This window comes from Loxodonta africana, chromosome 1, assembly GCF_030014295.1.
Source record: "Loxodonta africana isolate mLoxAfr1 chromosome 1, mLoxAfr1.hap2, whole genome shotgun sequence".
NCBI lineage: Eukaryota > Metazoa > Chordata > Mammalia > Proboscidea > Elephantidae > Loxodonta > Loxodonta africana.
Window position 1 is genome coordinate 205,567,702 of NC_087342.1, and position 144,179 is coordinate 205,711,880.

Sequence of the window (144,179 nt, forward strand, 5' to 3'; positions counted from 1 at the left end):
GGCAGTAAACTATCAATTTGGACACAAAGCAATCTAGTACTATTGGAGAGCATCTACCTCATCAATGGATAACTTGATTGGAGGTGTTCTGAAGTAGCAAAGTCAGCAGGGCTCAGCCCATCTCCATGATGATGGAGGTTCTATTGGTCACAGGCACCACTGCGATTTTATATAAAAATAACTTCTGGCTGCCCAGACATCTGGCAAGGATCTGATTGCCACCTCTTGGGATTCAGGAAGTCATAGCTGTTAACTCACAGCTGAATATGGCTGGAGTAGGGGTGGGCCTTGAAACCTGGCCTTAAGCCCATCCTCCCACTGGAATGAGTCAGGTTCTGGGTCAAGCAAGGCTCAACTGAACTCCAGACGCAATGCCTTATACCCAACTGACCCTGTGAGGGCAGAAGCTCTGCCTATCTACTATTCAAAGATGTCCCAAATCATGGGTGCAGCAAACCCCCAGGCATTCCAAGATTGGCAATGCTTAGGAGTCCAGGCATAAATGAAAAGAGCTAGCATTTATTGAGCACCTTACTCTGTGTTCTACAGAGTTCCAAATTCTACCTGGATTATCTCATAGCCACTAGGATAAGTGGTTAATGTGAGGGCAGTCCTGCAGGGCAGGGAGTAGTTACGGGATGCCAGAAGAGTAAGACAGGGTCTCTGTCCTAGGAGGACCCCAGGCTCTAGGCAGAGGACTAGACCAAGAATTCAGAAACTGAGACCAATACAATGGCTGAGTTATGTGAACTGGTGCCTTCAAAGAAGGGTTAGCAGTCTGTAGGTTACCTCAACCCAGGAACCATATTAATGGAGTCAAGGCAAAAGGGGTATTGAAGGAGGAAATAGGGGAACTTGGAAAATGATACAGAAGGCCAGAGAACAAGGTTTGGTTTCCAGCTTCCAGGTCAGTCTTAGAGACAGAGTGGCTCAAAACCTACCAGCTACTGAGCACCTGCTAGGTTGGGAAGAGGGCTCAGACTGCTTAAGGGTTTCTTGACTTGGCCCACAGAAAGACCAGGAAAGAGATGGGATGGGTGGACAGGTTATGAAAGGCAACACGTCAAAGGCTGCCATTTTGTTGTTGTTAGATGCTATTCAGTTGATTCTGACTCATAACAACCCTATGTACAACAGAATGAAACGTTACCCGGTTCTTTGCCATCCTCATAATTGTTGAGCCCATTGTTGCAGCCCATTGTTGAGCCTGTTGTTGCAGCCACTGTGTCAATCCATCTCATTGAGAATCTTCCTCTTTTTTGCTAACTCTCTACTTTACCAAGCATGATGTCCTTCTCCAGGGACTGGTCCCTCCCGATAACATGTCCAAAGTACGTGAGACCAAGTCTCTCCATCCTCTCTTCTAAGCAGCATTCAGGCTGTACTTCTTCTAAGACAGGTTTGTTCATTTTTCTGGCAGTCCATGGTGTAGTCAACATTCTTCGCCAACACCATAATTCAAATACATCAATCCTTCTTAGGTCTTCCTTATTCATTGTCCACTGGAAAAGAAATGCTGGTTCCTATGGAAGACTAAGGTACTTTTGAGGAAAAAATTAATAGGATTACCTCAAGCTTTTGGAGGGAACGTACTTTCACTTTTACCAATTAATACTACTCTCCCTCCCCCACTCCAAGTAGCTATCCCTCCCTTTCCCATTCTAGACAGAAAACCTGACAGCATCACAAATCTCCCAGACTCTGTGGTTAGTGGGAAAGGAAGTGAATTACTCCTGGGTAATTTATGAAATGAAGCTGAATGTTCAGACTACCTCAGGCTGGCCAGCCATTTAACAGCTTAAGAGAGTGAAATTACACCGCGAGTAGATGACAGAGCTTCTTCGGGGGGCCCTTCTCACTGTCCACTGCTCCAGGAGTTTATCAGGCAACATAGTGTGGCCAGAGAAGGGGCACTGTAGCCAAAACAGTGTGGGCTTTGGATTCTAATTCTAGCTCTGCCAGCTCCTTATTTATGAGGTTTGAGGCAAAAGATCTGCTCTCTCTCAGCCTGGACGCTCACATTTCTAAAACGAGGGGGTTGTGTTTTATGATATTGAGGAATGTTAGGATTGGATAAGACGATGAGAAATTCTGCTCCACCCCTATACTCCGAGACACACCAAGAGACCAGAGAGTCTTGTGAGATGCCTTTCTCTCCCTTGTTTCTCGCCTCCTACTGTTTCTACGCCTACATCTCTCTAGAATCCGTCCCTTCCTCTTTCTCCCAGTTGCCCCTCCCAATGCCAGGCTCTCGTGCTTTCTCACCTCAATAGACTAGTTTCCGGAGTCCAGTTTTACCCTCCAGTTATCTGTTTGCCCCATCCATCCCCACCCTACCCTCCTATCATTAGGTAGTGAGATTCTAGAGAGAAAGAACTACGTCTTTTCCTCATCATCATCAGTGTCAAGCACAGTAATACAAAGTATGCTCCCCCAAAATGTTTGAGGGATGAATGACTAGATAGGGGAATAAATTAATCCAACAGTATGTATGCAACCATAGTGTACGAATGTATGCTATTACTATTCTTCAGTTCAGTAAACACGAGTGTTTACTGTGAGCCTGGCACTGTGCTAAGTATTGAGGATATAAAGATGAGTTAGATACGGTCCCTGACTTTCATATTACCACCTAGTGAGCAAGGCAGACACATAGCAAACCATTATAGCACAATGTATACTATCGTATATGCAATAGTGAGCTAGGTCTTTCTTTCATGAGAAACTCCTCTATATTCTTTGACATTTTGATTAGCATTTGTCAATTGCTGTCTCTATGTATGCCAGGCATGCGACAGGGTGCTCCCTAAGTATGTCATTTAATCCTCCCAATCATCTGCGATGTAAGTATTACTGTCACCTTTTAAATGTGAAAAAGTTCCAAGTAACTCACTTGAGATTCTACAGCTGGGATGGAGCGGAGCTGAGACTCAAGTCCAAGTCTTTCCACTCCAAGTTCAATGATCTTTCTTCTCTATCGTGATACCTGTAACAAAGATATCTAGATTGAAGCCTTGCTTTTCCTAAAAGAAATACTTACGGAGCCAAGAATTCTGCAGACATATTAGATTTTGTAATAGGGACCTCCTATGTACAAATGCTGGGATAAGGAAGCAGAGTGGAGGGCAGAGAAGTTTATCATTAGGCAGAAAAAAAAAAAAAAAGATAGTGCACTATCCTGTAATCATAGGAGGTATTTCCCTCAGAAAAAATTTATACCTAGGCAATTCATTTAGGGTGTCTCATCCATAATTTAAAAATTAGGAAAAGAATGCAGTATTAGACATTTTTATAAATAATTAAATTTTCCACATTTGCTGGCAAGGAATCCTAAGAGAGGCAACTGTCAGTTAAAATTGAAATGTACCCTCAACCGTCCTGTGGCCCATCCAGCCTACTTAAACCTAGTAAGGAAGAGAAAGATAGACTCTGAACAAATTCCTTCCCATTTTCGTTATAGTCAATCACTTGCTATCTCTGGAATGGGCACGCATGTTCAAGGACACGCTGCCCATCTGTATCACCTGTGATGTCAAGTTGAATGGGCAAAATGTCAGCCCGTGTAATGTGCAAGGAGACAAGCGGCCTGGGTGAATAACTTCTAATCACCATGGGGTGTAAGAGGAAAGTCTATCTAGCATGGAACCTTAAGCTGCATTCCAGCCCCATGACATGGCATCTGGTTATGCAACTGGGCCAACATTTGTGCTCCAGTTGTTTCTTCTATTAACTACAGGGTTTTGCAAGTCTTGAACTTCCACCCGCCCAGAGCAGGTTGCTGAAGCTTCCCTGGCTTGGTTAGTGTGGAGCTCATTGCATCGTCATGCGCTGTCTGGTTTAGACTTGATTCAAGCATTACATAATCCAGGGGAAAAATGAAGAGCTCTGCATGCTGACCTCCATATAATTTCAATTTTTCTGTTGTTAGTGCTTTGCCTGCTAGGGAATTCCAGAAAGTGTTGCTTAATGATTATGTAGTAGGTGATGGCAAAGACATGAAGAGGGTAGCAGTCAGTCATAAGGGAAGACTCGGGGAAAGACTCCCGGTAGCTAGCAACTGACTAGATGCATTTGCTTTGTACTGACATTAGAATCTCATTTGGATATAACCTTGAAGGTCACTGAGTCCAGTTGCTCATTCAAAACAGCATCATTGGAATACGGTCTTTCAGGCTCAGGCAGATGTCTACCTCATGGGACATGGATATATCACCAAAACTGAAATCCTGCTCCCTGCCTTTCTTACCCATTGACTTTATTTCTCATAACCCTATTAGGAGCTAATATTTATTGAGTGCCTACTATGTGCCAGGCACTGTGCTAGTTCTTTAAATGCATTATCTCGAATAGCCTTCACAGCAAGCCTGCAACCTTGGCACTTCTATTTGCATTTTTCAGATAGGAACAGATTCCAGTCTTGTGGAGCCAGGATTTAAACACTCATATGCAGGTTTGGAAGAACCTTGGTGGCACAACAGTTAGCACTCAGCTGCTAACTGAAAGGTTGGCTGTTCGAAACCACCCAGCGGCACTGCTGGAGAAAGACCTGGCGGTCTGCTTCCATAACGATTACAACCAAGAAAACCCTACGGGGCCATTTTACTCTGCCACTTGGGGTTGCTATGAGTTGAAAATAGACTTGATGGCAGACAACACCACCAGCAACATGCAGGCTTGGAGGACCACAAAACTCGTGCTCTTTTGACTCAGTCCATGCTGTCTCCCAGGGCACTCCAGTGTGCAACTTTCACTTTGAATTCTTTGAATTGTGTCCCCAGGCCTTGTGCAGTTCAAGGGTTCCACCCGCTTCTCTCTGGAGTGACTGATGAAATCTATTTCATAATAATACTAGTAATAATAACAATAATGGGTTTAAAAGTGATCTGTATATATGTTATTTTAGTCTCACAAAGTCTTTTAAAATGGATAGAATAGGTAGTGTTACCTTCAGTTTACAGATAAGAAACCAAGATTCGGATAAGGAACTTAAATTCCCTACATCGCAGATAGTAAAGTGAGAAATCCAAAATTCAAAGCCAGGTATTCTAATGCCAAGCTAATGGTTCTCCGAGTTAGGTACCTGGACCTGAAGCATCAGCAGCATCTTGGAATTTGTTTGAAAGGCACATGGACCTACTGAATCAGACTCTGAAAATGGGTCCAGCAATCTGTGTTTGAACAGGCCCTCCAGGTGATTGCTATGCACGCTCAATTTTGAAAGCTACTGGGCCAGGTCAATGCTTCTTCCATTGCCCAGTATAGTGTCCACTCCACTACCCCTCTCTCTGATCCTCTATAACGGATAAAAAGATAAAATGACCTAACAGAATCTTTTGTACCTGAAGTGAATTTTCCTCAATAATTTCTTAAGGTTATGTTTGGGATTCTTGGTGTCGTAAACAACTGGTCTCAGTCCCACCTATTAGAGGAAGGCCAGTCAAGCCTGCCATTGTTCGTTAGTCCATTTTTCCTCAATAAGTTCAAGGGTGACAATCCTACAAAATGCAGGTTGCTTTTTTTTTTTTCTTTTACTTTCAAAGAATTTTATCTTATCTGTGTGGTATTGCAGGTGGCCCTGGTGGCGTAGTGGTTAAGTGCTACAGCTGCTAACCAAGAGGTCGGCAGTTCAAATCCACCAGGTGCTCCTTGGAAACTCTATGGCGCAGCTACGAGTCAGAATCGACTCTGCGGCAGTGGGTGTTGGTTTTGGGTGTGCAGTATTGCATTTGTGAAATACAGCACCATCATGATCATAAATGGCTCTTGGGGGATTTTTGGTTTTGGTAGGACTTTGCCTATGATCAGAAATGCCAGTCATGCAGTGGTTAAGGTCAGCGGTTCGAATCCACCAGGTGCTCCTTGGAAACCTTATGGAGCAGTTCTACTCTGTCCTGTAGGATCTCTATGAGATGGAATCGACTTGACGGCACTGGGTTTGGTTTTTATTTTGGTTTTGCCTATGATCATTAAATAAAATATTTTTCCAATGGGTTGTTTATTACAAAATTGGCAATATTCATCTAAATATTAGATCTCAGACAGGCATTTAACTAGAACCAATGAAGACTATGGGCTCAACGAAGAAAAGTGGTTGGGGAAATTGACCATTTGGGAAGAAAGCTGGCTGGACAGTACCAACAACTCTGATCAAGCAAATGACCATCAAGGTCAGTTGAAATAACACATACCATAAAATGGGGTTTGAGGCAAAAGAGCTGCTCTCTGAGCCGCAATGCTCACATCTCTAAAATGAGGGGAGTTGTGTTTTACCATACTGAAGAATGTTAGGATCAGATAAGATGATGAGAAAATGTGATCTTTCCCCCCATCCTCCCAGACACAGCAAGAAACCAGGGAGTCAGGTAAGATACCTCTCGATCCCTTGTCTCTCACCTCCTACTATTTCCCAGCAGCACTTGCTCAAAATAAACTTAGGTTGGGGAGAAAGCATTGCATAGAGCGTAAGTGCATGGCCTTTGAAATCAAGCAACCTGGGTCAAACCAGAGCTCTCCACTTAATACCTATAGGACTTAGGGCAAGTCATCTTCACCTTCACTTAATGCATATGAAAAATGGCGATCATAATCAAACCCAACTCAAAAAGTTGTCCTGAGAATTAAACGAGTTCATATATGAAAAGCACTTAAAACACAATGACTAACACACAGTAAGAACTCAAAACCAATTATCAATCCTTTTTGTATATTATGTGACTGATACATGCCAGGCACATCATGGAACAGATGCCAGAGATGAAACAAAGAATACCATATAAATGTTGCCTTCAGATCCTTCAAGTCTGACTCTATCACTCTATTCTGGAAAACTCTGTTTTTGATGTGGTGTGTTTTTCATGTACACTTGGAACATATGCAGAATTCAACATATGACCTGACATGGTTGGGCTGGCCACCAGTAGAACTTCTTTTGTAACTACGATATTTCAACAAATTTAAGATACTATCAATGCAAGAGGTGCCATTTTAGGGACCATTAAAAAAGAAAAAAACAAACACTGCTGTTCATAATTGTAAGATGCCATTGGTTGTGAAATACTCTAATTTCAATTTGAAAGGTGAAAAAAAAAATCTGTTTTAGAATTAATGCAATATGGTATTTTCATCTCTCTGTCACTGTCTAGAACTCACAAAGGAACATTCTGCCTGAACCGTGTGTATATACGTGTTAAAGGGATGGAAGAGGAAGTGGCTCAAGAAGGACATTTCACAATAGTCCGGAACTGGCTTTGAGGGAAACTTACTAGGCCAAAAAATAAGTGAAATATCAGTGAGGGATATCCTGCACTAAAGGAGCAGTAAACTTCTGGAGTTGCCATCAAAATGACTGTATCCAGGTGAGTTAAACATATATTTATTTGATCCCTATTATTTGCCACTCACTACTAGGTGTGGCAGAAGTACAGCCAGGATGCTCCTTAGAAGTGGGGATGGTGAGACTTCATGTCACATACGTTGGATATGCTACCAGGACCAGTCCCTGGAGAAGACACCATGCTTGGTAAAGTGGAGGGTCAGCAAAAAAGAGGAAGACCTTCAATGAGATGGATTGACACAGTGGTTGCAACAAGCATAACAAAGATCACGAGGATGGTGTAGGACCAGGCAGTGTTTTGATCTGTTGTACACAGGGTCACTATGAGTTGGAAGTGACTTGATGGCACCTAACAACAACAACATTAGGTGTGGAAGGAGCCCTGGTGACATAGTGATTAAGTGCTCGGCTACTAACCAAAAGGTCAGTGGTTCAAGTTCACCAGCTGCTCTTCAGGAGAAAGATGTGGCAGCCTGCTTTTGTAAAGATTACAGCCCTTGAAACCCTATGGGGCAGTTCTACTTTGTCCTATAGGATCACTAGGAGTTGGAATCAACTCAATGGCAATGGGTTTGGTTTGCATTAGGTGTAGAGCTACTGGCAAAATAGCATCTGTTCTCTCTAGGGGTTCACAAACTAGAAGGAAAGGTATCAAGTAGATAAACAAAATGCAAATTTTTTTTTTAATACTGGAATATGCACAAAGTCTAGAAATAGTATAGGGAAAATGATTTATTCTAGAGAGGGAGGTGTGGAAAGTGTATGTGGAAGAAGGCTTCTTAAGAAGGCAATGCCTATACAAGGTGTCTTAGTTACCCAGTGCTGTTATAACAGAAATACTGCAAGTAGGTGGCTTTAACAAATAGAAATGTATTTTCTCACAATTTAGGAGGCTAGAAGTCCAAATTCAGGGTGCCAGTTCTAGGCGAAGCTTTTCTCTGTTGGCTCTAGAGGAAGGTCCTAGTCTCTTTGAGCTTCTACTCCTGAGCAATATTCATTTGGCGTGGCATTTCTCCTCCAACATCTCTGCTGGCCCGTTTGCTTATTTTAATCTCTTTTATACCTCAGAAGAGATTGACTCAAGATATACCCTACACTAATCCTGCCTCAATAACATAATAAAGAAAACACATTCCCAAATGGGATTATAACCACAGGCATAGTGGTTAGGATTTACAACACATATTTGGGGGAACACAATTCAATCTATAACACAAGGTTTTGAAAGATAACTAAGACCAAGTAATTGGTAAGAGCAACCGTACACAAGAAAGCCTGGGTGTTATTTATGTCTGTTCCAAGTAACTTCCTTCTTTGGTATAGCTGTATATGGTATGCTCTACCCCAGCTTGTCATTTCAGCTACCTCTGGTCTCACGGAAGCTCAAGAGGGAGCGTGGGAAAGACAGGAACAAAAATCCTCCTGCCCAGCCAGTGAATTTGCAAGCTTATCTGAAGTGTCTCAGTATTATTACATCCACACACACAAGAAAAACAAAAAACACAGCACAAACTTGGCACTTTTTTTTTTAATGGAGTTGACAAACTTGCCTTTTTCTGAAAGCTGTATTAGGACTATGTCTTAGGAGAAAGTTGAGATATCTTAGTTCTTTCTAATTCTCTGTATTGGGCTTTGTGAGAGAAATGAGGGGGTGGGGAAGACACTGTGATAAAGGATAAAGAAACCAAATGTGTCATGAAATTGACAGACAATCCAAATGTACCGGGGAGATGGAGAAGCGTTTGTGATTTTCCTCAAGGTGAAGTTTTGCTGTTTATTCAGGGACGGTCAATGTTAGCTAATAGATTGTGTACCAAGTTGGTTGGTGTTTTTCCCTGGGCATTCATCCAACTCCGTCTCCTTTTGTGACCCTCTCACAGTCAACACTGAGTGCAATAAAGCTTTTATTATTCAGAGAGTACTATGGCCAGCCTTGACACTTCAGAGTTAGCAATTAATTTCTTTGACCCTATCAGCTTGTCCCTGGTGAAATAGGGCCCTGTCTCACACAACAGAGCCCTGGAGGCACGCTGGTTAAGAGCTTGGCTGCTACCCAAAGGGCCATCAGTTCAAATCCAGCAGCCACTCCTTGGAAACCCTATGGGACAGTCCTACTCTGTCTCATAGGAGGGTTGCTATGAGTCGGAATCGACTTGACGGCAATAGGTTTGGTTTTCTCACACAGCAGGAACGGCTTGAATCACAAATTTAGTGCAGCCTCTTCCTTGTTTCGTTTTACAGTCATCATTCATCAAATTGCTTTCTTCCTACATCTGGTACCTACTATACACCCACATTTACACTCTGATCAATACACCAGATAATACCAATTGGATCATAATTCCATATCCAGGGTAACCATATACCAGATGATTTATCTTTGGACTTGTTTGAATTTCAGAAAGAAAGAATGTGTGGATAATACCAGTTCCCTCTCAGATAAAATCCTGGATCAGTTGCACAATTCCCTGGACATGGATTATGGTTAGGTAGAGAGACAGGAACGTAGGATTATGGTTCCAATCAAGAAGACCTCACCCCAGATAAATGTCTTTGCATGGTGATTAGCACAGTGTCTGTTATTTAAAACCATCAAAAGGCTAGTTTCCCTTGTGTAGGGCTGTCTCAAAGGCATCCCTCCAACTCTGAGATGACAGGTACTCGAGGAAGGACCCAAAGCTACGAAAGAAGAGAAACAGGGAAGAGGAAGTTGTTTATTTTGGGTTTATCAGAACCTGTGTTAATATTATGAGAGGAAAGCCAAGCCTGAACCTCTTTCTTATTATTGAACAAACTAAGAGAGCCTGCAGAATCTCATTTTTTAGTAGACTTTAGTTGGAAACCCTGGTGGCATAGTGGTTAAGAGCTACGGCTGCTAACCAAAAGATCGGCAGTTTGAATCCACCAGGTGCTACTTGGAAGCCCTATGGGGCAGTTCTACTCTGTCCTATAGGGTCGCTATGAGTCAGAATTGACTAGACAACAATGGGTTTTTTGGGGTGGGCAAAGAAGTCACTGGGTGGTATAAACCGTTAAGCACTTGACTACTAACTGAAAGCTTGGTGGTTCAAACCCACCCAGAGGTGCCTTGGACAAAAGGCCTGGCAATCTGCTTTGAAAAGGTCACAGTCTTGCAAACTTTATGGGGTGCAGTTCTCCTCTGCATGTACAGGGCAGCCATGAGTCGGGATCGACTCAACCACAACTGGTTTGGTTTTGTTTGGTTTGGGTAGGCAAAAGAATGTAGCCCATGCTATGTATCAATGGAATTTAATGTTTAAGTACGACATGAAGAATTTTTAATTTGTACGTCATTTACGTACTCTCATAAAGGAAAAAGAATTTTCTTTTCATCAAGAGTTTTTCTTAAGCCATTTCCCAACTCTCTCTTCCTCCTGTGTCTGTTATAAGGTCATGTTATTTCAAAATTAAGATCACTGGGGAAATAATGGGAGATGAGACAAATAGGGGGGTGGATGGATTTTGATTTGTTTATGATACAAGGTAACTCATCTCTGTCTCATCCATCTTTCCTCCTGGGCCTACGGAAGAGGCGGTCAAAGTGATGGTGGTGGAAGAACTATTACAAAGGAAGGAGCCAAACAGGAACATTTTTTTGACCCCTCTCCCCTTGCATCCCTACTTAGGCTCCATGACATGCTTATCACTTTCCACCAGGTTTCTAAATAAAGGCTTCTATGGTTCTCAGAGGGGGCAGTGGGTAGTTCAGTGGTGGAATTCTTCCCTTCTATGTGGAAGACCGGGGTTTAATTCCTGGTCAGTGCCCCTCATATACAACCACCACTCATCTGTCAGTGGAGGCTTGCGTGTTGCTATGATGCTGAACAGGTATCAGTGGAGCTTCAGAGTAAGACAGACTAGGAAGAAAGCCCTGGTGATCTAAGTCCAAAAAGTGGCCAGTGAAAACCCTATGGATCCCAATGGTCTGATCCACAAGCAATCATGAAGACAGCACAGGCCCGGGCAGTATTTCATTCCACTGTGCATGCGGTCTCCATGAGTCAGGGGCTAACGATTACAATATGGCCCTGCAAGCTGTAGGAATTGCTCCTCCTTTCAGACCTAGCCAAACATTGTTCAGCAAATTGTGAGAACATCCTCATGGTGTGGAGTTTTGAGAGAAAATATCTTTCTGGTTTTTGTTTGTTTTTAGAAAATGTAGGTATAAGAGTAAGAAATAATTCATACATTTCAGCCTTCATGAACAGACGTTATTTATTAAAATATCAATATCTTAATATGAATCACTGAACATATAACAAATTGTATTTATATGTTTCAGTTATAGGCCTTCTTTTTTAAGTCAAAAAGTACTCCAAATAATTGTGTGTTTTTCAAAATCACTTAAATATAAAATCATTACATTTTAAAGACTAGAAGAAACTTGGATATCACTTAACAAGTCTATTTGTTTACTATAACAAAAGTTAAACTCAGAGCACTTAAATGCCTCATTCAAAAACAACAAACCAGATAGTGGTTGAGCCGGGAACAGGAACATATCGAAGAATCTTCCTACCAGGCCGTGATACAACTGGTTCTAGCCTTCGCATCTATTATACTAAGTCATAGGAATCTTACAATATATTTGGAATAATAGAGGCTAAGAATCTTATCAAACATAAATACAATTTCCCAACATTTTTGCTTATGCTTTAAAGTGGCAGGATCCCAACTAACAATTATTTCTTCATATTGTACTTTTGTCGCTGTCTAGTCTACCCGATTACTAACTCTGGTGTTACCATTTATTATCTAAACAAGTGCCTGAGTTTGACTCATGACAATGTCTCTTTCCTGGATTTGTTTTCATGCTCCCTCCGGCCATCCCTCAGTTACCACATCTGTTAATGCAGTTTCTTGGCTAGCCAAAAGAAGCCAGGGCACCAAGGCTTCTTTCCTGTCCAAGTAGAGGCAAAAGTTTCTGTAAATTCTTTTTGATAGTACTGATTCAATTATTCACCCACTTACTCACTTAAGAATTATTGCTTAGGCACATTTCACATCCCAGGCACTGTACTGAGTGCTAGGGAGAATCTGAGCTGAAGGAGACATTGTTCTTAGGCTTATTGAGCCCATTGCTGGTGAGGGTGAGATGTGTAGCCATGCACTGTGTATACAGGGTGGAGGGACCTGATGCACAGATAGACAAGCAAGGTGTTTTGGGAGCAGAGAAAAGGGGCCATCTCTGGGGAACATAAGGCAAAAAAAAAAAAAAAAAGCCTTGTCCAATTATACAAAAATCCAAGAACTCAAGACCTTTACATGTAAAAAAAACAAACAAACAAACATTGTCTTCGAGTTGATTCCAACTCACAGTGACCCTATAAGATAGAGTAGAACTTCCCCATGGTGTTTCCAAGTCTGTAATCTTTACGGAAGCAGACTGCAGAGCAGCTGAGGTTTGGTTAGCAGCTGCTCTGCAGTACAGCATTTAACCAGTGTACCACCAGGGCTCTTAGGGGCTAGAATTCTTCCAAGAACAATCTCATTCACCTATGGTAGGGAAGACATCGTCCAGCTCAGAACCAGCTTCTTGGCACTCTTATCATGAGAATGTCAACAGCCATTGCCAGATCACCAAATGGAACAGAGATGGGGGACTCAGATCTTCAGGTCTCTCCTGGAGTGGGGATGTTGTTGTTGTTAGTTGTGATCGAGTCAGCTTCAACTCATGGCAACCTTATGTATAACAGAGCAAAATGCCACCCAGTCCTGTTCCATCTTCATGATCTTTGATATGTTTGAGCTCATTGTTGCGGCTATTGTGTCAATCCATTTCATCAAGGGCTTCCCTCATTTTCACTAACCCTCTTCTTTACCAGGCATGATGTCTTTTTCTAGGGATTGGCCTAGAAAGTAAGCAAGTGGGCATAGAAGGTCAGAGTTGGAGAAACTGGGCCAAAAAGAATCTACTCCAAGATTATCACAGCCATCTGTAAGCCACAAGAGAAACAGTCCCACTAGACAGCTCTGGACACACATTCTCAGCTGTACCAGCAGGCAGATCAGCCCGGGTTAACTCTGGGGGGAGATTTAATCAGTCACAGGTACATTTTACTGTAGTCACAGGGTTAAATTGTCACTTTACACAGTTGAGGTTGAGGCACAGCAACTAGCACTTTCTCTGTTACTGGAGCTGAGGCAGCACCTAAGCAAGCCAATGTTCCTCCCCGTCCATGTATGTCCTCGGAAGATGGCTGAATCGCTGTATTGCCTAAATCTCGGACCTCTCAAGACATCATTGGGTGCCTCTTAGGGCTGGGACAAGGGTGAGGCAAGCTAGGCTTCTACAAAAACAACAAAAACAAACCAGTTGTAGTCGAGTCAATTCCAACTTTTCACAACTCATGGCGACCCCATGTGTATCAGAGTAGAACTGTGCTCCACAGGGTTTTCAAGGCTGTGAACTTTCAGAAACAGATTGCCAGGCCTTTCTTTCAAGGTACCTCTGGGTGGATTCAAACAACTAACCTTTCATTTAGTAGTTGAGTGCTTTCTCATTTGCATGACCCAGGGACTCTGCACAAGGCTCCTAGGGTACGGAACATAAGGCGATGTTCACTCCTACCTGGTGACTTTGCACTGGCATGTCCCCTAGAGTGAGTGCTCAATCTTTCCCCAAGAATGACTTTGGAGTTATAGGAGGATAAGGCTTCAAGGATTCTATGGCAGGTAGATTGTTGTTAGATGATTTTAAGTCAATTTTCGACTCACAGTGACCTCCTGTGACAGAATAGAGCTACTCCATAGGGTTTCCTAGACTGTAATCTTTACGGGAGCTGTTCACCACGTCTTTCTCCTGCAGAGTCACTGGGTGGGTTCAAACTGCTGACTTGTCAGTTAGCAGCCAAGCACTTAGCTGTTGCACCATAAAAGAGAAGTATGAGACAGTTAATGGCCTCATCAATTCCCTGAAGACCGATGATGAAAAACTCCTGCTGACAGAGCCTCAAATACAATAGCACTCCAATTGCCCAGTCTTAAATTAAAAATAGGGCTTTCTGATTTGCTTTTTTAAAGGAAAGCCTTGATTATCCTCAATTTGCTTTTTTCCACATGCCCCCTTCACATTTCCCCAATTGTAAATGCATTTCACACCCCCTTCTCCCCCCATTCATTGAAAACAAAGACTCCAAATACATGTTCTTGAGAAAAAATTTTTTACATAGGATATTTTTCTAATTCTGTTGTGGCTTAAGCCTTGTCTATAACACTCTAGTCCTGCTAGGGAGTGCCAACTCTCATGTTTAAACACTCTTGGAGGATTAGTGCATATCCATTCCAATGCCCTCTGGCTTGCTTTCCTGAATGAGGCTTAAATTGGCAATCGTTTTTATAAACAGAACAATAACCACAAAACATTCGACAAATTAAATATTGGCATAACAAGCACATAATCCAGAGCGAAAGCACATGCATTCTTATTTTGATAATACTTCTAATTTTTTTATTATCCAATTTGTTTGGTTACGTTATCTTCCCTTTTTAAAAAATAAGGCTAGTATTATCCTAACCTTGTATCCATGCTTTCTTTTTCTGGAAATCATTTCATTTCCTGGTTATCACACACACAAAACTCTTCTTTCTCTTTGGGGGAGAGAAGGGAAATAAGGAAAAAAATGTTTACAAGGCAGGAAAAATACATTTTATTTATATAGCGCCAGGAGAATTAAGATTTTCCTCGAAGGAAAAGAGCTAAGAGTGTTTTATTTCTGAGAGTCACAAATTTTTCGATGCGAGATCAATGTTGTTGTTGCTGTTAGGTGCCGGTGGAGTTGATTCGACTCATAGCCACCCCACAAAACATTCAGGAATTGAAAAGTGCCTCAGATAAAGCACACTCTGTCATTAACACCTGAGCAGGATTCCTGAGCTGAGCCGCCTCTTTGGGCTAAGCTTCTGGGCAGAGGTTATTTTGCCCGTGGGTTTGTATGCAGTCCAGCCGACTCAGAGATGAAGTAAAAGTCTCGAGCAACACAGAAATATGGGTCTTTCCCTTGTGATTCATCACCTCCAAGAATCTGGCAAACTGTCACTGAGAATCTGACCATAAATTACTTCACTACCATCAATTTTAATTTAAAACCAATTTAAAGGCCATTGAAGTCTGGATGTAAAGGGAGAACGCCTAGCTCATTTGTTACTTACGATTAGCTCCAAGACAATTTATATACCTAATAGCAAAGAGACAGAAGGGATGATAAAATATTACAGTTTACCCAACTCTAAGAGAAATTCTCTGTTTACAGGGATTTTTAGATTTCTGAGACAGTTACATCTAATTCTATATAATTTGTTAAGTAATAACATACATCAATATCTATGGAAGAGACTTGGAACATTTACCTCAAACAAGAAATAATATAAACAGCCACCATTTACGATATCATATCTCAATGAATCCTCACACACACAAAATCCTCACAAAAATTTTGTGGCATAGATCAATGTTTTAATTCCATTTTACAGATGAGAAAACTGAGACTCACTTGTGTTCAGATGAGCTTGAGGGCTTATTGCTTGTTAGTAGCAGAGCTGGGATTTCAACCAGGGGATATTCTGAACCCAAGTCCACACTCCTCCTAATATACTAGGCTGTTTAATCCAGAAAATGACTGAGTTTACTATGACCATTATACTCAACGGTAATAAATAAAAATAAGAATCTGTATAGCAGGTGAAATAACGCAGACAACTTATTCCTGTGTGATGGGAAGAGTAACCTCTTAGACACATTTACCCATTTAGAACATGACTTATGTGAAGCATGTCAATGCTACAGCAACTGTGTAAGATTCATGTTCAGCTGGAGAGAAAGTTGATATGTGAACAAACCTAGCTGTGCTGGAGGTCTGCCTTTCCAGTTCCACTCTGCAATCTTCCCACCTACTCTGAGTGCTGGGAGGCTGGCCTGTGTGAGCTACATCAAATGGGCCTTCTTCACCCTCTGGCCTGGGATTTGGTTCAGCCATAGAAGGCTCCAGTAGGAAAGAGTGGGTAGGAGGAGAGTGTGTCTGGAATGTGTATTTCTCCTCCTCGTTGGCCTGAGGGTTGACAGTGACTATGTCCCTCCTCAAAAGGCTACAGTTCATTTTCTTCAGCTTCAGTTCTCTCTCTTAACCTCCCTCAATCTCTCCCTTTCCTTTCTCCCCTCCTCCTCCCTCCTTCCTCACTCCAGTAACCCCCATCTCTCCTCATACCTTCTGCCTTAAGGGTGGTTCCTTAGCTTGAGTTTCCCTAAAAGACGAACCTGAGACACATGTGGTTTATGCAAGAACTTATCTCAAGGAACAGGAGTGGGGGCAGGGAGAGTGAAACAGAGAAGGACGTTAAAAGCCAAAATAAGAATAGTTTCTGAATTAGCCAATTTTTTATGGTCAACTGGCACTTAATCCCTCAGAATCTCCCAAGGCATCTCATGAAATACATCTCAGATCTGCTGAAGAAAAAATGGGGGAGTGAGCCTTAGTGAGTTCCCGTGTCCCATTCTTCAAAGGCAGTGCACTGGCATTCACCACCCACATTTCCAGGATGTATGTGCATGAATCCCAAGCAGGGTCCGGTAGGAAGCCCTGGCATAGCACCAGAGGAGCCTCAGGGCAGGACTTGAGAGCTACCATGGAGAAGGCCATGGGCAGATGCTGTCGGGGTGCATCTGCTAGAAGCCAGCTGAAGTCCCAGTGGTCTCCAAGGCAATGGAGGAAGGGAAGGGCACAAAGAGTTAGGAAGATGGCACTCTGCCATTGTTAACTCTGGGTGCTTAAGAACTGTTTGCTGTTTCCCTTTACCTTGCCACATCCTTGTAGACAGTTTCATTTTTAAACTCTCCTCAATTACCCCGTTTGATGAGCAATTCTGTTATAGCCCTGCCTGCTTCATTACTATTCTGTGTCCTTTCACCCCCTCCTTCAGAGACTCTCCTTCCTTCACTGTTCTCTCTCCCCAGACAATGAGCCAAACGGTTTTTTGCCTTCCTTCAAGGTCCCACAGAGGCCTGCAAAGACCCATGCTGGGTCTTTCATTTTCTCTCAACTTATCAAAGCTTCTCTGTCCTGCACTTACCCTTGCAGGTCATAGCCTTTAACTGTTGAGATTGGTGATTTGATTGACTGTCTCTGCCAGTGCTTTAATTAGTGAACATGATGCCCAGCAACAGAACAATTTGTCCAGTTAAACGCTCCCGTCTGCTTAAGGAAGCAATTTAAACCGGTTGCCATTGAGTTGATTCTGACTCACGGTGACCCCGTGTGTAAGAGTAGAACTATGCTCCACAGGGCTTTCAAATGGCTGTTTTTTGGAAGTAGATTGCTAAGACTTTCTTCAGAGGCACCTCTGGGTGGATATGATTATTTTTTTAAATTTATTCCTCTTTTTCTTTTCTCTATTAAACTCTCTCCAATCAGGCTTTCCCCCATTACCGCACCAATTATGGATTAAATTGTGTCCCCTACCCACCCCCACGGAAAAAAAAATATATATATATTGGAGTCCTAACCTATACCTGTGAACGTAATCTTGTTTGGAAATAGATTTTCTTTGTGATGTTAATTAGATCATACCAGAGAGGATTCTAAATCTAATCACTTCTGAGTTATAAAAATTAGCAGATTAGACACAGAGATACTCACACACGGGAGAAGACGGTTGCCTAATAGCTCTGGCTAGGACCTCCAGCACAATGTTGAATAAGAGTGGTGATAAAGGGCATCCTTGTCTGGTTCCCGTTCTCAAGGTGAATGCTTTCAATCTCTCTCAGTTTAGGATGATGTTGGCTGTTGGGTTTGTATAGACGCCCTTTATAATGTTTAGGAATTTTCCTTCTATTCCTATTATTCTGAGAGTTTTTATCATGAATGGGTGTTGGACTTTGTCAAATGCCTTCCTGCATCAAATGATATGATCATATGGTTCTTGTCTTTTGTTTTATTTATGTGATGGATTACATTGATTGTTTTTCTAATGTTGAACCATCCCTGCATATCTGGTAAGAATCCCACTTGGTCGTGGTGAATTATTTTTTTGATATGTTGTTGAATTCTGTTGGCTAGAATTTTGTTGAGGATTTTTGTATCTAAGTTCATGAGGGATATCGGTGTAAAATTTTCTTTGTTGTGGAGTCTTTACCTGGTTTTGGTAGCAGGGTTATGCTGGGTTCATAGAATGAGTTTGGGAGCATTCCATCCTTTTCTATGCTCTGAAATACCTTTAGTAGTAGTGGTGTTTGGCAGTGGTGTAGTGGTGTTAACTCTTCTCTGAAAGTTTGGTAGAATCTCCAGTGAAGCCAACAGGGCCAGGGCATTTTTTTTGTTGGGAGTTTTTAAATTACCTTTTCAATCCTTTCTTTTGTTATGGATTCATTTAGTTGTTCTACCTCTGTTTGTGTTAGTTTAGGTAGGTAGTGTGTTTCTAGAAATTTGTCCATTTTCTCTAGGTTTTCAAATTTGTTAGAGTACAATTTTTCATAGTATTATCTTATGATTCTTTTAATTTCAGTTGGGTCTGTTCTGATTTCAACCATCTCATTTGTTATTCAGGTTATTTGCTTCATCTCCTGTTTTTCTTCTGTCATTCTGGCCAATGGTTCATCGGTTTTGTTAATCTTTTCAAAGAACAAGCTTTGGGTCTGTTAACTCTTTCAATTTTTCTTCTGCTCTCCATTTCATTCTGCTCTAATTTTTATTATTTGCTTTCTTTCTGGTGCCTTAGGGTTTCTTTTATTGCTCTCTATTTGTTCAAGTTGTAGGGGTAATTCTTTGATTTTGGCCCTTTCTTCTTTTTGGATGTGTACAATTTATTGCTATAAATTGACCTATGAGCACTGTTTTAGCTGTGTCCCAAAGGTTCTGATAGGAAGTGTTTTCATTCCCATTGATTCTATGAATTTCTTTATTCTGTCCTTAATTTCTTCTATAATCCAATAGTTTTTGAGCAAAGTGTTGTTCAGTTTCCATGTGTTTGATTTCTTTTCTGTTTTTTCTGTTATTGACTTCTAGTTTTATGGCTTTATGATCAGAGAAGACGCTTTGTAATATTTCAGTCCCGGTACACTTGCTTTTGTGTGTTGTTGACAGTTTTTTTTTTTCCCCTTTAATTTTTGTGCTGAGGAGTTTTTCTTTGTAAATTGTGTGTTCCTCTTTTTCATTGTTGTTAATTTTTTTTTTTTTTTTTGCTGAGTCTTCTTCCTGTATTTTATTTTGATGCGTAGGATTGTTAGTCTCCTTTGTGGTTACCTTATTATTTACTCCTATTTTTCTGCATTTAAACCTAACTTTCATCTCCCTACACCACCTTGATTTCCTCTCCATATGAAAGATCTATGACTACTTTATTTAGCCCCTCTTTATTGATTTAATGTTGTCTTCTTTTATATAATCACATCTCTGTTTCCCTGTTTGAGCATTTTTTTATCTTGATTTATTTTCGTGATTTCCCTATCTGGGTTGATATCTGGTTGCTCTGTCCTGTGTTCTAGTGTTGGGTTGATATCTGATATCATTGATTTTCCAACTAAAGAATTCCCTTTAGTATTTCTTGTAGTTTTGTTTGAATTTGGCAAATTCCTTAAACTTCTATTTATCTGGAAATGTCCTAATTTTGCCTTCATATCTGAGAGACAGTTTTGCTGGATATGATTCTTGGCTGGCAATTTTTTTCCTTCAATGCTTTATATAAGCCATCCCATTGCCTTCTTGCCTGCATAGTTTCTGCCAAGTAGTCCGAATTTATTCTTATTGACTCCCCTTTGTAGGTGACTTTTTTTTTTTTTTTTTAATCCCTGGCTGCTCTTAAAATTTTCTCTTTATCTTCAGTTTTGGCAAGTTTGATTGTAGTATGTCTTGGGATCTACCTTGTATGGGGTTCAATGAGCATCTTGGATAGATATGTTCTCATCTTTCATGACATCAGGGTAGTTTTCTGCCAACAAATCTTCAACAATTCTCTCTGTATTTTGTTTTCCCTTTCTGTTCTGGTACTCCAGTCACTCATAGGTTATTTTTCTTGACATGGTCCCATGTGATTCTTAGGGTTTCTTCGTTTTTAAAATTCTTTTATCTGATTTTTCTTCAAACATATTGTTCCCAAGTGTTTTATGTTCAGTCTCACTAATTCTGACTTCCAAGTCCTCAATTCTGGTCCACTGACTTTCTATTGAGTTGTCTAATTCTAAAATTTTATTGTTAATCTTCTGAATTTCTGATTGCTGTCTCTCTATGGATTCTTGTAGTCTATTAAATTATTCATTCTTGAATAACCTTCTTAATTTCCTTGGCTGCTTTATCTGTGTGCTCCTTGGCTTTTTCTGTATTTTGCCTGATCTCCTTCCTGATGTCTTGAAGAGTTCTGTATGTTAATCTTTTGTATTCTACATCTGGTAATTCCAGGAATACATCTTCATCCAGAAGATTCCTTGATTCTTTGTTTTGGGAGTTTGTTGAAGTGATCATGGTCTCCTTCTTTATGTGATTTGATATCGACTGTTGTCTCTGAACCATCTATATGTTATTGTATTACTTTATTTTATGTTTGCTCACTGTGTCCCAGGATTTTGCTTTGTTTCATTTTGATAAACAGAATAGGTTACTAGAGTGAGCTAACTTGATTATCGGAGCCTTTAAAGCACTTATGTCATATCACCAGATGGCTAGAGCTATTACCAGGTATATGATTCTAGGAGTCCATTCACTATTCTTGTATAAACTCAACTGAGGCGTCCAGGTAGTGTGTCACCCAGTGTGTGGTGCAGGCTCTTATCTACTATCTTAGAGGAGCAGTGGTGATTGATGTATGCATAGGTTTCTGGTTCCAGTAGGGGGTCACACTCTGAGGAAGGCAGGGGGCTGACAATCTTCCCTCGAGTGTCTGTGAGGAAGACACATCCCTGTTCTGTAAACTGGTGTGTGGGCTCTGCAGCCATACCATAGGCATCCAATGTTTTTAACTGTAAGGACTGGGAGACTCCACTTATCCTTGGACCACTGTTGTGGATGACTAGGTGGCATGGGTGGAGCCACCAGTCCTCAGGCCCTGCTGTGGATAGGTGAGGACCCTGTTTAATAGGCAAAGCAGTATCAAACATCAAAAAACCTCCTCTCCACAGCACAGCTGAAACAGTTACAGTCAGACCTCATACACATTCAGTCTTGCAATATAACAGCCATATCCTGTTGTAATGTGGCCACCTGAGTCCATGCAGGGGTGAAAGACATTCAAAGTCTGTGAACCACTTGCACCTGGACAGGAACTGATTCTGCTCTAAATTTCCAGATTAGAGGATCCAGTAGATTATTTTCCCCCCATTTGTTAATTTGTTCCCTCTCCAACATTGGGGGAATGGCTCAGGATGTGCAGCAGAACCTATCTCAGGCCCAGGGAAATCAACTGTCACCAAAGCCAGCTGGGGAAGGGGGAGGAGTGATCAGATAGATGGGAGAGAGTTCTTTCAAATGGAGGAGCTATTAGATCCATGTGGTAAATTAGACAAAATCACTTACCTTGTGCTGAGAGCACTGTTTTACCTCAGATTCTGGAGGTGTGCATAGATTTTGTGTGGCTGCTTGGCCCCACCATGGTTGCACCACGGGATCAGGGCGGTGCCACATCACTTGCCTTCTTTCACTGAAGCAGATGCATCTCAAACACTACTGCCAGCCCCACTGTGGTCGCACCTGGAGATTGGCACTGAGGCGCTCCTGTCAAGTGAGGTCTGGCAACTCCTTGCTGCTTCTGCATCATCCCTCCCTCCCCCGTCACTCAGTCCAATTTCTTAATTTTGCCTTTAGTATTCAGGGTTCCTAGCTTGACATAAGTATAATTGACTCACTTGTTTTTTCATGTCTTTTTTGTAAGAGGGACCACTGGAAGTGTCTGACTACTCCTCCATCTTAGCCCCACCTCGTGTCATTGATTTCTTGACTGCTGCTTTCATGGGTGTTGATTGTGGATCTAAGTAAAATGAAATCCTTGACAACTTCAATCTTTTCTTCATTTATCATACTGTTGCTTATTGGTTCAGTTGTGAGGATTTTTGTTTTCTTTATATTGAGGTATAATCCATACTGAAGGCTGTGGTCTTTGATCTTCATCAGTCAGTGTTTCAAATCCTTTTCACTTTCAGCAATCTAAGTTGTGTCATCTGCATAATGAAGGTTGTTGATGAGTCTTCCTCCAATCCTGATGTCCCATTCTTGTTCATATAGTCCAGCTTCTTGAATTATTTGCTAAGCATACAGATTGAGAAGGTATGGTGAAAGGCTGCAACCCCGACACACACCTTTCCTGACTTTAAACCACACAGTATCCCCTTGTTCAGCTCGAATGACTGCCTCTTGATCTATGTACAGGTTCCTCATGAGCACAATTAAGTGTTTTGGAATTCCCATTCTTTGCAATGTTATCCATAATTTATTATGATCCACATAGTTGAATGCCTTTGCATAGTCAATAAAACCCCTCCCTTCCTGCCCGCCCAAACCCTCCATGGCCACCTTGAAACACGGATAGCAACAATCTCAGGAGTATGGGAAGGCAAATTCACAGAGCTCCCAACCAGAGACAGATAACCCAGACCAGAAAAACATGTTTTCCTACCCCTCACTCTTTTGCCCTATACACCACCTTTCCCTCTTCTTGTCAGCCCTTGCTGCACCACTGTCCCTAGAGCACCACTGGAGATGAAGCCTGATACTGCACTGGGCCCATACTGCCTATCTCCTCCCACCATTTGACCAGCTGCTGAAAAAATGCATACCACTCGCCATCTGACACCCATGCATATCTGGTGAAGGGCTGTGAATGTTTCCAAGCTGCTGAACCAAAACCAGGAGGCAGACACTGCCTGCCCAGTCCACCATCAGCCACACCTCCAAACTAGTGTATAGTGAAGCAGTCTCACCTTGCCAGCTGCTGGCCTGCTCATCTGGACAAGATGGTAAGAGTTATTGTGCCCACAGATGAGGAAGCAACAAAGCACACCTGATCCACCTGCCTTGGCAGAAAAAAATGTAAAAAAACAAACAAACATACAATCAATAAATAAAGAAAATAATAACTGAATGTCTTGGAGACAACAGACAATATCAACATATAAAAAGCAGGACAAGATAGCTCCAGCAGTGGCCAAAATAAAGCATCAGATAATCTTCCGGTAGAAGAAAAGACATTGGAACTACCTGATATGGAATTCAGAAGTCTAATATTCAGGGCTCTCCAGGAGATTAGGAAAGAGATCGGGAAAACACAGATAAAACTAAGGAAAAACAGACAAAATAAGGGAAAACATAGACAAAAACAATGAAAACATAGCCAAAATCAAGGAAAACACAAAGCAATAGAAAAGTTTAGGAAAATAACACAAGAACAAAATGCCAAAATAAACGGACAATTAGAAATCATAAAAAAATAGGAAGTAGAAATCTAAAAGAGAAATAAAATTTCAGAAATGGACAGCTCAATAAAAGGTTTTAGGAGCAAGGTTTTAGCATTGTTCTTTGAAACAATGGAAGACAGAGTCAGCAAAATTGGAGACAAATCCATCGGCTCCACTTTGAGGAAAAATCAGGGAAAAGAATAAAGAAAACCTAAGAATCATGTGAGACACAATCAAGGGCAAAAATTTGCACATGATCAGAGTTCCAGAATAGGGGGAGAAAATGGAACACGTAGAGAAGATTCCCTAATATCTGGAAAGAGGAAAAGCTGACCATCCAAGAAGCTCAATGAACCCCGTATAGGGTAGACCCCAAAAGAAAGTCACCCAGACATATTCACACTTGACAAAACCAAAGACAAAGAAAGAATCCTGAGAGCAGCTCAAGAAAAAAGAAGAGTCACTTACAAAGGGGAAACAATAAGACTAAACTTTGATTACTTGGCAGAAACTATGCAGGCAAGAAGGCAGTGGGATGACATATATAAGACTTCGGAAGAAAAAATACCAACCAATGATAATATGTCCTGCAAAACTCTCTCTCAAATATAGTGGTGAAATTAGGGCATTTCTAGATAAATAGAAATTAAAGAAATTTGTAAAAACCAAACCAAGCTTACAAGAAATACCCAAGGGAGTCCTTCGGTTAGAAAACTAACATCAGACAACAATCTTAGTCTAGGACACAGGACAGCATCAGGGAGATATCAATCTAGGTAAAGAACTCAGTAATAAAACAAAGCTAAAAGATTTAAAACAGGGAATCAGAGACATCAATCTGTAAATGACAACATCAAAACCAAAAAAACAGAAGGGGGACTAAATGGTGTATGTAAAGAACTTTCTTGTGGAAGAGAAATTGTGATGATATCAAGTAATAAAAGACCGGTTTAAACTTAGGAAGAAAAGTCTAAGTTTCAAAGTAACCTCAAAGATAGTTAACATACCTACACATTAATGTAAAAAAAGAAGAAAAACATAAAGACTCAGTAAACACAAAATCTATAATAACATAAGGAATTCCACAAATGAAATGAGCTCAGCACGGGAAAGTAAGCAGAACCAAGAAAACATCAGCACACCCCAAAAAGCACAACAATATGACAGTGAAAAAACTCAAACATATTGATAATCACACTGAATGTAAATGGCTTAAATGCACCCATAAAGAGAGAGTGACAGAATGGATTAAAAAAAAAAAAAAAAAAGACCCATAAATATGCTGTCTACAAGAGACACACCTTAGAAACAAAGACATAAATTTATTAAAAATCAAAGGATGGAAAAAAAATATATCAAGCAAACAGCAACGAAAGGTGAGCAGGAGTGGCAATACTAATCTCAGATAAAATAGACTTTAAGGTAAAACCCACATTAAAAGACAAGCAAAGACATTATATAATGATTAAAGGGACAATCCACCAAGAAGAGATAACCCTAATAAACACCTATGCACTCAACGACAGGGCTCCAAAATACATGAAACAAGCTCTAACAGCACTGAAAAGAGAAATAGACAGTTCCAAAATCACAGTAGAAGACTTCAACACACCACTCTTGGTAAAAAACGGAACATCTTGAAAGAAACTCAGCATAGATACAGAAGATCTGAAGGCCACGATCAACCAACTTGATCTCATAGAACACTCTACCCAACAGCAGAAAAGCATACATTCTTTTCCAACACACATGAAACATTCCCCAAAATACACCACATTTTAGGCCACAAAGCAAGCCTCAATAAAATTCAAAATATAGAAATAATACAGAGCACCTTCTCTGATCACACCACCATAAAACTAGAAATCAATAGCAGGACGAGCAAGGAAAAAAAAAAAAATGAAAAACGTGGGAACGGTATAACACCTTGCTTTAAAACACTGGGTAATAGAAGAAATCAAAAAGGGTATCAAAAAATTTCTATAATCAAGTGAGAAGGAAAACACATCACACCAAAACCTTTGGGACACAGCAAAGGCAGTGCTCAGAGGTCAATTTATAACAATAAATATACACATTAAAAAAAAAAAGGACCAAAATAAAATCACTAGCCCTACAACTCAAACTAATAGAGAACAGCAAAAGAAGCCCAAAGTTACCAGAAGAAAGGAAATAATAAAGATTAGAGCAGAAATAAATGAAAAAGAGAACAGAAAAAACAATAGAATGAATCAGCAAGACCAGAAGTAGGTTCTTTGAAAAGATCGACAAAATCAACAAACCACTGACCAAACTGACAAAAAAAAAAACAGGAGAGGAAGTGAATAACCCAAATAAGAAAACAGATAGGTGGCATTACAACAGACCTGACTAAAATAAAAAGGATCATAACAGAATACTATGACAAATTGTACTCCAACAAATTTGAAAACCTAGAGAAAATGGACAAATTTGTAGAAACACACAACCTACCTAAACTAACACAAACTGAGGTAGATAATTTGAATAGACCCATAACAAAAGAACAGATTGAAAAGGTAATTAAAAAAAAAAAAGCTTCCAACAAAAAAAAGCTCTGGCCTAGATGGGTTCACTGGAGAATTCTATGAAACAGTCGGAGAAGTGTTCACACTTGTACTACTCAAACTATTTTAGAGCATAGAAAAGGAAGGAATACTCCCTAATTCATTTTATGAAGCCAACATAACTCTGATATCAAAGCCAGACAAAGACACCACAAAAATGAAAATTACAGACCAATATTTCTCACGAATATAAACCCAAAACACCAAACCTGTTGCCATTGAGTCGATTCTGACTCATAGCAATCCTATAAGACAGAATAGAACTACCTCATAGGGTTTCTAAGGAGTGGCTGGTGGATTTGAACTGCCAACATTTTGGTTAGCAGCCAAGCTCTCAACAACTGCACCAGCAGGGCTGCCTCATGAATATAGATGCAAAAATTCTCAAAAAAATTCTAGCCAGTAGAATTCTGCATCATGTCAGTAATAATAATAGTAATACACCACGACCAAGTGGGATTCATACCAGGTATGCAAGGATGATACAACATTAGAAAATCAATATAATCCACCACATAAATGATACAAGAATGACAAGACTCCATCTCACATGCTTTGGACATATTATCAGGAGGGATCAGTTCCTAGGGAGGGAAATCATGCTTGGTAAAGTAGAGGGTCAGTGGAAAAGAGGAAGACACTCAACGAGATGGCTTGACACAGTGGCAGCAACAGTGGGCTCAGGCATTGACGACAATTGTGAGGATGGTGCAGGATCAGTCAGTCAGTGTTTCATTCTGTTGTACAGAGCGTTAATATGAGTTGGAACGAATTTGACAGCACTTAACAAAAACAACATAGATCAGGAAAAATTTCTTGGCTACAACATATCCATCAAGGGTCTCATCTCTAAAATCTATAAGATACTTCGACATCTCAGCAATAAAAAGACAAATGACCCAATTAAAAAATGGGCCAAGGATATGAACAGACACTTCACCAAAGAAGACATTCAGGCTGCTAACAGACACAAGAGGAAATTCTCTTGATCATTAGCCATTGTTGTTGTTGTTAACCATTAGAGAAACAAAAATCAAAACTACAATGAGATGCCATCTCAACCCAACATTACTGGCACTAATAAAAAAAAAAAAACAAAGTAGTAAATGTTGCAGAGGTTGCGGGGAGATTGGAACTCTTATGCATTGCTGGTGGGAATGTAAAATGGTCCAACCACTATTTAAAACAATAGGCACTTCCTTAAAAAGCTAGAAATAGAAATACCATACCCAAAACCAAACCAAACCCACTGCTGGTCAAGTCGATTCCAACTCATAGTGACCCTACAGGACGGAGTAGAATTGCCCCAGCAATCCCACTCCTAGGAATATATCCCAGAGAAATAAGAGTTGTGTTAGGAATAAAAATACGCACACCCATGTTCACTGCAGCGTTACTCACAACAGCAAAAAGATGGAAACAACTTAATTGCCCATCAACAGATGGATGGATAAACAAATGATGGTAACCAAACCAAAACCAAACCGAGTGCTGTAGAGTCGATTCCAACTCATAGTGACCCTATAGGATAGAGTAGAACTGACCCATAGAGTTTCCAAGGAGTGCCTGGTGGATTTGAACTGCCAACCCTTTGGTTAGCAGCTGTAGCACTTAACCACTACACCACCAGGGTTTCCACAAATGATGGTACGTACACAAAATGGAATACTACACAAGATAAAGAACAATGACAAATCTGCGAAACATCTCACAACATGGATGAATCTGGAGGGCATTATGCTGAATGAAAGAAATAATTCAATCACAAAATGACAAATACTGTATGAGACCACTATCATAAAAACTCATGAAAAGGTTTTCATACAGAAAGAAATAATCTTTGATGGTTATAGGGAGGGAAGGGGAGGCAAGGGAAGGGGAAATCACTAACTAGGTAGTATATAAGTGTTAACGTTGGTGAAGGGAAAGACGGTACACAATATAGGGAAAATCAGCACAACTTGACCAAGGCAAAGTCATAGAAGCTTCATAAACACATCCAAACACCTTGAGGGACCAAGTTTATGGGACTGAGGGCTGGGAACCATAGTCTCATGGGACATCTAGGTCAACTGGCATAATATAGTTCTCAAAGAAAATATTCTACACCTACTTTGGTGAGTAGTGTTTGGGGTCTTAAAAGCTTACGAGTGGCCATCTAAAATACAGCTATTGGTTCCACCTGGTCCGGAGCAAAGGCGAATAAAGAAAACCAAAGACACAAGGAAACTATTGGACTAATAGACCACAAGTACCACTGTCTCCACCAGCCTGAGACCAGAAGAACTACATGGCGCCTGGCTACCAACACCTACCACCCTGACAGGGAGAAAAATGTAGAACGGAATTCAAATTCCCCCCAGAAAGGCCAGGCTTGCTGGTCTGAGAGAGACTGGAGAACCCCGGAAGCTGTGGCCCCTGGGATACTCTTTTAACTCAGAGCTAAAATTGCTCCTGAAGTTCACCCTTCAGCCAAAGATTAGACAAGTGTATAAAGTAAACAATAACACACATGAGGAATGTGATTCTTAGTTCAATTAAGCATGTAAGACCAAATGGGCAACCTGCCCAAAAGCAATGATGAGGAGGCAGGGAGGGACAGGAAAACTGGACAAATAAAAACAGGGAATCCGGGTAGAGAAGAGGAGAGTGTTAACACATCACGGAGACTACAACCAATGTCGCAGAACGATTTGTGTATAAATTGTTGAATGAGAAACTAATTTGCTCTGTAAACCTTCACCTAAAGTGCACACACACACACACACACACACACACACACACACACATGAGCAAATGGAAACAAACCAAAAAGAAAGAAAGAAAAAAACTCGGCTACCTACTTCTGAAGAATCAGCCAGTGAAAACCCTACGGAGCACAGCTCTACTCTGAAACACATGGGGTCGCCACGAGTCAGAGTTGACAAAAGCTCTTGTTCTTATGGTTAGTTTCTAAAAGATTGTTCCCAAATCTATTTATTTCCAAGTAAAGAGTATGTAATTATTGTCAACTGCATTGCACAGGACCTTTTTCAATTCGTTGTGTAATTGCCTTTGGTTCTTCAGCATTCTTTTCACTATTTTAAGATTCACCCTGCAGTGTTTTTTGCTTCACCCCCCTCCCGCCCCTTCCAATTTGTTATATTATCTCACATTTTGGTTTCTTAGTAATCTTAAAACTCTTCTTACCTACTGCTCTGTCATGGATTGAATTATGCACCCCCTCTCCCCGCCATATGTATCAATTTGGCTAGGCCATAATTCCCAGTAATGTGTGATTTTCCTATATGTTGTAAATCCTGCCTCTATGATGTTAATGAGGGTGGATGGGCGCCAGTTGTGTTAGTGAGGAGGCAGGACTCAATCTAGGAGATCGGATTGTGTTTTGAGGCAATCTCTTGAGATATAAAAGAGAAAAGCCGAGTAGAGAGACCAGGGGACCTCATTTCACCAAGAAAGCAGTGCCAGGGGCAGAGTGCGTCTTTGGACCTGGGGTTCCTGCACAGAGAAGCTCCTAGTCCGGGGAAAGATTGATGAGAAGGCCAACAGACAGAAAAAGCCTTCCCCTGGAGGTGACACCTCGAATTTGGATTTTTAGCCTACTTTACTGTGAAGAAATAAATTTCTCTTGGTTAAAACCATCCACTTGTGGTATTTCTGTTATAGCAGCCCTAGATGACCAAGACATGCTCTATCACTTATCAGAGTTGATTGGGTTAATATTGCCTACAGTGCCTCAAAATAGGCACACAGAGGAATGGCAGGAAACTAAGGCACAATGGCAGAGGCTCCATGACCTCTTCACTTTCACCATCTGTTGTTGTCACACAGTTTTGAAAGTGGAGGTGCTTCTGTATTTTCTGCTTCTATGTGATTATTATGGATTCAGTTATGTTCCCCCTCTCTCCACCAAAAATATGTGTTGAATTCCTGGCCCTTGTACCTTGGGTATGTTCCTATTTGGAAACAGGGTTTCTTTAGTCATGTTAAAGATGCCATACAAACATAGGCTGGATCCTAAACCTAAGCACTTCTGAGTTATAAAAAAGACTAGAATAGACACAGAGATATACCAGGGAAGAGGAAGATAGAAGATGGAGACAGGATTGCTGGCAGCTACTAGAAGCTGAAACAGACAAGGAAAGACCTCCCCCTAGAGCCACTTGCCAAATTTGGGCCTACAGTCATTCAGTTGTACGGGTGTTAAAGCAGCACTAGGTAACAAAGACAGTGATCTTGTGGTCTATGGTTTTATTTTCCTCTAATACTGTTGCAGCCCCTTTGCCTGGGATGGTGGCTGTTGAGGAGCCTGAACACTGCAGGTGAAGGGCAAGTGTTAGCTCCTGCCTCCAGTATTGCTCCTCACTCTGGCCCCAGGGGTTACGTTAAAGCCAGCCAAGGCCCTGAGACCACTCTGCTAACCCCTCACCCCAGCCCCTACCCTAGGTGATTCCCCATACTAGATAATCCCAAAGAAATACAGCTCTGTGCTCCCAATCATTCACAGGTATTTTGTGGAAGATTAACAGTCTGTCCATGCTAATTTTGCAAAAAAGAATTCTGCAGCTCAGAGAGTTTAAACAATGTGCCTTCATCAAATTGTAAGTTAATCGCAAAGAGGGAACCAAAACTCAGGTTTTTGACTTCCCTGGCCATTTTCCCGTAAGCTATTATGACTCTTTATTTATTTCATAATGTTACCAAGGGCAGGGCCTGTTTATCTTCAAATAAACTGGGACAAATAAAACCTATCAAAAAATATGGTTTTCTGAAGAACAGAAACCAGTTGTTGTCGAGTCAATTCCAACTCATGGTGACTCCATGTGTGTCAGACTGGCTCTGCTCCATAGGGTTTTTAAGGCTGTGATCTTTCAGAAGCAAATAGCCAGGACCTTCTTCTGAAGCATCTCTGGGTGGGTTTGAACTGCCAACCTTTTGGTTAGCAGCTGAGTGCTTTACCATTTGTGCCACCCACAGATTCCTTTCTGAAGGCTCCAAGTCCTAAATCTGTTGTAAATGTTGATGTAAGTTGTAACCTGATCTTTGTTTTTGTCATAATTCTTTCAGCATTTCCCTGTAGTAGCTCCCCTCTACTCCCCTCACCTCCATCACCCCACCATAACTCAAAATCCTCACATTCAAAACAAGGAGCCTGAGCTTAGCTCTCTGTGGTGCAGCACCTAGAACTACCATTTATTCTTAGGACTAAAACTCAAGCTTTTCATAGTTTCAACCTTTCTGAAATTAGGTTGCATTGGAATTGATTTGTCCCTTTAATGTAGCCTGCTTCCCTCCATCGCCCCCCGCAACAACAACAACAAAAAAGCTGCCTTTAAATTCACAGTGCTTTGTAAACTGTGGCATCTTAAATTTTTTTAAGTATGATTATCTCTGGTGCATCCATACTGCAAATAGGGCTGAAATTCCTGACATGACAAATTTATAAGTTTTCTGGTATTACCAGATTACATTGAGAACAGTTCTCATAATTTAACGGTTATGGATTGAATTGTGTCCCCTTGAAATGTGTGTCAACCTGGCTAGGATTGTGTGGTTGTCTATCATTTTGTGATCTGATGTGATTATCCCATGTGTTGTAAATCCTAACCTCTATGATATTAATGGAAAACCCTGGTGGCGCAGTGGTTGAGAGCTGCTATGCCTGCTAACCAAAAGGTTGGTAGTTTGAATCCACCAGGCTCTCCTTGGAAACTCTATGGGGCAGTTCTACTCTGTCCAATAGGGTCACTATGAGTCAGAATCCACTGGACGGTAACGGGTTTTTTAATGATGTTAATGAGGCAGGATTAGACGCAGTTATATTATTGTGGCAGGACTCAATCTACCACGCAAGAAGAGTCAGGAGTGTGTGTCATGTCCTTTCAACCCAGGGTCCCTGCTCTGAGAATCTGCTAGACCAGGGGAAATATGATGACAAGGACCTTCCCACAGAGCCGACGGAAAGAGAAAACTTTCCCTTAGAAGTGGCACCCTGAATTTGGACTTGTAGCCTCCTAAACTGTGATAGGATAAATTTCTGTTTGTTAAAGCCATCCACTTGTGGTATTTCTCTTATAGCAGCACCAGATAACTAAGACACTAACTAATATATTTTACGAAGGACTATAGACTTTTCTCCGATGATCAAAGCTTCCTGTCAGGACTGGCTGAAAATTGAACCTATCTCTCTTACTTTTTCTCTCCTTTTTCTGGTTCTCATGCAGACATCTCACATTTCACATAATTATGCATAAATACTACTCGCTACTCAGCCATGTGGCCTATCTGAGCGTCTTCAGAAGTCAGAAGGTGTGCACCTCCCTCCACTGAGTCCGTAGTCGATGCTTTCTGGAGATTGGCAGCTGTTTGGGGGAACAGGAAAAGTTAAGGAGTTTCCCTATAATTTGTACCCCTGAGTAAACCATTGAATTCTTTTGGAAAGCCCCTCTCAAGAGAAGTATTTTAGCCTCTAAACAAAGGATTTTGCGTCTGCAGTTGTACGGAACCTTGACATTTCAGAAAAGAAAGGGGAAAAAAAAAACTCCATGACCCAAGAAAAACAATGGTGAGAAAAGAAGTAAACCAAGTCTAGTGTAAACAGAAGCAGAAAAACATGTTTTATTACAGAAATAAGATTTTTTTAAGGGCAAGCAGGGGTTAGGGTTAAACATAAAAAAGGGAGATGTCTTTAAAAAGGAAAATACTTGGCAAGGTCTCCTAGGCCAACCTACATTAGCCAACAATTTATTTTGGGTCCTTTAAAGTTGTCGGTTTGACTCAAGAGCGTCCCCCCCCCCATCAATATGTCTAAAAATTATCAAATAGTAGTGCACATTCATTTTGTATCAAAATATTATCAGTGTTTATTCCTGCTATTGTCAGGCCTACATATGGTCTCCATGGAACGAGGCATTTGCAGCTAGGCTATTATATTTTTTCAGCTGCAAGCAATGGAGAACCTAAATAGAGTGGCTAGAACAAACACGAATTTATTTATTCTCACATAGCAGGAAGTTTCTGGGTGTTGCTGGGGTTGATTCAGTTACCCAACAATGGCAGGGCCGATATCTCTGTGATTCTCTAGACTTGGCATTTCCCTCATCATTATAAGATGGCTGCTGAAGCTCCAACTATCAAGTCTGCATCCAAAAAAGGAAGATTTATGTCCTCGTTAACAATGGAAGCAAAGTTTCCCCAAAATCCCCAACAGATTTTTCCTTACATCTCATTAGAATGGTGTCACTTGGCCACCCCTAGGTGGAAGGCAGAGTAGAGGCAGTCAAGGGAGAAGGGGGTTAGAAATGGGTCATGTTGTTGTTGTTGTTAGGTGCCAGCAGGTCAGTTCCTACTCATAGGGACCCTATGTACAACAGAAAAAAACACTGCCCGGTCCTGTGGGATCCTCACAATCATTGTTATGCTTGAGCCCATTGTTGCAGCCACTGTGTCAATCAATTTCACGGAGAATCTTTCTCTTTTTCCTGACCCTCTACTTTACCAAGCATGATGTCTTCCAGGGACTGTTCCCTCCTGATGGCATGTCCAAAGTATACGAGGCATAGTCTCACCTTCTCTGCTTCTAAGGAGCATTCTGGTTGTACTTCTTCCAAGACAGATTTGTTCGTTCTTTTGGCAGTACATGGTATATTCAATATTCTTTGCCAACACCATAATTTAAAGTCATCAGTTTTTCTTCTGTCTTCCTTATTCATTGTCCAGCTTTCACATGAATGTGGGGCGACTGAAAACACCATGGTTTGGGTCAGGCACACTTTAGTCTTCAAGGTGACATCTTTACTTTTCAACACTTTAAAGAGGTCTTTTGCAGCAGATTTGCTTAATGCAATGCATCTTTTCTTGACTGCTGCTTCCATGAGCACTGATTGTGGATCTAAGTAAAATGAAATCCTTGACAACTTCAATCGTTTCTCCATTTATCATGATGTTGCTTATTGGTCCAGTTGTGAGAGTTTCTGTTTTCTTTATGTTGAGGTGTAATCCATACCAAAGGCTGTGGTCTTTGATCTTAATTGGTAAGTACTTCAAGTCCTCTTCACTTTCAGCAAGCAAAGCTGTGTCATCTGCGTAATGCAGGTTGTTAACGAGTCTTCCCCAATCCTGATGCCCTGTTCTTCTTCATATAGTCCAGCTGCTTGGATTATTTGCTCTGTATACAGATTGTATAGGTATGGTGAAAGCATACAACCCTGATGCACACCTTTCCTGACTTTAAACCACACAGTATCCCTTTGTTCTGTTCGAACGACTGCCTCTTGATCACCAGATCATCAGAAATGGTTGATGGACAAGACAATTCACCATGTGTGCCAGAGCTTTTGTCTGGATATTTTTGATATGTGGTAATATGTAAACAAGCCCAAGAAAAAATAGATTTGATGGTTTTGATTCACCTGGCTTCAAAACACCAAATGTCACCTTTCTATTGTATTTACTCAAGACAAGGTCATATAAAATCTTAAAAGTAGCTGTGGTTGATAGAATAGTAATATATAATTCCTACTTATGTCCCCATCTCTACCCCAGGAACCTTTGATCTTGAGATGGAAAACAGGAAAGGTTATCCTCATTTTCCAAGTGGGCCTTGTGTAATTACAAATTTCCTTACAAGAGGGAAGCAGAAGCGTCAGAGTCAGAGATGGAGATGTGATGATGGAAGCAGAGGACAGTGAGATAGAAAGAGATTCGAAGATGCTACTTTGCTGGCCTCAAAATGGAAGAAAGGACCATAAGCCAAAGAATGCTGGTGGCCTCTAGAAGCTGGAAAAGGCAAGGAAATGGACTCTCCCCTGAAGCTTTCAGGGGAAACACAGCCCTGCCAACACCTTGATTTTAGGACTTCTGACCTACAGAGCCCTATGGTAATAAATTTGGGTTGTTTTCAGCCACTCAGTTTCTGGACATTTGTTACAGCAGCAGTAGGAAAGTAATACAGTGGCCCAAGATGGATGAAAATGGAACCCTTAAACTGGTCTTGGAAAATGGAAGTTACAGTCTTATGGCTGTGAGCCTCATGTACTACATATCTATCACCTGGGTGCATGCTAAATAATAATAATTAGTGTTAACATTCATGGAGTATACCATGTGCCTGAAAAAAACGCAAAGTGCATGTAGTCATTTTTAATGTAACCTTTACAACAATTCTATGAGGTACATACTAATAGTATCTTCCATTTTTGTCAACGAGCAGGACTGGAATGCCAGGGGACTGGGGCATGAACTAGAGAGTAGAGCGTGGACAGCAACAGCATGCATGGTCTGTAGTGTGGGCACCAGTTATCAGTTGTTGTCAAGTCAATTTCAACTCATGGTGACTACACTCCATAAGGTTTTCACGGTTGTCAACTTTCAGGAGAATAGCACCCAGGCTTTCTTCCAAAGGCACCTCCGGGTGGACTTGAACCACCAACCTTTCAGTTACTAGCCCAGAACTTAACCATTAGTGCCACCCAAAGACTCCAGTGTGGGCACAGGCTGGCAGATTATTGGTGAGGGCATCTGTGGGCAGTGCACCCAGACTCTCCAAGATCCATGGAAGTAGTTAACTGCTACATCAATGGCCTAGGAATCCAAGAGACCATGTGCTCTTTTCGTGAACACTGAGAACTTGACCAAGGGCCAGAATTTTCACCCAACCACTTAGTGGAATGTCAAACTGTGTGGAGATCCCTTTGTTTTTGTCCTGTACTCCTAGAGTACCACCCAGGCTGGAATTAACAGAAGAAATACATGTCTGTTAAAGGTAATCTAAGTAACTACTCATAATTTTTGAGGAAAATGCTGCTGCCATTACAAGATAAATGTATTCTAGTCTCCTAAAATTGATGTTTGAATTCTGATGGGGAAAATAAAGAATACAGCCCTCGTGAAAGAAAGATACAAATGAGTTTCAGTCAACACGGCACTGTGCAAACCAAGGGCTACCTATACTAAATTCTCAAAGGAGCCAAAGGAAAGTCACTCAGAAGATTACCTTGCAAGGATTCAGGTTTTAAAAATATATTAGATGCTACTGCCTTGCATACTAGATCTATTAAGGTAACTTTCAGCGCTGTTGTTATTACATGTCTTCTAGTTGATTCTGACTCCCAGCGACCCCATGTGACAGAGTAGAACTGCCCCATAAGGTTTTCTTGGCAGTAATCTTTAGGGAAACAGATCACCAAGTCTTTCTCCCACAAAGACACTGAGTGGGTTCAAACTGTCAACCTTCCATTTAGCAGCGGAGTGCTTAACTATTGTAGTATAGTGTAAATTCTAAAAAGATGCATAATAAAGAAAAAAACAATGCTTTAAAACTTTATGCTATTTATAAAGAAAGCTTCAAAAGCTTCAACTTATTATCAGCTTATTTGACATTTGGTGAAAAAGATTTCAAAACATAAGGGAAAATATAAATTTTACAAAAATGTAAATAGTTGATGCAATTGTACATAACGTAGTTTAAGAATATCAGCAACAGGGTTGAATGGTAGTTGCTTTGTTATGTATGGTTACCACAATAAAAACTACAAAAAAAAAAAAAAGGCTACCAACAACTTAAAGTTATCACATGTGTGAACACTAGCATCAAGGTCAGGGCATGTGAACCAGGCAGCTTTTTTTTTTTTAATGATTTTTGTTGTGCTTTAAGTGAAAGTTTACAAATCAAGTCTTTCTCTCACATATAAACTTATGCACACCTTACTACATACTCCCATTTACTCTCCCCCTAATGAGTCAGCCCGCTCCCTCCTTCCAGTCTCTCCTTTCATGACCATTTTGCCAGTTTCTAACCCTCTCTACCCTCCCATCTCCCCGCCAGACAGGAGATGCCAACAAAGTCTCAAGTGTCCACCTGATACAAGTAGCTCACTCTTCATCAGCATCTCTCTCCAACCCATGGTCCAGTACAATCCATGTCTGATGAATTGTCTTCGGGAATGGTTCCTGTCCTGGGCCAACAGAAGGTTTGGGGACCATGACCACTGGGATTCCTCTAGTCTCAGTCAGACCATTAATTCTGATCTTTTTATGAGAATTTCGGGTCTGCATCCCACTGTTCTCCTGCTCCGTTAGGGATTCTCTGTTGTGCTCCCTGTCAGGGCAGTCATCGGTTGTGGCCGGGCACCATTTAGTTCTCCTGGTCTCAAGATGATGTAAGTCTCTGGCTCACATGGCCCCTTCTGTCTCCTGGGCTCATAATTATCTTGTGACCTTGGTGTTCTTCATCCTCCTTTGATCCAGGTGGGTTGAGACTCATTGATGCATCTTAGATGGCCTCTTGTTAGCATTTAAGACCCCAGACGCCACACTTCAAAGTGGGATGCAGAATGTTTTCTTAACAGAATTTATTTTGCCAATTGACTTAGATGTCCCCTGAAGCCATAGTCCCCAAACCCCCACCCTTGCTCCGCTGACCTTTGAAGCATTCAGTTTATTCAGGAAACGTCTTTGCTTTTGGTCCAGTCCAGCTGAGCTGACCTTGCCTGTATTGAGTGTTGTCCTTCCCTTCACCTAAAGTACTTCTTATCTACTATCTAATCGGTAAATAACCCTCTCCCACCCTCCCTCCCTCCCCCCTCTCGTAACCACAAAAGAATGTGTTCTTCTCAGTTTAAACTATATCTCAAGATCTTATAATAGTGGTCTTATATAAAATTTGTCCTTTTGCATCTGACTAATTTCACTCAGCATAATGCCTTCCAGGTTCCTCCATGTTATGAAATGTTTCACAGATTCATCACTGTTCTTTATCGATGCGTAGTATTCCGTTGTGTGAATATACCATAATTTATTTATAACCAGGAAGTTTTGATCTTACCAGAATGAACATGATCTCAAAGGGACATGTTAAGCTCATCCTTTAGCCTGCCTCAGTGTGTTTTGCTTTTTCTTAATGGTTGAACAACATGCTAAACATAACTAATGTCACTGAATTGTACACGTGAAGAATGTTGAAATGGTAAACCGTTTGTTACATATATGTGTGTGTGTGTATTTTATATATACAGATATGGAAACCCTGGTGGTGCAGTGGTTAAGCGCTACAGCTGCTAACCAAAAGGTGGGCAGTTTCAATCCACCAGGAGCTCCTTGGAAACTCTACGGGGCAGTTCTACTTTGTCCTCTGGGGTTGCTAGGAGTCGGAATCGACAGGGTTTTATATATAGATATACATATAGCACAATTTTTTTTTTAAAGGGAAAAAGACAAACCAAACAAAACATTTCCTCTCAAGACCTTCCCATTTTCTGTTTTTTAACTGAATTTAGAACAGCCCAAAATTATGCCAATGAGCCTACTTAAAAAGAGGCCCTAAAATAACCGCTGCTGTGTCAGGAGAAGGGAAGGACTCTAATCTCATCAAGCTGATCCTGACTGGGGGAAAAATGTGTGTCTCATTCTTAGGGAACAAAAGAGGAAGTATATCCAAGGAAATTACAGCATGATATATTAAGATTCAAAAAATAAATCAGGCGAGGCGTCACGAAGGCTGTTTCCATGACTTCGGGAGGACTGAGATCTTCATACTTCAGACTGTTTTACATCATCACCCTTTGTCCTAAGGATGACAGTCCTTACCATTGCTTCCTGTGTTCATAAGGGCGACCAAAGGGAGTGATGCATAACCGGCTGCCTCATCCACGCTTCCTCCCGTGCCCGTGTCCTGTTCAGACTCTGACCATGGCTTCCAGGACCTGCTGCTATTTCTGAGGGTGCCTCAGGCCTGGACAATGGGCAGATTAGAATTAAACAGCAATTTTCCATTTGACAGGCTTCTTTGTCATTTCCAATTTTTAACACTTTCATCGTGTGGCTTTTAATTGTGCTGGTATGCACTTGAAGGATCTCTCCTGGCCATTTTTCGAATATTTCAGTGGTAACCATTTTTAAAATTCAGAGCAAGAATTTTAGGCACACATTTGAAAGGATTAACAAACTCTAAACAAAACTAAACGAGCCAGAAATGATCACTATGCAACCACCCACACTGTATAACAAGGTCTCTGTGTGTCTATTAAAACATTCTGCCTCAGTCAGCCCTCCATATAGTCACTATTCCTGAGGAAAACTGTATTGTATTGCCCTGATTGTATCCTTCTATAGAATCACAGAAGTCCCCGGGTGGGGCAAACTGTTAATTCACTCAGCTGCTAACTGAAAGGTTGGGTTCAGATCTACCCAGAGGTACCTCAGAATAAAGACTTGGCAATCTGTTTCTGAAAAATCAGCCACTGAAAATCCTATGGAGCACAGTTCTACTTTGACGCACATGGATCCACTGAGGGGAACTGGTTAATACAGTAAAACGTGCAAAAGCCAGAACGTGTGCAAGGCGGAACCTGTCAGAGAAGGAAAACTCAAATATTTTTCACTAAAAGGAGAGATAGAAAAGTGGTAAGACTACACCCTTTTGAAGGCAGAAAACTTGCAAGACCCAGAAAAACAAAGCGGTCCGTTTGAGTTTCAGCTCCGGTTTCATTGTGTGCATGAATATAAATACATATACATATATATAATATATATGTGTACGTATATATATGTGTACATATATATATAAACCAAAAAGCAAACCCACCACCACTGAGTCGATTCTGACTTGTAACGCCCCCATAGGACAGAGTAGAGCTGCTTCATAGGGTTTTCAAGGAGTGGCTGGTGGATTCGAACTGCCAATCTTTTGGTTAGCAGCTGTAGCTCACCATAGCTGTCAACCACTGTGCCACCAGGGCTCCAATATATGTATTGGTAGTGCAAATGGTTAAGCACTTGACTATTAGCTGAAAGATTGGCAGGTCAAACCCACCCAGAGGTGCCGCAGAAGACAGACCTGTTGATCTGCCTCCAAGGGATCACACAGCCTTGAAAATCCTATGGAGCAGTTTTACTCTGTACATCTGGGGTTGCCATGAGTCAGAACCAACTGGATGGCAAATAACTAACAACAATCAGGAAGACAGAAGAATTGATGCCTTTGAATTATGGTGTTGGAGAAGAGTATTGAACACACTATGGACTGCTAGAAGAACAAATAAACCTGTCTTGGAAGAAGCACAGCCAGAATGCTACTTAGAAGCGAGGATAGAGAGACTTCATCTCACATACTTTGGACATGTTATCAGGAGGGATCAGTCCCTGGAGAAGGACATGATGCCTGGTAAAGTAGAGGGTCAGCAAAAAAGAGGTAGACCCTCAACGAGACAGATTGACACAGTGGCTGCAACAGTGGGCTCAGACATAACAATGATCATGAGAATGGTGCAGGACTGGGCGGTGTTTCATTCTGTTGTACACAGGGTCGCTATGAGTTGGAACAGACTCGATGGCACCTAACAAGGACATCAGCAGAGAGCCAGGCCAGGCTGCGAGGCCTGGATCCAGTTTCTAGGGCTGGAATATGAAAGCCCAACATAGACTCTGGTACTGAAATAAGTCTGGGTTGCCTATGCAGCTGCCAGATGCAGAATTTGGGAACTGGAACCAAAAGAAACCAAGCCATCAAAACTAGGATATCAGATAAGGGCTCATCTAAGGAAGAAGCAGGAGGCCAGTTATTCAATGGTGGAAGGAAGCCGAGAACAGAACAGCCAAGGTGACATGCTGAACCTCACCTCCTGGTTGGTCTTGGCTCCTGCAAGCACAGCTGGGCCCACTTCTACCATTCCTGGCCCAGTACAGGTAGCCTAGCCGTAGACCAGGAAAGGAAAAAACGTCAGGTCAAGTCTACTTGGAAACATAAAAACTCCCGATATCACTCACACAACCAACATGGACAGGACTGAAGTGTCCAACAGTGGCATTTAAATTTCCTGTAAGCTTGGCATCAGTCTTTCCTCTTTCAAATCGGGGGAAAATAATTTTTGAACTCAAGAAATCTGAATGCTAATTTGTTTTAATAGGAAAAAATAATAACCAGAATCTCATCAAAATCATAGCTTAAATAGTATGCAGTTATCATAACTTATGTGTTCAAGGAATATTTAATATCATATGGAAATGATCACAATATAAGGGTATGACAAAAAGTGAAGGAGCCCTGATGGCGCCGTGGTTAAGAGCTCGCCTGCTAACCAAATAGTCGGTCGTTTGAATCCACCAGTTGCTCTGCAGGAGAAAGATGTGGCAATTTGATTACATAAAGTTTATAGCTTTAGAAACTCATGGGAGAATTCTACCGTGTCCTACAGAAGCGCTATGAGTCGGAATCGCCTCGATGGCACACAACAACAACATGATAAAAAGCACGCTAACCTACCACAAAGTGCTCCTGATGTGCTGAGGGAAATTATATTTATGTTCAATAAAGAAACTATACTGAAAAATATAACCTTGTTTTATATAATAAATTAATTATCCATGCAATATTGATGGTACTGTTATACTGTAAACTGTTGCCTTTGAGTCGATTCCAACTCATAGTGACCCTATGGAATAGAGCAGAACTGCCCCACATGGTTTCCAAGGAATGCCTAGTGGATTTGAACTGCCAGCCTTTTGGTTAGCAGCTGTAGCTGTTAACCAGGGTTTCTGGTGGCGTAGGGTTAAGTGCTACAGCTGCTAACCAAGAGGTCAACAGTTCCAATCCACCAGGCGCTCCTTGGAAACCATATGGGGCAGCTGTATTCTGTCCTATAGGGTCACTATGAGTTGGAATCTACTTGAAGGCAATAGGTTTGGTTTTTGGGGGGTTCGGTTATACTGTAAGGATAGTTGGAATTTATGAAACGTAAAAATATAGTTTCATAAAATTCATTTTTAAAGAGCCTGTCATCTGGAGTGTTTAAAAAACTTAAAAATAATTTAATCATGATAATTTTAATCTTTTTTTTTAGTCTTTTAGCAACATGGTACTGATATAGACAAAAGTAGTTTAATGTATTTTTAAGTTTTTATCTGATCTAACTATCTGTTGAAGGAAATGAAAAAGCCTCTTTGAGCATAGTTTATTTGTTTAGATCTGTTTTGAATGGTAAAGATTTTCTGTTAGTGTAGCTGAGAACCAACCAATTTTATTATTATTATTATAGTTTCCAACCAAATTTTTGAAACTATAAAGCAAAGGTAGGGAACTGCCACACTATTGTTTTATTTTCCTGATACCCTATGCAAGTGCCTTATGCATGAAATTAAATTGCTTGGACTACAGGCATTAAAAAGCCACTCAGCAGTCCTCAAGCATTTGGTGGTTGACGGCACAAGGGCACTCTTCATGATAAAGAAATAGTTTTGATTTTCCTCAAGTCTTATGGAGGTGATGGGAGTGACGTGGTGTTAAGGGAAGAGTAGACTTCTGTTAAAATGCCCACATGGGCTGGTTGATCCCCTTTCACACGTTGTTCCAAAAAGACAGGGCCAGAGATATTAGGGCCCTGAGGAACAAGAACAGGTTGACAGGTGAGAGGGGTGGGGCCAAAAAAAAAAAAAAAGCAAACCCACTGTCATCAAGTCTTGTAAAAACCCTGTAGGGCAGAGTAGAACTGCCCCATGGGGTTTCCAAGGCTATAAACTTAACAGAAGCAGACTGCCACATCTCTCTCCCATAGAATGGCTGGTTCCTTTGAACTGCCAACCTTTCAGTTAGCAGCCAAGCACTTTAACCACTGTACCATCAGGGCTCCTTGGGGTGGAGGCAGGACACAGCTAATTCACAGGAACCTCTGGGAGTCCAGGCAAAGACGTGTGTTAGCAGGTGCCAAGACCCCAAGGAGGAAGAAGGGAGGAGGAACTGGGTAAGTTGTAGGGTAAGGAAACTGGAGCATAGGGTACTTGGGGAGCCCTGGTATGCCCTCATATTTTCTTTCCAGACTTTGATGAGGAAGTGTTAGGTCTTATTTTCTCTCTTCTTCTATATTCTTTCCTCTGCCTCTTTTCTTATATTCTCAACAACTAATTCAGGACTCCCATAGGGCAGCTGGAGCCTGGGCTCCTGGGTATCAGCCACATGCTCAAGGTAGAGAGGGGTAAGTTGAGAAGATGTTGGGGAGTGTGTAGATGTTTGAGGGCAAGGTAAGAGGTGCGAGGACGCCTGCCAGTCACTCTGTCAGCACTATTCCCCACTGTTCTGGAAAAACTCTCATCAGAGCTCAGATTTGCCCCACCGAGAAGAGATAAAGCTTGTACCTGAGGCCCTAGTCAGGAATATCTGCCCCTAATTTAGTCAACGTTATGCTTTCTCTTCTCCAGGATCCCCACATTTACTTCCTTCACTCTCATTATTTGTCTCCAAGATGTTCAGAATGGTGTCACTCAATTACTAGGATAGTTTCAAATACATTTATTCATTTATGGTTCATACTTCCAACTCCCCTCACTATTCACACTCATTTTCAAAAAGGATTGAGGCCTATAAATTGATGTTCTATATCAATTGAAATAGAAAATGAAAAACTATGTGGAGAAAGGGGAAGCAATTACACCAGCTGATACAATTACCATAATAGAGACAGTCACAAAGAAATTGATTGAAGAAGTTAAAACTAGTAAATTGTATTTTCAATATCTACTAATATCTCAGAGACAAGTTATTCAATAAAACTATTTAATGTCAATTTGTATATGATTAAAAACTGTGTCTTGTATATATGAAGAAAAGTAATGTAAGAGATTAGTAAATTTATTAAGATCGATCTCAGGGTAAAAGGCTCTAGATATCAATAGCTGTACAAAGGCTAAAAAATATGACTTTGAAATCATACAGGACTCCTGGGTTCTACTTCGTTACACAATGTCACATAAGCTCTTCATGCTTCATTTTATTCATATCTACATTTTTGGAAGTTTATTGTGAAAAGTAGGGATCTGTGAGAGTTAGACCAATTAAGAAGACTGAGGAAGCAGAATCCCCACAAGTCCACCTTCGCTTCTGACAACTTCAAGTTCGGGGCATTTCCAAAACCACCCTCAGTTTCTATAGTTCTCTAGAAAGACTCAGAGAACTGACTGAAAGCTGTTAAATTCACAGTTACAGCTTATTACAGGGAAAGAATATAGATTAAGTTCAGCCAAAGGAAGGCATGCATAGAACAGAGTACAGAAAAGTACCAAAAGCCAAGCTTCCATTGCCAACATTGGAAGCTCAGCTGAGTCTCAGTGTTCAGAGTTTTTGTTGGGGTGCCATTATGTAGGCATGATCAATTGATTGATCATGTGGTTGATCTCAGCCTCCACATCAACTGATATTATATGACCCAAAGCTTCTACCCTAAATCACATTGTTATTGACTGGCTAGCCCAAAGCCTCCAGGCAAACAGAGATTAGCTCCCAGAAGACAAGGGCAAAGGCCAGACCTCTTTGTGGACAAGGTTAAACTCTTTATTGACCAGTTGCCTATGAGTGGATTTCAACTCATGACAACCTCATGTGTGTCAGAGTAGAACTGTGCTCCATTGGGTTTTTTCAGAAGTCAATCATAAGGCCTTTTTTTCCAAGGTGCCTCTGGGGTGAACTCAAACCTCCGACCATTCAGTTAGCAATTGAGCACATTTGCACCACCCAGGGATGCCCAGTTTCTTTACTACACAATATCTAATGACCCTACATGAACCGGCACATAGAAAGCACTCAATAAATAGTATATATTAATTGATCACCTATAATAAGCAAGACACTATCCTTAACGCAGTTTATGTTGTGTTGGTGCAAATAGCCAATAAGCAAGCAGGGAAAGGGAAAGAAAGGAAGAAGAGAAGGTGAAAATATGGAAAAAGGAAGGGAGGGAGCAAAGGAATAAAGGAAGGAAGGGAAGAGAGATTCAGAGAGTTGATATTTTCTATGGACAAATAAAAAGTTAGGTTTTTAAGGTAGTAGGCGTTTTGGGGCAAGGGTAACCACCTTAGCTAAGCAGTAAGGGAAGGCCTCTGAGGAAAAAGGATTTGCTGAGTTTTAAATGATGAGAAAGGAAGCCAGAATCCATCAAATTCTTGGGAAGGATGATTCCAACCAGAGAGAATGGCAGATAGAAAAGGCCATGAGACCAAAACAAACAGTATTTTACTGAGACAAAGACAACACCAATGCATAACAGACAGAAGTGTGTAATAAGTGATAGGAGAGGGGTATAAGATTAGGTCCAAGGTGTTGGTGGGGCCAGCTCAAGTCAGCTCTTGAGGGCCCTGATTGAGTTTACTTTCTATTCTAATTGCAATGGGAAATAGTGAGAGGGTTTTAAGCAGGGGAGTGATCTGAGCAAAAATGTATTTTTTTAAATCATTTTGTCTGAAGTGGGAAGAATGGAGGGGAGTGTCCATGGGTGGAGGTACCTGCAGAGAAGCAGGTTGACCAGTTAGTAAGCTGCTGGAGCAGTTCAAGTGAGAGATAATGGAGTCTTGGTTGGCTGTGTAGCCGAGGTGGTGAGATATGGTTGGATTGATGATACATTTGAGGTGGAGTTGATAGGACTGCCCAAAGGATTGGATGTAAGGGAAAGAAAGAGATCAAGGATGAGTCCAAGTGTCAGGTCTGAGCAACAGGGTGAATGATAGTGCTATTTGCTGAGACAGAAAAGACTTGGGGAGGAATGGTTTGAAATCGATGGTGTTAAGATTGTCAGACATCCAAGTGGAGATCCCAAGTAGACAGTTGGACATACAAGTCTGGAGATCAAGACCATACTTGGTAGGTAACTCTTGCATAAAGTGTAATGTAAACTTGTCTTATACAAATTGTCCCATTTGGTCTTACTGGACAGAAAACAAGTTTAACCCTGATAATAGGGAATAATCACTGTTTTTCATGCAATTCGATTTTATTGAAAACTTTTATTTCAATGACTCTTAAACAACCTTTATTGACACATAAGAGCTGGCTCAACAAAAACCGTAATTTTCTGTGATATTTTAGATAGAACATGATAGAAGCAAGTGATGATTCAGTTACAGTATCAAAACATGGTTTCTATGTCAACAAAATTCTTAAAGAATGCAGCTATTGATTCTAGATAAAATACTGCTTCACTGGTTCTTATCTTGTAAAGGGTGTGGTTAAGATCCTTTCTTCTGGAAGAAAAAAAGGGTGGGAGGTGCCTACAGACTTGTACTTTTCTTGATGCCCCTAAATGAGAGCTGGTACCAATTACGATCGATTGATTTGGGTTGAATTCCTCTGTTCTGCTCTGTTAGTGTCCTATGGCTAACCCATTCCCAAGGTCTCAAAACTGTGATATTAGGTGATAAATCCAACTGCTATGCTACATCCCAAAACTCCCAGTTGAAGTGAGCAGTGAGTATGGTAGTGACTAGAGTTTACCTGCATCTACTCTAACATCCAGTTAGACCTATCTCGAGAAAGCAAGCATTTGTTGAGTGCCAATTATAGTGATACTTCTTCTTTAAATGTCTGTTCTATGCCATGCTTAGACATTATCTCATTTTAATCTTCATAATGAATTTGCAAGGTTATTATTTTAGAGATAAAACTGAGGCTCAAAGAGATTTTTAGTTGCCCAGAGGTAGAAGATGGATTTACATAGTTGGAACTTGAGCTAAAAGTAATTCTCTTCCTACTTTATTATTTTGTGCCAATCAGTAAGATAAACATCATGGAGAATTAAGAATGATAATAGCTGAAGATTTAGGGGTGAGGTGTCACAATGACGGCAAACTACTTTCACATGATTCTGCTAACATACGTACACACATACCAACCAACCAGTTGCCATGGAGTCAACTCCAACTCATGGTGATCCCATGTGTGTCAGAGTAGAAAGAACTATGCTCCATAGGGTTTTCAATGGCTGAATTTTCAGAATAGAGCATCAGACCTTTCTTCTGAGGTGCCTCTGGGTGGATCCAAACCTCCAACCTTTTAGTTAGCAGCCAAGCATATTAACTGTCTACACCACCCAGGTACTCCATATACACATAGATAAATAAACCCAGTGCCGTCGATAAATAGTAAAGGCAAATATGACAAAATGCTAAGCAACTGTCAAACCTAGTTGGTGGATATGATCTTTCACTGTATTAGTCTTCCAGAATTTTTGTACATTTTAACAGTTTCATAATGACTGTGGGGGGCTGGGGGGAGATACAGAATACATGATCCTTGCCAACAGGGAGCTTCTAGTCTATTTAAAAAACAAGCAAACAAACCCATTGCTGTCAAGTCGATTCTGACTCATAGTGACCCTATATGACAGAGTAGAACTGCCCCATAGGGTTTCCCAGGAGCACCTGGTGGATTCGAACTGCCAGCCTTTTGGTTAGCAGCCATAGCTCTTAACCACTATGCCACCTCAGGGTTTTTCTATTAGGAGAGATAAAATTAACAGACATGAAATCCATGCAAGACAACTTGAGTGTGTGAACAGGGGAGGGGTTATTGAGCTGTGTGTTCTCTATATCTTTTATTCTATCCTTTTCCAGATCTTTCAAGTACCAGTGATACTTTCTATATAAACTCTTGTCAGGCGAGGGCAGATCAGCCTAAAACAAAAAAAAATTCATTAAAATTGTAACTGGATTTCTTAAATGCAGAGTAGAAATTATAATCTGAAAGCCAAAGGACTTTTTATTTGTAAGAACCTGCCTTTGTTGAGTAACATAAATGGGTTTCATGGAATTCTAAGAGTCGGGCTTTTATTATCAAGAATCAAGCCTTGGTGAACAGAGCACTAACTTCTGCAGATCAGTGAAGAATACCCATTGATATATGAATCTCCCTACCCAAAAAGGAAATGAGGACGTGACCAGTGAGCAAGAACAGGAGATTCAGATAATAAGACAATTCAAAAGTTGGTGGCAAAGTCTGTTCACAACTGCAGTCAAATCTTGGGTGGAGCATGATCAAGACACTCATCTGTTCTAGGGACTCCTAATAGGACTCTCTGAGGCAGAGTCGAAGAGGGTAGCTGGTTTCATAGAAACGGCTTTATTTTGAATGCCATTGGAGCAACATGGCTTTGGATCATGGATTAGCAAAGACTGAGGGGAGCAACTTGGCAGATAGTCCTTAGAGTAGCCTCACAAAGCCCTGCATACCACAGAATGATGAGGATAAGCACCTGAGAGTTCGAACTCACAAGAGGCAAGCGGAGGGGATGAAAGAGTTGGGGGACCCCAAAAGTTCTGGGAGGAGAGCAGGAGGATGCAGAGGTGTGGACTTCACAGTGGATCAGAGCCATGGCAGGGACCAGTAGGTGCCAGCTCACCATGCTCAAAGACCAGGCAGGATAGGCTATGTCTCGTGGGCATCAGCCCCAGTGCCCCAAAGACTGGAGCATGACAACACAGTGGCCACCAAAGGCAGAGGGTGGCATGAGAACCAGACACTGCAGATTACTCCTAAGCCTCCTGAGTGATGAAGTCACCACTCCTGGGAAGGAGGAAGGGAGAATGCTGAGTTTGACTGATTACTTATTTTGTTGTTGCTAGTTGCGTCAAGTTAACTCTGACTCATGGTGACCCTATGTGTGTTAGAGTAAAACTGCTCCATAGAGTTTTCAAGGCTGTGACCTTTCAGAGGCAAACTGCCAGGCCTGTCTTTTTAGGTACCTCTGGGTGGATTCAAATCCCCAACTTTTCAGCTCGTAGTGGAGCACTTAACTGTTTGCATGACCCAGGGACTTGAAACTTGAGGTAATGAGTTACCTTCAAATGAAAAAATTTAAGAGCTGCAGCCCTACAGGTAAAAATGAATCTCAGGAGCCAAGCTCAGTTCACTTATAGAAAAATAAACAATGTTACAATTCTCTACTTTTGATTTGTGACTATAAGTTTTGAACTCGAAATATGTGCTAAATTATGATGCACCAATGAAAAATTCCATACCATTTCAAAGTTGAAGGAGATGAGTCAGGACAGAAACAGGAAAGCGGTGTTGGGGAGGAGGTGAAATGAGTTGGGCCTGAAAGGCAGACTGGGCCTAATCAGAGTGGGGAGAGGGTGGGACACTGGGACAGAGGCATTGCATGAGCCGCAGAAGCAAAAACTCTACTGAGTGATGCGGAAATCCGGGGCGATGAAGTGCAGCTGTGAAATGTGAAACTACACGCCAGGAATTCTAAGACTGGAGGAGAAAATTTACTGAGTTTGCCTTTCCTGTCCTGCCTGTTTCCCTTAGAGTCTGCTCCCAAAGTCCCTGATGGGAGGGCGGTGGCCACAAGCCCCAAGCCCACCTACCTTCCAATGGCACCTTCTGGTGAATGGATCAAGGGTACACACACTGGGCCCCAAACAGGTAATCTGTGGTCCTTTCCTGAGAATTTGGATTTGGAACACAGGGATGCTAGTTCACTGATTATCAAAGTTTAATGTGGGTGAGAATTCCTAAGCACCATGACCACATGTATGTAAGCAGTTTTGTAACCAAGCTGTTGTTAGGTACCATTTGAATCAATTTTCGACTTGTAGCAACCCCATGTGACAGAGTAGAACTGTCACATGGGGGTTTCCTAGGCTATAATCTTTACGGAAGCAGACTGCCAGTCTATTACATTATTGACAAGAGCGAAGATAAGCAAAGACTAGGCACTCAGCACACTGAATCAGCTTCTCTGCAGTGGGCAGTGGCCCCAATGTCTGCGGAATGTCCACAACTCACCAATTAACTGTTATTTTGTCAACTCGAGTTCGTGCCTTGTGCTTGTAGGTTTTGGTTCCTTTAGCAATGGGTCATGGGGCTGCTAGAGAATGTTTTGTTTTATTTGAATTTATCATGTTAAATGACTTCTAGGTTTCACAACTACCTTTTGGAGAGAGAAGGGTGTTTACTGCGATGCATTTTTATAGTGCTTGCTATGCCATGAGGCACATAACTGAGTTCAGGAATTTGCCCATCATTACCCAGTTGAACACCATGACAAAAATGTCGGAAAAACAGTTTTGCTTCAAGGCACCTACCTCTTCCCTCAAGCATATTCAATTCCCCTTCCGTACACGTTAATGGGGGCAATGGTGGGTCATGAAAGGTAGAATTCTCACCTTCCATGCCGGGACCCAGGTTCAATTCCTGGCCAATGAGCCTTATACGCAGTCACCACCCATACTCCTCAGGTGGAGGCTTGTGTGTTGCTAAGATGCTGAAGAGGTTCCAATCAAGCTTTCAGACTAAGACAAGCAAGGAAGAAAGGCCTGGCAATCTACTTCTGAAAATCAGCCAATGAAAACCCTATGGATCATAAATGGCCTGATCCGCAATTGATCATGGAGATGGCACAGGACCGGGCAGTATTTCGTTCCATTGTTGGGGGCCTACTCAATGGCAGCTAACAACACACAATTAGACTCAGTCTTACGGTAATTCCTTCTCTGGCCACCGGAACTTCTTTTCCTCTTATGATTTCCCGCACCTGCCTCCTCAGAGGCTTCTACATGCCTGAGCAGAGAGAAGATCCAGGTTCACAGGATTTGCATAAATTACGTGATGCGGGGTTCTCCAGGAAAGCTGGTGACTGATCAAAGAGTCTCAGTGGTACTTAGAATGATTTTAGTCTCTCTTGCATGTTGCCCTTTTGGTTATTTTCTGTCGGCTGAAACCACATCCCCCGCTAAAGAAGACTCTTCCTTTGGTCTTCTTCTTATTTACTGTGTGGTCAAAATGTTGGGCCAAAGCTTTTTTTTTTTTTTTTTTAATTCGACTTTCCTTTTTGAGACTGACATTACTGAATACAATGTACAGGATGAGTCATAGCCATTCATGACCATTAACTGTATATGGTTACACCAAGCACTATAGAGTATTACTAATTATGCTATACATGCATGGCTTTTGATCTTCAGGATATGTTATAAAGAACTCAGTCACCTTCCTTACCAAGTAATCACTTCAACATGCCTGGTCCCGTTTTTTTTTTTTTTTTTTTTTTTGCAACTGAGGAAATCAGAGGAAGTTAGCCTAAGTGACTTACCTTCGGTCACAAAGAGGCATCATATGTCACGGAAAAAAATTTGCTCTTTTATGATGACTAGATAAAAGTACAAATCATTTCAAACTAGAAACAATTTAATAGTGCTAAATAAGTATAATTTTTGAGTCACTAAAACAGCATTTCCTGAATGCTCTGGGAGTTTCCTGAAAGCCTTCCATTCAAGTACAAATGAGGTCCAACCCAATTAAGCCTTTGAGAAGACATGAAGTTACTAGAAGCCTCCGTGGCGCCTGGAATACTCTCCTTTCTTCAGTGATGTATTGATGAACGTGAGGCAAAAAGTAGGCAGTCAGCAGAGAGCATTCCATAAAACACAGGGTCAGAGAGAGGGGAGATGAGTTAATGACCAAGACAATAAAATTTGCTTTTCTCTCCCAAATAAGACCTATGCCTTCTAATGCTGAGTCTTCCAGCTGTGGAATGAAAATGCCTGTAGAAAATTGGAGGAGGGCTGTGGAGGTAGCACAGAGATTTGGGAGTCTGCAGGGAATTTCAAGTTCCTGTTTGAAGATTGTATTTTGAACATACCTGCCCCCTTGGGCTTAGTCACTGAAGTGCCCGTGCATGGTGGGCTTCCTCTGTGGGAATTTCTCTTTGTGCTGTTGAGAATGGTGTATGTGAAATCTCAAAAGTCAAAGCAAAGGGCAGTGACTAACTTGGAATTCCTTGAAGAGAAAATGGGGAAATTTTGCAAAGATTCCACCAGGGGCTGAAAATAATGAGTCTTAAAATTTTGGGAACTAAGCACATAAAGCACACAAACAGGGCAAATGGGAAAATTCGTTCCTCCAAGAGTTCTGGTGGTAGCAGTACCAAGTCTTCTCAAAGTCTGCCTCATCGATAAGTCCCCACTGACTGGACATAGAAAACACGGCAAATGCACACAGAAATAGTCCATCAATGCATCCAGCAAAGTGCATTTCAGATAATATCTTTCAACCAAAATAAGATAAAAATACATATACGATTGGATATATATACAGACATCTATATACTGGGCATATACCATAAACCAAACCCATTGCTGTCGAGTCGATTCTGACTTAAGGAGACCCTATAGGACAGAGTAGAACTGCCCCATCGGGTTTCCAAGGAGCAACTGGTGGATTCGAACTACTGGCCTTTTGGTTAGCAGTTGAGTTCTTAACCACTATGCCACCAGGGCTCCCCTATATACCATAGATATCCACATAAACCAACCAAAATCCAAACCAGTTGCCGTCCAGTTGATTCCAACTCATGGCGACACCACGTGTTACATAGTAGAACTGCTCCACGGGGTTTTCTTGGCTGTAGTCTTTATGAAAGCAGATGGCCAGGCCTTTCTTCTTTGGTGCCACTAGGTGGGTTGGAGTTGACAGCTTTTAGGTTAGTAGATGAGCATAAACCATTTGTGCCACTTAGGGACCAAGGTATTCATATAAAATACAATAAAAAGAAGATAGAATTAAGAACCAGAACACTTGGATTATGAACAATCTCTCTCCTTCTAGAAATTCTCTGAACTTCTGTTTCCTATTTGTAAAATGGAATAACAATGCTTTTCTTACACAGGCTGTTATGAAGCTTGCATGAGAGAATAAATGTGAAATCATTTTGTAAGTTGTAAAAAATGATTCAAATGTAACTTATTATTATGTCCATTATTATAAGTAAACTCACTATAATGGAAAAGACCATCTATTTTCCCTGAGGCTGTAGTCATACCAATGAAACAAATGCAAACCAAAACCAAGTCTGGAGTCAAAATGGAAGGGAGTGTGGGTGAGGGGCTCAGCGATAAGGTGCCTCATTATTTTATTTTCTTTGCTGGACAACTTAGAGTAAGGCAAGAGTCATAGCTGATTGTCCACTTTCCCTCAGCTTATTCTACCAGAGAGTTCTATTTCTATGTAAAGATACAGTCTTGGATAAGTGAATTGATTTAAGAGTGTGGGCGTGAGAACTGAACTACCTGGGTTCAGGTTCTGGCTCTGCCACTTACTGGTTGGTTGTGTGACCTTTTGAAAACCGCTTGATCTTTTTGTATCTCATTTTTCCCACGTGTGAAATTGAGATGATAACTTTACCTACATAGCAAATGCTCAATACATGTTACTGAACCATAGCTTGAATGGCTTTGATCAGCTAGAAGAATAGCAGTGAATACGACATTTTTCCTTCTTTTTATTTCTTAAACAAGTCAATTTCCCCCCAGTGCAGCAAAGCCGCTTGTGTATACAGCGCCCTGGTACACGTTAAGGAAAGGTGCCCGTTCCTCAAGATATGTTGGTGGAAAAAAAATGTCTTTAATGCTCAAACATACCAACAATTGTAATGATGGTGCAGAACCAGGCGATATTTCATTCTGTTATACCTAACCTCACCATGAGTTGGAACCGACTTGCTGGCAACTAACAACGATAACAACGAAACTGGTATCCCTTAGAACTGAGCAGTGGACAAGCTGTTCAACCGCAAATGGCAATCCTGCCTCTGAAACTCAGTCTCTTTTAGGAAGGGAAAAAATTTAGGTTAGAACTTTTGTTTTTAAACAAAAAACCAAACCAAACCTGTTGCTGTCCAGTCAATTCCAACTCATGGCAACCCCATAGGTTACAGAATAGAACTGCTCCATAGGGTTTTTTTTGGCTGTAATCCTTACAGAAGCAGATCCCCAGGCTTTTCTTTCATGGCACCAACCTTTTGGTTAGTAACCGAGTGCAAACTGATTGCACCACCCAGGGACCTAGAACTTCTCTTAACCCCCTGCTAGTTTTAAATAATTTTGTGATTTTTGTCTTTCAGGTCTTTAGTATGCTTACAAGTTAGAAAACTCATTCCAGCTCTAGGACCCTCTATCAGACCAAGGAGAGACAATGGACCAAGAGCAATGTAATCTCAGGGGCCAAGGAGATGACAGAGCACCTCAAGCACACAGCTGATGAGGCTTGCATTTTCTGACCAGGTTACACTTCTCCCATGACCTAACTGCATATCAGAGTCCAAAAGCGGTAAGACCACAGAATTAGTATGCCCTGTGCCCTTTCTAAGGAGCCCTGGTCGCTCAGTGGTTAAGTGTTTGGTTGCTAATCAAAAGGTCCAGTGGTTTGAATCTACCAGTAACTCCTTGGAAACCCTGTGGGGCAGTTCTACTCCATCCCATAGGGTCGTTATGAGTTGGAATCAACTCAATGGTAATGTTTTTTTGGTTTTGATGTCCATCCTAAGGAGCCCTGCTGGCGCCGTGGTTAAGCACTCGGCTGCTGACCAAATGGTCGGTGGTTCAAACCCAGCAGCACCTCTGTGGGAGAAAGATGTGGCAGTCTGCTTTTGTAGATATTTACAGCCTTGGAAACCCTATGGGGCAGTTCTACTTTGTCCTATAGGGTTGCTATGAGTCAAAATTGACTCAACAGTTTATAGGTTTGGGTGCCTTTCCTTGTAGTCCAGAGAAGACAAACAGCACTTTGAGTTGGAGCAACAGTGCCTTTGCTCACCTCTCACCCTCACCAGCTACCGCAAAGAAATTAATAATTTTTTATATCCCTGAAAATGTGAGGTCTGAAGGGAGAAAAAGCAGTGAGAGTAACCAACCAGTTGCTGTTAAGACAATTCTGACTCCTGGCAACCCCATGTATGTAAGAGTAAAACTGTGTTCCACAGGGTTTTCAAGTGCTGATTTTTCAGCAGTAGATCATCGGGCCTTTCTCCTAAGGTGCCTCCAGGTGGACTTGAACTTCTAGCCCTTAGGTGACCAGCCAAGCTCCTTAACCTTTTGCGTTTGCCCTAACTACCCAGGGACTCCAGTGAGAGTAAAGTCCTTCCTGATGGGAATTAGGAGCAGTAAGGGCAGAGCCCACACAGCTGACCTTGCAACTTAACCACTTATTGCCCTCTGGGCCCTACAGAGGCCCAAGCTACCACCTAGTCTCCTGCCTCACTCCATCAAGGCTCTCCTAACCCTCTCTGGCTTCTTGCCATTTCTCCTGCCCTTTCTGGTTTATCCTGGCCCTTACTTCTCAGGTGCCTTTTCCCTTCACCATTGTAAAGGAGCTATTTTTTCCTCTCACAAATCACTGAACTGCGATAGAACTGCTTGGCCTTTCACCCTTGAGCTACAGGGTGACTCCTTGGTTAGCTCCATCTTCTACGTTGGCGTATGGCTTAGCAGACTAGGGCTTACAGAGAGCCTCAGCAAGAAAAGGAACAAAGATGTTCCCTTCTCACAGAGCCTGTAATGTGAACCTTCTTCTCAGAACAAAGAGATAAGAGGGATGTGGTTTTTACTTACTGGCCTTAAGCCACACAGAACGTTAATTTTTCAGATGCTGGAAAAAAAAAAAATTGGAAGCCTCAAAGAGACAGAATATTTTACAAGAAATTTTATAAGAAGGATCTCTCAACATGTCTCAAAACCCAGAGACAAGGAAACTAAACCTGAGTCTCAGGACTGCCAGGAATTTCCTGAGATGCATCAAAGCAAGCTATAAACATAAATCACCCAGGAAGACTGACTGTATGGAGGAAGATAGTACCTTAGACAGGCAGGGTGCTTTGTTTGCTTTACATAGGACTTGCATTTTATAGTCTTTTTTGATCTACATAATTCTGTGAGCCAGTCAGGCCATATATTACTATAATTCCTACTTCACAGATGACAAAATGAATGGGTAGGGAGGCAAAGTGACATCTGAAATCACCCAGCTAGTATGTGGAAAAATAGGATAGAGTTTGCTCTCTTGGGAGTCCCTGGAAGGTGTAAACAGTTAACATGCTTGCTGCTAACTGAGAAGTTGGAGGTTCAAGTACACCCAGAGGCACCTTGGAATAAAGTCCTGGTGATCTACCTCTGAAAGATCACAGCCATTGGAAACCTCATGGAGCAGAGTTCTGCTCTGACTCACCTGGGGTCACCAAGAGTCAGAGTTGATTCAACTGATTTGTTTGCTCTCTTGACTTTTAATCCTGGGCTCCTTATCTTAAAGAACTAGATTTGAGTGTGGTGGTGAACACAGAGAAGAAGAGAGTTCTATCAACAGCTCTGCCTGAGGAGCTGCTCCAGCCATTGATTTGGGATCTCAAACACCTATTAGACCCCTTCTGTTTGCACAGACACATCAGCCCTAGACCCCCACAGTGAGGTTCCTGACTGTTCTCCCACAGAACTACTCCCAAGGGCTGCGGTTTTGCCTAGAAGTCTCATCTTCAGTCTGTCTTCCAGTTTATTGCATTTATGACCACTGCTGATACAAAGCTTTCTGGGAGCTCAAAACATGACCTATTGCCATTCCTTCAGATGGTCGCTGTCTTAGTTATCTAGTGCTGCTATAACAGAAATACCACAAGGGGATGGCTTTAACAAAGAGAAATTTATTCTTTCAGAGTCTTAGAGGCCAGAAGTCTGAATTCAGAGTGCCAGCTCCAGGGAAAGTCTTTCTCTCTCTGTGGGCTCTGGGGGAAGGTCCTTTTCATCAATCTTCCCCTGGTCTAGGAGTTTCTCAACGCAGGGACTCCAGGCCCAAAGGACTTACTATTCTCCTGGCTCTTGTTTCTTGGTGATATGAGGTCCCCACGTCTCTCTGCGGGCTTCTCTCTTTTATATCTCAAAAGAGATTCGTTTAAAATACAACCTAATCTTGTAGATTGAGTCCTGCCTCATTAACATAATTGTCACTAATCCACTTCATTAACATCATAGAGGTAGGATTTATAACATATAGGAAGATCGCATCAAATGACAAAATGGTAGACAATCTCACGACACTGAGAATCATGGACTAGCTAAGTTGACACATTTTGGGGGGACACAACTCAATCCATAACAGTCACCATCGTACACTGAGTGTATGATTTTTGCCAGACCCTGTGCTCAATCTCCAGGACACAACACTTAACAAGGGGCTAAGTAGGAAGAGGAGTCCCTGGGTGGCGCAAATGGTTAACAAGCTCGTTTGCTAACTGAAAGGTTGAAGGTTCTAGTCCACCCAGAGGCTCCTTGGAAGAAAGGCCTAGCAATCTACTTCTGAAAAATCAGCCATGAAAACCTTACGGACCACAGTTCTACTCTGACACACATGGGGTCGTCAGGAGTCAGAATCAGCTCAATGGTAACTGGTTTTAAGTGGAGAGATGGAAACAAGTAAGTACAGAATTGTGTACAGAGAATAGCGAATGGGGTGGGTGGGCGTCTGAGCCAAAACACGTTATCAATTTCTTAAGCAGGGAGTAGGAAGAGTGTGGTTTTATGCTCAGGGTGGCTGACATCTCCAAGTTCCTGAAGGTTGTCTCAGAGTGAGAGGCAGAGGCCTTTCACAGAGGGACGGCATTGTACTGACAGGAAGGAAGCAGGTGCTGGAGTCTGATGTATTTGTGCTCAAGCTTGAGCTCTGCAATGTGCCCACTGTGGGGCTAAAACCTCTCTCTTTACCTATGCTTTCTGATATGTAAAATGGGCTTAGTAGTATCTATAGCTGTGAGTATTAACTAAATGGGCCGTATTGAATGAAGGGGCTTAGAATGGTGGTTAAGCCCACAGATGGTTTGGGTTCCAATCCTGACACCACCTCTGACTCTGGACCTTGGACAAGTTAATTTGCTTGAGCCTTACGTGTCCCACCTGTAAAAAGATTTTAATAGTGCCCACCTGTTATGAATTGAATCGTATCCCCAATATATGCGTTGAAATCCTAACCCCTGTACCTGTTTTAATATGGCAAGATGAGAATGTGGAAATATGTAGGTATAATATATACATGCCTTTGTGCACATACGTAGGGATAAATCAGTAAAAACATAAATTTGCATTTATTTTAGAGGACAAGGACAGAACTGGTTCATGAGCGTAAGTTGCCGAGGAACTAGTAATCCTGTGCCTATCTCTTTTACCATTGATGGTAAAAAACCATTATCCATTGACCTCCTTGAAAATGAGTCCAGCACATATATTCCACATGAACAAAGAGCCAAGCATTTGTTTCCAGGAGGACCAAGCATGTGTGTGTACGCGTGTAAAAGTTTATTGTATATTGTCATGGAGTTGATAAGAAATTACGTCTGCGTTCATGCTGACTAGGCTCCACTGAAAGCTAGTTTACTGTTTCAATTATGTAATCCCGTTTCACCACCATTTTCTGCTATGAAATTCTATAAGGAGCTGCTTAACCTGTACACGCTGAATGGAATTCTCTAGATAAGTATTTGCCTATAGAGTCACTGCCCAGAGCCAAAAACTCCTATGTGGGAATCGTAATGTTTGCTTTCCTTTGAGACAAAAAGGCAAAAACATCTTCTAGAGACCAGGGAACCTTCCTAACATAATGCATTTGAATTCAAATTTGACTTTACCTGAATAGTCTAAACTTGATGGAAACTCATACAATTTGAGAATTTTATTTTCCCGCAGACTGCATAATATTAGAATAACTCTTTTATTTTCTGGCATTAGGAAGGCAATAGGAAAAGTTCAAGAAGACTGAAAATAGTGAAATGTTAACTTGCTTTTTTAAATAAAGGATTATAGAACTAAGTTCTATAGTGATGTTATATTTATCCTTGGCATATTTCCTAAACCTATTATTAAGCATGTGGTTTGGGAGCATATAAAAAGAATACATTTATTCCTAGGGGCCAATATGTGTTTTCAGAAATATAAAATTCCAAAATAAAGTAATAGCCTTCTTGATGTTGCTCAGGACAATTGTCTTTTATGCAGGAGATATAGTCACAAAGATATTTCATTATTCAAACCCACCAGGGATTCCCAGGGGGTGTCTTAGCTGTCCTTATTGAAGCAGTCCTCTCAGCTACATCTAGCTTCCACAATTTCCCTCCGCCTCTGCCTGGCTCTGGCTCCCTGTGGTGATTTCTACTTTCAAGACCTCCAGTACCCTGTATAATATTGATTATGTTTTGAAACTACTACATCAATGGGTTTTTCATTCCCCTTCCCCATATATCATATTTCCCAACAGCCGTTCTACTATTATAAACCAAGGGAAAAGGAAGAGCACAAGAAAGACTTCAGAAAGGCATGGTCTATGTTTTATGGGAAAGATCCATAAGACAGAAAGAGGAAGTAGAATGCCTGCCCATTCAGTCTTGGCGGATGACGGGAAAGAGAAGAGAAGCAGAAAGAGGGCGGAAGGTTCAGACTCATTTGCTTTCACTTTAATGACAGAAATATCCATATATTATGGGAAAGGCTGAGACCATTCTGGGCCTAGTGACAGGTCTCAGGGAGCTGGCAATCCTAGAGTCTAGAAGCCCTGCACACAGCCATGTCCGCGTGAACAGGAGCCAGAGCACAGCACTGGTGGAGAGCAGTAGCTGAATAGATGCATCTGAGGCTGCACTCCAAGCTTCCCGTGGCCTACACACAGCATGCGATGTAACTAGAAGTTTCCATGTGCCATGTTGAGAGGCACAGAAGTCTGTGGTGAAGATGAAGACCTCGTGTATGCCTGAGTCCACAGCCTCCTATGGCAGGTACCAGCATGATGGTCAAATGACCAGATAGAACACTATGTGACCATCAGGTCTTTTCTGTCCTCCACCACAAGTCACATGAGCCCCACCTCCCTTACATCAAGTTACCACCTTGAAAAGATGAAGTGGGAGAAGGATGAAATTAAAAATGACTTAGCAGTTATCCTAAATCAACTATTTAAACCAGAAGAGATAGTGATGGCCTAAACTTCCAGGTTTAAAGTTACCTTTCTCTTGTGTTAAAGGATAAGTTTTTAAAGGATATAATTGTACTCTCATGTGCCAAAAATTTTACTATTTCATTAATTTTTGAGAGAGCCTGTAAGATGTTGCAAACAGTTCAAAGGAGGATTCAAAACACACACATATACAGACCATCAGGAAGGCAGAAATGAATTTTTAAAAATTGGTCAATATCCACAGGGCAATAATTAACTGCATCTTTACCAGAGACAATTTGCATTTATGGCCAAGAATCATTTGTATTATAATCAATATTCTACAACTTGTTGTTAGTTACCATGGAGTCAGATCTTACTTATGGTGACCAAAATGTTGCCCAGTCCTATGCCATCTTCATAATCATTAGTAAGTCTGAATTCATCGTTGTGGCTCATTGAGGGTTTCTGTCATTTTTGTTGGCCCTCTACTTTACCAGACTTCTAGCAATTGGTCCTTCCTGACGACGTGTCCAAAGTGAGTCAAAGCCTCACCAACCTTGCTTCTAAAAAACATTGCAGTTGTTTTTCTTCTAAGATGGCTTTGTTTGTTCTTTTGGCAGTCCATAGTGTATTCAAAGAATTATATAATTTACAGATTGTAAATTAGCTCAAAGTCAATAAAAGGCAAAGATAACCCAAAAAGGTATACTAGATAGGACTGGAATCTTTTCTGCCCATTTTAAAGTCTTTGACAATTTTTCCTGATACTTGCTATCAATCAATAGGGTGGGGACTTTCACAGAAGCTCAATTCTGTTATAGAAAATGAATTTATAATTTCTTTCTGTATTTTAGAAGTAATATGTACATTTTACAACTCTCTATGATGTCATCTTCCTGGGCCACTACTACCATCAATCTCTTACATTTATCTTTATCATTGCTCATCAATGTACTGGTGAACTGAAGGTCATGCACTGAGCCAGGGTTTCAGAACCTGAAGTATTAGTGGGCAGAGGCCCTCAAGAAGTATTAGTGGGCAGAGGCCCTCAAGAAGTATTAGTGGGCAGAGGCCCTCGAATCCAGGGCTGCCAGGGTCTAGTCTCCGATGAAATGAGAATACTTCTCCTTACCCTGAGCCCCAACCCCATCTGAGGGGATCCAAATCCGTGTTCCTTAGCCTACAGCATCTTAGAGAGCTGCCTTTTCTATTTTACTTGGAGCTTCTCTTTCTAAGACTAGGACTTGATATCTTGAGGATCACTTCAAAAGGCTATCTAACAAGAAATGATGCTTAGATCCATGCTTTCTTTCTCTGACAATCTTGAAAGCCTCCTGTTTGTGATGCTATTTCATTCATTCATCTATCTATCCACTCAGCCTTCCAATCATTCATACCAGGACAGACTCTAGGTTAGGCTTATCACAAATTAGCAGAAGCTTCCTATTTTCCTATAATCCTACCAATGGATGCTTTTCCAGGGAGTTCTATCTCCTGATCCAGGGAAGTAGCATGTCTTGGGGAAGTAGCAGGGTCAAAGAAATCCTAATTTATTAGCTCTTTCTCTCCATGCAAATTATTTTCATCTGTGAAATATGGGGAACGTTAATTTCCACTACCTCATAAGATTGTCATAACAATGATGGATGCACTTAACAAATAATGATCAATCATTGGTTGTAAATTCCTTTGGCCCACTATGGCCACCATGTGACTAGGTCTCAGGTTCAAGTCAATTGCTTGTAACACATACTCTCTCCTTCTCGCTTACATTCCTATTGTATTTCCACATCAGCCATTCATGCAAAGTTTATATTTCAGTTCTTTCTGATTGGTTTACTTGCATAGTATCATTCTCTAATTTAGTATACCTAATATTATAAGGTCATAATCTTATTTACCTATTTATAGCCTCATTAGCTTAAGTTCTTTGGGCTATAACTATCTCATTTTTCTCCTCTTTCACTGTACACTCATCATGAATGGTTTCATCTATTCCTTAGTTTTTATCACTTTCTTCCTCAACTCTAGATTGCCTACTGGACTTTCACAGATTGTGATTTATAACTGGGATTATTATATGTTAACCCAAACACATTAATGTCCCTCAGAATCTGCTCATCATACTCTAAGCACCATCTTTGGGACCCATACAACATCCCAACTTCCCAGGTTGTCCATAGCCTGGCCCCTCTCCAGCTTTCCATTGCTTCACAAACATTGTTCTTTATCAAGTCAGGAGATACAATGCCCTTCAGAAGTTCCAAGTTAGAGTATCGGGATTAAAAAGAGACAGATATTTAATTCATATATGGAATAATATTCTTAACTTTTTTTTCCAAGAGTTGTATTAGCCTATTCCAGGAAATGGTGAACTTTCTTTTACTGTGACAATTCAAGCCAAGACTAAAAGACGATCCTATTGAATGGAAGTAGTACAACAGAATGCTCCTTAGAAGCAAGGAGGGTGAGACTGCCCCTCACATACTTTGGACATGCTATCAGGAGGGATCAGTCCCTAGAGAAGGACATCAGGCTTGGTAAAGTAGGGAGTCAGCAAAAAAGAGCAAGACCCTGAAGGAGATGGACTGACACAGTGACTGCAACGATGGGCTCAAGCATAACAATGATTGTGAGAATGGCTCAGGACCAGGCAGTGTTTTGTTCTGTTGTACACAGGGTCACTATGAGTTGGAACCGACTCGACCTCGACCGCACCTAACAAAAACAAATTGAATGGAGGATGACAAATGAAATGACCTCTAATCATCTGTGTTTCCAGTTACAGATGGGGGCAATGAAGAACCAGCTCCAACCAGAGAAAGGAGGTCAACTTCTACAGCTGCCTTCTTCTTCCTCTCAATCCAGGGACCCTAGGGGTCAAGGGTCGGATTGTTGTTGTTTATTGCCACTGAATTGGCTCCAGAATCATGGCGACACCATGCACAATGAAGCAAAACGCTGCCTGGTCCTGCAGTATCCCCGTGATCAGCTGAGGACTGAACCGTTGTGATCCACAGGGTTTTCACTGGCTGATTTTCAGGCCTTTCTTCTTTGTTCATCCGAACATGATTTAAATTCATATCTGTTATTATTAAACAAATATTTATCCAGTGCCTGCAAATGAGAAGTGTCTAGTGAAAACTAAAGAAGTGACGGTTTGTAAAGGACAAAGCACATAACAGCAGATAAATAATGAATGTTGTTATTGTTAGCTACAGTGGAGTTGGCCCCCTCATGGAGAGCTTATGCACAACAGAACAAAATGCTACTCCTCCCCATGATTGGTTGGAGATCAGACCATTGTGATCCATAGGGTTTTCACTGGTTGATTTTCAGAAGAAGATCGCCAGGCCTTTGTTTCTAATATATCTTAGTCTGGACGCTCTGCTAAAACCTGTTCAGCATCCATAACAATATTCAAGCCTTACTGACAGCTAGGTGGTGGCTGTACATGAGGTACACTGGCCAGGAATGGAACCTGGGTCTCCCATATGGAAGGCAAGAATTCTACCACTGAACCAACGACGCCTCAATAAATAATGAATAGGACTTCCCTTTGGCCACCAGTGCCAGGTTATTTTCACTTACATTACTTTGGAAAAATCCTGCTATTTAATTTGAGGATTAGCAAAATCCCTGTCTCTGTTCTGCTCCTTTAAATTAAAATTAAAAGCTCCTCTGATCTTTAATGTATAATTTTTACAGCCTAATAAGTATCTGAACACCACTCAAGGGTTATGTATTCTGTATCTGCTCTGGATGGCCCCTCCTTTGGCAGTGAGCAGGTGTCTGTGTGTGTTCTTCCACACCTTCTAGATATAATATTACTTCCCTGAGGACAAGGATTAGCTTCGGATTTCCTTTAATTCTAGCACAGAGCCAAATATGCTAAAAGCTTATAAAGTTGTTCATAAAAATGACAAAGAAGGGACTTTCCTTCATGCAATAGTTGTCATTTTTCAGTCTTATCCTAGTTAGAGATGAAGAACAAAGTGTTCAATTAGTTCTCATTCCATTTTGTACTGAAGAAAAAAGAACATACGTAAAGACATTAATGTTTGACTAGTCGTATGTGAAGAACTCTTATCTGTAAAGGAAGATGACAATGTTCATGATGAATTCACTGAGGAAATGCATTTGATAAAGAAGATTGCCATCTTTTGTTTCAAATCATGTAAAAGGATTGGGTGACATGCCTAACCATAGTGTGTCAACAAAGGGGGTATTTTACAGATTCTCAGTTATGATATATATATATACTTCTATATATTTAATAATCTGTTATTGTGTTTTAGGTGAAAGTTTACACAGCAAATTAGCTTCCCCTTTAACAATTTTTATACTAATTGTTCCATGCCATTGGTTACAATGTGTGAGCATTCTCATCATTTCCATTCTTTTTCTTCTGTTTTCATTGATCTAGATTCCCTTCCCCTCCTTGCCTTCTCATCTTTGCTTTTGAGTAAATGTTGACCGTTTGCCTCAGATGTGGTATTAGTGATTGGGACTACTTCCCAGCAGGCTGTAATAATTGATTTTTTAAAAAAAGATGTTCAATTTTATGATTAATTTATTGTACGATCTCTAGCATCCCCAATGATTTCTTCATGTACAGCGCAGCTATGCCCACCGTTTTGCCTGCTACCTTCAAGAATATTACAAAGGTCGATGATACAACATGGCAAGAGACACCAACTCTGGGTCATCAGCTTCAAAGGAAGGAAACCTGGGCCATCAGTAGCGCCATCCAGATGGTGATATCGAAGTACCACTGCAGAGGAGGCTGCAACATATATGGTGTCTTAGTCATCCAGTGCTGCCATAACAGACATACCGCAAGTGGATGACTTTAACAAAGAGAAATTTATTTTCTTATGGTAAAGTAGGCTAAAAGTCCAAATTCAGGGTGTCAGCACCAGGGGAAGACTTCTCTCTCTGTGGGCTCTGGAGGAACGTCCTTGCTCTCAATCTTCCCATGGTTGAGGAGCTTCTCAGGCACAGGGACCTCGGGTCCAAAGGATGCGCTCTGCTCCTGGTGCTGCTTTCTTGGTGGCATGTAAGTCCCCAGCTCTCTGCTTGCTTCCCTCTACTTTTATCTCTTGAGAGAGAAAAGCTGGTGCAGGCCACACCCCAGGGAAACTCCCTTTACCTTAGCTCAGGTAAGGGTGGTGTTATAATCCCACCCTAATCCTCTCAACATAAAATTACAATCACAAAATGGAGGACAACCACACAATACTGGGAATCATGGCCTAACCAAGTTGACACATATTTTGGGGGGGACACAATTCAATCCATGACACATGGTGAGCAAGCAGGTCAGAGTTCCAAAATGCTGGGGATCCTGACATCACAGAAGGTCATCTCCAAAGGCAAAGTTATGAGACAATAGTTGTTGCCACTTTTGGTTTCTCTGCTGGCTTAACCACAGGCCCTTATATGAAACCATGAAAATGAAAGAACTTTTCTTGTGTCTCTCTTTGTGTCCTTTCCTTCCATTTCAGTATCCCCCAACCAGTACCAGCTACAGAATTTGTGGGGCCCAGGGCAAAATGAAAATGGGAGGTCCCTTCTTCCAAAATTATTAAGAATTTCAAGACAGTGACAGCAGAGCTCAAACAAAGCATAAGGCTCTTCTAAATTCAGGGCCCTGTGTAACTAACTACATTGGTTGCTCACTCATGAAGCTGGCCCAGCTCCCAACTCCTCACCAAGGGCTCAGGGGCCTCACACTGCCTAAGCTTGAATAGGAAACCTCACCCTGGCTGCTCCTGGGGGGGCTGCCTTACCCACAGTGCCCCACACAGTTCTCTTAGGTCCCCTCCTCCAGGATCCTGCTAGTCACCCCCACTCAGCTGAGCATGGGTGTCAAGGTGCTGGTGGCTAACAGTAGAATAATGAATGAGTAGAGGGAGTTTGTGTTTTGACCCAATGAAGTGTCTCGGGTGGAAGGATTTTAGGGCCCATGACAAGCTCCTGGAGGAAGGAATTTAGGCCTTTTCAATCACACTACCAATCTCTTGTTTATTCCCATCCATGGTTTGGCCCTCAGTTGAGGAATTTTTATTCATACATTCTTTTAACATTTATTGAGCACATACTATCCGCCAGGCATTGTGCTAGGTTCTGGTAATGCAAGGGTGACTGAGGTTTGCTCCCAGCCTTTGAAGAGCTCCCATCTACTACAGTTAGTGGAACACAAAGAGGATAATTATACACAGTGGTGCTGTCAGTGGGAGATATGAAGTAGTTGAGTGACATTGCAAAAAAAAGTGTGAGTGGTCAGAGAGACTGGATCATGCAGTGTTTTGTTTTGCTTTTAATCATTTTAGTAGGCAAACGCAGAGCAGTTACCATACAGATTATGTGCAGAAACACACCTTATTTTATTACTAAAACTGACCCAATTCTCTGTAAATTTTATACTTTGCTTGAAGTAGAGACCTTGTTCTACACCATTCAGTGTACTCAGTCCAGGCCCAATTCACATATTTTATCCCAGTCATTGTCCAGTCCGAGCATAGTCCCAAAAAGGTAAATATCTGGTTGTTTAGGGGTTCTCTCTGCTAAAATAACACCTATATTAAGCCAATAATAGAAACTGATTAGTTTATTTATTGTAAAAAAAAAAACAAAAAACCCTCGCCGTCAAGTTGATTCCAACTCATAGTGACCCTATAGGACAGAGCAGAACTGCCCTATAGTGTTTCCAAGGCTGTAATCTTTGTGGAAGCAGACTGTCACATCTCTTTCCTGCAGGGCTGCTGGTGGGTTTGAACCACTGACCTTTTGGTTAGCAGCCAAGTGCTAAACAACTTTGCCACAAGTCAAAAATGTTCAAGAGAAGGAAAATCCTTTGCAGGCTTTACACCCCAGCTTATCGTCAAAATAAATGAAAATCTCATTGCTATCGAGTTGAACTCTGACTCATAGTGAACTTAGGGTCTCCAAGGAGCCGCTGGTGGATTTGAACTGCTAATCTCTTGGTTAGCATCCGTACCTCAGCTGTAGCTCCTAACCACTGCACCACCAGGGCTCCCATCATCAGAATAAGCAAACAAACAAACCCGTTGCCATCAAGGGGATTTTTGACTCATAGTGATCCTGTAGGACAGCGTAAACTGACCCACAGGGTTCCCAAAGAGCGGCTGATGGATTCCAACTGTTGAACTTTTGGTTAGCAGCCTGAGCTCTTAGGTTTACAGAATAACTTGTGGTCATGCAGGATTCCATACTACATTTTCTTGAAGAAGAATTCAGGTAATTACTGATTGACCTTAAAACACAGCTTCTAGTCTGACCTTTGGAATTGCTGTTGTCAAACCGACTGCACATAGATAGTTCTTGAAGATAGCACAATGCCCAGGGCGAACATTTTTTACTAATAAACTACTGTTTAAGGAGCACAGGTGGCACAACAGTTAGCTTTCAATTGGTGATTTGAACCCACCCAGTGGCTTCGTGGGAGAAATACCTATCGATCTGCTCCCATACCAAAAAAAAAAAAAAAAAAACTCATTGCAGTCCAGTGGATTCTAACTCATAGTGACCCTATAGGACAGAATACAACTGCCCCATAGAGTTTCCAAGGAACTGCTGGTGGATTCAAACTGCCATCCTTTTGGTCAGCAGCAGTAGCACTTAACCACTACACCACCAGGGTTTCTGAAAATCCTATGGAGCAGTTCTGCTCTGTCACAGGGGGTCACTGTGAGTGGAAATTAACCCCACAGCAACGGATACTTCTGTGGTTGAATAGCTCTGGTGGTGCTGTGGTTAAGTGCTTGACTGCTAACCCAAGGGTCAGTGGTTTGAACTCACCAGAAAGATGTAGCAGTCTTCTTCCATAAAGATTACAGCCTTGGAAACCCTATGGGGCAGTTCTGCTCTGTTCTGTAGGGTTGCTGTGAGTTGGAATTGACTTCTGCCCTTGCTATAGATTGAATTGTGATTCTCCCAACCCCCAACACCTGTGAATGTGAGCTTGATTGGCTATAAGGTCTTTGAAGATATTACCAGTTACATTAACATGGGGTCAAACTAGAGTATGGTGTTCTTATAAAAGATGAGGCAGAGGCAAGATGGGCATGTGACATCAGAAGCAGACTTGGAGTTATGCCACAGCTGCAAGCCAAGGACCATGAGCTGACCAGAAACTGGGAGAGGGAACAAAACAATCTTCCCCTAGAGCTTTCAGAGAAAGCATGGCCCAGCTGACAAGTTGATTTGGACTTCCAGCCTCTAGAACTGCAAGACAATAAATCGCTCTTCTTATAATCTACCCAATTTGTGCTATTTTGTTACAGCAGCACGAAGAAACTAATACATCCCCCAATGGAAGCACCCTATTTTGCTTTGCTTTCACTTACTTTTTTTAAAGTGCTTATTTCCCAATACGCATGACCATAATCGTATACATATTTTACTACACAGAAATCCACTCCACATGACTGGATTTCAACACGCAGCCTTCTGAGTCCTCCTCTGCTTTAAATGCACAGAAGAATATTAGAGCTGAAGGAAGGCGCATTGTCAGCCCATGTATAATTTACAGCCTAATGCTTTACTACAAAGTTAGTGTTTCTCTTTTCAGGTTCCCAAGCAACAAGCCACCTACTTCCTCAGGGTTTTTTTCCAGGAACTAGATCTTGCAGGCCTGTTGACGGGTGATAGTTGCCTCCTCCTGACCCCTCCCCTGACACACACACACACACACACACACACACACACATACACACAGTGCTGTACTTCCTGGGGGAATTCAGACCCAGTCTGAACTAGTTACAGGTGTCTGGCAGTTTCTCCACAGCCCTCGGCCTGAGAGGATGTGGGGCTGCTACTAGCAACCAGAAGTCAGAATGGAAGACAGAGGGGGCCTCACAAACTGCCCCAGAAGGTGCTCAAATGGTTTCTCACATGAAATATAATATAGCACTGTTTTATTTGAGTCTTGGTCCCGGAGCAAAGGACAGTAGGCTTTATTGCATTTCATTGGCCATCTCTCGGGGTCCTAAACCTCATGTTCAGCAAACCACTGCTAAGGAGTGGGCCAGGTGGATTCTCATGGCAGAACCTGTCCAAAGGCAGTGCCTGTGCTGGGCTTCTTCCCAGAACTGGACGTGTTTGTGCTCTCTGCTGCGACAGACATGTGCACGTTGTGGAAACTGCTGCAGGCTCTGCCTCACAAATGCCCTTCCTGTTTGTTTACCCTTCCATGGAGCATCGTCTGTATAGCCCCAAAGCTACCTGCCTCCTCTTGTTAATCACCATCTTCACTAATCGCTTCTTTTAAGTTGTACATGATATTCCAAAGTTGGATTTGCGTGGGCTCTTTCTTGCTGAATGTTACAAATCATTTACCTTGGTAGAAGTCACAATCTAAATAAAGATTAAGTACTGGATATGGGCCTTCCTTCCTTTGCTACATTAAATTTTAGCATACCTAAGAACCATTGGTTAGCCCCAATAAGCTTAAACAGGGTGGAGAAGCTGTAAAGAACTATGTGGAAAATGGACGCCAGACAGGCTCCACAAATCAGCATTCACAGGGGTGAATTCACACTTGCCAGAATCTGGCTCTTAGTCTCGTAGGTGTAGAATTGATCTTGATAGTTTGCCAGGGTTGACTTGACTTGAGATGCTGACTTCCTCAGACAAATCCCACATGATGGTGATACATAAAACTAGAAGGCCAATTTGGAATTTTACATTCATGGTGGCTTGAGTAGCTCATTGTCTCCTTTTAGACAAGTTACATCACAATGAAATTGTTTGATGAGCATGGTGTGACAACAAGGGTAATCAAGGCACAATGGCATTGTGCCTCGCCAGACAGACAATACACAGTCACTTACGGAGTGTTCTTTTCTTAGACACATGCTTTTGTGAGTCTCCTTTTTCTCTGTGTCTGAGGCTGATTAGTTCCCTTTCTTTTTTCTTTAGCTATGTTACTATCTTTCACTAAGTTTACCAGTAGTCATTCCATAGTGTTACTCTCTATGGCTGTGCCCTGGTCTGGTGTGCTGACTTCTTAGTTTAACTCATAGAGTATAGTCTTATTTCAAGTTGTTAGGGGTCACTTCCTCAAGTGCCAACTCCATTGTGAAAAGATGTGAAGATATTTGATGAAAACGTGAAGACTATGTGCTTCTTTGAGAGCTAGTAGCTCATGGAGGAGGGCAGTGCTCTAGAATAGGATAGAAAAGGTGTTACCAAGATGATTATGTATTTGTGGGCTTTTTTTTTTTTTCTTAAGGAATATTTGGCTATAGGATCACCAAGGTGTGACAGCTGAAGAAGGAAGAAGGAAGGGAAAAAAGATACAAATCCATGCTTGTAGTCCAGAGGTGTGGCAACCACATCACAGTTCTTATTTGACTGCTTCTGACTCGGTTCAACCTCATGCTGAGCACCTAGCACATTCAAAGTACAGAGTTTGGCTCTACAAGGTTTTCAGGGAAAATGAGGGCAACACGTTACAAATGAACTTGGCTCTTTTTGCCTTGCCAGTACGTGAATTTTCCTTCACTGGCCTGGAATATCTATCTAGAGCTGAGGACGGGCATGAGGGCAGGAAGCGGCTGGGAATTAGGGAGACTGTGCGATATGGAATTCAAAGAGGAAGAAATTGATAATCACCTTCTGGCATTCCATAATAGGACTTTGCAGCATAACATTAGTCTTACCTTGAGACTAATGTAAAGGTATTACCCATACCTGTACCCGTTGCTGTTGAGTCTATTTTGACTCATAGAGACCCTATAGGACAGAGTAGAACTGCTCCATAGGGTTTCTAAGGAGTGGCTGGTGGATTTGAACTGCTGATCTTTGGGTTAACAGCCAAGCTCTTAACCACTACACCAAATACCTTGCCTCCCATCTTTATCAGGACCCTGGGTAGCACAAATGGTTTGGACTCAGCTGCTAACCAAAAGGTTGATGGTTCGAACAGCACCACAGAAGAAAGGCCCAATGATCTGCTTCTGAAAAGATTACAGCTAAGAAAACCTAATGGCAATCAATTCTACTCTGTAACATATGGGTTCACCGTGAGTCAGCATTGACTGGGTGGCAATGGGTATGGCTTTATCTTTCCTTTTATCTTCTCAATGAGCCTACCTGATCAATTAGATCACTGAGTTGTACATAAGGTACTTCAAGAGCAGGAAGTGGGTAAGAGGAGACCAGGGTGTATGTGTGTGTGTGGAGTACAGGGGATAGGGAAATAAGAATGGTTTCTTTCAGACCCAGGAAAGTAGAAAAGAGAAGAAAAGAAGGAAAGTGAATGGGGAAGGCAAGATGGTGAGATGAGTGTCCCCTTTGCCCCCTCCTGGCTTTTGGCCTAGAGTGGGAATACATGTATTAGACAAACTGAGGAAATCACTGGGGGAGGGACTGCCCAACATGCCCATTTGGACCTTAGGGAGAAGATTACAAACAGAAGGGCCCACATCAACATGCTGTCTAGGTACTTGAGTGGACACGGACAGAGGAACAGTCTAACTGGCAGTCTGGACCCTCCCTTGGTTCTCTTCTCCCCATAAGATGCTGAGTTGAAAGCCAGAGGACTTTGCTCAGGGTCTACTGGGACAAAGCAAGGTGGCCCCACAGCAGAGGCTTCAGTGGATAGTGAGACCTAGGAGCTGGAGAGAAAACATAGCAGACCCAGGAGTATACAGATGATTACAGTTGGACAGAAATAGTGAGCAGAAAACAAACGGCAAATTCTTTTGAACAGTGGTGATGTCAGAAGATTAAACCATGCGTTCACCATGAGTTCGCCGGCTGCAGAGTTCGGTCCTGAGGGCCATTAGAGTATTCAGTGACAGGGACAAGGGGCACCCCACTGGAGATGCACAGATGCCCACCAGTGTAGCTCATGAACTCTCTTGAGGCCAGGGGCCTGTCCATCTCCCACCAATATATCAGGGAACCAGTAAGCCACACTCCTCCCTAGACCTACATCCAGATACCATCTGAGGTTGAGACACAGCGGAGAGACCAGGATAACTGAGAGAATGAGCAACTTTGTCCAATAGTGACCTCACACAGCCTAAGGGGTTATTAAATTACTGGGACTCTAAGCCAGATTGGACATTTTAAACTTTAAACCAAATTCTTCTACTTAGCTTTTTCCCCACAGATGGGTGGGGACTTAGGAAGAGGGCCAACACAAAATAAAGATAAAATAAAGAAATTCCCTTTTCTCTGTACATCTGAATTGAATTATGTGGCTTAGCTACACACAAAAATTTTCTTAAAAAAAAAAGTCATTCTCTTAATGGTGGTCATAACTTAGTGCAGAAAATAGATTTTTCATGATTAGTAATGACAAGGCAGTTTATGATGAGTGCTCTGAGTGTTAGTTACATTGATTTGCTTTGCCCAGAGGGCAGCAGTGAGCTTTGGCAACGCTGTTCGCAGAAATGCTGGGTTCCTGCTATTTTCCCTCCAGCTCCCTTGGACATTGGACTGGTGCTCGGGACAGTGGGTGCAACTTGTCTGAATGTCTTTGGAAGGGTGCTGCAGCACATTCAGATGTCATTCCCATCATTTTCAAAGCTGACTTCAAAAGATTGATCTGTGAGTTAAACAAGGGCCAGAGCCCTGCCTTTTACCACCTTCCTTCTCACCCACCTCAAAATCGCATCCTGATTCCAAGGCTCCTGGCCTTCTGGGGTGTCTCATATAAGAGCCCCCCTTGATAGTGGTTATTATTGCTTCCCTTTTGATCTACTCATTATTTTAATTGCCCAGCAATTCCTCATGTTGGTGATTTTTGGTCTAGAGATTTAAAACATGCTGATTATTCTCCATTATTTACTGCCCCCCACCAACTCCCATCCATTTACTGCCTTCTCTGCCCTATTCTTTGCCTCCAGAAGCTGACTTTTGGGAAATGCTAGATGGCTGTCTTGCCAAATGGCATTCAGTTGGAAGGTACGAGTAGGAGAAACAAAGGTGGGAGAAGAGAGAGGTCCAAGTGTTTCTTCCGCCTCCCTCTCTGCTTTCATGTACAGTCTCTGACATTTGCTGATTTTCTCCTTTGACTACGGCCTCTCCTGGGGGCAGTCCTCACCACCCCCACCTCAGAATGGGTTTAATAACATTACCACAACCCCTTGCTCCTTCGAGCCTATGAATGGTGATGGGTTCTGGCTTTTGCCAGCCTCCTGTGCCTGAACATCTCCTACTGTCTCCGTTAAACCTGCTCATACTCCTCCAATTTCATCATAAACATTCTTCCTTCAGAAAGATTAGTCCAAAGGACTAACAGACCACAACTGCCACAGTCTCCACCAGACAGAGTCTAGCACAAATAGAAGGTACCCAGCTACCACCATGGACTGCTCTGACAGGGATCGCAATAGAGGGTTCCTGACAGGGCTGGAGAAAAATGTAGAACAAAATTCTAACTGACAAAAAAAGACCAAACTTACTGGCCTGACAGAGACTAGAGAAACCCTAACAGTATGGTACCAGACACCTCTTTAGCTCAGCAAAGAAGTCAATCCTAAGGCTCACTGTTCAGCCGAAGATTAGAAAGACCCATAAAACAAAACAAGAATAAAGGGGCACACCAGCCCAGGGGCAAGGACTAGAAGGCAGGAGGGGACGGGAAAGCTGGTAAGAGGGAACCCAAGGTTGAAAAGAGAGAATGTTGACATGTTGTGGGGTTCGTGGGGTTGTCAACCAAGGTCACAAAACAATATGCATACTAATTGTTTAGTGAGAAGCTAGTTTGTTCTGTAAACCTTCAACTAAAGTATAATTAAAAAAAAAAATTCTTCCTTCAGTCATCTCAGTTGGATTTTTCTTCCTGATGGAAACTTCCTTCCCAATACTCAACGTAATCTGCAAATAGCTATTTGCAAAGCTTCCTTCAAGCCTTGAGTTTTTCAGAGTTTAGCCCACAGACCACCTGCATTCAGAATTTTCACAGGTGCTTGCGAAAAATGCAAATTCCCGAGGCCCGCCCCAGCACCTTCTGAATCAGGTTGTCTGTAAGAGAATGGTGGTGATCTGGGGATCTTCATTTTAACATGCTCTTGAGCACATCCATAGGTCCACTGAAGCCAAAGTTCTTTTAACTGAGGCCCCCTTCAGCTGTGAGTTGACTAGTCCCTGAGAACGTATGTGTTCACGGACACGTCAATATTCTTCCAGAACCCTCAGGTAAAGCCCCTCTTTATTCTTTAAGGATGAATCAAAGATTAATTACATGTGTTTCAAGTGATTTAAACTTCTAAGAGAAAAAGGTATCTATAAATAAGGCATTTCTGAGCCAAACCCACTAAATGTTTGGAGGTTTGCCTAACATGAATCCCTGTCTACATTCTCAGGAACACCCAAAGTGTGTATATCAAAGGGGAGCCGAAATGTTCAGTCCGGTTTGCTCAGGTTTGAAATAGTCTCTGTTACAAAACTACTGTATTCATTCTGTACTCACTGTTTGGCATCCTGAGATAGTTCAGAATTAGAGGAAACAGAGCAGCTTAGTAACTACCTGGTTCAATTTATGAATTTTACCAACAGGAACATGAGCTAAGGGGACTTGCCCAGTCTCACACCCAGTTAGTTTGTTGAATGTATTTATTGATTTTTTTCTGGCTCCAAAAAGGATTTCAGGTGGTTCCTGCAGCTAGGATGTGACTGAGTTGACACTCTGGGTCAGGTCTTCCCACTGTGATACTTAGTTGGTCACATGAGATTGAAATATCACCTTTTTTTGAAGCCTGTATTTGTTTCCTAATCCTCGTAACATGTTACCACAAACTTAGTGGCTTTAAAGAACAATCATTTATTATCTCACAGTTTCTGTAGGTCAGAAGTCCAGGCACAACAGAGCTGGGCCCTCTACTCAGGGTCTTGCAAAGCTGAAGGGAAGGTGTGGGCTGGGATCTGCTCCTTTCTGGAGCTTAGGGTCCTCTTTCCAGCTCACATGGTTGATGGCAGAATTCAGTTCCTTAGGGCTGTAGGACTGAGGGCCTGCTCTCTTGCTGCTTGTCTGTACGGGCCACTCTCAGCTAACACAGGTAGCCTGCAGTTCCTTGCCATGTGGTCCCCTCCATAAAAATCAAGAACTCAAACCCGTTGCTGTCGAGTCAATTCCAACTTATAGCGACCCTATAGGACAGAGTAGAACTGCCGCATAGCGTTTCCAAGGAGTGCCTGGTGGATTCAAACTGCTGACCTTTTGGTTAGTAACCATAGCTTTCAACCACTAGGCCACCAGGGCTTCTGGTCCCCTTCATAGGGCCCTCCATAAGCCCCTTCATGCTTTGAATTTCTCTGACATCTGTCTCTGGCTTCTAGACAAAGATTTAAACAGCTCCTGGTCAGACCTACCTGGATAAATCTCTCTTTTAATGAACTCAAAGTCAACTGATGAGTAACCTCATCACGAGAGTGCTCTCTGGTTTGCAGGTTCTGCCCACAACCACAGGGAGGGAATTATACAAGGGTTATACACCAGAGGCAGGAATCTTGGGGCCAGCTTAAAACTCTGCTGATCACAAGGCCTTAAAGCATCATATTAGTAACAAATACTTATTGAGTGCCAAGATGTCCCTGGGTGGCAGAAGCAGTTAAATGCTTGGATACTAGCTGAAAGATTGATGGTTCAAATCCACCCAGAGGTGCCTCAAAAGAAAGGCCCGAGATCTACTTCTGAAAAATCAACCAGTGAAAACCCTGTGGATCATAGTTCTACTCTTACACACATGGGGTCTCTAGGAGTCGGAACTGGCTGGACAGCAACTGGCTTCATTTGGTTTTATTGATTCTAAACATTGGTCTAAGCCCTACACATGTATTAACCCATATGATGCTTATAGCAGCTCTAGGAAGTAGGTACTATTATCATCCTCCTCATTTTACAGACAAGTAACTTGAGGTACAGAGAAGCTAAGGAACTTGCCAAGGACACTCTGCTACTATGTGGCAGAATCCAGATGGAGAGCTCAGGTCGTTGTCTCTAAAGCCCATATGCTTAACCTCCTCGCTATCTTGCCGTGGTTTCAGCAGAACCAACTTGTAGTTTCTAATTTTCCTTTAACTGAGGCTTCTGTATAACACCTTTCTTTGACCAATGAGACCTCCACATCTCATCATTTAGATCAAGATTTCTCAACTTTGGCACTATTGACATTTTGGATCAGATTTAAGTCTTTGTTATGGGGCCTGTCCTGGGCACTGTAGGATGTTGCAGCATTCCTGTCCCCTAGCCACTCAATGCAGTAACTCACCCAGTTGTGACAACCAAAAATGTCTCCAGACATTACCAGATGTTCCCTGGGGGGCAAAATTGCCCCAGGTTAAGAAACACTCCTTCATTGGAAGGAATAAGGAACACACACTTACCACTTGCTTGGCAGGGAGAAGAGAAGCGCGGGGAGGCCTACGATCTGGTAGTTGAGACAGCTGCCTTCTAAATCTTGCTTTTCCAGAAACAAGAAAAGACAGGGTTGGGTTAGTAATAGCCTCATTATTTTTTCATCCTATTCTTTTTCTAGTCGGATTGAAGAAGTTAAATGTCTGAGGAGAGCAGATTGTGATAAAAGCCTCTCTCTTTACCACGGATTTGGGCTGCTCCAGTCTGTACTGTATTTCCCTATTTTTAGTGAAATTTAAAATTTAGTTAAACTCCTGAATGACCTCTGGGGAAGAAAATTAGTTTTGTCGAAGGCTGCACCTCAAACTTTATACAGCTACAAATCAGAGTACAAAGGTGACTTCACCCTGGAAAATTCTCTTTTGGAACTAGGTCATTTATGAACTGAAAACTAAATCGATGTACTTTCACCCTTAGCCTGAACATTCTGTTCTTTAAATGGCCTTCAGAACCAGCACTGTCTTTGTTCTGTGGTTATTTCCTTCCAAACTGTGTAAAGGACAATTCCTTTTACAGAGTCAGCAAATAGCAATGTGTCCAAGATCTGCTATCTCACCAGCACTTCAGGAAAGTGAATCACAAGATCCAGTCTCTCCATTCTCAAGCTGGGTCACTGCTGTGAGAAACGGGTTTTATAGTTGAGGTGGGAAATTGTAAGCAAAAGTTTTCAATCTTGTAGCTCTTCTACTCAAAAACAGATCAGGTTTCAAAAGTTTGTTCATAAATGCTTTTGATTATAAGTAAAAAGAGACCAAAAGTGACTAATTATTGTGTTGCTCCCTGACGTTTTTCTACCAAATAGGACTGTGGGTGATTTTTTCATGCTTTAGAATTCAGTATCCTGAATTCTCTTCTTAGAAATGTTGCGTCAGGCATCTTTTTTTCTAGAATAAAACAGCTTCAGCTAAAATTAAAATCTATTGAGAAAAACCTTGGACTCTGATTTTTCCAAGGTTATATGAAACGTCTTAGCAACTACATTTTGATGTTATGTAAATTACAACAGGTGTTGAACCTGTGGAAGCACTAATCACTTTTGCCATGCTTAACCTTGGAGTTATTATCCCTAGACTCTAAACTGCTCCTAAATTAATGTTAGGCTACTGTGTGTCTGGCATCCACGCCTTGGCTGGGTGGCCTGTTGGATCCTGTTTTATTTCTGCCATCACAGCCCAATACAAAGCCTGACACTGGTCCTTCCAGTACTTTCCGCTACGTGGCTGCCAAGGTCAAAGGCTACTTTCAAAGTCTCCAAGACAGGAATCATGGGAACCTTCTAATCTTGGGAAAATCCCTGCTGAATTGAATATGACATCTCAAAAGTTATTATGAGGGGAGGCTGACCTGGCCTCTCCTCTTCTCAAAACCCCAGTTCTCAGAGAGCATTATATGAGCTCCATGAACCTTCTGCTGAGCCTCTCATTTCCCACCTCAGGCAGGAAGCAGCCTGGCCAGAGTCTGCATGGTCATCATGTTATCCTGATATCTCTGGAGGCCCCCTCTGGGGGTGGCTGTGATATCCTCCACTTCTGACTTCACTTGCTACATCTTAGTGGGGGAAATGGCACGGATTATAGGCAAGGACTGAGAGTACCATCGGCCTTGGCGTTTGCCCTGCCCGCCCTGCTCTCTGTATTTTGGATTATTGGGGAGTGCATGAATATTATCCATTAGTACTTTTCACATGCTGCATGATTTACTCTTTGTCCTTTACAGTAGTTCCCACTGTCCAACAATTCGTCCAATTTGCCCTTCAATGTTTGCCATTTTCTCACCATTTTTAATTTATTATATGTACTTATAGGCTTGTCACAATGACACACTTCTTCTAAGATAATGATCCAAAAACATCTATGCAACCAAACCTCACCCTAAAAAAGGAGGGGTTGGCAAATACTAACTACACAACAACAGATACCATCTTCCGATACAGTCCCATTTAAGCTTCTCCTGTTTGGATAGCTTCATTCTACATGAGCCTATACATTATTCAATAGAGAGAATTTCTGTGGTGTTAATTTGGAAGCAGTTGCACCTATAATTCTGTGTTTAGGTTCCCCTCCTCTCTGAGAAGATAGAGTGGTATAAGGGAAAGAGGGATGGACTAAGAATCAGGGTACTTGGCTATTTCATTGCTCATTTGCTCTCTGAATGAGGTCTCTGGGCTTTAATTTCCTTACCTTTGAAAAGAGAGGGTAGATTAGGTTATTTGAATTTTGTATGGCACTACTTAAATTCTAAAAAATGCTATGCAAGGCCATGCATTCCTGTTCATTCAAAACACTCTTGTGTGCATCATACAGTGCTAGGTGTGTCGGGTAATACAAAGGTGAATTGGAAAGATGTCACCTTTTGAGAGTTAATAGTCTAGTAGAATAAGTGCATAAGTAACAATAAACAATGTGTAAAATGATAAGCACCCTCAGAAAGGTATGAGGCATTGGTAGTTCAGTGGTAGAACTCTCATCTCTCATGAGGGAGACTGGGCTTGATTCCCGGCCAACGCACCTCATTTGCAGCCACCGCCTATCCATAAGTGGTGGCTTACGTGTTGGTATGATTCTGAACAGGTTTTAACAGAACTTCTAGACTAAGACAGACTGGGAAGAAAAGCCTGATGATCTACTTCAAAAAACCAGCCAATGAAAACCCAGTAGATTACAACAGTTTGATCCTATTGTACATGCAGTCACTATGAGTTGAGGTCAACTCAACAGCAGCTAACAACAACAACACTTAAACTTTTTAGCCCATTTTTCAAGAGCCAGTTAGGATGCTACCAATCAGTCAGATCACTTGTGTAAATGAGATTACAGGGAGGGCAGAGAGTGACTTAATTCATTCTGTTTGTTTGAATAACAGTTGTTATGATTATAAAAGTTATAAAATGAAAAATGGGTCAGAGACTTGAACAGGCACTTATTATTGTTAGGTGCCATCAAGTCATTTCTGAATCATAGTGACCCTATGTGTAACAGAACAAAATGTTGCTTGGTCCTGTGCCATCCTCACAATGTAAGTATGTTTGAGCCCATTGTTGCTACTGTGTCAATCCATCTTTTTTGGGGTCTTCTTCTTTTTCACTGACCCTCTACTTTACCAAAGGAGCCCTGGAGGAGCAGTGGCTAAAGCATTTGGCTGTTAACCAAAAGGTCATCAGCTGGAACCAGCCACAGCCATGAGAGAAAGATGTGGCAGTCTGCTTTTGTAAAGATTACAGATGTGGAAACCCTATGAGGGAGTTCTACTCTGTCCTATAGAGTCTCTATAAGTCATAATCAATCCAATGGAAACGGATTACACTTCACCAAGCATGATGCCCTTCTCCAGGAATTGATGAATCCTGATAACATGTCCAAAGTAAACGAGAGTAACTCTTGCCATCCTCAATTCTAGGGAGCATTCTGAGGAATAGGCACTTACAAAGCGCCAATCAGCATGTGAAAATAGTCTTAAACTCATTAGTCAATAAAGAAATGCAATGAACCATAATCAGATATTAGTACCAAAAAACAAACAAAAAAATCAAACACATTGCTGTTAAGTCGATTCCAACTCATAGCAATCTTATAGGACAAATTAGAATAGAAGCAGATGGATTAGTTAGGAGGCATTACAATGTTTTGGGGGAGAGCTGATAGTACCCTGGGCTAGAGGTTAGCAATGGAGGTAGTAAGAAGTGGTCAGATGTGGGATATACTTTGAAGGCTAGAAATGATAGAGGTCTGTACAGATGTAAGGGAAATTGAGGATTCAAGGATAGCTCTTAAATTTTTGGCTTGAGCAACTGAGTATTGGTGGCATTTACTGAGACAGAAATTGGTGAAGAGGACTGGCTTTAGGGGAAAGATGAGGAGTTCAGTTTTGAACATGTTAAGTTTGAGATGCCTAGTAGATAACCAAAAACGAAATGAAACCTGTTGCTGTCGAGTCGATTACAACTCATAGCAACCCTACAGGGCAGAGTAGAACTGCCTCATAGGGTTTCCAAGAAACAAGTGGTAGATTCAAACTGCTGACCTTTTAGCAGCTGAGCTCTTAACCACTGCACCACCAAGGATATTAATGCACACCCACCCAAATGATAATGATAATGCCAAGTAGTGGTTAAAATGTGGAACAGCGGGAACTCTCATAAGCTGCGTAAATTCATAGAGCCATTTTGGAAAACTCTTCAGCATCACTATTAAAGCAGCTGAACATACACAGGACCCAGAAATTCCACTTCTAGATTCAAACCCAATAGAAATGTGTACACTTGTGAACCAAAAGACATAGACAAGAATGGTCATAGCAGCCTTATTCATAACAGCCTCAAAAACCCAGATATTCATCAACAGTAAAACTGATACATAAATTTTAGTAGATTCATACAATGTACATAATTTCACCACTTAGGGATACTGTGGGGTAAATAATTTGGTCTTTGCCCTTGGTTCCTGAGAGATAACCTCTAAGTCTTGGATTTTCCCCAATGATTGAAGTGTCTTTGAGGATTTCAGACCACACCTAAGGGTTTGTGACTCATATTGGGTGAGGGCTGACTAGGCTAGAAAGACCCATCACGTGATATCAGCCCATCTTCAGGAAAGGTGTGCCTGAAGACTGAATTCAATCAACATGCCTATGTAATGAGGTCCCAGTAAAGGCTCTGAACATGGAAGCTCTATAGGTTTCCTAGCTGGTGATAGATATTGAGGTATGTGGAAGGGTACAGGACACGGAAGCTCTGTGTTTGGAATCCTCCCAACCTCCCCCCATGTATCTCTTCATTTGAATCCTTTTTGCTATAACAAAACTGTAATCATGAGTATAGTGCTTTCTTGAGTTCTGTGATTCATTCTAGAGAGTTATCGAATCCGAAAGAGTAGTGATAGCCAACACATCAGAAGTAAGATGGGGTTGGAGGCCCCCCAGTTTATAGCTGGTATCCTGAGGGCTTAGAAGGAACCCTTGAATTTGTAAACAGTGGGTCAGAACTGAGGGTGTCATGGGTAACCAAAGCTTGTGACTGATGTCTGAAGTCTTGGGCAGACTTGGCATCTGGAGGACTGTGCCCTTTGACTTGTGAGATCTGACCTCGCTCCAGGTAGTTAGGGTCAGAGGAAGAAGTATTGCATGGGTAGTTGAGTTGGAAATGAATTGAACTGAATAGGCTGCATTGATAATAGAGTATAATAGATTGTATAGATTTGATTGATCTTTACATTTGATGTCAGAAAAGTGGGATTTCACTTCCAAGCAGATATGCTATAAATAATATGATATTTCTTTATAGTCCTTTTTGTATGTATTTAATATTAAAGATACACACTTTGCATCTTTTTAAAAATATGCAATAACAAGCATTTTCCATAAGGTAAAAAAAAAACTGTAAACATTTTAATAGTTCACCTTTTTCTTGTTATTATAATTATAGTTTGCAATCACTGTGTCCCAAGCACTGTGTTAAGTACTTTATATTCTTTACAAGTTATCTTTATATGTTTTAATCCCTTAGTCCATGCTCCAGCCCAAGCTACTGCATCACGTCACCACCTACGGCTGAAGTCCATGGTCGTGATCATTTGTTTCTGGCCCCCAGCTATGCAGCTTCAGGCTCACTAGCCCTCTCAGCATTCTTTATTAAGGCTCAGTCCTTGAACACCATGAACAAGCTGTCAACAACCAGGGCAACCACTTCAGGCCCACTTACCTAGGCCACTCCATTTACCAGGGCAACGCTAAGACTTGGGACATAGTGGACAAGGTTCCATGCTTTCTACTAGTCCTACTGTTCTCCAGTTTCTCTAGTCCTCTCTGGAAGTTTCTACCAGATTACCTCACACCTAACTCCACAATTCTGCCTAAAAAATATGACCAGGGTCAGGGGAATAAAAACTCTGACTATTTACCTCCACAACCCTTCTTTTCCCTTCTCTTTTCCATATTCCTCCATGTAGAAAGGAGCCAACTTACCATTTCCTCTTTTTGGCTGGAACTCCTCTTCCCTACGACAGTACAATCTTATGATCTCACTACGATAGGTCAAAATAGCATCTTTTCTACATTCTAGGGGAACTCTATGATCTGAGTTCTCCGGCTCAGCCCTTGATATAGTACTAGCAACTTGAAAACGCCCCAAACAAAGATACATTGCTTTACTACCTTAGTTATGTTGTTGTTGTTAGGTGCTGTCAAGTCAGTTCTGTCTGATAGTGACCCTATGTACAATAGAATGAAATACTACTTGGTTCTCTGCCATGCCCACAATCATTACTAGGCTTGAACTCATTGTTGCAGCCACTGTGTCAATCTGTCTCATTAAGGGTCTTCCTCTTTTTCACTGACCCTCTACTATACCAAGCATGATGTTTAAGTACCAAATTCTCCAGGGACTGATCCCTCCTGACAACATGTCCAAAGTATGTAAGACGTAGTCTCACCATTCTTGCTTCCAAGGAGCATTCTGGTTGTGCTTCTTCCAAGACAAATTTGTTTGTTCTTTTAGTAGTCCACAGTATATTCAATATTCTTCACCAACACCACAATTCAAAGGTGTCAGTTCTTCTGTCTTCCTTATTCATTGTCCAGCTTTCACATGCATATGATGCAATTGAAACTACCATGGCTTAGGTCAGGCACACCTTAGTCTTCAAGGTGACATCTTTGCTTTTCAACACTTTTAAGAGGTCTTTTGCAGCAGATTTGCCCAATGCAATGCATCTTTTGATTTCTTGACAGCTGCTTCCCTGGGTGTTGATTGTGGATCCAAGTAAAATGAAATCCTTGATAACTTCAATCTTTTCTCCATTGATCGTGATGTTGCTTATTGGTCCAGTTGTGAGGATTTTTGTTTTCTTTTTTGTTGAGGTGCAATCCATAGTGAAGGCTGTGGTCTTTGATCTTCATCGGTATGTGCTTCAAGTCCTCTTCACTTTCAGCAAGCAAGGTTGTGTCATCTGCATAACGCAGGTTGTTAATAGCCTTCCACCAATCCTGATGTCTCATTCTCTTTCCTATAGTCCAGCTTCTTGGATCATGTGCTCAGCATACAGATTGAATAGGTATGGTGAAAGGATACAACCCTGACACTCACCTTTCCTGACTTTAAACCATGCAGTATCCTTTTATTCTGTCTGAACGACTGCCTCTTGATCTATGTACAGGTTCCTCATGAGCACAATTAAGTGTTTCAGAATTCCTATTCTTTGCAATGTTATCCATAATTTGTTATGATCCACACAGCTGAATGCCTTTGCATAGTCAATAAAACATAGGTAAACATTTTTCTGGTATTCCGCTTTCAGCCAGATCCAACTGACATCAGCGATGATATCCCTGGTTCCACATCCTCTTCAGAATCTGGCCTGAATTTCTGGCAGTTCTCTCTGGATATGCTGCTGTAGTCGCTTTTGGATGATCTTCAGCAAAATTTTACTTGTGTGTGATATTAATGATATTGTTCAGTAATTTCCGCATCCGGTTGGGTCACCTTTCTTGGGAATAGGCATAAATATGGATCTCTTCTAGTCGGTTGGCCAGGTAGCTGTCTTCTAAATTTCTTGGCATAGACAAGTGAACACTTCCAGCACTGCATCCATTTGTTGAAACATCTCAGCTGATATTCCGTCGATTCCCGGAACCTTGTTTTTCACCAATGGCTTCATTGCAGCTTAGACTTCTTCCTTCAGTACCATCAGTTCCTGATCATATGCTACCTCTTGAAATGGTTGAACACTGACCAATTCATTTTGGCATAGTGACTCTGTGTATTCCTTCCATCTTTCCCCATAGAAACCTTCGCTGTTGCAGCTCGAGGCTTGAATTTTTTCTTCAGTTCTTTCAGTTTGAGAAATGATAAGCGTGTTCTTCCCTTTTGGTTTTCTATCTCCAGCTTATTATCTAGTGCTGCTATAACAGAAATACCACAAGTGGGTGGCTTTAACAAGGAGAAATTTATTCTCTCACAGTTCAGGAGTACAAATTCAGAGTGTCAGTTCCAGGAGAAGGGTTCCTCTCTCTGTCAGCTCTGGGGAAAGTTTTCATCATGAATCTTCCCCTGGTCTAGGAGCTTCTCAGTACAGGAACCCTGGGTCCAAATTACGCACTCCCCTCCTGGTGCTTCATTCTTGGTTGTAGGAAGTCCTTCTCCTCTCTGCTCACTTTTCTCTTTTGTATCTCAAAAGAGATTGATTTAAGACACACCCTATCTTGTAGATTGAGTCCTGCATCATTAATCTACCTGCCTCTAATCTTGCCTCATTAACATCATAGAGGTTAGGATTTGCAACACATAGGATAATCACATCAGATCACAATATGGTGGACAACCACACAATACTGGGAATCATGGCCTAGCCAAGTTGACACATATTTGGGGGTGGGGGGGACACAATTCGATCCATACCACTACCCAAAAATTTATAACCTTGTTTCACAATTACTATTTTGAGTGGAACTCTATGAGAGTGCCTGTTTCACGTCTGTCTTGACATTTGTTTATGTATTAGATTTTTCTTAATCACACATTACAGGCAAAAGAACAAACAAGAAATTAAAGACTCTTCAGTTATTTTAATTTACATTTTTTAACTTCTAACATTGACTTTTTGCATTTGTTAACAATTTACTCTTTATTAATACCATCCACTTGTGGTATTTCTGTTACAGCAGCACTAGATGACTAAGACAATGGTTAAGATAAAACAACAAACAGAAAATATCAAATGTTGATAAGGATGTGGGGAAATTGGAACCCTTACTCATTGCTGGTAGGAATGAAAAATGGTACAGCTGTTGTGGAAAACAGTGTGGCAGTTCTTCAAAAAGCTAAAAATAGAACTACCATATAACCCAAGAATTCCGCTCCTAGGCATGTACCCAAAAGACTTGAAAACAGAGACTTAAACAGAGATTTGTACACCAGTGTTCATTGCAGTGCTGTTCACAATTGCCAAAAGGTGGAAATATCCTAAATTCTCACCAACAGATGAATGGATAAACAAAATGTGACACAAATATACAACGGAATACCACTCAGCCAGTAAGAAAAATGGAGTCTTGATACATGCTAAAATATGGATGAAGCTTGAAGACATCACGCTGAGTGAAATAAATCAACCACAAAAGGACAAATATTGTATAACCTCACTTACATAAAAAAACAAGGACAAGCAAATGTATAGAGACTGGCTTATTAGTGGTTACCACGGGCAGGAGGAATGGGGAAACAGGGGTTATTGCTTAAGGATTACTGAGTTTTCATTTACCGTGATGGAAAACTTGCACTGATTAAGGGATCTCATGAAAATTAAAAACTTTTGTTCATTGAAAGACTTTAGCATATAAATGAATGTAAAAAAGAAAACCTATTGCTGTTGAGTTGATTCCAACTCTTAGCAACCCTATAGGACAGAGTAGAACTGCCCCATAGGTTTCCAAGGAGCAGCTGGTGGATTCCAACTGCTGACCTTTTGGTTAGCAGCCAGGCTCTTAATCATGGTGCCACCAGGTCTCCTAAGTGAATATAATTGCCAATTAATGTCATTGCTGTAAATAAGTTGTAAATCTGTATAAAGTTGAATTCGCAAAAGTTGTGTGATAGATATATTTATAACAACCACACACACACAAAAAAAGAGTAGCTGCTGAGGCTGCTTATATACAACCAAGCGCCTCATGGAATTCGGTTCTGTGGTTTGGTGGATTAGGGTAACGGTTTCACTGGACATTCAAATTAATTGGCCTAATATCATGTTTACTGTTTATGTTCTACCCTCCTAATTCACTGTGTAGTGCCTAGGGTCTTAAAAGCTTGCAAACAGCCATTCAAATTACAGCAATTTTTCTCTACTCACCTGGAACAAGAGAGAAAGAAGTCAGGAATAGGAGGAGGATATGGAATATGTGGCTAATTGCCTCCATAAACAACTGTCTCCTTTGCCACGAGACCAGAAGAACTAGATGGTGTCCAGCTACCTCTACTGAAGGTTTTGATCAAAGATTCTGTCAAATAATCCTGATCACAAGGGAGAATATATAGAATAGAATTTCAAATTGTCATGGAATCTAGCTTTTCTGAAACCATGGGTACTGAAAGAACCCCTGAAACTACTGCCCTGAGCTAATCTTTAAACTTTAAACCAAAAAATCTCCCCTGAAGTCTTCATAAAACCAAACAATAGTATAACTTAACTAGTAAAGACTGTCTGCCTTGAGCATTGTCTCCTTTACCATCTATCTACATGGGATTGAATTGACAAGAGCAACCCAAAAGATTAGATAGGAAACTTAAGGGACAGTGACTTTTTGTTAATGGGGGAGGAACAGCTCAGAAAAGGAGGACGAGAATGGTTGTACAACTCGAAGAATGTAATCAATGTGACAGAATTGTACATGTCCAAAAAAAAAAAGCAACCCATTGCCGTTGAGTCGATTCTGACTCATAACGACCCTATAGGACAGAGTAGAACTGCCCCATAGAGTTTCCAAGGAGCACCTGGTGGATTCGAACTGCCGGCCTTTTGGTTAGCAGCTATAGCACTTAACCACTACACCACCAGGGTTTCCACTGTACATGTAGAAACTGTTAAATTGATGTATGTTTTGTTGTATATATTCTCAACAATAATAATAAAAATAAAACAAATTATTAAAAAAAAAAAGAAAACCTTATGAATCACAGTGGTACAATCCTGTTGTACATAGGGTGGCCATGAGTTGGGGGCAGACTCAATGGCAGCTAAGAAGAACAACACAAAGCTTTTACTTAAGTTAAAGATATGTTTACGTTTATGTTTTAAATAAGATAAACTTCTAAACTGAAAACAGGTTTTTATTTGACTGTGTGTCAAATATTTTATACACATTTTCATTTACTCTAGCCCACAATGTTTAAACACGGGCATCATTATCTTCCCTGTAGAGACAGCACAGCTAAAAAAAAAAAAAAAAGATTAGAGAGGTCAAATAACTTGCCAACAGTAATACAGATAGTGAACTGTGGAAGGGGGCTCTAACCCAGGTGTCACTAGTTATAAACACCACACTACTTGCTATGGCAAAGGCCACATCTAAAAAGGCAGCTCATGAGCAGGAAAACAGTGGGATGCAGACCTCAAATTCTTGTAAAAAGACTGGACTTAATGGTGTGACTGAGACTAGAGGCACCCCGGGGGTCACGGTCCCCGGACCCTCTGTTAGTCCAAGACTGGAACCATTCCCGAAGTCTTCAGACAGGGATTGGACTGGACTATAAGATAGAAAATGATACTGGTGAGGAGTGAGCTTTTTGGTTCAAGTTGACATATGAGACTATGTGGGCAGCTTCTGTTTGGAGGCAAGATGAGAAGGCAGAGGGGGGACAGGAGCTGGTGGAATGGACATGTGGAATACAGGGTGGAAAGGAGGAGTGTGCTGTCTCCTTAGGGGGAGAGCAGCTAGGTGTATACAGCAAGGTGGGTATAAGTTTTTATATAAGAGACTGACTTGATTTGTAGCTTTCACTTAAAGTGCAATAAGTAAATAAATAAAAAGTCAGCTTGTGGCTGCTCATGTTTAATCCAAACTGATTTCTCCAGGTTTCCGTTTTGGTTTCCAAAGCCACAAAGCCACTCAGCATGATTTAAACTGATGCAGAGGCAGCTACTGTGCTACATTTCTTGGAAAGATGGTAATGTTTTTCTCCTCTTTTGGTCCCCAGGCCACTCTCAAACCACTTTATTAAAAAAACAAAACAAAACATTGCTGTCAGGTCAATTCCGACTCATAATGACCCTGTAGGACACAGCAACACCAAAAAATGTCTGGAACCATTGTCCCCCCCTTTAGCCATATTATTGCACAAAAGAATACTCTCCAATAGAACTTTCTGTGATGATGAAAACGCTCTGCATCTGCATTGCCCAATGGTCACATGTGGCTACTGAGCACATGAAACGTGGCTAGTGTGACTGATGAACTGAATTTGAAACTTAATTTAGTTTAAATTTACATAACCACGTGTGGCCAGTGGCTACCATTATTGGGCAGAGCAGGTCTATAGAGTCATACCTCGCAATTAAGTACCAAAGACTTTCAAAACCCCAAACTTTAAATAAAAAATCTTCCCCCAGATAAATCTATTGTGGATAGAGTGAATTTTAGCATCTGTTTCACTTTGCCTGAATGAAATTATTAGTCATGTCTACAAGTAAAGTGCTGGTAGAACGTCAACGAACACTTCCTCATGGGCTGTTGAAGCTCAGCTATTTCTAAGCAAGAAAATGCAGAGATTTCATGCCACACAAGTATGACTCTTGCTAGAATGGCTCACAGTGGGTTACTCCATCGGGAAGGGCAACATTGTCTGCAATTGTTGAACCTTAACTTTAACTTGCCCAGGTTTTTCACCTCTCCCTACCCAAATCTCCCTGGGATCCTTAATAAAAACTGTCACCAGGACTAAGCTGAAGGCTTGGAGACTCCTATTTCACCTTGAATATTCAACAGTGGTTTCAAGCTTACAAGAAAACAAAAGTAGGCAAAAACCAAACCAAACCAAAACAAAACAGCGAAGTAACAAGCAAATAAAGTTAGCAGAAAAATACAGATTTTGGGATTGGACTGGTTATTAATAAAGTCTTCTAATTCATGGTAGGTAAGGGTTGGTATTACTTCAGGGCTAATTTAGTCCTTTGTCCCTCCTTGCCCTGCCTCTGGCCATTCCATCCAGGGAATGTTGCCATCAAGTCAATTCCAACTCCTGGCGACCCCACATTTGCAGAGTAGAGCTGCTTCATAAGATTTTCAAGACTGTGACCTTTCAGAAGCAGATCACCAGGTCTGTCTTCCAAGATTCCTCTGGGTAGGTTGAAACCCTGAATCTATTGCTTAGTAGCCGAGTGCTTAACTACTTGTGCCACCCAGGAACTCCATTTTTAATTGTGTATTGCCACACTGTCTGCTTTGCTGCTGCCCAGAGCCTCTTAGGTTCTGGTCCCTGCAGGTGGAAAGCACTTTTCTCTCTGGTTCCCAGAGAGTCCATCTTTGGCTTTAAACGGTAGTGCACAGTTCTTACAAGGCCTTACTTCACTCTTTTCAAAGGTTTCCCACCATTCGGGGTCTCTAAAATTTTACCATCATCCCTCTCTCATCATGCCTGGCTTTATACCAGTGGTTTACCTGAAGCGTACTTAACAGCTCATTGTGAAAACATTGTTCTACTTCTCCCATGTTTGGAATTAGTAGCTGCTGAACAAATATTTTGTGAATGACTCATAACCCGGGAACATTTAAGTTACAGAATGAATGATCAAGCCCCTCCCAAAAAGGGAATTGATGTTACCACTACCCACTTCACAGTAGTGTCACAAATACCTACATACTTTGAACATCTGTAACAGGGATAAAATTTTTGTGACATTAATCCAGTATCTTTTTTTTTTAGTTGCCATTGAGTCAGTTCCTACTCATGGCGACTCCATGTGTGCAGAGAACTGCTCTATAGGGTTTTCAATGTGGTGACCTTTTAGAAGCAAATCACCAGGTCTGTCTTCGGAGGCACCCGTGGATGGGTTTCAACAGCCACCCCTTCAGCTAGTAGTCTAGCGCTTAACCATTTCCACCACCAAGGAACTCCATAAGTCAGTATTTTTTGTCCCTGGTAATTCCTTTTCCCTAACTACCCTGTAGGTTACTATTCATTGGGCCAATGTACATGATTCTGAAAGCATGACAACCATTGTTGTACTTTGTTTAAATATGGATCCTAAAAGATTATTGTTGTTGTTAACTACCATTGAGTCGGCTCCCGACTCATGGCAACTTCATGAACAATTAAACAAAATGCTGCCTGGTCCTACACCATTCCCAGATTGGTTGCAGATCGAAGCATTGTGATCGATGGGTATTTTAATGGCTGATTTTCACAAGTAGATGGCCAGGCCTTTCTTACTAGTTCATCTTAGTCTGGAAGCTCCATTGAGGTCTCTTCAGCATCATAACAACATACAAGCTTCCACTAACAGATGCGTGACGGCTGTGCATGAGCTGCACTGGCCTGGAATCGAATCTGGGTTTCCTATATGGACAGTTAGAACCCTACCACTGAACCATCAATGACCCCCTAAAAGATTATGGTTAGACAAAAGACTGGAAATAAACATTTCTGTTTTGCAAAAGCCAAGCTTTGCTGAGAGAAAAGTTTCAAAACAAATGTGTGCGGTCTGATGAGCTAGATATTGGAGGACCAGGCAGGCGGTAGAACACAGAGATGGCAGTTCCTTGTCTGTAGAAGGGACTACTTTACCACAGACTCCTCTACAGCCTTTCTAAGCTGCAGGAAGGAGCTGAAAGAGAGGGAGGGAGGACTGGGGCCAGATCTCAGAGCAGTAGTCAGAAAAAATGTGGGGGAATCTTCAAACACTGGATGCGCATCACACAGTATAGTCAGGAAAACAGCTAGCTTCCCACAGATTTCCAGCAACCTTGAGCTGAGTGAATGATCCTGGGGCAGCCCTCCATGGTCACACACACTGTAGCACAGTACTGAGATGGCAGGAAGGAGTAAGGGTGCGGGGAGGAAGAAGGGAGGCTCCAGGTGCCAAGAGGCCCATCTGACTGGCTGAGGCCTGGGGTTGGGGTGCAGAGTCCACAGACACATGGAGTCTGTGAGCAGGCCCTGGGCTGCAGGTGCCACCAGCACAATATCCAAGGGCACATGCAACAATCACCCCTCTGTGGATGGCAGAGCCCAGTTGCCAGGCTCTCAGTAGAAGCAGGGAGTCTGCAGAGGGCAGTGTGGGGCCCAAAGACCCTCCCCCTCCACCCAGCACACACTTATCCTCTAGTCCAGGACAAGAGAAGAGGGAGGGGGAACTCTTAAGAGGAGAAAACCAAACCAAACCTGTCGCTGGCAATTCTAACTCCTAGCAACCCTATAGGACAGAGTAGAACTGCCCCATAGGGTTTCCAAGTCTGTAATCCTTGCGGAAGCTGACCACCACATCTCTCTCCAACAGAGCAGCTGGTGGGTTCGAACCCTGACCTCTTGGTTAGCAGCCAAGTGCTTAACCACTACGCCGCCAAGCCTCCTTGTTAGAAAAGAAACTGCCCTGAAAGTGGGTTTGAACTTTGAATTGATGGGATACTTACCCAAAGAACCTTCCTAGCTTGGAGAGAATAAAAATTGACAAGAAAACAGCTCCCACACTGCCATCAGTGGGAACAGGGGCTCCAGACAAGATGAAATCAGTGAAGGAAAATAAGGGAAGATATATTTCTTTATTTATGCACATCTAATTCATAGTATGTGAATTTCGACCTCACTTCAAATATGTAAGATATTTTTCCATGAAGGTTAAGAGGGGAAAAAAAAAAAGCTTCACATTCCCCAAATTAGAAGCAATGATTACCAGACTGCATTTTAAATCTAGAAAACTCCCTCATTCAATATACGCTGGGTTCCTACTAGGTGTCAGGCAGTGGGCAAGCTCTGTTTAAGGCCAGGTTAAAACTGTAATGTTCACTTAGAACACTGAGAGTAAACTAACCTCAGTGCTAGTTCAAAAGATACTGTCTGCATTAGTTATGATGTTCAAAAACAGATGTTCTCAGTCTGCTTCTGATAAGACCCCAGGCCAGCTTATGCATATGCCTATTAGTTGCAATTTAATATTTACAGTTAGCTCCTCCACCCCCAACTCTTTCTCAAAACCTATTCATGGATGTCTAACGTAGCACTTTAGTCCTCAATGTTAAGCAGTATCTCCATATATGACATTATAGTGGCATAGTGTTTAAGTGCTATGGCTGCTAACCAAAAGGTCAGCAGTTCAAATTCACCAGGCGCTCCTTGGAAACTCTATGGGGCTGTTCTACTCTGTCTTTTAGGGTTGTTATTAGTTGGAATCAACTTGACAGCAACAGGTTTGGTTTGGTTTTATTCCTAAAATCATGATATATTGCCATGAATGATAACTTAGATTTATTATATAAGTTATAGTTTATACTGTGAGTCATGCTATTTCCTCTAGTCTGAATAGTTGATAGGGCATTGTTATGGATTGAATTGTGTCTCCAAAAATATATATTGAATTCCTGGCCTTCATACCTGTGGATGTGATCCTATTTGGAAATAGTGTTTTTCTTTTTGTTATGTTAATAAGGTCATATTAGTGTACAGTGGATCCTAAACTAATCACACCTGAGTTATAAAAAGACCAAAATAGAGGCAGGCGCACACAAACACACTGGAGAAAGTACGATCATCCACAAACCAAGAACACCAAACAACACCCGAGGCTACTGATGCCCAGGGCTACCAACAAGGAAGAAATTGACACAGTTGAGACCCTGATTTGGACTTTTAGCCTCCAGAACTGTGAGAAAATAAATTTCCATTCTTTAATGCCGCCCCCTTTCAGTATGTGTGTTATAGCAGCACTAGGTAACTAAGACAGGCATTAATTATACCCATTCTGCAGATGAGGAAATAGAGGCTTCTCTGTTCAACACTCTTTCCAAACCAGGACTAACCCAGATATTCTCTCGTACCTACACCACATCTCATCTAGTTACCCGCCACTGACTCCTGCCATTCCTGGGATAACTGATTCAATTCTTGTCACTTATTCACAGTCTCCGTCTGCTTTAAAACCTCATTCCAGATCCACTTTTTCTACATAGGCTTTTCCTGAGCAGCCCTGCCTACACAGACCTTGCCTTTCTGCCTACACAGACCTTGCCTTTCTGCCTACACAGACCTTGCCTTCCTGCCTACACAGACCTTGCCTTCCTCTGGACAGCCTACCTTTTTGACGTCATTTGGTAATCCATCACATTCACCCTTGAAACAATTCTTATATTGCTATTCACCTTCCCATGTGATCTGCCTTGTTACCCCCAACTAGGCAGAGCATCTCAAAGATTTTTTCCTATCCCACCTCCCCATACTATCCAGAGTATTTAGCACAGCAAACAAATAAATAAATGACAAAAAAACCATTGCCATCCAGTTGATGCTGACTCATGGTGACCCCCTGTGTGTCAGAGTAGAACTATGCTCCATAGGGTGTTCAATGGCTGTGACCTTTTAGAAGTAGATCAATCGGCAGGACTTTCTTCCGCAGAGCTGCTAGGTGGATTTGAACAGCCAACCTTTCCTTTAGTAGCCAAGTACAAACAATTTGCTTGGCACACCACAGGTTCTCATATATTTCCACATTTGTTGACTGATTTAAATTGTTCATTTCTTCTCTGACAAAAGAAAATGGGCCCTATGAGATCCCTAGAACACTGCGGCAAGGGGAGAACTCCAAAATGCAGGCAGCTATGCTGAGAGGGATGTGTCCTGCTACATAATTCTCCTTATGACCATCTTTGCCAAAGCCTTAGCAATTAATTTACTATTCAGTCCAGCCCAGTGAAGATTGTGTAATTTCATTCTTCCAGCCAAGAATGCTGTTCTTTTTATTTAATGACCAAAACATACTTGAGTTATCGTGTGCCGTCAAGTCGATTCCAACTCATAGCAACTGTATAGGATAGAGTAGAACTGCCCCATAGGGTTTCCTAGTTTGTAATCTTCATGGGAATAAATCATCAGGTCTTTCTCCTGTGGAGCAGCTCATTGCCGTCGAGTCAGTTCCAACTTATAACAACCTATAGGACAGAGTAGAGCTGCCCCATAGAGTTTCCAAGGAGCACCTGGTGGATTTGTACTGCCGACCTTTTGGTTAGCAGCTGTAGCACTTAACCACTATGCCACCAGGGTTCCCATTGTGCGATTAGGGCTCCTTAAAAATATTATAGTAATGGCTTTATATACAGAGCAATGCACTCCCAGGCTAACGCCTTGCACAGAATTCTCAAGTATAATTGGGCTGTCTAACCTCGTGACACACAGCCAAGGAGCTACAAAGTGCCTGCTTTATTTCCTTTTCTTAAAAAGTACATTCAATTTACTCCGGACTTTCCCGTCTGTCAGTGCAGCTTGAGGTTACTTCCTGCCCTGTCAGCTGACTGTGAGTCACATAGAAGCTCGTTAGGGAGGCAGCTTCTGCCTTTAAGGCAAGCAGGGAGAGAGAAGCCAAAGAAGGAGAAAGGGAGCTGTCAGACCTCCCTCTTGTTCATTTAAAACCCCGCAGTTATAAACTTTGCTCTCCACCCTTGGCCTTTTTGATGATGCTTTCCAAGACAGGAAAACCAGTTTCCCAAATTCCAGAACGAAAATGACACTTGAAAAACTCCATCTTTGTAGTGAATGAATCATTTCTCTGGGCAATCCCTTCTCCTGAGGGGGGTCCTTCCTTTGAGCCACAATTCGGGGATGTCTTCAGTGAGGCAAATGGTAATGACAGAAATGTAAGTTCTGGGATTCAAAATGATGCAAGTACAGCTTCTAAAGAATTTCAAAATCACAGGAAAGGAGCTACAAGGGTAGACAGGGTGAGTTGGAAATACAAATAAGGAAATTTCCTAGATTGGGGAAGTCATTGGAGCAAAAACATGGGGAAGTTGGGGGCTTAAGAACAAGCAACCAATAGGAAGTTAGAGGAGCCTAGAGACCACTTCTGCCTTCTTCTGCAAATATTTTGCCAATTATTTAACTGCTCGGAGGTTTCAAGCCCTTCTTACCAAACAAAGATAAGGGAACTGTAACACTAACCTACCTTCATCTAATGTATTTGGGAAGTGCCAACAAAAATGTTATTGTGATTGCACTCTGCAAAAATAAGTAAAATTTTTTAAATGCGTTTTTCCAAACTAAGTCAATGACATGGGCAATTCAGATATACTGTCATCACCTCTGATTTATCCAGAAATATGGCTTATTAGCATTACATATGGCTTGTGAGCAGTACCAGGATAATGTCTCATTTTGTTCTTTCTTCCATGAATTGTTGGCATGAAAAGGATTTGGAAAAGAAAAAAAAAATTGGGTAAATTAGGGGAGGGGTGGAGATAAGGAAGTATGGCCTCATTCACAGACCCTAACAGGAAGTATGGGGGCAGAGCTGTTTCAATCATAGAATTCTTGCCTTCTATGCAGGAGACCCAGATTGGATTCCTGGCCAGTGCACCTCATGTGCAGCCACCAACTGTCTGCCAGTGGAGGCTTGCGTGTTGCTTTGATGCTGAACAGGTTTCAACAGAACATCCAGACTAAGACTAGGAAGAAAGTCCTGGCAATCTACTTCCAAAAAGCCAATGAAAGCCCTATGGATCACAATGGTCGGATCCCATTGTGCGTGGGGTCACCATGAGTCAGGGCCTACTCTAAGGCAGCTAAAACAACAATAAAAAGTATAAGGGGTGGGGGTAAGGTGGGAGACTGGTCAGCTTATGTTCTTTGAGACTTCAAGAAGGACGGGTCACTGATGCTGGCAGAGTGAAGCTTAGGAACGATCTATTTAGTCTCTCACATTAGAATGCTTCATCAGCATTCTACTTATTTCAGTATCACTAATGATTTAATTACCTATAGCCAACCTACACAAAATACCCTCTACCCCGACTATGGACATATGTGTATTATCAAAGGTGGCAAGCTTACATTCCACTAGCTGGACCACACTTCAGCATATATGGTTGGGTATTGATTTCAGAAAAAAATATGTATCAGGCTTTTCATCAAAGAAAATTGGGATAGTGTCCATCAAAGGAATAGGCTGTAAGTAACAGAGGACCAAATTAACAGTGGTTTTTAGAAAATGGAAGTTTAATTTTCTCATATAAAAGTCTGAAGTTATGAGCTTGGGGCTGGTGTGGCAGTTCTACTTCCCAAAATTGTTAGGGCCCGAGACTCCTTCCAGTTTTCTCTTCTGCTGTCCCCAAACTATGGTCCTAATGTTCACAGTCTAAGAGGGAGCCCCTACCATCAAACACACATTACAAGTTATAAGAGAAAGAACAGAGGAAGAAAAAGGGGCTAAGCTTCCATGCCGTTGGTCTGTTGAGGAATGTTCCCAGAACCTATCACATGTCACTATATTCTATTAGTCAGAAGGTCATCACTTGGGCACACCTTGCTGCAAGATAGGCTAGGGAATGCAATGTATTTTCTGTATAGCCACAGGCCCAGCCAAAATCCATCACTGAGGAAGGAGGAAAGTCAAATATTGGAGGATAATTTGCTATCTCAGCCACAGAACCAAAGAGCATGAAATATCAGTTAAACTAGCTCAACACACTTCCACTTAATGTGCTAATAAAGTCATCAGAATCTGGATAAAAATTTGGTCAAAAACAGGAAAATAATTCATACTCACTATATTAACTTATTGGTTATTTGAGGATTCTGGACAGGACATAGACACCCAGCAGCTCTATAATACCATGTGTATATCTAACCAGTTGCCTCTTTATCCCAACTTTCCTGGATTGGTGATACAATAGGTTTATGTTGGGAGAAATAAATGTAGCCATTAACATTTTACATCAGCACCTTTAAGCCCCAAGTAGAAAGAGGGACGTGCAGGTCAGTGTTTCATTCATACAGCATTCATTGAGGTTGTTCCTGGCATTTGGTTGTGGAGAAATTCTGATCTGCACTTATCTGTATGTCTATGCATTTTGCTTAAATAAAAGATTTCAGTTTTCACTGTTCTTTCCCACAAGGTCTAGTAACGTACGGGCACTCCTGAAACGTTAATTTAATAAAAGTCCAAAAATCTCAGTAAGATAAAATGGGGATCTTACACTATTGAATTAAATTGGAAAGTTCAAAAATTCATTTAGGAGAAGCTTTACCAATTATTTAGAAGGAATTACTCTAAGATTATCCCCTGGGTTTTATTTAAGAAGACCCGAAGATATTTGTCATAGAGTTTGGGCATCTTAGTAGTTTCTGAATTACACATGGAAACATGGTGGTCATCCTGTGGGACTGAATGGATCCTTGGCAGAAAGGAAATGAATAACAACATCTTTAACCAAACTTGAACTGGAATCTTAAGGAAATAGCTTGGAAATGTTTCAGTTAAAATGAGATCACCTTTCTAGAACGACATATTATATAGACATTTTTGTTTGCCCGTAGGTACTTAAATATGAGCTTAGGAAACTAGCTCCAGATACTAAACTCCCAAACCAGGCCCCCCCAAAAATAAAAAACTAAAATTTCTGTCCTGACTCAAAGGCAGAATTCCAATACCTGAGTCACCTATGGCACCCTGGGTTTTCCTGGAAGGATCCCCAGCCAAGGATGGGGCAGGTTTAACCATGTCCTCTTATGAAACTTACTGATCACATAACCACGAGGACTATGGCTCAAAAGTTGTGGGTTGAGCAAGTGTCGGCCCTAGTACAGTGTCCTGCATTTGGTACAGAGAACTCTAATCTCTCCAAACTAAGTTCAAAGGAATTAGGGTGCCCATGTCAAAAATCACAAGCAGTAGTGCAGCCAGAACCAGGCCCTTAAAATTTTAAAAATACGTTAACTGTTGACCTAGCAATTAAACACCTGGAATTTAGTCTACAGATAAACTCTGAAACATGCAGAAAAATATACAAACAATGGCATTCATTGTAGTTTTGGAAAAAGCCTATAATGCCTATCCATAAGAGGGTCATATAAAGTGTGGTATCCAAACATGGAGTACGCTATAGCCTTAAAAAGGAGGTGAGGCAATCCCTGTATCAAAGTGGGGGGGGGGCGTCACAATATGACCCCTTTAAAATTATCCTTATGTGTATATGTGTGTTGGAGGGGGTGTCTTAGTCACGGTTCTCTAGAGCAACAGAACCAGAGAAATATATGCATATGTATATGTAGAGAGAAATTTACTTTAAGGGATTCATTCACAAAATTGTGGGAGCTGGCAAGTTGAAAATCTGTAGGTCAGGAGACAGGCTGGAGACTCCTGCTGACTCATGGGATTGTGGGGGGCTGGCAAGTCTAAAACTTGTAGGTCAGGCAGCAAGCTAGAGACTTCTGCAGATTGGCATCCCAAGACCCACAGGTCAGGCAACGGGAAGAGTGCACAGTGGAGAGAGAGAGAGAGAGAGAGAGAGCTAGTTCTGCCAAAATATCTGTATATAGTCTGAAGGCAGAATGCACCCTAAAGAAACTCCTCTTTGAAGTGATCAATTGGTTACATTACATTCAATTATGTTATAGAAGTGATTAGATTACATTATGGAACAGCAACTAGTCTACTGTTTGGCCAAACCACTGGGAACCATAACCTAGCCAGGTTAACACATAAAATTAACCATCATGTGGGGTGTGTAATGCAGCTATACATAGAGTGAAAGAATACTCATAGGTCTATAATGAATGAGATTGGCACAGCAGTGGGGCAGGGGACGCGTCGATCACATTTTATTTTATACACACTTGCTATAAATTTTTAAAACAAAATTATTCAGGGGAAAAAAATGACACAGGTGTGACTTCCTGGGTCTCAGGTTACTGTCCTCTCCTTTGCAGCATGTTGGTGTGAATGATTTCTCAGCTTACTAAGCATATTTACAGCTTGACCTTTCCCTACCTGTCCAGATAATACAAGATAAATATGTCAACATCCTTTATTGTTAGCTAGTGCTGGAAATGTGATTTTTTTTTTTTTTTTAAAGGGCTCAGTATGATAGAAAATGGCCCATCTTTCCCACCAATACTCCCTGCAGTCTGGTAAGGTAATAGCCCACCATTGAGGCCACACTTATGATTATCGAGAGTATTGATACAACTGTGCTCTTTCCTCCCTTATTGTCATAGTCCACCACTGCACTGGTTATAGACCTCTGCTGGAGTGTTTCTCTCTATGAACCCTGCACATGGGGATGAGTCTTGGCCAGGATCATGTTCCTACTGTAATTCAAGTTTCCCCAGGCCTTATCAGACTATAGATAACAGGAACAACAGCAGCTCAAGTTTCCCTGGTTCTTTCCTAGCGTGGAGACAGTGAACCTTCAATACCCTGGAAAGTATCTTTCAAATATTTCTGGAGGTTCCTAGAAGGTATCTCCCATGTGCTGATGAATTAGATCACTCTACCAAGCTGGTCCATGGTTTTTCCCTGCCATTTTCTGGCTACCTGTGTCTCTTGCTTGGCACTTCCAGCTGCCTCTGCAGCTGGGGCCCTAGAAATCTGGCAATGTCCAAGTCGTATGACATTCTTTTTTAGGTAGGAGGAATGCTTACCCCCTCCAGCCTCCTTGCCCAGCCCCAGTGAATGGCACACTGGGAGAAGTTACCCCAGCAATGCTGCTTCTGCCCTGTGTTTTACAGAATTGCAGTTGTTGTTAGCTGCTGTTAAGGTGTCTCCAACTCATGATGATCCCTGACTCATGGTGACCCCATGCACAATGGAATGAAACACTGCCCAGTCCTGTGCCATCTTCATGATCAGTTGCATATCAGACCATTGTGACTCATAGGGTTTTCATTGGCTGATTTTTGGAAGTAGATCACTAGGTCTTTCTTAGTCCATCTTAGCCTGGAAATGCTGTCGAAAATCTGTTCAGCATCACAGCAACACGTAGGCCTCCACTGAGATGGGTGGTGGCTACACATGAGATGCACTGGCCAGGAATCAAACCTGGGTTTTCCATATAGGAGGCGAGAATTCTACCACTGAACCACTACTACTCCCCAAACCCAAAACCTCATTGCCATGGAGCTGATTCCAACCCATAGCAATCCATTCATGGGTAAATGGTTGCATTTCATTCTCAGAGCAGAAGGAAGCAATTGCAGTGGAGAAGGAGATGCACAGATTACTGATATATTTTGGTGGAAGAAGCCCCAGGGTTGTCATCGGGCTAGATGCTGAATTGACCTTTTGTAAAACCCAATACATCCATTATTTTGCTTAATATTCACAATAACCGTGATGAATCAGTGTCCTTATTTACAAACTAGGAAACTGAGGTGCTCAAAAAACTGAGACACAGAGAAATCAAGGAACTGGGCCAAGATCATTGAGTTGTTAAACGGAAGAACTGGACCTCAAAAACAATTCTTCTGATTTCGAGATTAAAGCTTTCTCCCACTCAACTAGCCTGACGTTAATACATCAAAAAGGAAAAAGCTAAACAAGGGTAATGCACAAAGCAGCTCACAAAGCAACTTTGACACCCACTGGAAGTTATAGAATAATTTCAGATTGTCTTAGTCTTTACTGGTTTTTTAGAGAAGCAAAACCAGTAAAGTGGATAAATATATATAGAGAGAGATTTGTATCAAGGAAATTGCTCACATGGTTGTAGAGCCTGGAACATTCCAAATCTGTGGATCAGGATAGAGTCTTCTCCTGATTCGCGTAGCTGCCGGGGCTGGTGAACCCAAAATCAGCATGTCAGAGAGCAGGGCTCTTGCTCACAGGCTGTGAAGACTGACAAATCCCAAGATCAGCAGGCAAGACTGCAAGTAAGCTGGTAGTTCAAGTCCCAAGAACTAGAGGTCGGACGAAGATGATCCAACTGCAAGATCCAGAACGAGCAACGCCCCCCCCCCCGCCCCCCGCCCCCCGAGCCTTACCAGAACATCTTCTTATATTTGGATGCAGGCATCATACCCAAGAAAACTTTCTTTTAACTGACTACTCACAGCAGATCCCATCATGGGATGATCACATACCAAATCTAAACAGGGAAGTGATCACAACATTATACAACTGCCAAAACACTGAGAATCACGGTCCAACCAAGCTGACACACAGCTTTAACCATCACACAGATGATTTTTAAAGAGTATATATCTTATTGCAGTTAAGCCCACTGCCCAGGGTAAGGCAGGACTTGCAAAGATAGAAAATTCGTGGTTTATGTTGACGTGCATGAAACCCACTGGAGCTTAATTCTCTGACCTGGAAACTAAGTGGTAGTAAGTGGATATAAAAAACAGATTGGAGGTACTGGGTAGGGCCTCCCTAAGACAAGAAAAGCATTTCTTACATGGGCAACTATCAAAGGATCTTCTGACTTTAGCCTTTGTTCTTTTGTGTCTCCAAGGGAAATTTGGTTATAGTAAGTGAAAGAGAGAGAGGAAGAGAGAGAGGCAGACAGAGGAATTCAACATTGATTAATACTACTCCAAAAGAACAATATTGTACTTAGAAGCCAGCTGGAGCAATGAAAATAATTATAATTTATATTATATTTATAAAATTGAGGTGTTAGAAAAATGTGACTGCTTCAATTTTTTTTTTTTTTCACTTATATTGTGAATGTGGCAGAAGACTAAGGCCCTGGAGACTGAATTATACTTTCTGACACATATGCTGACTTGACATGTAACTTAAGAAATTGTACCATCTCCTCAGTACTTACATGTAGCAACACATCCCCTATTTTATATTAGTAAAAAACAATGCATTATTTGGAGTTGAATACTGAGTGTATAAACATAAGGGTGCTATGGATTGAATTGTGCCCCCCAAAAATATGTGCAGTAAATCCTAACTTCTATGACTATGGTTATAATCCCATTTGAGAATGGGTTGTCTTTGTTATGTTAATTAAACAGGATTAGTCTAGGCTATATCCTAAATCAACCTCTCTTGAAATATAAAAGAGATTAAACAAGCAACCAAAAGAAGAGAAATGGGGAAGAGAGATGCCAAGCCACATGAAAACTACCCAGGAGCAGAAGCTCAAAAAGACAAGGGCCTTCTTATGAATTGACACAGAGAGAAAGCCTTTTCCTAGAGCCAGTACTCTGCATTTAGACTTCCAGTCTTCTAAACTGTAAGAAAAAAAATTTCTGTTTGTTGATGCCACCGACTTGTGGTCTTTCTGGTATAGCAGCACTAGATCACTAAGACAAGAGGTGAGGAAGGATGAGAGAAAGAGCCAGTTATCACAGTGAGTTGGCTCTCTCCAGATGGGGACGGTTTCTTTCTTACAGGAGCAGCTCCTATAGCCACCCTTGTTGATGGCCATGGGCTCCAACTCTGAGCTACTCAACTGGGATAGTAAGTCTCTAGAGATAAAGAGGTACCAATGGATAGTGTGCCAAGGGGTGAAGTGATTTTGCTTTTCTTGTAACTCAGATAAATTATAATCATGGCAACTGAAAAAGGGAAGAGGCAACAATGCATTTAATTCATCAGGTTGGATTTTTGTTTGTTTGCTCTCCTGAATCCTTTTTGAAAGTTCCTTCAACTCTTAGGAAATCTCAAATTTGCAACAAATAAAAATAAAAGCTGAGTTTATCAACTCAGTGTGGCTCATAGATAATCAAAACTTGCTCTAGTCTCACGAACTAGGAAAAATGGAGAGGGGATGTCCCAAATGCTGTTTGCTTGGAAAGGTAAACTCTTATTGACTGTTTTGTCTTGCTTTTGTTGAGAAGAGTGCGCATCCATTCTCCCTTTCCAGCAGCCCCTCTATTTCTATTTGGGAATCCATGTGATTCCTGGAAGGCTAATTCCATCCTCATGGCAAGGATGGACATGTGACCTGGGCTAATCACCAGCACATTTTCTCCCCCTGGCCATGTTGATTATGACCTAAGCTCCTTCCTTCAGAACTTTAGCTAGGAATGCAAGATTAAGCCTTGCTGCCTCCCCCCCACCCCCCATATTTGAGCAAGAGTGATCTTGGCACCACAAGAGGTGTCTGACTTAGGATAGAGTCAATACTAAGAAAAACAAAGAAAAGATAAGACGAACTAGATACCAGATGTTATCATTGAGAAAACAGACCCCACCTTACCAGAAACCAGCCCTACCCCGGACTCTTAAGAGACATGAGTTGACTAAATTTAGTTCACCAGAGATTTATTGAATGCCTACTTATGTGCCAGACACTGTCTTAGGCAGTTGGAATACATTAGTGATAGAACAGACAAGGATCACTACCCTCACTGAAAAGGAGACAAGCAATAGACAATAAGCATAACAAGTAAAATAATAGCATGTTATTGTCGATAGTTATGGTAGACTCGGCTCTGACTCACTACCTTATGTATAACAGAACAAAACATTGCCTGGAGCTGCACCATCTCCATGATCTTTCATATATCTGGGCCCATTGTTGAGGCTATTGTGCCAATGCACCTCACTGGGGGCTTTCCTCAAGGGTGATAAATGCTGTGGAAAAAAAGACAAAGAAGAGAAGAGGGAGGAGGTTGGAGATAAGAGAGTATTACTCTGTTACTCTTTATTACTTAAGCTGATATGAGCTGAGTTTCTAATGGTGTCTATTACTTGTCTATAAACCTATGAAACCTTATGAGATTTTACTTCTAGCTCCCCACCACCACCAAACACATACCCAGAACCCAGAAATCTTAATAGATTTAAATATACATAAAGGAAATGTCAATTAGATTTGTCTAACCTTCGCCTCCATTGACGCAAGTCGATTCCAACACATAGCAACCCTGTAGAACAGAGTAGAACTGCCCCACAGAGTTTCCAAGGAGCACCTGGTAGATTTGAACTCCTGACCTTTTGGTCTAACATTTAGGAAGGGAAAAATCTGTATTTTATTTCTGGATAAAGATTGAATAAATTCATTTTAAAATACAAACCCACCTTTTTAGGCAAGGAGGGAGGGCGCTCTTAAAACACTTTCATTTCAATCTTGCAGCACTTTGATATAAATAATTATGATGTTCTCCTGAAGCAGCAAGACACTTTTACTTCCATTGTTTCTGCTTCTTGAAATATAAAAAGAATCACTTGTTTCTGTTTCCAATATTGATTTGTGGAAGGTGCAACAAATTAATATTGACAAAGCTTCGTAACTTGAGGCGTTAAATTCTGTTACTCGAATTTTTCCATGGACCAACTTGTAAAAACTAATGAGAGAAAGAAAGAAAGAAAGAGAATTTAAAGAGATGTCTGTTTCCACCCACCTTTCTGAGGACGTGGCTAGTGGCTTCCTGTAAGGGAAACATCTTGTTGACTATTGGCTTAGTTAGTTAAGACTGGCATTCCCCCCTTTGTACAACTGTACTTTGTTGTGTAAAAGAAGAGTCATTACCATAGAGACTCAGGTCTCTTGAACACTAGGAATGACCACAGATCATCTGTCTCTCAGCACTTAACTTCTTGGTGGTCATCTGTTCGCAACTGTGTGTTTTTAGGTCTAATGCCAGACAAACTAAAGCTCTGCTCTGATAAATCCAGAAAGACATACTTGTAAGCATGGCTAAATTAGCCTGGTCGGTTTTCATGCAAATGCATTGTGCCTTTACCAGTTTCAGATCTTGCCTCCAACCTTCACTGGATGCCTCAGAGGTTGGCCTTGGCAAAGCTTAACTGCTGTTGAATAGAGGCACCCAGAAGGCTGAGCCAGGGGAGAATGAGTGGAAAGACCAAAGCAGAAGAAGGTGCTCTGCTCCCTAAAATTTTCTCCCAAAGGCATAGAATGAAGTCCTTGAATGGCACAAATGGCTAACAAGTACACCCAGTTTGGAAGCTCGAGTATACCCAGAAAAGTTGGAGGTTCACGTCCACCCAGAGGTGTCTTAGAAGAGATGTCTGGAGATTACTTCCAAAAAGTCAGCCATTGAAAACCTATGGAGCACAGTTCTACTCTGACACACATGGAGTCGCCAGGAGTCAGGGTTGATTCCATGATAATTGGTATTTTAAGGACTAGAATGATGAATAAGGATCTGGCCCACTGCAAGATGAAGCTATAATAACCAAACCCAAAACCAAACCCATTGCCATTGAGTCGACTCCGACTCGTGGCAACCCTATAGGAGAGAGAGCTGCCCCATAGGGTTTCCAAGGAGTGGCTGGTGGATTCCAACTGTCAACCTTTTGGTTAGCAGCTGTAGCTCTTAACTACTGCACCACCAGAGCCCTGATGAAGCTATAATAGCATTGCTTTTTTAAATTAGTGAAAATAAACACCTTAAATCATTTAGAAAGGAATGATTATTCAACAAATCCCATTGAGACAACTGGTCAGCTCTTTTGGCAAAAGAAATTCCTCCCTTCGTGCCAGACACCAAATTAAATTCCACACAGATGAGACCCAAATACACTTACAAGTCCATGCACACACATACATACCCATACACAGCAAGGAAATCAAATTGTATACATACCAGGAAAAAATGGTGACATTTATTTTTTCACAGGTGTTGAAGATGAAGGGCACTCTCAGTTTAAGATAATATAAGAAACGCCAGAGGAAATGAGGACAAATTGGATCACACAAAATCGTTAAACTTCTGAACATTAAGAACGTCAAAAAATGAACATAAATCTATAATATTTATGATAGTAATTTAATATTTTTTAAGTATAAAGAACTTGTGAAAATTGATCAGAAAAACATGAAAATTCCAGGTTAAAAATGGGCAAAGGGCATGAGATAACTCAGAGTACAGCAAATATAAATGAATAAAAAATAGAAAACTGTATCTAAGTACTTAACTAAGGCAAAAGCCAAACAGCAAAAAGAACCTTCCTTACTATCAAGTTAGCAAAAATAATTTTGTTTCCTAGCAGTGCTAATCTGAGTACAGTGAAACAGGCAATCTTATACACAGCTGGTAGGAGGATAAAAACTTTTGGGAAAGCAATCTGTTGTTTTTCAAGAGGCCTCAAAGATGTTTATATCCTTTGACCTAGTAATTCTACTTCCAAGAATTTATCGTCAGAAACTAATTTCAAAATTCCAAAGAACGGACAGTCATGCATAAGAGATACACATTTCAGCATTACTTACAACAAACGGAAGCACCCTAAATGTCCACTACTCATTTCAATATTTTATTGAGCACCTATTATGTGTCAGGCACTGAGCTAGCACGGGAAGTCACACATGGACAGACGTGATCCTTATCCTTGTAGAACTTACAGTCTAGGAGGAGATAAGCCGTTAATCAAATAAGTGTAACGTGACATTTGCTACAGGAGCACATAACAGAAGTAACCTCACCAGAGGAAGTGATATTTCAACTACAACCTGAAGAATGTGTGAAGTTAACCAGAAGAAGGGAGTGGCAGAAGGGAAGAACGTTCCAGATAAAGGGAGCAGCACATGCGAAGACCTGGAGGAAAACAATGGCTAGAGAACCCAGAAGTTCAGCAGAGCGGGAGCAGGAGGTTCAAGGGGTAAGATTAGAGAGATAGACAGGAGGCAAATGGTGATGAGCCCTGCAAACCATGTTTAGAAGTTTAGATTCTATTCTGATGGCAATGGTTTGGTAAATTATGCTATATCCATTATGTGAAAATATAGGCTATTAAAAGAATAGTTTCTATTTTGTTCTAAAATACGAAGAGACTCAATAAAATAAAATAAAAAGGTCATTTTTCCTTCTCCACCTCCTCAAGGACACTGAAACCTCCAAATCCAGGCTTTGTTTACCAGCCCACCTTAAACAACTCCCATCCTCCCCACCCCCATTAAGAGCGTCTTTGTGTTTCCAAGTGGCATTTAAGAGAATTCAAGCCTTTATTTGAAAGATAGGGACCCAGCAGAAACAATATTTGGAGACAGTGGTGGTTCAGAGGTAGAATTCTCACCTATGCGGGAGACAGGTTCAATTCTCAGCCAGTGCACCTTAAGGGCAGCCACCAACCATCTATCAGTGAAGGCTTGCATGTTGCTATAATGCTGAACAGGTTTCAGCAGAGCTTCCAGAATAAGATGAACTAAGAAGAAAGTCCTGACTATCTCCTTCCAGAAATCAGCCCGTGAAAACCCTATGGATCACGATGGGTTGATCTTCAACCAGTCACGGGGATGGCACAGGACTAGGCAGAGTTTTGTTCCATTGTACATGAGGTCTCCCTGATTCAGGGGCTGACTGGATGGCAGATGGCAACAATAGGAATCATATTAGAGTGGCTCTCCTGGAAATGGGGAGGGAGGTTAGGGAATGACCCACCATCGGAAAGAAGGGGTTTCTTGAATAAGAGAACACTGTGTGTGGTGCTGAGAGAATCCAAACACAGTGAAACCTGTGAGAGAGACAGAACTCAGTGGGACTGCCTGGTTTTGCCTGGTCTCGCAAGTTTTCCACCTTTGACTGAGCGCAGTCTTACCACTTTTTTTATTGTTTGATATAGTAGAAAATATTTGAGTTTTCCTTTTCTGACAGGTTTCCACCTTACACAGGTTCTGGCTTTCACATGTTTTACTGTGCTAGGGGCTATGTCTGGAATTCATCAGCAAAGATGTGAAAACCTGGCCCATCAGGTGGATAAGAATGCAACTCTAGGGCATGAGCAAGGAGCACAAGGAATGGCAGTTGTGCTGGACTGCAGACCAGTAGCCCATACTTCCAGTTGGTGACAGGCCGTGTGTGCGTGTGTGAGAGTATTTATATATCTCCAAGAGAATGGTAGAGCCACCCCAAAACATGAGTGAGGGTCAACTATTTTCCAAAGAACTTTGGTTAGTGGGGACAAGATAAATTTTTTGTTTAAAAAAAATAAAGAAATCTATGATTCATGCAGTACCACTACGCACTGCTTTTGAGTCAATTCCAACTCATAGCAACCCCAAAGGGTTTCCAAGACCGTAAATCTCTACGGAAGTAGACTGCCACATGTTTCTCCCACAGAGCCGTTGGTGGTTTTGAACTGCCAACATTTCATTTAGCAGTGTATCACTTTAACAGCTGTGCCATCAGGGCTCCTTATTCATATAGCATATCCATGGGAAAAAGATAATATTTGTTACAAATAAGATGAAATCTTATGCAATTATTAACAAGTATATTTATGAAGAGGAGTTTGTAATGACATGGGAAAGTGGCTATGATATAAAACTAAGGAGAACAAAAAAGCAAATGGAAAATTGCACAAATAGTATGTTCTCAGCTTTGCTTAAAACACACATACACACATACACAGTCAACAAAGAGTAAGAACATACTCCACATTGCTAATGGTGGCTATCTCTGAGTGACATTATAGAGAATTTTTTTCCTCCTTCTTTATACTTTTTGGTTTGGGGTTTATACTTTAGCGCATATTCCAAATTGTTAGATAGACACATTATACTTTTAAATATGCGTATTATGCATTCTAATATTTTTAGAGTTTTAAGATCTTAAGAGAACAATAAGCTTAGTCCAGTCTCTAGCATATAGTGAACCCAAACTCAAACCAAACCAGTTGCCATCAAGTCCATTCCGACTCATGGTGACCACATGTGTGTCAGAGTAGAACTGCTCGTTAGGATTTTCAAGGCTGTTATCTTTTGGAAGTAGATCGTCAGGCCTCTTCTTCTGAGGCATCTCTGGGTGGGTTCGAACGGCAAAACTTTGGTTACTAGTTGAGCGCTTACCCATTTGTGTCACCCAGAGATTCCTAGCATAGAGTAAAAATCATAAATAACATTCAATCAATTAATGAAGTTAATCAGCTTCATTGCAAGAGTGTATACAGATGGTTAGAACTATGAGAACGTTTTTAACATGCAAAGTGGCCATGAGCCCATTGCTTCTGACCAATGCCCTGTCTGCCTTATTTACCCTTTCCTATTTTTTATCTTGGGGGCCCTCTGTATCAGTCAGCCAGGCAAAGCTACATTGATGTGGTGAATGAGCTTCCGCCAACACAAAAGCAAAAAAACCAAAACAAAACAAAAGGCATTTCTTTCTTTAGTCTTCATTTCTTTAGCATAGCCTCCACTGCCTTTTTTAGCCCTGGGAATGGGGACATGTATTTCTATTTACTTTCTTTTCTAGATTACTTGTCGTGTGGAAATTTAGCCAAATTAATTAAGAATACTCTATCAAATAAATCAGCACCTTTTCTCCCAGGATTCTCTTATCCTAAGCTAAATATAAAAAAGTAGCAACAAGATGCCACTCTTATCTGGTTAAAATTGACAACTGCGAGATGTATGGATGTCTACAAGTTTAGAAACAGGAAATAATGCTCATTGCACTTGCCAAAGGGCATGTAAACCAAGAAAGTTGTTATGTAGGAAATCAAGATCAGAGGCAGAGTACGAAGATGGTGTTTGAGAACATAACAGTTTGCCATAATAAGCCGTGAAGCAAGGCTGTGTTTACGTGAATACAAACCCTCTCATCCCAAGTCTGGTGACTGCAGTCTTCTCTTCCCCCCAAAACAACTTTATCGTCAAAAAGCACTATGTTATTAATAGTGGAAGCATGTTCTGTAACTATGAACGTATCTTGATATTATCTACTGCTGATCAGTTGGTTAGGTTTTACCCACAGGAAGAGCCCGACCGAGGCCTGCCACAGAACAGCCATGCATGACGTGCAAAAAGGCCTTTGTCGCACCCCAGACAAGCACTCACAGCTGGAGTGATGCAGGCAAAAAACACACCTGATCCCATCGGGTCTCCATGGCAACAGGGCCCCTTGTCAGGACAGATGATGACAGTCCGTCATCTGGAAGAGGCTTATCCCATGACTAATGGGAGCTTTGAAACATGACACGTCAACAATAACGCCCAAGCAACAGCTGTTTGTTATTGCAGTAGACAGGAATACAGACAGGGCAAGCCTGCCAGAATAGCTTGCCTATGGAACAGAAGATTCATACCTTGGAAGAAGGAATGGAGTACGTATCAATGTTTTGCACTTCCTGGAGGAAGGTGACAGGTTAAGCAATGCTGAGTTGTAACATCTATTCATCCATAACTTATTTATTGGATGAATATATCTTCTGAATATCTCCACACCCTGCAGAGAGAACTTGAAATTTCTATTTAGATTTGTCAGTTCTAAGGAGGAGAAATCAGGGACATAACAGGAGGAAGACTAAATAAGAGGGCAAGGGAGTCGTCTTCACTGTGACTCCTTCCTGAGGCAAGGTGAGTCCCTCACTACCTGGGTTCCCACAACCCTTTCTTTTGGTTTTTACTAGAGCTCATTTGGGATTTTTTTGGCTTATTTGTTTGGATGTCTGTCTCCCCCATAGTTCCCTGAGGACAGAATTACAGTCTCTTTTTCATCTTTGTATCCTCATTGTCTGGCATACAGCAGAAGCTCAAGCAATATTTACTAGTTGCTGGTGACCATGGTTGGAGTACCTGGGTTATATAAATGGTTAACACACTCAGCTTCTAACCAAAAGATTGGAGGTTTGAGTCTATCCAGAGCTTCCTTGGAAGAAAGCCTTGGTGAACTACTTCCAAAAACCCAGCCATTGAAAACCATATGGAGCACAGCTCTACTCAGACACACATGGGGTTGCCATAAGTTGGACTCAATTTCGACAGCAACTGATATGGTGGCAATAATGGCGGTAGTTGGAAGAAAGTAGGATGGATAAAGTATACAGATAAGTCATAGGACATCCCACTTCTGGGCCTTAGACAGTTGTAGAGTTCTCTGGGAAATTCCAGCCAAGATCCTGGGAGAGACCCACTAGCCAGTCTAGTCAAGGCTTTGGAATTTCCTCCTGGTGTTTTCTCCGAGAGAGGCTGGAGAACCTAATGGTTTAGAGCATGGGCTCCAGAGCCAGATGGCCCAGATTAGAATCCTAGCTCCATTGTGAGCTCTGTGTGCTTGGGCTACTCACTTACCCTCTCTGAGCCTCAGTTTCCATATCTATAAAAAGGAGATAATAATAGTACTATGTAGGCTTATTTTGAGGATGAAATGAGTTAATTAAAACAGAGCCTAGTAATCCCAAGGAGTTCTTTCAAGTTGAGTTGTTGCTTTCTCCAGTACTGTTGCTGCACAATTTGGGAAGAGAAAAATCCAGGTGTTGCAAAAGTTTTTGCTTCAAAGCCAATCCTTTGAGTTTCACATTGAATCTTGAAGTCTTATTCCCTGGGATTCCCTGACTGGGTGGAAGATAATACAGATTTTTTTCCTAAAACTGGCCTTTAGGCACTGCCAGTCTCCAGAAGTGCTGCTAATTTCCTTCCTTATCTCCTACAAACATACAGTTAAGCAACTTCAAAAGAAAAGATAAATGGTCCAAACCAACCCATTGTATCTGTACATGGGGCATTTATTTTGTCCTTGAATTATTATTCTTTCCCTCAATACACAGGATTGCTGTTCATTATCATGAATCTTGCCAGGTAACATGGCTGTATAAGCAACCAACACTCAAAAGGCTGAGGAGACCCAAAGCCAAGTTGAGAAAACAAACACGAACCTTAGCTGATTAATACACACACACACATCCAGAGAGCTGTTGAGTCATTCTTTTCTCCCACTGTGAACACACTTTGCTCAAATGATGCATTAAAAACTTAGATGAGTATTTGGGGAATTTGATAAAGTTCACTCTTGAAGCCAATGGAACAAACTAGCAGCAAATGACTGACTTCCCTTCATCCAGACCACCTAAGCAGATTCTCTTGGAACCGCAACAAAGAAGAGAGAGAAAGAGAATGACCGCCATTATGAGAGTTTCAAGAAAGGTCTAGACAAAAGCTTGAAAATCATTTACTAAGAGTTTTAATTCATTACAATGCATGCTTTTCTTAACTAGAGTTACATTCATACACACAGAGAGAGCCTTAAAAAATCGTTTTAAAGTCACACAATCACACAAAAAAGAGAAAGATAGGTCATATAATTCATCCTCTTTTATCAAGACAGGGCTTTTTTTAAACTAGAAAAATAGTTACTGATTGTTTTTCCTTAAAGTTCTTCAAAGATAAGAACTCCATAATTTCCATTAGGAATAATTTGCATTTTAACAACCAGAAGATTCTTTTTACTGTTCCTGCTCATAGTGACCCTTAGGTACTGCCTGGTCCTGCGCCATCTTCAAAATCACTGTTATGTTCCAGCCCATTGTTGCAGCTTCTGTGTCAATCCATCTTTTTGAGGGTTTTCCTCTTTTTCACTGACGCTCTACTTCACCAAGCTTGATGTCCTTCTCCAGGGACTGGTTTCTTCTGATCACATGTCCAAAGTACTTAACACAAAGTCTCACCACCCTTGCTTCTAGGAGCATTCTGGCTGTACTTCTTCCAAAACAGATTTGTTCATTCGTCTGGCATTCCATGGTATATTCAATATTCTTCACCAAAACCGTAATTCAAACACACCAATTCTTCTTCAGTCTTCCTTATTCATCATCCAGCTTTTACACGTATATGAGGTGATTGAAAATGTCATGGCTTGGGTCAGGCACACCTTAGTCTTCAAGGTGACATCTTTGCTCTTCAACACTTTAAATAGGTCTTTTGCAGCAGATTTGCCTAATGCAATGTGTCTTTTGATTTCTTGACTGCTGCTTCCAAGGGTGTTGATTATGGATCCAGGTAAAATGAAATCCTTGACAACTTCAATCTTTTCTCCTGCTGTTGCTTATTGGTCCAGATATGAGGATTTTTGTTTTCTTTAAGTTGAGGTGTCTTTGATCTTCATCAGTAAGTGCTTTAAGTCCTCTTAGATTTCAGCAAGCAAAGTTGTGTCATCTGCATATTGCAAGTTGTTAATGAGTCTTCCTCCAATCCTGATGCTATGTTCTTTTTCACGCAGTCCAGCTTCTTGGATTATTAACTCAGCATACAGATTGAATAAGCATGGTCAAAGGATACAATCTTGACACACACCTTTCCTGACTTTAAACCACACAGTATCCCCCCGTTCTGTTCAAATGACTGCCTCTTGGTCTATGTACAAGTTCCGCATGAGCACAGTTAAATGTTCTGGAATTCCCATTCTTTGCAATGTTATCCATAATTTGTAATGATTCACACAGCCACATGCCACTGCATAGTCAATAAAACACAGGCAAACATCTTTCTGGTATTCTCTGCTTTCAGCCAGGATCCATCTGACATCAGCAATAATGTTCCTTGTTCTACTTTTCTGAATCCGGCTTGAATTTCTAGCAGTTCCCTGTTGATGTACTGTTGCAACCACTTTTGAATTATCTTCAGCAAAATTTATTTGTGTGTGATATTAATGATATTGTTCGATAGCTTCTACATTCTATTGGATCACCTTTCTTTGGGATGGGCACAAATATGGATCTCTTCCAGCCAGTTGGCAAGGTAGCTGCCTTCCAAATTTTCTGGCATAGACAAGTTAGTGATTCCAGCATTTCATCTGTTTGCTAAAACATCTCAACTGGTATTCCCTCAATTCCTGGAGCTTTGTTTTTCACCATTCTCTTCAGTGTAGCTTGGACTTCTCCCTTCAATGCCACTGGATCTTGATCATATGCTACTTCTTGAAATGGTTGAATGGCGACCAATTCTTTTCAGTACGGTGACTCTGTATTCTTTCCATCTTCTTTGGATGCTTCCTGTATCGTTTAATATTTTGCCCATAGAATCCTTCAATATTGCAACTCAAAGCTTGAGTTTTTTTCTTCAGATCTTTCAGCTTGAGAAATGCTGAGCGTGTTCTTCCCTTTTGGTTTTCTAACTGCAGGTCTTTGAAATCTTCTGTTCAGCTCTTTTACTTCCTCATTTCTTCCATTTGCTTTAACTACTTTATTTTCAAGAGCAAGATTCAGAGTCTGTTCTGACATCCATTTTGGTCTTTTCTTTCTTTCCTGTCTTTTTAATGACCTTTTGCTTTCTTCATTTACGATGTCATTCTACAACTCATCTGGTCTTCGGTCATTAGTGTTTGATGTGTTAAATTTATTCTTGAAATGGTCTCTAAATTCAAGTGAGATACACTCAAGGTCATATTTAGGCTCTTGTGGACTTGTTTTAATTTTCTTCAGCTTCAACTTGAACTTGCATATGAGTAATTCATGGTTTCTCCTGCAGTTGGCCCCTGGCCTTGTTTTGACTGATGAATTGAACTTCTCCATTGTCTCTTTCCACAGATGTAGTCGATTTGATTCCTGTGTATTTGACCTGGCGAGGTCCACATAGATAGCCACCGTTTATGTTGTCAAAAAAAAGATATTTCCAATGAGTGGGTCGTTGGTCTTGCAAAATTCTATCAAGCGATCGCTGACATCGTTTCTATTACCAATGCCATATTCTTCAACTACTGATCCTTCTTCTTTGTTTCCAACTTTCACATTCCAATTACCAGTAATTGCCAATGCATCTTGATTGCATATTTGATCAACTTCAGGCTGCAGAAGTTGGTAAAAACCTTCAGTTTCTTCTACTTTGGCATTAGTGGTTGGTGGTCATATTAACTGGTCTTCCTTGCAGGTATATGGATATCATCCTATCACTGATAGCACTGTACTTCAGAATAGATCTTGAAATGTTCTTTTTGATGATGAATGTGGCACAACTCCTCTTCAATTTGTGATTCTCAGCATAATAGACCATATGATTGTTTGATTCAAAATAGCCAATACCAGTCTATTTTGGCTCACTAATGTCTAGGATACCTATCTTCAAGTGTTCTATTTCATTTTTGACAACTTCCAAATGATCTGCATTATAAAGCCAGAAGTTTCTTTTTTTACTATGAAGGTAATACAAAGAGTTCCTGTATACTCTCCTACTATTCATTTCTTACTTTAGGGAGGTACATTTGTCACAATTAATGAACCAATATTGATACATTATTATTAACTAAGGTCCATATTTATTCAGATTTCCTCTGTTTTTCCCTGGTATCTTTTTTCTGTTCCAGGATCCCATCCATGATATCAACAAATATTTTCTAGTCATTTCTCCTTAGGTTCCTCTTGGTTGTGACAGTTTCTGAGACCTTCTGTGGTTTTGAGGGCCTTGACAGTTTTGAGGATTACTGGCCACGTATGTAGTAAAATGTTCCTCAAGTGGGATTTGTCTGAGGCTTTTCTCATGAATAGACTGAAGTGATGTTTTTGAGAGAAAGACCACAGAGGTAATGAGACCCCAGGCTCCAGGCACCAATACCAACCCCCAACTTGTAAGTAGGGTAGCATGAGCCATCTCCCCTTCTAACTGGTTTCCCCAGATGTTTTTCAGGCAATAGGCCAACTTCCTGCCTAAGATAAGGAAAACAAGAGGCTGGGCTCTGCAGACCACAGAACCAGTTAAGACCAAATCTGGCCCACCTGACGTGCACAGAACCATCAACCTCGTTCTCTGGGTGACCCTGGAACTTTTCTCCCACTGGATGGAACCAAATTTTAGCAGCCCACGATTGGAGGAAGATTTTCAGAAGTGAGGGGCCTGAGCCTAAGATCCAATTTGAGAGGACTCCCCCACTGCCCTTTTGGACTGAACAAGTGCAGATGACAGAACCATCCTGGGAATGTCTTTTTTGGGCCAGAACAATCAACAACCTTGCTCCTTTCCCAGGACCCTTCCCCTAATAAATTCTGTTTTGACCATTGTTCAGGGAGCCATCTTGGTGATGCAAGTCCTGGTGTGCTTCCTTGCTTGGCCAACCAAACAAAGCTTCTTCTGTCACTTTCACCCATTTCATTGTCTCTATGGCCATGCAAAGTAGACCTGGAACAGTCCAGTTAAAGTACCATTCTCGTCACACCATATCATGGCACGTATTATCAACATTGCTTACACTGTTAGAAGGTTCTTCTTAATGTCTAAAGTAAATGCCTTTTGTTAGAGCAGTGGTTCTCAACTGTGGTCCCGAATCAGCAGCATCAGCATCACCCGGGAACTTGCCAGAAATGCAGATTCTTGGCCCTGTCACAGACTTACTGAATCATAAACTCTGAGGGTGGAGTCTAGCAATCTGTGTAAGCAAGACTATCAGGTGACTCTGGTGCACCTAAATTTTAAGAATCGCTATGTCTCAATATATACAAAAGTATATTTCTCACTGCCTACCCATTAAGCCAATGGTTCTCAACCTATATTTTACAAAAACTGATACCCTGGCACCATCCCCAGAGACTCTGACTTAATTGGTTTGGGAGGGCGGTTATTAACAAACTCCCAGGTAATTTCAAGCCTACACAGGGTTGAGGGTCCCTGCACCTGGCCCTCAGCCAAGAAAAGTCCTCCCTTTTTGACTCACATTTTCCATGCTTCTCACACTCTCCTTCCTTTACCTGAAGACTTCAGAAGAATGGATCAGTTAGCAGCCTGTTTCTTAGAAAACATCAAACAGGATTTAATACTGTAGAATTTCAAAGTTGGTGACAGCCATAAAGGTCAACTAGTTAAGTGATTCTAAAACTTTTTTTTTTTTAACGGAACTCTTTCTTCAAAGGAAATCTTATGGGAAACCCAATATAGAAAGAAAGAAAGAAAAAGGCAACACTGCTCTGAGTGAAGGGTGAGGGGGCTTAAGGATGCTTCTGGTCCTCCCAGCAAGATTTGGCGATTACCAGTTTAGTTCAACATTCCCAGTCAATGGTTGTCCAGCTTCTTCTCGATCACCTCTGGGGTTCCAAACTTCTTTACCCACTAAATCACTTCCATTTTCAGTACAGCTCAAATATTTAAATCATTCTTCATTTTGAGCCCAAATCTGCCTCTCACTTACTTCCTACCACTAGTACTAGTTCTTTTCTTGGTACTTAAAAAGGATGGATCTAGACTCTTTCCTACCAAGAAGGATCTTTTCATTTTATAATTCAGCACCCCAACCCCCATCCATGGTTCTCAACTTGACTCTGCATTAGGATCACTTGAGGAACTTTTCCAACACCCCCCCACCATGTCCAATTTGCATTCCAAATCAATTAAATCAGCATCTCTGCAGGTGGACCCAGGTATCAGGACTTTTGAAAGCTCTTCAGGTGACTGCAAAATGCAGGCCAGGCTGAGAACTAGCACAGGTGGTGAGCCCCTTCTCCAGGCAAAGAGGGTGACCTCTTTTACTTGCTCCTCAAGTGATATTGATTTGAACCTTCTCTCCATCCTCTTTGCTTTCTTCTGTGACTGCTCCATTGTCTGATCCTAAAGAAAGTTATAACAGCCCAATTTTCACAGACTGCTTCTTTAGACTGAATGCAATAACTGTAAGTGCTGGGTTAATAACACATTCTTCCTTCCCCAAGGTAATTAAAATGAAAGGCATCTGGTGGCACAGTGGTTAAGCTTTCAGATGCTAATCGAAATGTCAGTGGTTTGAACCCACCACTACTCTTGCTCTTCAGGAGAAAGATGTGACAGTCAGCTTCCGTAAAGATTACAGCCTTGGAAACCCTATGGGGCAGTTCTACTCTGTCCTATAGGGTCACTATCAGTCAGAGTTTTTTTTTTTTTTTTAATAATTTTTATTGTGCTTTAAGTGAAAGTTTACAAATCAAGTCAGTCTGTCACATATAAGCTTATATACACCTTACTCCATAATCCCACTTACTCTCCCCCTAGTGAGTCAGCCCGCTCCCTCCTTCTGGTCTCTCCTTTCGTGACCAATTTGCCAGTTTCTAACCCTCTCTACCCTCCCATCTCCCCGCCAGACAGGAGATGCCAACAAAGTCTCAAGTGTCCACCTGATACAAGTAGCTCACTCTTCATCAGCATCTCTCTCCAACCCATTGTCCAGTCCCTTCTATGTCTGATGAGTAGTCTTCGGGAATGGTTCCTGTCCTGGGCCAACAGAAGGTTTGGGGACCATGACCGCCGGGATTCCTCTAGTCTCAGTCAGACCATTAAGTCTGGTCTTTTTATGAGAATTTGGGGTCTGCATCCCACTGTTCTCCTGCTCCCTTAGGGGTTCTCTGTTGTGCTCCCTGTCAGGGCAGTCATCGGTTGTGGCCAGGCACCATCTAGTTCTTCTGGTCTCAGGATGATGTAAGTCTCTGGCTCATGTGGCCCTTTCTGTCTCTTGGGCTCATAGTTATCGTGTGACCTTGGTGATCTTCATTCTCCTTTGATCCTGGTGGGTTGAGGCCAATTGATGCATCTTAGATGGCCTCTTGTTAGCATTTAAGATCCCAGACGCCACACTTCAAAGTGGGATGCAGAATGTTTTCATATCAGTCAGAGTTTTTATTGCTTCATAAATGTCCCTGGATGGTGCAAACTGTTTGCACTTGACTACTGACCTACTCAGTGGCACTTAGGAGGAAAGCCCTGACAATCTGCTTCCATAAAGATTGCAGCCAAGAAAACTCTGTAACATACGGGATTACCATGAGTCAGAATTGACATGACAGCAACAGGTTTGGTTGTTTTGGTTTATTGCTTCATAACTCAATCATTTAACTCCTACCCACCTGTTCCCTTCCCCAGTATGGGAAAGATTGTTCAAACTCTCCTACTTTTTTCTAAGCGGACTTGAATTTTTTTTGGTAAGAGGGAGCAGCCTTTGCTTTCATAGCTAGGGTATTTGCCCTGACCTGGTTATATAAGGGAGCCCTGGTGGTGTGATTAAGAGCTCAGCTGAGAACCAGAAAGCTGACAGTGCGAATCCACCAGCAGCTCCTTGGAAACCCTATGGGGCAGTTCTACTCTGTCCTATAGGGTTGCTGTGAGTCGGAATCGACTCGATGGCAAGGGATTTTTTTTTTTTTTTTTTTGGTTATATGAGAAGTAGACAGTGTGATCGTTTTTGATGAACACTCCAAGCAACTCCACCCAAATGGCCCAGTTGTTTATTTGGTGAGGGATCCTCTCTCTTCCTCTACCCCTTATACCCACCAGTCAGCAAATAACTGGGCTGTGCAAAATGCAGGATGCATAAGTTGTTAAGTTCACCAGCTTCTAAGGAGCCCCTCCTAAATCATCCTAACCAGTCTTTCCTGAATGAAGTTAGGATTCTGTAGGCCAGGAGTCAAGATGTTTAGCTAAAGAGGGTGGTATGCAGCACAACCTGACTGTGCTTTGAAGTATCTCAGATACTCAAGAGTCAATGGCAATTACTTGTTTCCACCAGGCTGAAGAACCTATCTCCTTTCATTCAGTCACTGGAAAAGGACATCATGCTTGGTAGAGGGTTAGCAAAAGAAGGGAAGACTCTCAATGAGATGAATTCACACAATGGCTGCAACAATGGGCTCAAGCATAGTAGCAATTGTGAGGATGGTGCAGGACCCAGCAGTGTTTTGTTCTGTTGTACATAGGGTCACTATGAGCTGGAACCGACTCGACAGCACCTAACAACAACAACAATCGCTATTCAAAAGCTTGTCTCTGATACCATGGCAAATGGTTTCTTTATTACATGACTCATAATTATGAAGTCCAGTGGAGCATAAAGGGCATAATGTTTGTATAACTATTTGATTTTAAGTCTAGGGAAACTCAACCAACTGTTCCCTCGTTGCAGATATTGCTGATATAAATATAATAATTGTGCTGAGAGTTTCATCTCAAAACACATGTGGTCCATCCTCAATTGGACCCTGAATCCTCTCCTATAATTATTGTATTTTTTCTTCATTAACTCACTATGTCCCATAACGACATTCTGAACCTCCTTCCAAAGCTTCATTTTTCTTATCTCTAATATGGGGACAATCATAGCACCTACTTAGTAAGGATGTTCTGAATACTAAATGAAACAATAGACATAATGTTCTAAGCGTTATTAAGTATCTAATAAATGCTGTTATTATCATATTATGCTATTACATATGATGTTATATAACACAAATAATAAGAAATTAATAAGAAATAGTAATACAATTATTTTCTATTCATCTCAGAGTCAAGAAATTTTTTTTTTTTTAGTGTCAATTATATGCCAGTTTGTGAGAGGCATTGGGGTTTCATTTTTTTTTTTGATGAGACATGGTCTTTGTTCATCATAGTGTCCCTGGGTGATACAGATGGTTAAAGTGGTTGCCTGCTAACCGAAAGGTTGGTTGTTGGAGTCCACCCAGAGGTGTCTCAGAAGAAAAGCCTGGTGATCGACTTCCAACAGATCACAGCCTTTGAAAACCCTATGGAGCACAGTTTTACTCTGACACACATGGGGTTACCATGTGTTGGAATTGATTTGGTTTGGTTTGTTTTTCTTCGTTCGTTATTGCTGTGGATTGAATTGTATTCGTCAAAAATATGTGTTGCAAATCCTAACCTCTATGCCTGTGGTTATAATCCCATTTGGGAATTGGTTGTTTATGTTATGTTAACGGACAGGCTTAGTGTAGGGTTTATCTTGAGTTAATCTCTTTTGAGAAATAAAAAAAAACCCAAAGCCATTGCCATCCAGTCCATTCCAACTCATAGTAACCCTATAAGACAGGGTAGAATTGTAGGATTTCCAAGGAGCGGCTGGTGGATTTGAACAGCCAACCTTTTGGTTAGCAGCTAAGCTCTTTACCACTGTACCACCAGGGCTTACAAAAGAGGTTAAATGAAAGCTAGCAAGCAGAGATGGGGGAAGAGAAAACCAAGTCACATGAAAATCACCTACGAGCAGAAACTCAAAAAGACAAGGACCTTCCTCCAGAGCCAACAGAGACAGAAAGCTTTCCCCTAGAGCCAGCACCCTGGATTCAAGATGCTAACCTCCTAAATGTGAGAAAATAAATTTCTGTTTGTTAAAGTCATCCACTTGTGGTATTTCTGTTATAGCAGCACTAGACAGCTAAGACAATCACACAAAGAGAAAGAAGTGTGGACTGCTTTAGTTGACACAACACTTTGATACATTATCTCTTAAAATCCTAAAACTCCTCTCAGTTTACTGCCTTATCTTTCCTTACTAAGATCAGAGCAAGTCCATGAGAAGACCGTCAATGTTCTCTTCATCACAGAATCTCTACATTGTCAAGGTTATTTTTCTTTATTCTCTAATAAGAGACTATCCCCGCTTCAACCTAACGCTTAAGCCCTTCCCACCCTACATGTGGTGCCCCATGGGGAATTCCCCTGCAGCCTCTGCTGTGAGCTCTGAGCACTGCAGCACCACAAGATTTAAAAATTGGGCCCTTGCTCTTCAAGAGATTAGAACAAGAGTTGAGATGACAGAAAAAAATAAATAAGAAACCTTACAGAGTAGCTCATAACAAGTGCCAAATGAGTCATTAAGAAAAAAAAGTGCTATGGCCTTCTGTGAAGGGAACCACTGAAATTCAATTGAAAAAGAAAAACACTATTCCCACCAGGAAAAAAGTTAATTCCTGGAATTTTAGTGATGATATTGTAAGATGGCAGTAGTAGCAGTAATAGTAGTAGCGTCAGAATCTAACTGCAAGGGGGAATGATGGCCAGGATCAGCCCAGACCTGATGCCTATGAGGTGGAGGTCGGACATACCTTCACTTGCCAACCTTTTACCAATTCTGACACCAGCAGTCCCTCCCACAGTATACTCTCTGCTCCGTTCAATAATCCATTGCAATGGCCACACAGAACTAACAGACCATATTTACAGTTAAGTGGTTTATTAAGGAATAGGGTACAACTTGGGATCAGAATCAATAGGCTACAACTCTCTCAGTTCCTCTAGGCAGGACAGGCCTCCCCTTTGCCCCCTGAGGACAGGCTCCTATTGGCCCTTTCGGGCCAGGCTCCTCTTTGCCCAGCTGCTTGCTCTGCTGCTGGGCCCCTTCCAGGCCTCTGGCTGTCTTCAGTGTTACCGATCTTGACCAGTCTTAGCTTTTTTTTTTAGAAGATTCTTTGCCTCCTCTACCATCTGCTTACTTCTTTCTTCCTTCTGCTTTCTTCCTGCTGCTTCTCTTCCTGCTTCTTTCTGTCTCAAAAACCTCTGTGGGGCTGGCTACCTATATACAGGCGGTTCCCAGGTTACGAACAAGATCCCTTCCTAAACCTGTGTTTAAGTAGAATTTGTACTTAAGTCAGAACAGGTACATACGGTTCTTATTTAGTGTCAGTCAGTCAAATTTTTGTCTTAGTGTATATTTTACCTTACTATGCACTTAAGAAACACTTTCAAACAGCATAATGTTTTCATGAGCGTCATGAAAAGTAGTGTCTGCATTTGTTATTACAAACCATTGTATGTATTTAACTCAAATTTTAAATAAAATAGGCTTTTAATATAATAGGCAGTCCATTCTTAAGTATGAGTTGTCCATAAGTCAAACATTCATAACCCAGGGGCTTCCTACATGGTTCCTCCCAGCAGGGGGCTACAAAATGACCAGTCCCCTCTCAGTAGGCCACAAACACTTCATTTGCATGTTGTTGTTGTTGTTAGGTGCCATTGAGTTGGTTCCGGCTCATAGTGACCCTATGCATGACAGAAGAAAACACTGACCAGTCCTGCGCCAGACTTACAACTGTTGCTATGCTTGAGCCCATTGTTGAAGCCACCGTGTCAATCCATCTCATTGAGGGTCTTCCTCTTTTTCACTGACCCTCTACTATACCAAGCACGATGTCCTTCTCCAGGGACTGATCCCTCCTGACAACACGTCCAAAGTATGTGAGACGTAGTCTCACCATCCTTGCTTCTAAGGAGCATTCCGGTTGTACTTCTTCCAAGACAGATTTGTTTGTTCTTTTGGCAGTCCAGGGTATATTCAATATTCTTTGCCAACACCTCAATTCAAAGGCATCAATTCTTCTTCGGTCTTCCTTATTCATCGTCCAGCTTTCACATGCATATGAGGCGATTGAAAATGTCATGGCTTGGGTCAGGTGCACCTTAGTCCTCAAGGTGACATTTTTGCTTTTCAACACTTTAAAGAGGTCTTTTACAGCAGATTTGCCCAATGCAATGTGTCTTTTGATTGCTTGACTACTGCTTCCCGGGGTGTTGATTGTAGATCCAAGTAAAATGAAATCCTTGACAACCTCAATCTTTTCTCCATTTATCTTCATGTTGCTTATTGGTCCAGTTATGAGGATTTTTGTTTTCTTTTTGTTGAGGTGTAGTCCGTACTGAAGGCTGTGTCCTTTGATCTTCATCACTAAGTGCTTCAAGTCCTCTTCACTTTCAGCAAGCAAGGTTGTATCATCTGCATAACGCAGGTTAATGAGTCTCCCTCCAATCTTGATGCCCCAGTCTTCATATAGTACAGCTTCTCAGATTATTCGCTCAGCATACAGACTGAATAAGTATGGTGAAAGGATACAACCCTGACACACACCTTTCCTGACTTTAACCCATGCGGTATCCCCTTGTTCCGTTTGAACAACTGCCTCTTGATCCATGTACAGATTCCTCATGAGCACATACTTGGTTTGATACTTCTCCAGTGTATTTTGAGTGCCTTCCAACCTGAGAGGCTCATCTTCCGGCACTATATCGGACAATGTCCCACTGCTATTCATAAGGTTTTCACTGGCTAATTCCTTTCAAAAGTACTCTGCCAGGTCCTTCTTCCTAGTCTGTCTTAGCCTGGAAACTCAGTTGAAACCTGTCCGCCATGGGTGACCCTGCTGGTATTTGAAAGCTGTTGGCATAGCTTCTAGCATCATAGCAACACACAAGCCCCCACAGTACACCAAACGGACAGACGTGGGGGGCATTCATTTGCATAGTAGGCTAAAACGTACCTCATTTGCATAGTCTATTGACCAATCCCTACTAGATACATACCAGTCATAGAGCAGACTGCAGCCCAGGACCAGACAAAAAGTATCAAACCAAGTTGTTGACAACTTACCCAGGAAATGTCAAGCAACAAGGACAAATGTAACAGTCCCTCTAGGATGGAAAACTAGGGCAAAGGTAGGGTTTAGAGGAAAAAAAATCTCTCAAGTTGTTTTTCCAAAGAACCAAGGCAAAAAGCTACATAAAGGAACTCATTTCGTCACACGTCTTTAGAAACATTTTAACATCTTATTGCTTTTATAAAGCAGTTTCACAAAAATTTTTTCCTTTAAACTACTTAACCTATTGAATTAGGTAAAGGAGTATTCTGCCCATTTTACAAATGAGAAAATTGAGGCTGAGATTGTTTAGGAGAATTCCCAAGATTGTGCATCTAGTAAATGTCAGAGTCAGGACTTGAACTCTGGTCTTGTGGGCCCCTTCCCCTGCTTATCCTCCTACACCATATTTTCTTGCTGGAAAGAAAAAAAAAATGCCATCCAGTTGAATTCTGACTCATAGCAACACTCTAAGACAAAGTAAAGCTGCTCCATGTGGTTTCTGTAGTCTTTACTGAAGCAAACTGCTACATCTTTCTCCCACAGAGCGGTCGGTGGGTTCGGACTGCTGACCTTTCAGTTTATGCTTTATACTAGGAACTTAATGTATGTTTTCTCATCTACCCATTACAACAACTCTGGGAGACAAGAAAACGAGGATGACTTTGTGAGGAGGGGAATGGGACGGAGGGAGTCTGTTAAATAAAACCTGCTGCAGCGAAGTCAGCTTTGACTCATGACGACCCCATTTGTGTCACAGTACAACTGCGCTCCACAGAGCTTTCAATGGCTGACTTCTCAGACGTACATCACCAGGTCTTCCTTCTGAAGCATCTCCATGTGGACTTGAACCTCCAAGCTTTTGGTCGGCAGCCAACAACGTTAACTGTTTATACCACCCAAGGACTCCATCTGTTAAGTAACTTGCCCCAAACCCCACTGCTAGGAAGCTGCAGAGTTGGCATGTAAACCCATGGCTTTGAAAACCTGAATTCTATTTATTACACTGTATTCCTTACGTGCTAAGGACTTTTGCTTCTGAGAGCAAAAGATGATACAAAAAAATGAAAGCTGAGTTTAGAACAGGTGGCAGTGATAACAGCTAAAAATGGGCCTAACAACCATGGTTAGGCAACTGTCTGGCAGCCAAGACTGGGCCACAGTGCAGAATGGAAAGAAGTAGGTCCTCCTGGGTTAGAGGCCAGAATTACTCAGCTATTTTCACTAGATCCCTTTTTTTCTTTTTTCTTTTTAATGACTGTGATCTTTCAGAAGTAGATCTCCAAGCCTTTCTTCCAAAGTGCCTCTGGGTGGAATCAAACCATCAACCTTTGGGTTAGTAGCTGATCACTTAACCATTTATGCCACCCAGGGACTTCAGCTATTTTAATAAACACTGATTACTAATCTGGAGCCCTCGTGGCATGGTAGTTAAGTGTTTGGCTGCTAACCAAAAGGTTGGCAGTTTGAATCCACCAGGCACTCCTTGGAAACCCTATGGGGCAGTTCTACTCTGTCCTATAGGGTCACTATGAGTCAGAATCAACTCACCAGCAATGGATTTGGGTTTTGGTTTCGGAATTACTAACCTATTTATGAAAGGAAAATGATTTAATGTGAATATCCTTTACTGCTCTCCACTATAACATGAGATCCCCTTTGAGAAACAAACAAAAAAACCCAAACCAAACCCACCGCCATCAAGTCGATTCCGACTCACGGCAACCCTATAGGACAGAGTAGAGCTGCCCCATAGAGTTTCCAAGGAGCGCCTGGTGGATTCTAACTGCTGACCTTTTGGTTAGCAGCCGTAGCTTTTAACCACTACGCCACCAGATTTTCCTTCTAGAAACAGTCCAGTGATGAATGTACATGGCAGTGATCTCTATATCCATTCAGATAAGTCACATACATAGACAGTCTCTAACAAAGGATTTGATGGCTTATGTTTTTCAGATAAATTCAATTCTTTGTATTACACTAGACATGTAGAGACAACTTTAAAAAGTACCTTCATTTAAATGTTGGAATGTTAGCAAAAGTCCCTTTCGGAAAAAAAAGAAAAACAAACTCTAAGGAAGATATTATGAACCAATTTAAATAATAGGCGTTCACCTACATACACACACACACACACACACACACACACACATAAACATATTTAATACAGTATGGGAAAGTTTATGGCAGATACTTGATACGGCAGCCTGTTTGGAATTTTAAGTATAAAAATACTTTGCTAGGTTAGATCTCACAATTTGAAAACATGACTGAATAATTTTCTACTGGGTACACTGTACTTTTGTGAGAATTTCTTTCCTTTTCCCTTTTTTATGTTCAGACTGACCTGGTTGATGACTATGACTCAGATGATAGACTGACTAGCTGTGGTTTGAAGGGTGTCACTTCAGAGTTCTAATCTCTTTTGTCATTGACCGTCCCCGGGGATTCCAAAGTATTTCTAGTCTGAAAGGAACTCCCCCTTCCTCAATAAACCCCAGCTCCCAACAAGAACTTACCCACTTCTGATAGTGAAAATGGGACATTTTAGAAGTCTTAACTAAGAGTAAAACCAGGTCAAGAAAACTCTCTCTGAAATGCATTACTTACCATATTAGGAAAATATATATGAAAGAAAGAAAATGGCTTCAGAAAACATAAACTGGATTAACTTTATACAAAGCTTACTACCCAAATGATTTTTGTTATTACTGCTTTTCACCAATAAAATACACTGGAATGTGGAGCAGCGATTAAGAGCTTAACTACTAATCAAAAGGTCGGCAGTTCGAATCTACCAGCTGCTCCTTGGAAACCCTACAGGGCAGTTGTACTCTGTTGGGTTGCTATGAGTTGGAATCAACTCAATGGTAATGGGTTTTTTTTTTTTTTTTAGAATGGAAAAAAGAAAGGATAGATGATCATCTACAAAAGGACTGCTTATGCTTACCTTGCTGTGTTTTTTTTAATTATACGCAGAGAAATCAATCATTCCTAGGTATTCTTTAATTAAATTCAAGGTTGATAAACATTTATACACACTACACTTTCTATGTGCCACCATGTGTTAACAGGCATTGGAAAACACAATAATTAGTAAGGCTAGGTCTTTGTCTTCAAGAAGCTCACCATGGAATGAAGGAGTTCACGCTACACAGTGTCGATAACCCTTTTAATACTTATATACAGACTTATTATTTACTGACTACCTGCTAAGTGCTGTGCTCTGTCCTCAGAATCAACAAATGAGAGGACCAAGAGACATGTGTACAGGCTCCAAGTTTAATGTACTTCCTGATTATAGGCTTCCATTTGTGGTTTTTAATTTATTTTCTCACCATTCAAGTAGAGACATATATTCATTTGTTAATAATACTACCAGTACATCCTGGAAAATACAACATAGTCATTTTCAACCCAGAAACCTAACTCTCAAAAAGAGACTAACTGAGATCAAAAAGAAATCTCTCTAAAAATTAAAAGGGTGTTGGCCAGAAAATCAGCAGAGGCTAAAGTTAGAGCAAAATTAAGCCAAAGAGTTGGAATTGACTGGAGGGCAACGGGTTTGGGCTTTTTGGGGGGGTGTTACTGTCAGTACGGAAGCCCTGGTGGCACAGTGGTTACGTGCTACGGCTGCTAACCAAAGTGTCGGCAGTTCGAATTCGTCAGGTGCTCCTTGGAAACTCTACGGGGCAGTTCTCCCCTGCCCTACAGGGTCGCTATGAGTCGGAATCGACTCGAAGGCACTGGGTTCGGTTTTGTTGGCTTTTGGTACTGTCGGTACATTGGATTTACAGAGTGAAAATAGTGTAGGGGTTTGTGCAGATTTTTTTTTTTTTAGAAAGAACATAGTACAGATAAAATACTTGAACTTTTTAAATTCTAAATTCCTCAGTGGAAGGGAGATTATGGGAATTTTAAGAGATTAAATGACTCAGCTTGACTATTCAACTTTGTTCCGTGTTTAAAAAACAAACAAACAAAACAAAAGACACACACAAAACTGCACGATTGTGTAGTTAGGTAACATACTCAGCTCATCCTGTACCAGTCATATGAGGAGTCAGGAGGAGCTTTCTATTTCCTTTAACTACTCCCCACCCCCCATCCCTAATGACTTGCAGAATCTTACCCTTATCACAGACATGCACTAAATGCCTTTTGAATGAAAGAATGAATTGGTGCCTCCATAAGTGTGGGGTGCACCGTAAGGGTATGTAGATCCAGACTTTCTGAAGACAATTCAGGAAATTACAATGAACCAGTTCAATGTTTTCTAAACTTACCTGCTTAAAAGAATCACCAAGACCACATGTTAGAAGTATAGATTGCCAGGCCTCTGTCCTATAGATCTGATTTGAGAGGCGCCTAGAAATCTCTATTTTTAACAAGTAGCTGCTGGTGATTGTTGTTATTAAGCAGGTTTAGGAAATACTAAAGTAATTCACTTTGCTGTTTGCAGTATTGCATTTGTTCGATTAAGGTCTTTCTAAAAAAAAAAAAAATTTTATTTATTTTTTACCCAATGGTCCTGTCTTCAGTTCCCATCCCTAGCAACCCTACATTTTCCTCTTGGAGTCTCATCGACTCCTTTAAGTGAAGACAGTGCCACTGCATCCCAGTCTGTATTCCTCACTGTAAACTCCAGTCCATTCCCACCTGGAGTCATCATCACTGATAATCCTTCCATTAGAATCCTAGTGACTAAAGTGTGTTCAGGGACTTTTAAAGCCTGAGAGAGGAAATGATTTTATCATTATAATGGGCTTTGGGAAAAAAGCAGAAAAAACAAAAACTTGGGGAACTGAAAATGTCTGAGGCCTGAAGTCAGGGGATACACCAAAGAAACAAACTCCCAAATCTTTTGTCCACACTTCCTCCAGACTCACTTATAAATTATTTGCACATTCCTACTTCAAAGGCAGTTATGTTCTGTTTTGATCAAAGTTTTCAGATCAGAGTTTATAGATGTGATATTCATGTATTTTGATCATAACTGGCTAGGTATGTGAATATGCTACTCGCACTAATGTGGGAACCACCTGAAGAAATTTACCTATTCATTAAGTTTTTATTCATTCAGGAATAGTTTACTAAATGCCTATTCTGAGCCACATGATATTCTTTGAGCCAGTATAGAGACTAACAACAGTTGATCCTCACCCTCAAGGAACTCATAGTTAATTGGAAAACAGACAAATAAGCAAATAATTATAACCCAGAACCCAGTGCCGTCGACATTATACTATAATATGAATATTATATTAAGACATATACATACATATATTTGTATGTATACACAAAAGATGCTATGAGAACATAGACCTGGTGGCGCAATGGTTAGCAGCTGCTAACCAAAAAAGTTGGCGACAGTTCAAATCCACCAGCAGCTCTTTGGAAACCCTGTGGGACAATTCTACTCTGTCCTATAGGGTCGCTATGAGCAGGAATCAACTCAACGGGCACGGGTATGAGAACACAATATTATATCATGAGCGTGAGGAAGAGCCAGCTTTACAGAGGAGATGACAATTTTTTTTGCAGTTATCTATTGCTAAAGGAGCCCTGGTGGTACAGTGGTTAAGTACTCGGGTGCTAACTGAAAGGTCAGTGGTTCAAAACTACCAGCTGATCCATGACAGAAAGATGTGGCAGTCTGCTTCCATAAAAGATTACAACCTTGGAAACCCTATAAGGCAGCCCTACTCTGTCCTATAGGGTCGCTATGAGTTGGAATCAACTCAGTGGCAACAGGTTTTATCTATTGTTGACTATTTTTTAAATTCTATAAATAATATAACATCATTAAAGAGAACAGTTTCCATCACTTTTCACATTAACTATTTTTCTTTTTCCAAGTCTTTGTCATAGGCAAATATACATATATTTATATATATTATAACATAAATATAAAAAAAAAATTTAAGATATATATTAGAAAATTGAAATCATAACATCTATTATGAGTTGGAATTGACTTGACGGCAATGGGTTTTTAATTCCAAAAGTCTGCTTACAGTTGGTGTTTGAAACTTGAAATATGTTGTCTTATAAAATTAAAATTATTAAAGGTTGTTAGAGTTCCCAGAATGGTCTATGTAATAATAATACCCTATTATTATACTATTGTAGCTATACAGCAATAGGATAATTATTCAGTAATTGGAAAATATATTGCTTTCTAATAAATTCCTCTAATAAATAAAACAATGTAGTGGTTAAAAATATTTTTTAAATATATTACAAATGCTCATCTCTGAGGGACATCAACCGGATATTGTGGGGTGGACAGCTCTGGTTCCCTTTGATAATAGTCTAGTTAGGGAGTGTGGGCCGCTAAAGCCCAGAACTAGTGGAAGACTGCAGCAAACAGCTCATTTTTCTAATGTGGAGACCGATGCTTTCTCTGTGATGGAGACAAATATGAGCATATATGGATCTGGGTTTCTTCTGGCCAGCTGGGAAAACTAGGATCCTGAGAAAAATGGGCATCCTGGGTGGCAGAAATAGCTTGCACTCTACTACTAACCTAAGGGTTGGCGGTTCGAACCCACTCAGGAGCACCACGGAAGGAAGGCCTGACGAACTGCTTCTGTGAAGATTTGACTCCATGGCAGAAAGTTTGGTTTTTGGTTTATGTAGCAGAGTGGGAAAAGAGAAAGGAAAGCAAGGAAACAGGCCCGCCTTCCAGATGAAGCCATTTGCTCTGCTTGTCTAAGACTTGGTGCCTAGGAATAACTGCAAACTGTCCCCCATACTCTAGACCCTTTGCCCAGAAGTTTACTGACTTTTGAACAGGATCCCAACAGCAGATTGGCTAGACCAGAGTGCAGGCGTCATTGCTGTGGTTGCTCCCAGGCACCTGAAGAATGGTATCCATGGTGGCCCTGGGGCACTGCTAGCCTTCCCATCTCAGGGAGTTAAGAACTTAAGTTACGCTACGGAATAGTTGTAAATTTGATGTTTGTAATACAGAGAACATCCACAGATATGTACTTCACGTTAATTTTTCTGAGCTGTATCTGTGCCAATACATTATGACAATGAAAGCTTTAAGGTAATTACAATGAACAATCCACTTCACTAGTACCTAGAGTAAATGAAGAATAAAGGTGGAAAATTTCAATTGGGATTATATTGTAGATGGGCCTGAAGCCTCTAGTGGAAGAGTTTGTAAATTAATTTGATAGGCAACAAAAGGTATTTTAAACTAAATTTTTATAAAGTTATAAGTTGTGGTACAAAATTCAAAGAGTGTACTTTTTAAATTAATCCTTCTGAAAGTTTTCTATACAATCACAAGTTTTTGAGCAGAGGCTTGCTAAGATCAGAACTGTAGAAAAATTGCTTTAAAGGTAACATAAAGACTGGATTACAAAGGAAACACAAGGATGGAGGTTAAAGGCAGCAATTTTGCAATAGGAAAATTGACACGACTTGGTGGCTGATTAGTGGGAGGTGCCACAGAGGGTGGCCAGAGCTGATTCCAAGGATTGAAGTCTATGTGATTAGGAGAACTATACTCTCATTGGCTGAAATATGGAATTCAGGAAAAGGGAAGTTCCAGATTTATTTTTGAGTCATGGTGAATTTGAGATTGCCAGTAGGGCCTTCATTTGGAAATATATAGTAGGCCAGCCTGGAGCTCTGGAAGGTTCTGAGCTCATTCACTTGAACATCACAGTTGAATCCTCTGGGATGGGTGAGATGTAATGTGTTGTGTAGCATTAGAAAAGACTTCACAAAAAACAACTTAGAAGTTGAGTGGAGGAAGAGAAGCCAGTGAAAGAGATGGAGAAGGAATGACCAGAGGTATAGGCAAAAAAACAGATTAGTATGTTCTCCCAGAAAGTAATACAGAGATTGTCAAGAAAGTTTTATTGAATACCACAGAAATGTCAAGGTCATTGGCTTTGGTAATAAAGCGGTCATTGGCAAACTTTGAAAGAGAAATTTCAGTAGAGCAGTGGGGTAGAAATCCGAATGGGTTGGAGAGAGCGTGGGAAGTGCAGAATCCAAGTGGGTGTGACAATGAGAGAGATAGCAAGTTCATTCATCACTCATTTAGTCATGCACTAATTCACTCAACTGATAATTATTGAGTGCCTTGCCTCTCTCTGCACAAGGCACAATGCTAGACATTGGGGAAACAGTCTCCGCCCTCATGGAGCTAACATTCTAATAGGGTAAAAAAAAAAATGAGTTAACACAAAAATAAAATAATAGCATGCTGATAAGTGGACTTAATAAAGTAACTGAGAGAATGGAGGCAGGAGAGAGTGGGGGCGGCCAAGTAATACACAGTCTCTGTCTTTAAGGAGCTGCTGATCATGAGTTAAAGCACCTGACTGCTAGCCGAAAGGTCAGAGGTTCGAAACCACCAGCGGCTCTGCCAGCGAAAAGATGTGGCAGTCAGCCTCAATAGAGGTTTACAGCCTTGGAAACCCTACAGCCTCGCTGTGAGTTGGAATTGACTCAACGGCAGCGGGTTAATCATTTTGAAGAAGAGAGACTTGAAAATAAATTATTATAACTATGTATAATAAGTGCTCCGATAGAAATATACACTGGATGGAGTGAGAGCATGCAGAAAGGAAAGATAAGGATTACCCATCAAGGAGGGAGAGAAGAAGGGTCAGAAAAGTCTTCCTGTAACTTGTGAGCTGAGTCTCGAAATACATCAAGTTATCAGCAAAATAGCCTGGGTGGGGAAAGACACCACCTGACAGAGGGAGCACCATATCCAGGGGTATGCAATAACTAGGTGGGCTAGAGGAAGACCAGAAGTTTGAACAACTGAAATATAAGGTTCAGGGTTGGAATGGGGGAGGAGATAGGAGTGGCATGCCTGAACAGAAAGGTCACAGAGTTAGCCAAAGGCCAGGGCACAGAAGGCCCTGTTTTCTATAAAAGGAGGTTGGACTTTCTCCTACAGGTAATGGGAGTCACTGAAGGGTTTAAAACAAAGTAGTGATAAGGTTAGATTTCATGCCTGAGACCATGTGGAGAAGGGATTGAAAGAATTCCAGATGAGAGGCAAGGAAAACAATCAAGGCAAGAAATGAGATGACAGTCTGAGTTTAGGAAACAACTATGGGGATAGAGGATGAAACACAGAGGTTAAGTTGGTACAATTAATGGGACTTGGCCACTGTCTGAATATGGGAGTGAGAGGACCCCTGGATGGGTAACTCAAGGATAGGGTACCCACCCGTAAGCTAGGAAGCAAATGTGGTGAGGGAGCCATCTGGGGGTTAGGATGAGAAAACTTGAAATTGGTTAGGAGGAATGAAGTAAGCAACCAATCATAAATGAATGAAATGGTTATCAGGTAGCATGAGGGTCGAGCTGAGCCTAGAAGCATGGATCAGTAGAAAAGTCGTGGCAACGACCTGCGTTTCCCAGCAGAGTTCAAAAGCGAAGCAAAGAAAACAGGCTTGGCTTTACCCTGGAGTAAGACATGGTAATGTGAGGATAGTAGTAGACCAAACGGAAACTATCAGACATTAATAAGGGCACAGATAAAAATGTTCCACAGAGCTCGAGCTCCATGCTGGTGTCGATGAGGAGCCAGAAAAAGGCTAGAGATTGGAAACAGGGAAAAGCAAAGAAGATGCTTTGAGGTCAAAGAGCAGCTTCAGTGGCAGGTAGGGGGTAAGTGTAGTCAGAGCAGAGAATTTCAGTATTTCGAATAATGAAGGTGGGGCTCTTTCAACTGACCTTGAGTTCTAAGGTGTGGCCATACTCACAGAGGTGGGTTTTTCACACTGAGGTGATAGAGGTAATATGAGGATTTGGTGTTAGAAGGGATTAAATATGGATGTTGATGGCACTGTGACTCATGGCAGAGGAAGTGGGAGGGCACACGTTGAGGAAGATGGGTAAGGATCATGGCAGCCCTTACTGTGGTCTGCAAGGCTTGGTACCATCTGGCTCCTCATCAGCCCTCCTGCGTTGCTCCTCAGCCCAGCTGGCCTTCTTTCAGTTCCTTGAATGCTCTGGACTCTGTTTCACCTCAGGGCCATCACAAGGGCAATTTCCTCTTCTTAGAATGTTCTAACACCCTTTAGCTTCCACTCCTCCTTCTTCCACTCCAGTCACATCTCATTTTGAGCGCCATTTCCCCAGGAGGCCTTCCCCAAATCCTAGGCCCTAAGTCTGGGCTAGAATTCTCTGTTAGACTTCCCCAAATTACCTAGTTGTTCTTCTTAGCACTGACCACAACTGTAACTAAATATTTTGGTAATGATTTGTTTACAGCCAATCTCTCCACGGATAAGCTTTCTGAAGACAGAGAACATATCTGCCTTGTCTATTAACACAACTTCAGTCCTTAATAAAGTACCCATTTATTCATTTTTATTAGCTCTTGGTCCAAAAGGATTAGAAGTAAAAAATGCAATTGCATGGAGTATTTTTATATAAATTACTAAGACAATATTATATTAAACAAATTTAAAATATTAGAGAAAATGTTCAACTGAATATGAAAGTAAATGGTTCACTGGATGGCAAAACAGTCCATCCCCCAAATTAAGCAACTACAGCATATAAAAATATATATAGTATATAAAAGTATATACTGTATATATACTCCTACTATGGGAGTACCTCACTGCCAAATCAATCTTTAAACACCATTTTCATCATCCTACTTTCCTGCTTAAAGTTGTCAGAGGCTCCCTTTTCCCTTTTCTAACAAAGCTAAAGTACTCTGACTGACTTTCGGTTACCTCCGCAACGTGACCAAGCTGTCTTTTTTTGGGCTCAAGTCAGGCCAGTTTCTTGGCTCTCCCACTAGCTTGTGCTCATCTTGCATCCCAGTGATTTGGCTCATAATCCCCCCTCTCCTGGAAGACCCTCACCCTTCTCTAGAATTTGTCTGGTGTTGCTCCTGTCATTCAAGACCTAGCTCAACTCTCAGCTTCTCCATGAGGCTTTAAGCTCAGGCCACTTCATGCCTGTTAATATATTCTCCTTTGAAGTCCTATCACATCTGATAATCTGAAACAAAGAAAGAACTTCTTTAAATGCTGTCCTGGATCACTCAGTACAGATCTTTGGAGTTACACATATCTCATAATAGATAGGAAATTTCTCACCTAATCAAGAGGAACCAAAGCTTAAAATAAATTACCATTGTATACATCTAGACTCCATTGATGGTTGAGTTCTCTCTTTAGTGACGTCCCAACACCTTTAGAAATCATTTTAACTCAAGAATTTCCTTTCAAATTTAAGATTTTGAGAAAATATATTTTTAGCAACCCTTTTCCTATTTATTCTAATCTTGTCTGATCAAATGTTAGTTGCGAGGGGTATTTTAAGATTATGAACAAGCCCTTTCTAGGAAACAAAATTAAAGTTTTACTGCCAAAAGAGTCTGTCCCAAGGCAGTTACTAAAGATGACATGGTATTTGTGAGTGACGCTGGACTGGGGATAAGAATTCCTGGTATCCCATGTATTTGTTCAAATTGATTGTACTGACTCTCATAACATTTTAAGAAATTGCTTAAAAGCATGTTAAAAGCAATTCAGCACTTTTGCTATGACTCTCAGTTAATTAACAGCTATTTCCAATGATGTTTTGGCTGCAAATACCACACACGTTAGGCAAGCCCTGCTTTTTGAAAGAGCTGAAGGAATTTTTTTTTAATAAAGCTCAAAGAGTTTCTGTTAAAAAAATCTCTAAGTATTAAATCAATAAAAAAAAAAAAAGTGATAGGAGATCTGCACTCCATGTGCCAGGTAATTTTGTGCCCGTGTGGTTAAGTGTTTGTTATTCTTATTATAGTAATAAAATTATTAATTATAGGCAGGATTAGCATTCAAGACATACCTATTACTCTTTTGGAAATAACACAGAAGCACACAGTCACTCATCAGTAGGAACGATTCCTCGGAGAATTTAGAGAATTTGAGATTGTTTTATTTAACTAGGAAACCTGACACTAGACTGTGGTCAAAGCTTACAAGCACAGTTTTTTATATACCATAAAGATACACAACTCACGTATCATTCTTTATCCCTTGAGAGAAGGTAACATAACATTTCTAGGTTCAACGTTCCTCATGCAAGTTAAAAACAGAAAACAAAAAGACGCGATGAAGGCAATTCTGGAATATCCAGGAAATCTGATTCCACTGATGAGAAAGCTCCCAAATATGGGCACACACAGTGAGATCAACTTTCCATCCCAAATCCTCTGAAGTAGCTGGAGTGGGGAATGCCCTGGTTAAGAATTCCTTTTCCAAATTAAAAAAAAAAAATCTGTTTAATTGTTAAAAGATAACTGATGGGAAAAAAACAATAGTCACGATGTGGGGAAACACCCAAAGTTTTCTATAGACTCATAGTATCCAAGTAATCAGAGGCACTAATCTCAGGAGACCTGGTTCAAGCAGCATTTTCTTCTGATCCACATTGGGCATCTTTCTGTTTCGTATTGCCTGTACACAGTCCACATATGAGGCCGTGGTCATCGCCCACGCAGAAAAGAGGCAAAAATATGTATGCCACCCCCACCTGCTTCTGAAAATGAATCTACGATGAAATATACCGTATGTCTGAACTTGTACGCTGTGTGATTAGTGGAGGGCTCTGGCTTGAGTGGTTAGTAAATGTGAAATACAAAGACCAAAAGAGCTGTTCCCATTTCCATATGAATCACATTTGCTATCTGTCATAATCTAGTGGCATAAAAGAACTGCAAATCCCAAGAGCCCCATTTGCTCACTGGGAGAAGATTCCCTACTCCACTGCCCCCACGCCTGGCCAAGTTAATTTTATCAGAGAACCTAGGGAGCCTGGTGTAGAAACTTCCAGTGTGGTGAATAAGAACAAGGACCCTGGAGCCGGACTGGGCTGCCACTTAAAGAAGCAGTAGCCTTGGGCATGTTGATTACCCTCTCTTTGCTTCAGCTTCCACATCTGTTAAATGGGAATAAAATAGTACCTACTTTGTAAAGTTACTGTGATGATTAATAGAATAATGCTTATAAATGTATTAGTTACATCTATAAACATTTTTTTTTAAACATTAGAACATTTGGAAGTACACGGTAAGTGCTATATGAGTGTTAGCTATTAATTGTTATTATTAAATTAATACCCACCATGTTATTGTGCCTTGCCAAGAGTTCTCCCCAGGGTTTTTGTTGCCTGCCCTAAATAGACACCTCCCTGAGGACTCTGCATTAACCTGGCCCACACTTTAATATAACTGTACTTAGTTCTCGCTTCCTCAAAGCATTTTCCTCACAATGGCATGATGGTTTACATCCGCACTGGGATCAGCAGCAAACATTCACACTCAGCTGTCTTCGACCTGGCTAGCTGAGGCCCAGTAGGGTGCTGGTGTGCTCGCCTCCTCACATCCTGTTTCAGTCGCTGACGCTATTCTAACACTGTGCTTCATTTCTACCTGGTATTATGAGGAGCCCTGGTAGCACAGTAGTTAAGAGCTACAGCTGTTAACCAAAAGTCAGCAGTTGAAATCCACCAGCCACTCCTTGGAAACTCTGTCCTATAGGGTTGCTATGTGTAGAAATTGACTCCACGGCAGTGGGTTTGGGCTTCAGGGGCCAACCCCTGCTTTAGACTCTTGCTACTCAATGTGTGGTTCAGAAAACAGCATTGGCATCGCCTGGGAGCTTTTTAGAAATGTAGAGTCACCTGCCCTGTATCAGACCTACTGAACCAGGATTTGCATTTTAAAGAAATTCTCAGATGGCTCATGTACATTAAAGTTCTAGAAGTGCTGTTGTAGGGAGAGGACTGCGTCATGGGAGATTTGGATGGTGGATTCTGGGCCTGACACTCCTGTTACAACATTTCTTGGTTATGTAGCTTCAGACATGTCACTGAACTTCATCCTCAAGTTTCTTATCTATAAAAAGTGGATCCAGTAGCATTGACCCTTCAGGATTACTTGGAGAAAGATACTGTCTATAATTTACTTATCGCAGTGCCAGTCACATGTTGTTATTAGGTGCCATTGAGTCAATTTTGACTCATAGCGACCCCATGTGACAGAGCAGAACTGCCCCACAGGGTTTTCTTGGTTGTAATCTTCACAGGAGCAGATTGCCAGATCTTTCTCCTGCAGAATGGCTGGGTAGGTTCACACTGCCAACCTTCTGGTTAACAGTCATGTGCTAAACTGTTCCATCAGGGCTTCTAACCCTCCCCCTTCCAAAAACAACACAAACAAAAAACATTGCCATCAAGTTGATTCCAACTCAGGGCTCCTAGCAGGCATTTAATAAATTGAAACTGAATGGTAGCTCTCAAGATTGTGAACTGTGGACATCTGGGACATGTGACTTTCCAAATAAGAATCTACCATCCCGGCTGGCTGGAAACTGAGGAAACTGGCAAAACCTTTTCAGTGTGATCAAAAGTGAAGACCATGTTATCCAATAATAACATAAAGCTGTCAAAGAATGAGTGAGAACTACCTGCCTGCTCCTCCTAATTTCCCCACCTGAGTCCTTGACCACCGCCTGCCAGTTCAGCCCCACCCCAGGCTCTGGGATAACCAAGTCCTTAGTCATTGTTTAGGTGACTCAGCAGCAAATTAATCCACCTAGAGACCTGCTTTCCCCAGGTGTCCTACTCTCAGAAACTGGGTGCCTGCCTTTTGCCTCATTTATTCACTCAACACATACTAAATTGAGCATCTTTTCTGTGCCAAGCGAAGGCTTCCTGAAGGCCAGATAGCCATGATAAAGGCAGACATACAGTTTCTGGGGACAAGCCCTCCTCTTGCATCCCAACGAGTCGGTTCTTTTGCCTAAGTATCTGCTTTACTAAAATACCAAACACTCTACTTCCTCCAACCTTGGGGCAGACTTGCTCTTCTCAGTTCTTCTAAAAGTGGGGTCCTCTGACATCTAGATGGTCAGCATCTCCTGCCCACCCTATAACCACCCTGGATCTCCAATACTGCTGATCCCAGACTCCAGTCCAATTCCCCTGTTGGATTTCCTGGACGCTGGCCAACTCCCCCAACATTGGTCCCCAGGCCCTAGCCCATCCACACCTGCTGAAGCCCCCTTTCTGACAGAGCATGCCTTTAAGTGCTTTCATGACCATCCCTCAGTTCTTACTACCACAGGCCTCACTAGCCTGTGTGGGAACAAACCCACACTAATTTCATCAATGGAAACTCTCAAAGGAATTCTGGCTTTATTAACGTTTTTTGATCATGTGATTGTCCTGATGTTTGGTGAATCATGCTGAAACGCCTTGACTGTGCTCTTTCCCGGGCAATCGTTTCCCCTGATTCATGGGCCACATACTTTTTCCCTCGAGGAATAAGTAATTCACGGGACCATCTTTCACATTTGCTGAAAGGAGCTGTGTAATATTTCAGGAGTTTGGATAGGTTACCCAGGAAAGGGCACATGGAGATGTGACACCAGTAAGTTTTCTATCAAATGAAGGCATTAAAAAGATTAAGGCAAATAACTGGAATACGGTACTCTTTGTGTCTTGTTGCCATGGCATTTTCAGATCATGTGAAAATGTAAATCATATTGCCTAAAAGCAAATGGAGCTGATGGGATAGTTAAATTCCCCATGGCTTTTTCAGGCTGATTTCAGGAAGAAACAGGAACTGTGGCTGTCAGTCAATGTGTGATTTTATTAATAAAAACAATACACTAATAATACCCAGCCTGACAATGATTCTGTTCTGGATGAAGGTGCATGCTTTGACATGTAGTCAAATAGTTCTTCAATTTATCATACAGTTGATTTTGTTTAACGTGTTCCAAATCTGCCAAATTAAGCATAGTGGTAACTAGCAAGGCTTTGGAAACAAGCAAATCTCCAGCGGTAGTTATACCTGTTTCCAGCTCTATGACCTTGAGCAAGTTGTTTAACTTCTTTGAGCCTCAGTTGTTTTATCTGTAAAATGGGATGATACCTCCTTCAGAGGACTAAACATAAGAAAACAAGTAAAACAATTAGCTCACCAGTGAACATAAAGGTGTATAAAATATGTGAATATGAGGCACTAAGTGTTAAGAAATGATATTTACACCCTCCATGTCATTGACAGTTGAGCAGTTTTAATCAAATACCCTGCTATCATATGGACGGAGATTCTCTGGCATCAAAACAGAAATAAGTAGCTTTGAAAATTGTACTCTATCTGGCAATATTTTCTCATCCTGTCCACTGTTGGGAAACCCTGGTGGCGTAGTGGTTAAGTGCTACAGCTGCTAACCAAAGGGTCAGCAGTTTGAATCCGCCAGGCGCTCCTTGGAAACTCTATGGGGCAGTTCTACTCCGTCCTATAGGGTCGCTATGAGTCGGAATTAACTCGATGGCACTGAGTTTGGTTTTTTTTGGTTTGGTCCACTGTTGTCAAGAGAGATGTGAAGTCTTGGAAAGATAAATGTCCTATACATATAAATGCTTGTCCTTAATCTGCGAGTCCTACCCAGCCACCTCTTCCTGGGTGCTGACACCTCCCTCAGACAGGCAGGGCAGCCAAAACCTGTTTAACTCTTCTGTCCAACATGGGTGCCCACAGATACCCCCAGTGGGACTTCTGGTCACTTGGACAAAATTAGCCGGAGGTGAGTGGGGCATAGGCATGAGTGGCATAGCTAAGAAAATACCGTTTCTGTTTCAAGGGTGGAGCCAAGTGTGAGTCACACCCATGGAAATTTGGGATTGAGAGATGGGTTTATCTTATTGAATTAGTCACACATACACCAGGATATGGCAAATCAATCTGCATTTGTCATACATTATATTTACTGAGAATGTGTTAAGGGCCAGGCATCATGTGTTATCTTCATTTAATCCTTAGTGTAACTATTACTAAATATTATCTTCACATTATGACATTTATACGTAGAAACTTCAAGATACTACTGAGGGACACACACACAAAATGGTTGAGTGGAGAGACGTATCATATTCTTGAATAAAATTGTGAGTCAAAATCAACTGGACAGCAACTGGTTATTGTTGAGAGACGGAGGAAGTCTCTGACTGTTTTCAACAGGGAGAATTAAGCCTCTTATTTTTAATTTGTATTTGCCCTTACACTATCCAACTTTCAAACACAAAGATCTTTTTACCCAGCAATTCCACTTAGAAGCGTATATCTTACAGAGACATATTTACATGTGAAATGACCCACAGACATTGCAGCATTGCCTCTGACAGCAAAAGGCTGGAAGTAGGCTAAACGTCCATCAGTAGTTAAATAGTTGTACAGCCATATAATGGAACGTTGGAATGCTGTGTAGCCATAAAGAAAATACATAAAGTAGATCACATGTGCTGATAGGAGATATCATCAAGGTCTTTTAAGTGAAAAGACATGTAAGGCTGAGTAAAGAGCCTTCGAGAAGTTGAATAAGTTGCCTAAAATAACATTACTATTAAGGTGTAGTGGTTAAAGCGCTAGACTGCTGACCAAAAGGTCAGTGATTTAAAACCACCAGTGGGTCCCCAGGAGAAAGATGTGGCAGTCTGCTTCTGCAGAGATTTACAGCCTTGGAAACCCTATGGGGTTGCTGTGAGCTGGAACTGACTCGACCACAGTGGGTTTCGTTTTGGTTTTATTAAGTTGGAGAGTTAGTATTAGAATTCAGCTCTGTCTGGTACAAGTCCTGTTCTTAATGGGAACTATAGTTTTTCTGCTCTGAAAAACTCAAATTGTTAATAAGATAGACTGCTTCTTGGTAGGTGGCCATATCTTCTATGATTCTGTGAATCCATTGTTTCTTTGGATGGTTTTTTTGAGGAGTAGGGGACGCAGTATAGGTGGGGAACTGACTGCACGACTTCTCTATTTAACTATTGTTTAGTGACCAATTTATTAAATCTTTCCCCTGCACATCTTTTACAGACTTCCAGGACAAGCAGGGGAGCTATGGTTTAATATTTCTTCCTGGGGTTTGGGAGTCCACTTGAAGCTAAAAGACCTAACATTGGGAAACAGAAAATTTGCCCCATCTCCCCCGCATCATCCTCTAGTATTTTATATTTTAAAGAAAGCCAAGTACTTATTATGGAAAAACCTTTTTCATTCTGAAAGAAAAAGCATTCAGCAAACTAGAATATTAACAGTTGTTGAAAGGCATGTGGTAACATCATAATTCAGTTCACAAAAGAAAATGAAGGCAGACTTCTTATCTAATTAAAACAGCTTGGGGAAAGAAAGTAGGTAAAGGGTAATTACTTAACTTGGCATTTGGCCCAAAAAAGAAGTTAGTGTTTCTTTCTTGTAAAAACAGCCAGGAAAATTCAAATTATAATACTTGCTTTAGAACTATAGGGAATTTTTTTATCCCTGAATTCCATGGTACTCGACACACACAAATTATTTGGCCCTTGAAACCTTTGTTAAAAAAAGCAATCATTGGTTTCTTGATAGATGAGGAAGCTAAGTGAGATTACCCGTTGCCATTGAGTTGATTTCGACTCATAATGACCCTATAATACAGAGTAGCACTGCCCCATATGGTTTCCAAGGAGTGCCTGGTGGATTTGAGTTGCCAACCTTTTGTTTAGCAGCCGTAGCTCTTAACCACTACACCACAAAACAATTTAAAGGCCCAATCTCTGGAATCTTATTCACCCTCTTACGTCTAGTTTCTATGGTTTAGTTTTCACTGCTTTTAGCAAGTAGAAGAAACACTGCTTGACAAAATAGGCTTGGTATTTCCTACAGTTATCCTGGGTTTTTTGGCTGTTGTTTATTTTTACTTTAATCTGCTTGAAGTTTTCCATGTTAACATGGTGTTGAGTGTGGTCTATGGGGTAGTCTCAAAACCTGGGTTCTATTTCCGGACTTTTGTTAACTAGCTCTGGGTCCCTGGGCATATCAATTCACCTGGCTAGGGCTCAGTTTCTTTATCTGTAAATGAGGAAATTTGTGTTAAATCAGATAAATTCTTATCAAGAACTGCAATATATAAAATGTCATTGTTGGGTGCCATAGAGCTGAATCTGACTCATAGTGACCCTATAGGACAGAGCAGAACTGTCTCATAGGGTTTCCTAGGCTGTAATCTTTAGGGGGAGCCCTAGTGGTGCAGTGGTTAAGAGCTATAGCTGCTAACAAAGAGGTCAGCATTTCGAATAAACCAGCCGCTCCTTAGGAATGCTATGGGGCAGTTCTACTCTGTCCTATAGGGTCACTGTGAGTCGGAATTGACTTGACGGCAATGAGTAATGGGACATTTGTAAAAAAACAGGTAAACGTATAAATGAATTCTTGAAGTTCCTTGCAAAATAAAGGTAACCCCCAACCCTCAATATGGAAGCCAGTTAATGTTGAGTTGATTCTGACTAACTGGAAGACAGCTACCTGGTTAACAAACTGGAAGAGATCCATATCTGTGCCCATTCGAAGAAACGTGATCTAACAGAATGCAGAAATTATCGAACAATGTCATTAATATCACATGCAAGTAAAATATCGCTGAAGATCACTCAAAAGCAGCTGGAGCAGAGCATTGACAGAGAACTACCAGAAATTCAAGACGGATTCAGAAGAGGATGTGGAACCAGGGATATCATTGCTGATGTCAGATGGATCTCAGATGAAAGCAGCGAATACCAGAAAGATATTTACCTGTGTTTTATTGACTGTGCAAAGGCATTCAACTGTGTGGAGCATAGCAAATTAAGTATAACATTGCAAAGAATGGGAATTCTGGAACACTTAATTGTGCTCATGCGGAACCTGTTCAGAGAACAAGAGGCAGTTATTTGAACAGAACAAGGGGATGCTGTGTGGTTTAAAGTTAGGCACGGTGTGGGTAAGGGTTGTATCCTTTCACCACGCTTAATCAATTTGTATGCTGAGCAAACAATCAGAGAAGCGGGACTATATGAAGAAAACGTGGCATCAGCATTGGAGACTAACAACCTTCGATATGCAGATGACATTATCTTGCTTGCTGAAAGTGAAGAGGACTTGAAGCATTTACTGATGAAGACCAAAGACTACAGCCTTCATTATGGATTACACCTCAACATAAATAAAACAAAAATCCTCACAACTGGAACAATAAGCAACATCGTGATAAACAGAGTAAAGGTTGAAGTTGTCAAGGATTTCATTTTACTTGGACTCATGTGGGGGGAATTAACTACTTTTGTGTGTGGCCTTTCTAGCCATGGTCTTATAACTCCCACCCAGGTGATTGTGGTAGGGTAATCGTGGCCTACGAAGGTGACTGCTCAGTTCTGCCTTAAAAGGGAGCCAATTCCAAAGCAGACAGGAGGGGCCCACCACCACCAAGGAAGGACAGACCAGCAGAAGAGACCCAGGAGCAGAGACCTGGCAGTAGGAGATGCGCAGTGGACTTCCTGAGCCAGAGAGAAAAAGCTGAGTGCCTTCAGGCAGAGGCTGAGGTCCAGGGAGAGGCATTCCTGTGAGCACTGCTGGGGAGAGGGTATCCTGATGGAAGAACTGTATCTTGAGTATTCTTGAGCCTGAATTGTAACTGTTACTTCCCTAATAAACCCCATAATTGTGAGTATGGTCTGTGAGTTCTGTGTGGCCATTGCAATGAATTATGGAACCCTGTGGGAGGCAGAGTTGGTACCAGAATTGGTAGAGATGGTGGGGAGAGGAGGAGTGTCTGACTGCCACTGCATAGGAATCAGCCTTGGGCTGTTGATCTTGGTTCTTCTTCCCCCTTGTGGGGTTAGAGGAGGTCAGACAGATCCCCTACATCATTTTTGCAATCCACAATCAACATCCATGGAAGCAGCAGTCAAGATGTATTGCATCGGGCAAGTGTGCTGCAAAAA

General features: G+C 41.4%; 2 long non-coding RNA genes across 2 annotated transcripts; one reads left to right on the top strand and one right to left on the bottom strand.

The window, feature by feature from the left end:
- The first annotated feature begins 5,599 nt into the window (after positions 1 to 5,599).
- LOC111752049 (uncharacterized) lies at positions 5,600 to 67,294 on the top strand. The gene is made up of 3 exons (XR_002787047.2): positions 5,600 to 7,355; positions 53,965 to 54,170; positions 62,587 to 67,294. It is a non-coding gene; the product is annotated as an uncharacterized LOC111752049 (long non-coding RNA).
- A 2,717-nt stretch (positions 67,295 to 70,011) lies between these two features.
- On the bottom strand, positions 70,012 to 105,220 carry LOC135232434 (uncharacterized). Its single transcript, XR_010323009.1, has 3 exons — positions 103,647 to 105,220; positions 103,070 to 103,199; positions 70,012 to 76,242 (listed from the first exon to the last, which is right to left on the bottom strand). It is a non-coding gene; the product is annotated as an uncharacterized LOC135232434 (long non-coding RNA).
- Positions 105,221 to 144,179: the final 38,959 nt, after the last annotated feature.